Raw genomic sequence first — 144,179 nt, 5'->3', positions numbered from 1 at the left:
ATACAAATTTGAAAAGGGGAGCCTTGAAATGCATAAGAAACACCGCCTCATATCACCTGAATGCCAGAGTAAGTAGACCTTTCCAGTCATCTGATACCCAGATCCTATTCCCAGAAACATATCTATATCTGTGCTAAACATCTAACTCATCTTGCCAATCTCTACCCAGGCTTTTTCAGAGGACCAGTTTGTTGTTGGGTTTTTTTTTTTTGCTTTCTTTGGGTGCATCTTCAAACTTATTCCCTCCTCCCACAGCTTTGCACTTCTGTCCCAGCTCTCTTTGTAGGTGCAATTTCATAGGAAAATGTTATCATATCACAAGACTCTCTTTGCCCTCCAGCTCAGCTACTAACTGAAACATATTATGCTAACAAATTTCACTACAAAGTCACGGGTGCTCTGAACCCAGTGATCAGTGAGCAGAGGGAAGGAGGAATCTTCGTGAGAAGGAGAGAATCTAGCATGGGAGCAAGGGAAGAATCCTGAAAGCTGGAAGCCCTCCAAGTGTCATCTCTCTAGATGATTGCTTACTTGATAGCAAGACGTGGGCTCCTGCAAATAAGTTAAGCCGTGTCATACACAGCTGAGACTAAAGGATGGGTGATAGTCGTTCGCTCTGCCAGCCAGGCAATTTTGTGGCAGACAGGAGCACTGGTGACTGTATTGTTTGGTACTTTGTGTGACACAGGACCCCTATGTTTTATTTTGGAAGAGTTCATGCTTTTAGCTTGTTTGAAATGAAAAATTTACTGCAGTTCTATCAAAGCTGCTCTAGGAGAGCCAGTGGCTCCTCTGGGCAACCAGAAAAATGATCATTCTGCCCATCACATCTGCTGTACCTAAGAAAAGAAACAGAAGCTGGGGAGCTCTGCCAGAGACCGAGGAGCAAGCCAGTATATATCCCAGCAGCTTTTCCCATTCCTTATGAAACAGAGCTGCCCTCAACCCCAGGCTCCTGTCAGTTTTCGATTTGCAAATCATTCTCTTGGTACCCCAAGTATGGGAGGTCACCCATTTACTCTCCCTAAGATTGGAAAGATTTTTATAGGCTGTGCCTTCTCTCAGGTATTCCTGAGAGAAGATATGTTGCCTTATCACCTGATGTTTACACTTTTGTGTAAATGAGTTGGAAATATGGAAATTATCAATTAGCTAATGCCAAATACAGAATTACAAAAAGCTCAACAAATAATTCATCTGCTCCTGGCCACAGATTTGGCAAGACTGTAAATTATTGCACTCTGGGGCTATATAGGCATAAGGAAGCGTACTGTTGTGAAATCTGAGTCATTCTTCGGCACAGAGAAATGAATGTGCATCTACTTTGGGAAAACAGAGATGACTGAGAATAAATGATGGATTGATTAAAAAGCATATGTTTCTGATGAAATTTGAAATACAGTGTCACAAGTAAGTTATACTACAGTCAGTGACTAATTGAAGCCCCTTCAGCAAATAAATATCTGTGTCATGTGTGAACCAGAAGAGACCTAGATTCCTCTGGCTTCAAACCTTGAAATTGAGTTGGCATCAAACTGTATCATGGTGTGGTGATTAGCCCCACTGCGAGTAAGCTTGCAGCAATGTTTCTGTTTGAAGACAGATTTTCAAATCCCTCCAAAAGCCACACGCAGTGATGTCACCTTGAACACTGACAGGGTGGGTTTTTCTTGGGTCTTTCACATTTGAAGTCTAGGGTTAGAAGTCCCACATTCTGGATGCACCCAAGGAATAGAAGATTGTTTAAGTAAAAACAGCAGGGGAGGATGAAAGGGGCTGACTGAGGAGTCCACATGTCAGCAAAAGGGAGCTGGTACAGTCTGAACTGGAAATGTTTAAAAGCCCTCTCCAGCATGACACACCCCATTCTGCAGGTTTACAAAAGGACACCTCATAACCTATTTCTACAATTCTTCAGAAAAATCCCTTGTCAGGGTATAAAACATGAAATATGACAGTCTTTACAGCAGTGTTTTTCACTTTGAGGCCCTACTTTGTGCTGAACTTGGAAGGGAGGTGTTGCCTTCTCCATGGAGCAATCAGTATTAAAGATGTATGTAAAGGACTGAGAGGAATTTTCAGATTAGTTTTTCAATGCAGCAGTGCTTTAAACAGCTAGTAAAAAATCTGATTGAGAATTGCAACTATTGTGTTCAGGATGTTGTAATAGGATTCCTTTTTTCAAAACTTTTTGCAAGTACAGCCTGACAGCAATAGGACTGTGTGGCAGACCCTCAAAGGAGAGGTGATTGCTGTGTTTTGTGGCAGGAGAACCACAGGAATGCAAAAAATGACAATTCAGAGTCTTTCATGTTTGTGCCATTATGGATTCTGTGAAGTTAATGTTAACTGTTCAGAGTGTCTAACATTAGTCAAAGCTTCCTTTAAACAGCACTTTAATGTACTCTATTGTTTTACATGTCTGTTGAATTTTAGCAAATTGTTCAGTTGCCCCAATATTATAAGTTTAAGGAAATCTAGCTGTCAATTCCTATTAAACTGGCCTTTGTTTTATATTGTTAATTCAGTTGTCTTTCACACTCTAGCTGCTAAATCTAAAGAACTCTTTACAAAGGCAGATTTATGATGGATGCCATCTGGCCTGATAGAAGGAAACAGATATTGATTTTTAATATTTTCTCCAAACTTGTTTACTCTAGGATAATACAGCAGCTGTGTGGCGGCTTGTCTCAGAGTGGAAAGGATTATTACCAGTGCCTTTTGATGAGATAAATTACCTAGAATGACTTGAATGGCTAAAGGGTATACTTTGATGTTATGTCGCTTCATTTACCCTTATGACTAAATGATTATTGATTTTATATTTTTAAGCTCTTGAAACGTGAAAATAAGTTGGTAGAGAAGCCTAGCTGTGTTAGTTTTATTAATTTATTTCTGCAGGGCATAATTCACTTTGGACCAGGTTGTGAAGGTTTTGGGTTCATGACCGACTCCAGATACAGTTGCAAAGAAATGGCTTATTTATATAGTCATTGCAAGTAGTTCCAAAATCAATACAGTCTGGGATTGGATGATTAAACTTAGTCCCTTTGTGGGATTCATTCCTGTAGCTACCTCTGAAATGATCTTGACTGAAGCAGATTCATGTGATCCAGTCTACAAATAGCAAGTTTGTTCAAGTTGAAACACTATTTTTTGCTCATCATTTTTTTTATCTACTCTGTTCACACAGTGACATTTAAACAACCAGAAAAAAACCAGTTGATTGACTACTTCAATGAAATCACTAATCTGCATTCAAAGAGTTGCCTCCAAAGACTACTTAGATTTTCCATGGATAGATTTAACTACTGCTTTGATCAGTTAGTCCCAGTATGCAGTGGATTTAGGTCTCTGTACTTATGTAGGCAGCAGGAATCCAAGGTGTACACTAAACCTTTAAATAGTCTTCACAGTTCAAAACAGCTATTTGCCTTTTGTGTACAGCAGACACATACATATTTCTGTGAACTATTGCCTTTTCTATCATCATTTAACATGGTGGTGCTATTTAATGTTTGCCTGAAATGTGACTCTCTTGTCAGACTGTTGAATTATTTTGTAGACACTGGAACAAGTGCAAAAATGTGCTCCAAAAAAATTCTCTCTCTCTCCAGTTTCCCACAATGACTATTTATATATGCACTTTGCTTGGTGCGTCTTTATACTTCAAACAGGAGTACTTTTAAGATTAATTTCTTCTGGAAAGTTTCAGCAACAAATACACTGTCCTGTCTTATTTAGTCTCAAAAACTGGGATTCAGAATCCTGGCATTTCATTTATATAGACCACGAGTAAATTATAAATGTTGCTAACACTATTTCAGCTGTCTAGAAGGTACTGAAGGCAATAATATATATAACAAAAGCCATACCTCTAAAAAGGTTTATTACTTGGAAGAGTTAGCAGTACATGAACCTGCACAGGACTGTCTAAACTGAAGAACAATATTTCACAATTTAACAGTACATATCCATCGATCTCCTGTACAGGCTATTAACCATGTGCTTGTCTCTTGTTCAGATGTAACTAAATGTGAAGTTGTGTGGGTTTTTTTTAAATGCATGTTTCACCTAAAACTGTGTGTTTCTAAAACACAAGAATCTTTCTCAATGCTACATTTATGTAGAGAACATTACTTTATATACGTGTGTGTGTGTGTGTGTGTGTGTGTGTGTGTGTGTGTGTGTGTATTGTCATTCAAGAATATTATTCCCCCAAAGGATCTTTCATTGTAATAAGCCTTGGCAGCATATTTTGCAGAGTTAAAAAAGGTGTAAAACACTTTTCCATACTTTAGCCACATGATATGTATAATTAATGTGTAGTAAATTATACTGCCCAGTTTAAGGCTTGTTTAAATGCATAGAATTTGAAGTCTAATGCAGGAATAAAATAACTTTTGGATCAGTGTAATGTAATATGTTGATCCATTTTACAGGGTGGCGGTGATTATTTAATTAATCACCTTTTGACAATTATTCACACTGGTCCAAATCAAGGTCTCCATTAAAACCAAAGAATAGCTTCATTACAAATGACCCATAAAAGTGTCAAGTGCTGGCAGTGAAGACAAGTAATTTCCTTTCCCTTTAAAACCATTAGATCGAATGATGGGGGTGGGGAAGGTGATGAAGTGCGTAATAGTGTGATTACAAAGAAAAGCTTAAACAGTAAATTTGACAGCCATGTTAGAGTAGATAGAAGATAAGGGTTATAAACTGTTGGTTCTATACCTCCAAAATATTTTAATTTTATAAGAAGGCATGAATGAATGGGTTATTTTTTTGAGAAACTTTTAAAATCATCTTTTGGTGTTTATTTATAAATTGAGATTTGAAAATTGTTTGACTCAAAGCTTTGGAAATACAAAATAAACACTATCTTGCCCTCTGAATATTGCTTAAAATAGTAGTTAACTGAGACAAAATTTCTTTACAGCTCAGTGAGTGTTTTCAAAGCCTGCTTATCTACAAAATCTTTTCTATATCTTATTGGTGAGGATAGCAGCAGGACCTTTATGTCGGTGTAATTATATTGGGCACTCTCTTTTACATTTGGAAAGTACCAAGAATACTGATTGATTTTGTGTAGGGATAAAATTGCTCTCATCTTTGATTAAAGGCGGATTCTGCACCTTTTGCTGAAAGTCCTTGTGTTCTTACAATTCCAAAATATGCAAAACCCTTTTAATTTTCAACTTCTGACAAAAACTTGTCTATTTCTCTAATGACCACTGCAGTTTCCATACAAAAGGATTAATTTTTGAGCCTTTCAAATCCAGATATCATATTGCAGTTTAATATTAAATCCTGCCAAACAGACACACTGAAATTATACAGGAATGTAGCTTCAGAAAGTAAAACTAGAATATTAGTGTCAATTTCAGAGGGGCTGAGCTAAAGAAAGCATTATTCACAAATTATGTTCTGATTTTGAGCACACATTTAATAGTGGTTGTACACATGGTTGTAATTTTGTTTGGTTGAACTTTATCTTGTGGAATAGAGTCTTGCTAAGGAATTCCATTTACTGACCTTACCTCTTATGACCTGCCTTCAGATTGTGAGAGTTAACAGGTGGTGGTTCTTAGCTCAGTTGTCACCGCAAAAAAAAAAAAAGTGAGAATAATGCTTTCGCCTGAAAGTTCTGGGCAATCTTGCTAACATAGATTCCACTTACTACAGGAGGTGGATATATATTTACTAATTTTTCAAAAGAGCAGCAAATATTGACCAGTTCCAGGGATGTATTTATTAAGTCTACTTGTCATTCTTTCTTTGATCTTCATTTGTTTCAAAGTCTTGCACCAAAGGTTGGACTAGTTACTGTAAAAAAATCCCAAAAGTTCAAGTGCTGCTTCTAAAAACTAATGGCTATTGACGTTCATTAGGATTTCTGTGATGTTATCTAACCCTGTAAAGACATTTGTGGTATGCAGTTTACATTGTATCTGGTGATTGTATAATCATTATTGATTTTCCTTGTGTGTAGTACCTATGTCAAACAACATAATATATTTAAATGGTGATTATTTCAGCAATATATCTATTATTAGATAAGATCAAAGGCGGTTAAGTGTGTAGCAGATAGTGTGATAAGATGATATAATGTGTGTTTGTGCCAGTGCCTGTGCCCTTTTGTTCATAAAACTGCAATTCATAGTCTTTAATGATTAACTCTCTGAAGCACGTTGTGATTTCTATCCTGTAGTAGAATAAAGTATGACAGATGGATTAAAAGAAGCCCACTCTTTAAGCAAAAGTCCTAAGAGTTATGTAAATGTAATACAATTAGATGAATTGATTTTCAAAGACCATGGGAAATCAGTCTCTATATTCCGTTCACTTCTTGTTTTCCTACCAGTACTTCTGAAGAAAGCTAGAAATATATTTAGAAAGCTGCATGATTTCCCAAAGGATATAATTGCTGTTAATCCCATGTGGATGGATTAGCAGAATAACTTGGTCCATAACAGCAAGTGATTTCTCAGGCTAATCTCATGAGTAGAATGGTTATTGTATTTTATTAGTGATCAAACAGTTTTCTACTTGGACTGTAGCAGAAAAGCAGGAAATACAATGCATTAATTTAATATAAAAAAATTATATATTTTACTTGTGAAGTTTTTTCTGCTTTTATTAATATCATTTAATTAAAATATGTTTCTGGTTAGTAAATGAAAGTTTCACTATATATTTATTGCAAATTAAAAAATTTTAAAAGTACACCCCTCCAAAAAAGCAATATACATGTAGTGCTGAGATAAAAGCAGAAACCCCAGGTTTTGCTCTGTCTTTTTACTGTAAATATTTTATCACATTTTGCATGGCCCTAAAAAACAGATTATATATTTGAAAATATAATAAGAGTGCATATAAAATATAGTACCCCCGAAGGTGCAAATGTACTTTCTTAGCAAAATTTTATTAGGATTTTTAAGTAGTTCTCAGAGGTAGGCCCCTGTTGATGGCACAACAGGCTTCATTTTCTGGGGCTCCATTTTCAGTTTTGAGGTGGTTCATGTGCAAGTACTAAGCCTCAAATCTGAGTTATTTCTCACAACTCACTGTGTTGTGTGCATGTGCCAGCTATGGTAGGGTTAGACAGATCCTCTCTGCCACTCTCTATCACACAGAATGGAGATGCATGCTTTGAACACTAGTTTCTACTAATGTCCACAAAATTGCTTTTTGATTTCACTCTATGCCTTCCCTATCCATCTATAAGAATTGAAACCATTATGATCCCAAACTGTGTGTTCCACCAGGAAGCTACCAACACTGTCAGTCAAATGCTGGAGCAAATCATGTTGATCTTTCCCAATTAATTTCAAGGAAAATCAGACATATTATTTAAACAATTAATATGATTTTGTGCCAGAGCCTGTGTAAATCTGCTTGAAGTAGCTAAGGAATGTCTCAGAACCTCCTCTTCCAGCTACTCTGACTGAAAGTGATCATTCTGAAGACCAAATGTCAAAGGGGTAACTCCAGCAGAGAGAATGGATTAGCAGTCAGAGCATTTATCTGTTCACCAATATATCTGGACTGTGAACAGGATGTTCACAGTGGTCTGCTTTGTTTTAGCCTGGCCACAAGGATGAAGATGACTAAAATCTTGTGCTACCACACTGGAGTGTGCTCCAGTGCAAGGTACTCACACACAGTGTCACTTTGCTGTAGTTTTCCACTGTGGCCTGTTCTTGAATTCCCCTGATGGTCCACAATGACCCCCATCATGTGTAAAAATGACAATGATGATGGGTACTCTCCTCTCAGATTGGAGAACATTACTTTCAGTTGGAAAAGCTTCTTTGAGTGAATATCCTTTGTTAATTCCCTGTTGTGGAAAAAGAGTCATCTTTGTTGGAAAATATTCTTATGTGACTGAACAGTAGAGCTGAATGATAACTTATTTATTTTAATAATTTTCTCTAGATCCTAGTTGTGCAAGTCTCGCAATCAAAGCAATTTCAATCAAAGAATTGTGAGGAGTAATTCTGTTGAGGCTGGTAGAATAGCAAATGGAGCTATAAAGCTATTTACCATACGTGAATGCCAAGGACAAGTCTTACACTGTAAAAATGATTCCTTCATGTTTAACATTAATAAAGATATCTTATTCAGTACAAAGTGTTGGAACACTCCAATAATTATTGACCTGACATTACAAATTGACATAGCTATTCCTGTGCAAGCTATCCCAGATAGGCTCAGTTGTAGGACTTAGGCCTATGTAATCATCTCTGTTGTACATAAAAATGCACCAGCTGAACATTATGCTACCCTGTAATGTGTCAAAAAGGCAATAGAAGTAGGAATTGGTGGCTTGAAGAAGAGGAAGGTCCTAAATTAAGCCATCTTCACAGAGAACATCCCACCTTTCTCTCATGTACTTGTGATTCAAGTCCATCTTGGCACTGTTCAGAACTTTAAGTCAGACTCACAAAACAATAGGTGGAAAAGCACAAGTGACTTGTTCTTAGGCATTTAATTCTCTGCAGAAAGTACAGGAATGTTGTTTTAGTTTGGATTTAGAAGCTTAACTGTATAGGAGTTTCCTCTTTATCCTCTGATATTTTACACTTGGAGCAACAATGCCATTATTTGTGGAAGACTGTGGTTCAGCCTATTGCAGTCACTACAAAAAAATTAAGAGAAGCTCTACGATAGCCATGTCTGGAGTCTTCACTTCCTTCTACTACAGTCAGAGTGTGGGAGAAGTCAGAGTAAGCAGCCAGGAGCGATGCTATGAGCAAGTTTGCAGGGGGTATCCTAGCTGTCAAGTTATTCTTCTACATTTCTGAGTGTGATCATTTAACTAAAACACTCATTTGTTTACTTTAAAGTGGTCTTTTCCGTGTGCAGGCAACCAAGTACCCAGACAGGAACAAACTTGCTCTTTATGTAAATGCACATTTTAATAATGTTTTAAATGTATTTTTTCAGTTCTTTCTCAAACTCCAGGCATATAAACATTCTAAATGAGTCTGTATTTACTGCCTGAAGCTTTAAAAATGTCTGTTAAAGAAGCCCAAGTAAACTCCCCCCAAACCTTAAATCTCTTTATGTCAAATACTAAATCTCATGGCATAAGGATCCAGAGGCTAAAAGGGTGCCATGGGGTGAATTGCAGAGGAAGCCTCTAATTCTGTGTGTCCTTGAATTTTATTGCACAATTTTTGTCATTCCTAAAGGATGCAGAGAGGAAGCTGGGAGAAGCACACTGAGAGTTAGACTGTCTCTGCATCCCATAGAGCCACTGTACCAGAGAGCTCTGTAGTGGTTGATTACAGCAGCATAACTTCCACACATCAGAGCTTTGCGCTGCAGGGAAACAATTCCTCCCCCTCCACCCCCCCCTCAAATTGTCATTGTTCTTCTCCTTTGCTAAGTCCATCCAGTCAGACTTTGAGTGGGATGCAGGAGAGCTGGAATGGCATTCCACTCACCCATTACCACAGAACTTATGGACTTGTGCATGGAAGAAATTCACCCTCCAAGGTTTCTCTAGGACCAGGAAAACCTTAGAGTACATTTCTGTAGGGTAGGATAACCACATATGCCGTCTTTGGTCTTTTATTTTGTGCTACCTTTGAATGTGTGACCAGCAGCTTCCCCTCTCTTCTCCTCTCAGCTCCCAGCTGCGTGACAAAGCCTGGGACACGGACACCCTGATGGACACAGCCTTGTGCTAGGGTGTGTAAACCCTTGGGAAAAGCTCACTTCCAGGTACATGATCCAAGAGACAGACATGTACTTTCTTCTGTCATCTGCTGCTAATTATACTCTGGGCAAGGATTTACCCCATATCCCAATCTTTTCCTTTTTGACAGGCCATCTAGCTAATGTGCCTCCTGGCCTCTACCAGACTCACCTTCACTTCTCAGCTATTGAGCATATCTGAAAATTTTGATGGTGAAGAAAAATCTCTACCCCAAGAAAAAATAGGAAAAGAACCCACTGTTGCCTTTTTCTCCTCTTTGACTTTGGGACAAAATTAAGCCTTTCAAAAGATGCCATCCAAACCTGTGGTACTTTATTGGGAGAGAAAATGGGAAGGATTGTTGTTTTCACGTTAAAAATCAAAAGGCTGGTAGGAAAGGTATTCCCTGCAGATGTCTGCCATGAGAGACCCATATGAAGGTTTCTGCATGGTGGGAAACAGAGCAGAGACAGGGCTCTCCCCTGTTGGAATGGATCATCCTCAGATCTGCTATTCCAGAGGCATCCCATTGCCCTATTTAAGCTTCATCAAGGGATGTTAGGGGGGAGTACCCAGTCTGCTCTAGATCCAGGCTCTACTGTACTGTACTTAAATTAAATCTACTTACTGTAAGCCCTTCTGCATTTGTTTCAAAAAAAGTCTGTCTTTTCACACGCTAAACATGGAATAGAAGATATTTTACTGAAATTTCAAAAAAAAAAAAAGAAACACACTGTATTTTAGGTTATAGTCATTACTTATACAAAATAAATGATCAAAACTAAGTAACAAACTCACATCTCTCTTTTGAGATTTCTATGCATAAAGAAATTGGGTTATCTACAAACACATTATGGTTTTGAAATGTGTTACTGCATTCTAAATACTTGAATTAAAACAATTTGGTTTGAATTGTACTATTATAGCAGACTCAAAATCCTTTTATCAGAGCTTCTTTTTTCTCCTTCTTTCTTTTTTCGGTGTTATTAAAGGTTTGCAAGCTTTGTTATTGGAATTAGATAAACACTATGGTAACTAGGAAAGCCAGCATGTTTTAGAAGTCTGCAGTTCTGAGTGCTTTCCAAAAAGACAAGGTAGTATCTGTATCCTAATATTCTCTCAATGCATGAAATACAATAAAAGGGAACTATTTCAATAATATTCTTAAAAACTACAAGGCATAAAAATCCTGACAGAGTGAAGATATTGCTTGAGGCACACCTTCAGGATCGAGGCCAGTCCTTACGCAAAAGCATCACAGAGTGGAGGAATTTTGGTTTTTTGCAGTTTAGAACACAACTTTTTTCAAGTAAATCCTAAATGCTAAGGCAAAATATTTCACTCACAGGTTTGTGAAGATTCTACCTGTCCTTTTTTTGTGGACAGGTGGCTTAAACAGCCATGTGAGAAGAGTAACATATGTCTTTTGCTATTCAAATGAAACAGGAAGTCAGTACTAAAACATTCATGATTGAAGCTTACTAAGTAAAGATGGCCAAATTTCAAAAACCTTGAAGTTTCAGTTTACAGCTCTGGATATAAGCGTGAAGACTTCTGAACTGTACAAATGTTTTGGATGTGAAAAATATGGACGGACATCTTGTGAGAATTGCCTGTTTCATTTCAGAATATGTGTCCTTCAGACTTTTCTTATTTCCTTTTCTGAATCAGAGCCATGTGCATGAGGACATATGGCATTGTGCACTTGCTAACGGTCACAGATCCATCAGAAGGTGTGTCATAACCATAGCAAAAAAGTTCAAATACGAAAAAAATTAGTTTTCAAGATGCACTAACATCCTCATTGTATTATCTTACTTTAATTAGCATATATCTTAGACATATTACTTTAAAATAAATCACTTTTTTGACTGTTGTGGCATTAAACATGACTGGACTTTTAATTTCACTTTAGTTTCTTTACACCGCACATTTTTGCTAAAGAAATTACAGATTAAGAGTTTTGGTGTGTCTACAGCAAATTCTCTGCCTCAAGAAGAATTAACTACAAATTTTAGAAACTTACTCAGTGATTCTCCACCTCAAATTCCTTTCCATTAGCTAAAATACTATTTGTTATGGATAGACCCTTTCATTCATAGGCAACAAAAAGGCTTCTGCAGAAGTGGCAAATATAACTAGTCTGAGTTTGCAAGTAGGTCAATGGGTCTGCAAACATATGAAATTATTTACTCCACATTACAGATTAAATGTGAGTCAGTAGAAGAATGAGAGTCTACTGTTCTGTTCTGGTAGTCTTTGATCAGCATGTGTTTTAACATTTTAGTGACTTATTTTATAAATAGCGTTTAGGATGAAAAGTTTTCAAACATTTTACATATTTAAGATGCTTAGGACATTACTTCTGTAGGTACTTAGTAAAATGCACTGCTTTGTATCTTTACTTCTAGTTTTTGTCTGCTCTTTTGAGTTAAGAGAACTCAAGATGTTAAGTACAAATCTAAAAGACAAGAAAAACATAATTAATGTATACCACTGACACTTTAATTTAAGTCATCTTTTTCAGCCTGGCAAAAGGGCAGCAATGCAAATATGTCTAAACATGGCCCATTTTGGATGATTTCCATCATCCTACTTGGTCCTTAACTGTTCTTCCAGAAGTGTATGGGTCTTCTATAGGTCTCATATCATATCTGACATCCCTGCACAGGACTTCCATATGTATCTGGACTCTGTTTAGGCACCTAAGTCACTTCCAGAAACCCTAGGGCAAAGACACAGGGAATATTCCAGGACACCATCAAGCTGTCCTTCGTCTGTTTGCAATCACTAGCTCTGGTCAAAGCACCATTTTCAGCATTTGAGGTTATTTCCTGACAGACAAGATGTTTCTTTGTTATGCTGCTTTGTTTGAATCCAGAAGCAGGATTCCTCATCACATCCCCTCATCCCCTCTTCAGCAATTATATTTTTTTATCTCTGAATAGAATTTTTCCCTAAATATCTAAAACCATGTTTGCATGAGTCTTTCAAGACATAGAAATGTTAGCTTCTCTTTTTTGTATTTTGGCACTAGGCATAAATGTGATGGGAGTAATTTCATCTGAAGGATTCTTTAAATTAAAGCACAGTCCCCTTGGGATATTACTCAATTACCAATTAGGTGGGATACTTGGAATATTATGAAAAAGAAAATAAATCCTGAAAAATAGAAACTGTAGAATTGCCAAGAATTAATGCAAGAAGGCAAAACTCTGTTTGGAAGAAAACCAGATTATATAGGTAGACAATGTTATGATGATAAAACAATTTCTGATGGAAAATTTATTACCTGGATCTTATACAGCATCTGTTAAAGCTAGACATTTTCAAACCATTAACTCTAGAAAATATGCATTTTTTAAAAGACCCTATGAAACACTTTAGATTATTAGGGCTGTCTTTCTAGGAATTTGGAAATGTTCCCCAAAATTGACATGTTATCATGTCCATATTTTAGAAAAATAAACAGGAAGACCACAGTGATTACAGGCCCTCTAACCTGACAATGGACAAAGACAAATCAAGCATGTTATTATTTAAAAGTAATTAGAAAGAGCAATATAACTGATCCAACTGAATATGGATTTACAGAAACTTGCTTTATACATTTTTTCATAAGAAATCTTAAAAAAAAGAAAGTGAAAACAACAACAACAAAAAGCAAGCAAGCAACCAACCAATCAAAAAAAAAAACCAAAACAGAAAAACACAGATACCATAAAAAACAAAAATGTGGTGAGGGAGAATTTCAAGCAATATAGTGAAGGATTGGTTTTTTGTTGACCAAATGCTACATATCCTAATGAAGAAGTCAAATTAATAATGAAGCCTAAGTAACTTTCATTAAACAAACAGAAAATCTAACTGTCCAGCAAAAATATTGAATGGGAAATATTATTGATCAGTTTTTATTCCTTCCTACTTAGTCTTTCTATCAATAATCTGAAACTATTGATAAAATCAGTGATTGATAAAGGATAGAAAATTAATCTGAACAGAAGTTGGGCCTCAGATGATTGGGCACATGGATTAACAGGAAATATTGGAGAGAAGACTTTTTGTGATGGTTAATGATGCTTGCCAAACCTATAGAACTTTTTTGAAGGAATCAAAGCTTACACAAACAAAAATTTACTTGATTCATTTTTCTCAAATATCCAAAAGAAGATCAGAAAAACTAATTTTTTAAGAATTTTTAATGGAAGGTTCTTAAGAGTTTTCCTCAAATTCTAAATTATCTTTTGAAAAATCATGTTTGTTATTGATGCCATTAGCAAGAAATATCAACTAGAAATGAATGCATAAACAACTCCAAAGCACAGAGTGACACCCACATAAAAATGCTTTGTGACACTTATTCTGCCACATACTGTTAACTTTTCAGGATTTTCCCACCAGTTCAGGTGAAAGGGTTAAACATAAAGGTAAAACTTTTTCAATTAAATCTGCTCAGGCAACAGCTAAAATGGAATTTTGGAGACCTGTGACATCTAAATGTTAGTCCATGAAGACACAGTGCCTCAGAGGGTCAAACTACAGAATTCCTCTAGGCTGAAGTTAGATATCATTTAACAGAGGCGTAAGGAAAAAAAAAGACATTATAATGGCAACATCAGTACTACTAACATAATATAAATATAACAATATAAATGTCATATAATGAGGAAAAATATTTTTCTGTGGCTGAAACATAACTGTCAGGGAACAGATCAAAATGAGATATTGCTACAATCTAGGGCTGCAAAATATGCTCAGAAACAACAATATAATATGTTTTGAAGTTAGTGGTATCTGAATGACAGATGAAACATTCATTTTTGTTTCTGCACAACTTTCCTTTAGTCCTCTCTTTACTTTCCTCTTTCTCTTTCCATATCTGTGGAAAGAAAAGAATCTATTATTTTATGAGAGGATTAATAGTAGAGTTTATTCAACAAGGTTACAGGGTGTAGATTTCATTTAGCTTACTCATCATCCATTGACACTAGAGAAGGTTGAAACCTGCTGAATTATGTAACATTAGATTTTGTGAGCACAAGGCCTTAAGAAGCTAAACTATTACTCATTCTAAAATATTCCATACTCATAAATTACCCAGTGATCATTTATAGCCTTACTTTTGTGTAAGCACTGCAAGAATGTTTACAAAATTAATTTAATGTGAGCAGTAGAATTACTGTATTATAAACCAGTTAATAAAGAAGCATATAATTTAAAGGCTTTACTTGAGGATATCCTTTACTTTATAATAATTGAACGCATAATAATTATACAAAAATTCTTTTTAAGGGTAAGCATATTTAGTATTTTTTTTCTTCAGGAGGGTGTTTAAGATGTCACTCGTTCATGTTGAATACAGCTGCATGGGAGAACTCCTGACAAATTATAAATGCTGGGGTTTGCAGGGACAATAGTTCAGTATGCTGTTCAAACAGCCTGAAGCACTAACTGGACACCATCAGTCTTTATCAAGCTCAGCATCCTTTGTTGCAACTGCTGCCTAAAAAGATGTGCCAGTCTGTCATGGTACAGAATGGTGGGTGAGGTACAGCAAATTAGTGCAGGAAGTCAGTGCCAGACTAAAGGTGCAAGAGACTGACAGTATTAAACTTTGTAATTCTTTTTGTCTGTAATGTCCCTACAGAGGTTATTCTACTCACCTCCCCTGATATACCAACTCCACCAGCTTTTAAGACAAGACATGTAGTTTTCCAAACTTTTCCAACATTCCAAGACTTTTTCAAGTGAGCTTTCATATCCAAAAAATATTGTTTAGTCTTTTGACTTCCGTGCATATTTTCCAAAAAGCATCCCTTCCTGCTAACACTTTTGGTTGTCTGCCACAGTACAGTGCCCCAAGACATCCTCTGTAGGCGGCCCAGAACAATTGATACATTCTGAAAAAGAACAAAAAGGACCAATTAAAGACCCCCCGACTTTCTTCACCTGTTTGTTCAGGAAAAAGTCTTGGACAGGGAATATTTCATCCTTTCCCTCTAGCAGCTAGTACTTATACTTGTTTTCTGCCATTTGTTGTATGAGCTGGGTGAGTTCTGCCCACAGCCAGAGAGGAGAAGTCAGCTACATGGGTACCCTGCTCTGCACCACAGACTGAGAAATTCAACACTGCAAACACACTGGGGCAATGCTGCCCAATTTACTTAGCAGCAATACAATTCACACATAATTAATGTACTGAAATTTCTATGCAGCTACTTTTTTTCACCCCTCCTGTCTCTGGTTTAGAGAGAGGCCACATAGCAAGGTTCTACTGACTTCTGCTTTCACCATCATAAAACCTTCTAGCCTTACGGGGACTAGGGCAAACACAAATTAGAAAACCCCATTTCCTATTTAAAAGCTCTATTTCCAGCAATCTCCTAGCAATTTGTTGGTTTGACCTTTGCACATATTTTTGCAGACTGAAGATGGGAGGAGGCAAGTCTGAGACAGGTGTAGAGCGACTGAGTTATAAAGATATATGTTCAGAGAGGAAGCAGACTTCACTGCTAATTTTCAAATATCCTAATTTTTTGTAAAAGTAGAGAAATGGGCTTTCAAAAAAAAATTATTTGGGTGTTAGCTGGCTTACACTTTTAATGGGAGCTAATCACATGGTTCTTAATCCTCAGTTTTGTAAAGGGTTTTGTGTATAAATAAATGTACCTGGTATTATTACAAGCTGCCAGACCATATTTTGGAAATCACTGAACAATGAAGTCTCATACAAATAAGCATGGAGCAAACAGAGGCCTGATTATAAGGGGAGCAAGACAAAGGACAGGGTCCAGCCCAGCTCTGGCACCATTAGGGCAAGAGTACTCTCTGCAAAGAACAGAATGAATGAAAGAGGGTGGGCTCAGTACCCTCAGATATCTCTATAAATTCATCCTGGCCAGCTCCTCCTGTCCAAGAACCAAAGTCTCATAACTGAAGAATCAAGCCATGGCTTTGCTTGTACAAATTACATCCAGAGAACTGCGTACACACACACATGAGTTTCATAATATGCCTCCTAGCAGATCTAGATCTGTTCCAGGTTAAAAACACATGCTAATGTATTATTCCTCGGAAGTGATTTCCTTAGCTGCCTTACAGAAATGGGACCTGAAGGGCAGAGCAGATGGGAGTTCCCCTGCTGGAAAATATGCCCCTTTCCAGGTGTGCACATGAACTAGCAGAAGGGCAACTTCAGCTTATGAATATGCTGTGCTTCAGGCATCTGCTGGGGTTACTAGCACTAGCTCTTTCAGATCTGCTTCCAATACCCCGGGTAGTACTTAAAGAGTAAAGAGAATATTCCAATCAGCTGCCACAGACAGCCACAGACAGTATTTTTTGCAGCCAGAAGAATTTTAAGACAGTTAGTTCTGCCAGGTTAAATTAAAGAAGGCATGTCATCAGTAGAAAGCAGTGCTTTGTATAGGTATGATATGGTATAAACTCCCCACAGCGTAACAGGGCTGGCTGTAAACATGGTGAAGTAGGCAGTTCCTGGAGGCAGCAAGTAGTCCTGGGCATTCTGTCTACTTTCCCCTTTCCTGGTGAGCCTCTACGGCGGAGAGATGGTATTTCATATGCAGGCAAGGCATTCCCTGCCATAGAAGCAGTTTGCCCAAACTGCTCCCCATTTGGGCAGGAGCAAAACACAAAACAAAACACAACACAACAACAACAACAACAACAACAAAATATTTCCTCTTGGCTCTTCACTTAATTCTACTCTTTCCACCTCTCCATCTCACTTTCACTGCAAGCATTCCCACCCTTCTCCTGGCCCTTGCATCCCAAAAAAATTCATCTCTCTCTGCAGCCACTGAGAATCTCTGAGCCGGCTTCTAGCTAGAAGAGACTTTCCCATCTTGCCTTCATGGCTTCTTTTAACCAAGCTCTACTAACTGGACTCTAATGCCCTCCCTGTTTGGACTCATATTATGGCAATGTTATTTTGCTATCCTTAATCCTGGCCTGAGACCGCTTTTCTGTGTAGCCAGTAGCTGACTGCTGTCACCACAGACCTTCAGGGAATGGTGTTGTGAAAAAGGCCAGGATCCACAGACCATCACCTCCTCCTGTTAAGTTCTCCTGGAAACACAACTTCCATAAATATATGCAAGATTTGATACAAGGCTTGGACATCACAAGGCTGATGTTGTGACTGAAGCAGATTTTTTGCTACATCTCTTTGATCAGTTGTCCTTGATGCCATATGTGACTGAGTGAAGTAAAACACCTGGGACAAGGAGAAGGTTTGCATAGAAATGAAACGGACTTTTTATTTGCCACATTTTGTTTTAGGGGGAGAATAACTGCACTGATTGGGCATTCACAAATTCTTATTCAAACACATTCGGTAATCAGGTGGCTTTGGATAGCACAATCCAAGTGGTCTGCCCAGCTTGGTCATCACATTTCCCGGCAAAGACATTCTGGCTGTCACAAATAATGGTAAGTCATTGTCTATCTTTTCAGGGATGAAAATATTCACCCTAGACAAGGCGTAACATATGATATGATAAACTGTGCAGTTATGAAAGTTTATTATCCCTTGCTATTAATAAGTGGGGCAGGCAAAATCCTGTATATCAGAACATCCTCCTCTAAAATACAAAGTAACCACAACACATGATCTGTCAAAAACTATCATGATGATAAACAATAGGGTGAGCTCCAAAATAAATAAATAAACACTGCCAGAGAAGTTATTTGCATTTTTTTCTCTCTCCCCAACCAGTGCTTGAAAAATGTCCTCATTCAATGTGCTTGCTCATCCACGCAGCTGCCAGCTGTGCCTCCTTCCTTCAGCAGTAGTCACATGTTAAATGGCTTTTAATACTGAGTCCATACTGCTGCAGAAACCCAAGCTATGCAACACGGCTCTCTCCAGCCCCTGAGCATTTGTGTGGAATTGTGATTTCAGTGCTGCAACAAAAATTTGACATTCGGTTGAAGACTGTGGCATGCAGGAAACCAAAACAGACAGAGTACAACCAAAAATGTCCAGACACTAAGAGACATCTCCAGCAACCCTCATGTAATTAACATAAATCTGAGCTGCCAAAAGTACTAACAGCACTTGAAGCAGCTTTGAAATCCCAAATGTATGACTTCTAAATTTAGAGCTCTGTTCTTACTATATTCTGTTATGCACATGTTTAGATTTCTGTTGATTGTTTGCAGAAGAAAAGGAATATAAAGGTTACTTATTTAGAGTGAAACCATGGCCTACAACTGCAACTCAGTGTTGGGGGATGAAGACAAACTGCCCTATCCATGCAGGAATTTAGAGTGGCATCATGATTCACAGCGAGTCAGAAGTGAGGCAGCTGCTGTGTCCTTAGATGTGTTTGCCAGCGCAGGCAGGCCACCCCATGCCCTGTGCTCTGCCTCTTGCAGATGCTAAAAGTAATGGTAGATCTGCACAGCTGCTGCACTCCCCAAGTGTGACATCCTGACTATAACTGCTCCCTGTGTGGATGGCACAGATATGGGGGAGAAAATTAGAGTGCAGTATGGTGAAACTGAAGATGGTTGCAACAGGCACTGAGTAGAAATGCAAACTTCAAAGATGGAGGAGGAAGGTAAGGACAAACACGGATTCTTTTTCTTTTTCAGAACCATCACCATTCCAAACCTGGTACTCAATAGACAGATGGATGTTTCACACCCCCTTTAACATGTCAAAGGCAGCTATATTTGACTACAATTTCACTATTTAACACCATCTAATTATCTGTAATGTCTTAATTTTTGATATGTGTATTTGTTTCAGGGCTTCTACTTCAGCCGCCTCCCTCAGACATTTTTCCTATGGGCTTCTAAGGCATGTCTGTGCCGTTATATAGCTGAGAGAACAAACACATATCTGCTATTTTTATTTTTTCCAGTGGTATTATTTATTTATATCCTGTATGGAAAGAGATAAATATTGTTTTTAGCTACTTTCTAAATTGTAAAGCTTTTGTATTTCCTGTTTCTGGATTTAGGTACACCTTTATGGAAGTGAAACTGTTTTAATGTGTGCTTCTTAATGTTATTCTATAATGATGAGACCATTTTACTTCATTATTATAAAGCTTTTATGCCATTATGGACCTGGAGATTTTTTTTCGCTTAATTGTTCCTTTGTAGTTCTATTAACTCAATGAAATACATTTTGATGGGAAAATGTGATAGCAATTATTTGTCTATATCATTACGTTTCTCGTTTTTCTCCATTTCTTGTGGAAATTCTGTAAGAAATGCCTCCTTTTCCCAGGAACCTGAAAACGATGTTTTCTAAAGTTCGAGGTCTCTTTATAACAATATATCTTCTTTCCTTTGTAAGTAATTTTACCAGTAGTCTAAAGAGGTAGACCGTGTACTCAGTGGTGTACACAAATACTATGGACAGATTGCATGATTCTAATGGATACCATCTCAGTAGTGGATGGGATAATCTCTAGGAAAGGTATTAGGTTGCTGTTAATGTAACCATGAAGGCAGAGGATGGTAACAGGATAATCTTAGTAGATATCCTCAAGTGTCGAAACCAGTTTTATGGTATCCTCTGCACAATAATGTAAGCAAAAGGGGTCAGATAAGTAACACATTTTTAACTATTTGTGTATTGGTCAGTGGAGCCTAGATAATAAAAACAGCAGCTAGAGATACTCTTGCCTGAAAAGAAATATTCTGCATTTAGTATTGGAAATAAAGTAAGGTAGTTGTTATGACTAAAACAACTTTTCAAACTTCTCCCATAAGCATAAAATGTGGGGAGAAAGGCAGACAGTGTCTTCACATCAAAGATGTTCTTAGTTGTTTCTGAAAGGTCAGAATGGGAGGCAAATGTTATGCATAAAGCATCTACACAGAAGAAAAAAGAAATGAAGGAAAAATCTATGGGCCAGTCTGTAGAATCCGCAACACAAAACCTATTCACGGTAGATAACAGCTTTTACTGTTCTTTAACATCTGTCCTTAATGTGTAACAAAGTTAAAATTTTTAATAGGGATGACTTCATCCTGGAAGAAGCTTGCTCATCATCTCATGCATCAAAAAATTTTCCAGCATTTCTAAAAATAATAAATGTTAATATCTTTTTGCAGAAACTCCTGAGATCAAAAAAGGTAACTGTTTTGGATCTTATTTAAATTAACTAGGAGTTTAATGCTAGCATAAAACAAACTGTTTCTAGTATAGATGTCATGATCTGATTGTACTTACCTTGTGCAGACCGAGTATATTACCAAATTAATTGTTTATATACATACATATATATATATATATATATTCATACATACATACATACATATATATAGTTTTTGTTGGCTAGTTTCTGTATATTTTGCAATGAAACAATCATTGAAACCACATATTTAAAGTGATAAGTATTTTCAAAATATGAGACATGTCAAAAAATAAAATCCTTGATACACACAAGCCTGGTTCACAAGTAAAACAGATTTTACAGAGCAAGAAGATATCCTAGTTAAAAGAAGATTGAAAACAAACTAGAATATAAAATATTCCTATAAAACCTGAGTAAATAACAAAGCATTATAAACCACAAGTTAAAATATACTCAACCTGAAGAAAGGACTGCATGTCCAAAAGCTTGTCTGTTTTTTCCTGTTGCATCTATGAATTTAGTAAAAATACCCCCTTTCCTTGCAAAACTTGCGCTAAATGTACCTTCAGATAACCATGACTACAGCAATATCAATTAACAAAAATAATTTAAATGTAGAGGACCAAGAAAATCTCTAGGTTATGTATGCTTATTCTAGATTGCAAACTGTAGCTAGGTGTAAATTTTGGGGGATGTCATTTTAACAAAACACTACACCAATCACATTCAATAAAGTGCCAGGGACTGAGTTTATCACCTTCAGAGGATGGCACGAGGAAATATGTGCTAAGATGGTATCATTTTAAACTAACATAGTGTGTGAAAATATTTTACAGGCAAAAGCTGTATAGAAACTATTCATACTTTTGAGCAACCATCATTATGTTTTGTAAATACTCAAAAAATGGGTAATTTCCTAGTTATAAAAATGTTTCCAATTGTATTAATACAATTCTGATGGAAGATCACTCAACTTCATTTAACTGAAAGATTTTGAATTTAGGATTCTATTTACAGATATCTTGGGTAAAAAATTGTGACCAAACAACCATTTTTGTCAAGACTATAAGTCTAATTAATGTGTGCTAGCATAATAAATCTGGATTTCTCCAAAATGCAGGACACTTTAAAATTGACAAAGATGACACAGATCAGGTTGAAATTAGCTCACTGAAAGATCTCAGACTAGACATTCCTGTTCTTTAGGGAATTTCTTTTAGTCATATTATTTTATACATGTGGCAGTCATCTAAAAGATGGTATAAAAATCTTTGTAAATAAATTTTGCAGATAACTCAAAGATTAGTGTTATAGTTAACCAAGAAGATCATGGAGAATGATCCTAATAATCTTCTTAAAATTCCATCCTCCCACCCCCAATTTATTTGTTCATATTAATATGTTACCAAGTAATATGCTCAGGAATAAAGATTGAAAATTGTGCCTATACCCTGAGCAGTTCTGCTTGAGAAAACTATGGCAAAAGAATCAATTTAAAGATACTGTGAGTTAACCACTTCCACTACCAGTGTAAGTGTATGGAAAAAAATAAAAATAGATGTGGCCTGACCCACAGTCTTATAAAACAAGAATAATTGAGTGGAAGCAGAGAGGTGGTCTTGTCTCCCCACACTGCCTTAGCTGTCAAGAACTGGCTGTGAGACTAGTTAAACAGGACTCTAAGCCAAAAATCTCAGCTGCCAGGTTCCTCCACACAGACTGTGGGTAGACGTAGACTGTGACAGGGGCCACCCAACACAAAGCTGAGCTGCACTGCTGTGGGTCATCACACACCAGCCTCTGACTGGGCAGAGATTTAATGAGATTCTGCTTTCCTCGTAGCGACAGTGTGAGGAGCACTGGTGGAGAAATCCCCTCCAGTCAGTGGTGCCATGGTCTTCACCTCTCCTGTGAAACACATCTTAGCATCCCCAAAACCAGCAAAGTTTAAATCTAAATAGCTTGCTTGGTAGAGGAAATTTATTAGAGGCGTCTGAGCCATGTCTGGCATTGACAGTTTGGGTCCTGGAGAGAGCACAGCCGGGAGCCGCCGTGCCTGGACTCCGTTAGCTGTAGCGCTTTCAGCACTGCTCCCAGTCTAATGCAGCTTTATTGCTTCCTGTAGCTGAGCTAATTTGTTCAGAGGTAGCATGTGTATCTCTGCACGGCACTGCACCGTGTCATGTGCATATACCTTTTACGGGCTGTAACGCATGGGATGTCAGGCTAAGATGATCTAATAATCCTTTCTGGCCTTAAACCGCATGAAACCGTCATCAGTCACTTCCATTAATCTTCCATGAAGGAAAATAAGACACCTGAACATAGCAAGACAGTGAGATACAGCAGTAAAAATGTTGAAAATGTTTCTCAAATTCACCCAGCTCTCCCTCTCTAATTCTGCCATAAATTACTGGCCCGCATCCATACAGACGCTGAGATACTCTCAGGCTGCTGCAGAGGACTTCAACTTGCACTTGCTACCAAGGTCGAGGCAATTAGCACATGTTGAGGGGAGAATAAGTAAGAGATGGTGGCACACAAAAAAGTCCAGCGTGGTTATCAAAGCCCCTGCACGGTAGCACAAGGATTTTTCGGCCCAGGCACACCATGTTAGACAATGATGGCCATGCAGCCCTTACTATTTTCATTAGCCTGAAAGAGAAACAAACAGTCTCGGATTAACTCTCTCTGCTTTCATGTGTTGCGTAAAACGCAATGAGCAAATTGCAATCTGGAAATGGGTAAAAAGCTTTGGATCAAAAAATTCCGATGGATCTTGGCCAGTTTGTGCAGAAGTTACCATAACAGGGTCTCGTTGCTCCATACACAGGAAACAAACAGCTGGAGGGCCTAAGCATTCACATGATAAGGGTTTGAGAGAACCAAGCCTGGGAGATGTGCTGATTTTCTCTTCTGGCATGTGAAAAGGTTTATTTTGGACAGCATCTGTTTTACTTTTTATTCTCCATTCCTTTAAAAGGGGAGCGACTAGGTCAGATGGACCCCCTGGAAGGAGCAGAGATTCCTCCTTTCCCTGGAGTGCAGATGAGCATGCTTGAGGACTGAGTGGGAGGAGGATAGGAGGAGCTCCCAGGCTTCTTGAGGGTCTGCTGGGGAGAAGAGAAGAGAATGAGAGCTCTAGTGAGGAGATGGAATCCTGCTGTTCAGGAGAGGTTCATGAAAGGAGCGGGGAACATATGCACAGCCAGGCTCTCTTGGTGACAGAAAAAAAACTTCCTAGGGATCAGAGGGGACTGCACAGAGCTTGCTGCAATCCAAAAAGTTAATAAATTGACTGAAACCAAACCTGGAAACAAGTACCCACCTAACACCACATAGGGGGAGAAGAATGAAGCTGTTTATTAACTTTTCTTCTTTTATATATGTATATATATTTAGTCCTCACAGAGAGAGAAACTGTTTATTTTTAAAGTTAAATGTCCTCATTTCTATTCTATACAAATTGTCTTTGTGCATTTAAAAGACCCTTTGGTCTCTTCAAGTTGCTTGCAGGAAAGAAAAGAGGTCTAGATCCTCATCAAAGGTTTGTCTGTCTTCTCACAAGACGTGGAGCCCAAAGTGACCCACTCCAGTCTTGCTCCTCAGCACTAGAGATATGTGAGTGATAGGAACACTGTGAAACACTTATTGAATTTCATCTGTGACATTAAACAACCTCTAAAATGTATATGCAATATTGGGAAAAATATATTAGTCAACATCTTAATAATTCGCCATTTAGTTTCCATAGGTCGATTAGGGAAAAAAAATGGATATTGGTTCATTGGTAGTTCAGGAAAAAAAAAAAAAAAACAAGTAAAAAAGGAAAGTGTTTCTTTATGATGAAATTGAAAACTATTTTTTGTTTTATAGTTTCACGAAACATTATAAAAGTGATGCAACCCAAAATATTTTATGTGGCTTCAAAAACCTTTTAAAACTGTTTTTCTCAAAAAAATTGAAAGGAAATTTCAAAATGGAATGTTATTTCAAATTAAATAGTTGAAATGCTTGACTTAAAATAATGAAAAAGGAAATATTTGATTCTTTAAAAAAAATTATGAGGTTCTTTTCAAAGTGAAGCACTCAACAAAATTAACACAATTTTGCAAAATCTTTTGGTATATCTCTGCTTCCATTGGGGAAAAAAAAAGAAAGAAAAAAAAAAAAAACAGTTGACATTTTTCACAAACGAGTAAACATTAAGAGCCAAAAGACATGTAAGCACTAAACATTTTCTGGCCCTACAGACCAGAAGTGCTCCCAAAGAGTTTGTTTAGTCATAACCAGAAAAGCCTACCAGAAACCCAGATCTGTTAAGTATAAAATTGGAAACAGATATGTCATGAATGGTTTTTGTTGCCTTTTATTATTTCACATTTTCTTTCGCATTCCTTCTCTTCTCCTTTTGCCCAGTCCTTTTTAGATGCCTGTGTACCAGACACTCCAGGACAAAACATCCTGTGATCTCCACACAAATACCTCCCCAGAGTAATTACGGGTCAAAATCTGTGCTGGCAGAAATTGTCTCCATACTTGTAAATTCAATTGTGTTAGCTGGAGATCTCACCTGATCACTTCAGGTACAATGATTTTAAAGGTTTGTTTTACAGAGAGCCTCAACATATTTCAGCAGTTTTTATTCCATAGATTTTCATAGGCATGATGAAAGTTTCCTCTTTGGAATTTAGAGAGGAAACAAAGCCAGAGTCATCACCACTAGTGGATTTCAATTATTAAAGAAATATAATTATTCTGAGGGCAAGGTGAAGAACATGCAACAATGCAACGCTCCTTTTGCAGACTAAGGACTCTCCTGAGCAAGAGGAAGATCTGAGAGGCTAAGCAGAAGAGGAGAACTTGCCGCCTTAGGAAAAACAGAGCCTACAGGGTATTTTCCCACATTCACAGACGGCCCAGAAATGTACAAGCCCATCAAACCATTCTGTAGGAAGAGAGCCTTGAGCTAATGCTGACCCGAAATGCTGAGCCCTATGTCCTGCTGCTGTGCCATGCAGATGCCCCATCTTCCACTGTCAGCTGCATTTATTAGTTTTGCTATCACACCTCAGGAAGAAAGCTACTTTGCTTTTGAATCTACACAGGCTCCCAAAGTACCAGGTAAGCACAATTCTAGGTCACAGGAAAAATCCTGTGCGAGCCTGTCAACATAGGTTAGGTTTATGCTGTCCCTATTTAGTAATGCTGGATGAATATGGATCACAGCAGGTACCAGGATGCTGGAAGAGAAAGCAGTTTAAATCAGTTTGATGTCCCTGAGATTAAAAGTATCTGCTCTGTTTCTTATTGACCGAGTCCTCTGGTGCTAATGAATTTGTATGGGGGACTTCTGTTTTTTCTAGTGTTTTTCTGGAGGACAAATCTTCCTTTTTGTTAAATCAATGTTATCTTCCTCTTTTATTGTTTTTTAACTGAAAAACAGAATTCACTGGAAAGCTCACTCACTCTTCTTCTTTTATTCTCTCCCTTTCCCTCCTCTTCCTCTCTCTCTCCTTCTCTTTCTCATTTTGACTTTTTGAAGGCTTTTTAACATCATAGGAATACCAAGTTTGGTCTTTGTAATTTTAGTTTTTTCCTGGAGGAGCTCTGGGAAGTCTTGTGTTCTGGGTGTTCTGGCACTTCTGTAGAAAGAATGAGGATCTTGAACAAAGACTTTCTTTGCCCAAAATTGAAATTAGTTGCTGAAGTTGCTAACAAAAGCAGAGGCAGATGAACAAAATTATTCTAGACAGTGAAAAGTTTGTACGATGACAGATTGAAGAGATAGAAACTGTTTAGGGAAAAAAAAAAGGTAATTTTTTCAGAAGAGCAATCAGACTTATTAAAGCAATAAGAATTAGGTACAAATAATAGTAGCACAACTAATATGTTGCTGTGGAAATCGGTGTTGCACTTTTCTCTGTTGGATAAGGTACCATCACTAATGCGAAGTAGGTTTTGAAAATTATCCTATTTCTCAGCTCTTGCCACACTGAGAACAGCAAGAATTCATGAGTGGATAGACCTGTTGATAAGAAAGTCCATGTCTATTTACTGAGCCTAGCTATTTCATGAGATTTACAGGATGAAATTTGTAATCTTTTGTGAAAGTCCAAATAAATCATGTCTTCCAATCTTCTTGAATTCACTCTCTTGTTATCACACCCAATAATTAATGTGAACAAAGAATGTGAATATCTTACAGAGGCACAGATTCCTTTTACAGAAGCTATGGTGATCTGTCTCCATCATATTATTTTCAGCTAGGTCTTTTATAATTCTGTTTTTAATTAGCATTTCGACCAATTTTCTTGGTGCTAAAGTAATAATTCTCAGCCCTGGATTTCCCAGAATAACCTTTACAGTAAAAAACCATTTGCAACATAGCTGTTTTCTGAGAGAGCAACTATTTGAAACAACTTTGAAAATGTCTTTGAGGCACAGAAGTCCTCTTGAAGCAATGCCAAAATACTCCCTAAAATCAAGGCCAAGCTGCTGGTGCAGCTTCTTCAGACAGATCTTAACCACAGGAATTTACCCCTGGTAGTATTTTGTTTCTGACCTGCCATCATGCTGGCTTCCCCAGCCAGCTGATTCAAACGGCAGTGCTGTGGTCCCTTGTGTGTGCCCATGGGCAGTAGGACCATCAGACCAGTGTCCATGGCCCCAGTTCCTACACAACGTTTGGGTCTACACAGTGGAGGAAGTGCCCCCCACAGTGCAGCCCACAGGCTTGAACCCTTGGTCATCCCAAGTGGATTGTGATCATCACAGTTACCTTCCACTCCCACGAGAAATTAATGTAGTCAAATGGAAATGAAGGGGATGTGAGCTGAGACAGATTTTGTCCCGATAAGCTCACCTGGAATCCCTCGTGCTGGTCCAGAGAGTACACATTCCTGATTCATACAGTGTGCTCTGTTTGCATATTGGTTTTGAGTTTTATCTCAAAATTTGATGTGAATTTAACATTTTATATACCGTTCCTGTATACAGGGAATGCTCTAATGCTTCAAACTATTTATTATTATATATATTTATTTGATAGAAACTTTTTATATGTTAGTCTGACAAAACCTAAAACTTCCATACCGCATGGAATAACTTGAACCAGATAAAAGGAATGTTTAATTGTGAAACAAAATAAAAGCATAATGTTTTAAAGTATAGCATTTTCAAGTGTATGAGACAAATCAACAATCTACCTTCTTGAAGTTGGGGATGCTCCATCACTGTAAGTGTTCAAGGCCAGGTTAGACGGGGCTTTGAGCAGACTGGTTTAGTGGAAGGTGTTCCTCACTATGGCAGAGGGAACCAGGTGATCTCTAAGGTCCCTTTCAATCCAACAATTCTATGATTCTCTTGGTGTGTAATCCAGCCTTTGGTCCCTCAGCTGACTTTCCTCTCCTGTTGCCCCCCAGGCTTTTTAAAGAACCAAAATTTTTAAGAACCAAAAAAGATCAAATGATCAGTTCCAAAGTACATGAAATAAATTATTTTAGTGAGTTTTGACATAAATATCAATAATTGAATATGAAAAATGTAATAAAAAATTAAAAACAAGTACTGTGTGAAGGAAGAAATTCTTATACCATTTTTTAATAAAAGTAATCAATTAAGAGAACAGGCTTACTGCTGATGATTTCATGTGCTTTACTGAATTTTCTTCTCCTACCAGGCTAAATGATGAGGAAGTCAGGTTTGAGTGTAATTGCCGTGACAATGTTTACTTGATGATATCCTAAAGTTAAATAGTTAGCACCCTGTCCTCCTTTGGTGGAAAGAGTGAAACTATACCCATGCAAATGAGAAGTCTTTTTGCCTCTTTGAGATGGACCAGCAAACTGCCAGCAAGAGTAATAACACCAAATGCAGGCACAGTGGATTTAGGAGTTTTTAATTTGCCTCGTCTCATGACTCATTCTGTGTAAAGTTTCACATTGTGGGTGCAATCAGTGGTCACCTGTGTTAGTCCTGCCGTGCACTTGGTCCTGCCTCTTGGCTGGAAAAGTCAATTGCTTCCACAGCCTTTCACCTCTTAACATTTCCTTTGATTCTTCCATGCCTGTCATTGCTTTTATGACCTAATGAAAAGTCTTCAGTTGGAAAATATAGTTGATATTTCTGAACTTACAACAGATCTGTAAAAGTCTGTTAGAAATAATACCTCCTCACTGGTATTTTTTATATATGTGTCCTATTTACTGTGAAGGGTAGGAGCTGTTCTTTTAGCTGTGCATTTGTGCTGCACCTGGAAGTGTGGAGTCTCTTGATCTCGTACATAATACAAAAGACTAATCTTGAATATTGATAAAAACATTATTTACTTCTTAAAAAAAAAAAAAAACAAACAAAAATCTTCACTGAGCTTTCCTATGAATGTTATTGTGAGTCTGAAAACTAAGCAGCAACCATGGCTTTGACCAAAACATTAAGCAGTGATTTTAAAAAGAAATAAATCTGGTAAACAGTAAATCTGGTACGCGGCCAACTAAAGTGGAAAAGGGAGGAACAAAAGACTAGTAAAAGACTAGTTCTGAGTAAAAGTCACAGATAAGTTTCAAATGTTCGAGGGCTAACAATTATTTTAAGCAACCTTTAAGCAACATCTCTTACTTTAAGAGACCCAAAAGAGACCATCTCATTAATCAGGTAAAACCGGAACAAGTAAATAATAAAAAGAGCACGGCATATTAAGTGTACTGTTTCTTCTTTCAGTCATGTATTTAAACCAAGCATATTTACAGGGCAAAAAATTCCTTTAAATCCTGTACTTTTGACAAGGATTAGAATTAATGTTTCTTCCCCTTATACATAATTTTTAACCAAGTTCATGGAAATATTTTTAGTGGATAGGGTTCATAAATCTGATAAGGCTCATAAATTCAGCTGGAGCACAAGAGGTGTTAGAAACAAAACAGAACAAAATTTAAAAGAAATTAACTGATTTGCAAATGCACATATTGTGTTAACTGTGTTTGGGTAAATCCAAAGACCTATTACACATTTTTAAAAGAACAGTGCTGAACAATTTATTAAAACTGCATATTTGCAAAATTAAGAGTCGTTAGCTTATAAGGAAGTCTCGCCAACCTATAGTGGAGGATATTTGACATATCTGACTATTGACTGGAGTTCAAACAACAAGAAACAGCTCATAAAGCTCTTCCGGTGAGATTATTCCCTTTGAAGGTCACAAAGGCAAGTCCACCATTGCCAAGTCATGACGCATCTGGCACAACATTACTTTCTAGAAAATTTCAGCTAAGTGATGGTAAAGGAGTCAATGCAGGGGAAGGAAAGCACAAGAAAAAGGGAGAAACTTTTGGGTTACTTTTGTTTTGAGCTCCAACCACTTTAAAGAACTCAAAGACCAGAACACTATAACCATGAAGATCCCAGGGCAGAAGTATTTGAGAAAATGTGTCATAATGGAATCTGCTGGTTAATTATTTGGGATTTTTTCTTCCCATCCTTATCACTTCCTATCTTTTGTGTTCATGGGCTACACCAAATGGACCCCAGATGAAAAAATCAGCTGGTATATTTTAATGCAAAATAGAATTTAAACTTTGTGTACCTCTTGTGTTTAAAGTAATGATATCCCATAATTCACGACAAAATTCAAAAGTCCATGTTCAAAAGTTCAGACGAGGCACAACCTTCAAAGACTTCACTAATTCACAACTGGGGAACATCCAAGCAAAGAAAAAAGGATCATTTCACTTTTAGTGAAACATTAAAAGGTCGTGTGTTATAAGGCTGTACTGCATGAAGCAGAATTCATTGCTTCTTGATAAGCATGAAGAGATTTGTTCTTTCACATTTCTGGAACATGCATTTTAAAAATAAATTATCTTTTTGAAAGTTGAAGAAAATATCTTGATTAATTTGTACTGGCATTAGTTTAACATAGATATTTTAGAAGACCTTAGTCAAGATTTCCTTTTCCACAACTGTCTTGCTACAAGCAAAACAATACAATCTCCCCAAACCTTCCCTAGAGTGAAGATTCAGCCTATACACAGCATTTTAGCTACAAGATCCCACTCTTGTGCTGAGCATAGTCAAACACACAACAAAGTCAACAGCTCATGTCATTCTTAAAGACATTTTGATATCAGAAGGAATGAAAAGCAAAACTTTTTTTTTTGTGAATTTAAATTCTCTGCCCCTTATGATGGAAATGGGTAGGATATATGAAAGGAAATGTGTACTTGATTAGACTTCTCACTGATAAAATCATGACCAGCCTTTCTGAGACAAAAGTAACTTAAAATCTGCACAGTTCTAGGTTGAAAAGCTAGGGGCCAGATGGTCTGTCTGCCTTTCCTTTACGTGATGTAAGGGAAGGCTGTAAACTTGGTTCAACTGGCAGTCTACTCCACTATTGCTACAAAGCCAAGAAAAGCAGTGAGACCACATGAAGAAGTGTAAATAGCATTTTTTAATGAATTAGAAAAAGCAATTTGGGGGTTTTTGCTTGTTTCAATATTCAAAACAATATTTGGGGGAGGTTCTTCTTTAATGTTCATATATGGGGACTAATGTTATGAAGACTATTCTCCCCTGGATTCAAAGATTCTAACTCAGAGTAAAGTTTGAAAGTAAAGAATAAAGGAAAAAAAAAGAGAAAGAAAAAAATTTAAGTTATTCCTTAATTAAATGCAAGGAACACCGGGAGTTCAATATTGACATAAAGGAAATATCAATTTAAATTTTATGAAAATAAAAACTTCAATTGCCCTTGACTCTGCTCATTAATGGAAAAAATCAAGATTACCATAAATCTACCTGTGTGTTTGTGAATTATGCATTAGTTTAAAATAGATTTTCTTTTAATACGTCATGCTATTGCTAAGTACATGAAGATGTAATAGTTTTCCCAACTGTGATGACAGGTTTTCTGTCCTTTTTTTCTGTCTACTTTTGGAAATGCTCCATCAACCTCAAAATGCTTTAACATACAATGGGGATAATTGATTGTTCTGAGAAAGGAAACTACCTAGTTTTAAAAGGATACAAAGGGGTCTCATTGTTCAGGAAGGCTATTTAAAGAAAAGAGTAAGACTTTCTGGTTTGGGAGGTGGGTAGTTTTGGTCTAGAAATGTGTTTGTTGGTCTACAAAGGAAGGATGCAGGTAGACGTGTACACACATGGAGGTGAAGATGCTTGTGAATGAACGCGAGAAAAGCACAAAGCAGGTGAGCAGGTGCTCTCTAGTGTTAAAAGCGGTGATCAAACAGATTACGGCAACAAGACAGGAAAAGGCAGACTGACTTCAAAATTGCTGAAAACAACTTTAACTCTGGCACAAGTATGACGGAGAGCCAGTAGAAGAACTCCATTTATACACAGCTACTCTGGGTGAAGTGCTCCCAGGAGCCTGCCTGCCGGAGTGCCCAAACCTACTTGTTGACTATCGCTGTGCCAAATAATCCATTTCAACAAGAGCCTTTAAAACAAAGCGACTGTCCAGTTACACCGTCCCACTTTTCCTGTACTCTGTCCACCGCCCGCTTCGCAAGCGCGACCAGGCGCTGGCGGCGCTGAGCTGGAGCAGCCTTCCCGAGCCGCGCTGGCCCAGCGGGAAACAGCGGCAAAGACGTGGCACTGCCTGCCCACCTCCCGCGGGGCCGGCATGGACAATGGGGGATGGGGACGCTCCTTCCCCCGGCAGCAGGCGGCACAAGGGGGGCTCCGAGCCCCAGCCTGTGCGCCCGAGCCCGCTGTTCACCGCCCCGCCGGCCCTGCTGGCCGATCCGGGGGGCACTCGCCCTCATTCCCTCCCTCCCTGGGCCGGTGGAGGGAGGCTGTCCGACTCGGTCCGGCATGGACACGGACCGAGGTGCTGCAAGGAGCAGCCGCGGCTCCGCTGGGCAGCGGCGGGACCTCCGCGCCTCTGCCCTCACCGCCTGGATTGCTCGCGGCTCGTTCAGAAACTAGTGTGGCTTTTCTTTTCTTTTCTTTTCTTTTCTTTTCTTTTCTTTTCTTTTCTTTTCTTTTCTTTTCTTTTCTTTTCTTTTCTTTTCTTTTCTTTTCTTTTCTTTTCTTTTCTTTCTTTTCTTTTCTTTTCTTTTCTTTTTTTTTTCTTTTCTTTTCTCTCTTCTCTTCTCTTCTCTTCTCTTCTCTTCTCTTCTCTTCTCTTCTCTTTTCTTTTTCCTTTCCTTTCCTTTTCCCTTTTCCTTTCCTTTCCTTTTCCTTTCCTTTCCTTTCCTTTCCTTTCCTTTCCTTTCCTTTCCTTTCCTTTCCTTTCCTTTCCTTTCCTTTCCTTTCCTTTCCTTTCCTTTCCTTTCCTTTCCTTTCCTTTCCTTTCCTTTCCTTTCCTTTCCTTTCCTTTTTTTTTCTTCCTTTTTTGTCCCTTTCCCCCTTAAGAATGACGAACTATCCCACCTGTGGATCGTACACTTGTTTTCTCCCTGAGAAACGTTGTCTGCCTTTCAGGTGAAAATAGCAGGCTCCAGGAAAGCTTTTGAGGTCTTTTATCTTATATCTTTATACCTGCGGATACGTATTTGCTTATATTTCCCTAGGTGAAAAATTACTAAAAATCTTAATAACAGTGTGACATAAGGCAAGCAACTTTCCTAAGCCTCAGATCTGTTTTTTTATAAATCCTCTTTAGCTTGGTTTTTAGGTTTATTTATTTATTTACATCTTTGTAAGCATTCCCTCAATTCTCAAAATGAGGAAGGTAAATCCTGGAAAAGACATGGCCCGTTATTAGTGCAAATTGTAGAAGCCACAGACGCCCTGGGGATTTTTTTTTTTTTTTTAATAAGAAGCTGCAAACAAGGGATGTGTTTCATATCGGACTATTCTTATGCTTTTCGTGTTACAGAGAGTAGTCTAAATTCTCGGCGCTATCCTGGGCAGATGCTTCTTGCATTGCGTTTTGAAAATGAAGTGCACTATTGCACTTTTTCTGAACTGAAAATTAAAAATTAAGAAAAAAAAAAAAAGGAAGAAAAAAATTGGGCCCAGGGGAAAACAAGTGCCCATAACTCAGGCGAACAGTCCACCTTTTAGTGCAGGTATTACGGGAGGAAGTTAGATAACAGTGTTAATAAAAGTAATGACCGAAATATTAAAAGAAATGTCAGGGAAGGAGCTTCCATGAACAATTCCGCTGCAAGTGCTCGGGAGCGCTGGAGAATCCATTGCCACAGCGCCCCCTCCCACACGCGGCTTGAACTAACGATTTTATCCCGAAGACGTCCAAAGAAAAGTTCTTTCTTTTCCTTTTTCCCTCGCCGTTTTCACCGCTCTTCGCTTTAACCCCGCGAACAGCTCCACGGAGGGCTCGCCCAGCTCGCCCCGTCTCCCTGCTTTCGCACAGGTTGCTCCTGCAAGGCACCTCGCTCGGAAAGAGCCCTGTAAACTGGGCTCCTTTACTAGAAAACCGGACAACTCCGCTTGCACAGTATGCGTGTGTCATTTGTTATTTTTAAATACAATAGTCTATTATTTAACGTCGTTGTCTCCGGGAGATGGTGGCGGTCCCCCATTTCATGAGAGAAAGGAGAAAGCATTCCCAGACCATTGTGTGGTTATGTCACAGGAAACTGTTTCAGCTGCGCATTGTGTTACATCTTCAAACCCCACCAAGTTCCACTTCTCTTTGCTTGAAAAGTTGCTGTGACTGGTGTCACGACAATTGGGCAATTGGCATTGTGCGGGTGACAGGCGTGTGCGCCTCTCCGGGCCGCAGGGAGCCCTCCCGGGGAGGGAAACCTCTCCTTCACCCCAACGAGGCTTGTGTTTTTATGTTTTTTCTTCTTCTTTCACTTGTGTAAAGGCGGGGGGAGCGGGGTCCGGAGTGAATGGCCCCCGGGCAGACGCCCGAATGCCGGGCAGAGGCAGCAGGAGCCCCATCCCCATAGACGGGGCTTTCAACTTCACCCGCCCGAAAACTTCAGCCCCTGCCACTGGTGCAAGGAGATGTAGCTAATAAATGACAAAACGCAAAACCTGTCTCCCAGGACAGCAATGAGCGATAGCAGGGGGTGGTGGGGGAGCTCTCGTCCACCTTGTCAGCTCTGCTGGAAGAAACTGAATTAAAGAAGACAAGGCGAGGTCGCAGTTTAAAATCTGGAAAGGTAAACGCTGACCTAATGAATAGATTATTAAAATAAAAAAACACAGTGTGCGAAGTCTTAATGTCTCTGTGTAGGCATGTTAATTTGCCACAGTTATTACCAATAAAAAGTGCATGTAATACTATTCTGGTGTTTAACAGCGCAAGTTAGACGGCTTTGTATTAGTAACGGGTAGTACTGTGGGAAAATTAGATTTCGGCGGTGGAGCCAAGCAAATGAAAAACCTCTTCCCTGCGAAAGGCATTCAAATCAAACAGAGATAACTCCGAGAAAAGTTAAATACAGACACTGATCGCTGTTTAGAAACGTTATTGGAAGAGTTTTCTGGTTTGTGTACTGCAAAGCCTTCGCCAGCTATATTTAAATGACCCCACCAGCTATTAGTCCTCCACATTGTGCAGAGTCAAATTAGTGGTGTACTTGTAATAAAATGCATACCGGCTCCTTGCAGTGGCTAAATCCATTCCTTTCTGAAGCCATACAAAAATTATGCAAATCAAATCAACGCAAGAACTTGTCTTTGAAATGATAATATTTTACTCCATTAATCTCTGATTGCGAAATTAACCCTGTTTCTGTATATGAAACAATATTTTTGGACTGCACAAATTAAAACATCAGAAATATAATCTGTTGCTCTATGTGTCTGGAGGAAGGGGAATAATGTTCCTCCTGATTTAAACATTCCTCACACCAAAATCACAAAAATTTATTCTCGTAGAGGAAAGGCATGCAGATGGAGGCAAAACCAGCACCTACATTTTACACGGATGGCCACGTAGACCTAACGTGTGTAGCATATGTCTGCGCGTGTAGATACGTATGGAGATTTGTATCTCTCGTGTGTGCGTGTGTGTCTGCGCGTATCTACACACACTCCGCACTGAATTACATCAGTTCTCTTGGGATCACGGTATTTATTTAAGTACTCTTCCCAGGTCATAACTGTAACACTCACTTAATAGCATTAATCCCCTGTTATAATGTAAACACAACGGCCATTGTATTCCCAATCTGTATTGTTCCACTAATTATTAAAGAGGAAGAACTAAAAGCAATCAATTCGCGAAGATAAACACCACTTTCCTGGAAAAAGAACAGCTTCCCAAATAAAAATGCAGAGAGTATAACACATTTTGCAAGGCATGCAGGTTGGCTTAGAGAGATTCATGTATGACTTCATAATGTTATAATTAATTTTGCATTCTCGGCTCTCCAGCTGCTGCTCCTTTCAGAGGCAGAGCTCATATACTTAGAAATCGGTCTGCGGAACACAGCAATTGACTATTCAGATGTAGTCGCACGATATCGATTATTCCATAGAAATACTGAAATATGAATATGTTTTATATAAAGCATTGTTTTTAGAGTTTCTATTTTTATTTAATATATGCACATTAATCACCAAGCAGGGAAGCAAATGTCTTTTCTGTAATCTGTTGCACTGAGTTTACCAGTTGTTTATCACTCTCTTATCAGGAAGTCGGGAGTTAATGACAAGAAATACCTGTTGGTGTTAACCTCCTCCCCCTCACCTGCTTTTTTAAGGATTGCCTCCTCTACAGGCCAGCTGATAGATCTGGATAGGAATTAATCCGGTATGTCTGGTGGCCAGATCTCTGCTGCTGCTTGTAGCGGCAGGGGTAAACTGGTATGTGGGTTTCACAGAAAAGGAGGAGAGTAAAGGAGAGAAATAAAAACTGAGATAGAAAAAGAAATCGGAAAGCTCGAATTGTTCCAGACACTTTACACATCCCGAGGTTTGACCGTAGTTCCAGCACGGCATTTTCCCCGCTGTGTGCGCCAAGCTATTGAAACGGCTTCTCCAAGTGTATTTTTTTTTTTATCAGCTGCATGTTTAATTGATTAACAATAGGCTGCTCTGCACACCCGCAATTTTTCAGCTACTGCCATCTCCCCTCCTGCCGGTGGCCAACCGATTCCCCGGCGTCGTCTCCATCCTACCTGACTGAAACTACTTGAGGTACTTCATGAAGAACTCGGCCATAAATATCAAGCAACTTCATTTGTTTAAGTACGCACTCATAAATGTTGAAAATAAAACACAGCTTCATTAACTTTTTTTTTTCTTTTTTCCCGAGTACATAAACATTATTAATGAGGCCGTTCCGGGCTGATTACTTGCTGAAGGTTGCACGTGAAGGGCTTGTGGGAAGCGCGGTGGCTTCCAGAGCTGCGGTCCCATCCCTACCTGCCGGACCGACCCCGATCCTGCTCCGCACGGGCGGCGGCGGAGTTGAGGGGCGCAGGTGCGGACCGGGATGCGCGGAGAGGCCTAGCACGCCTCGGCCCCCTGCAGCGGATGGGTGAGACGGGCAGGGCCCAGCGCCGTGCCCCGGGGCTGTGGGACTGAAGGAGTACCGGGGGAGGGGAGCCCCGGGCCCTCGGGTAGGGGGACACCGACACTGGGGACCGTGGGCACCGCGACTCGTCCCGGGAGGGAAAGGGCAGAGCTTGGGGAAAGGGTAGAGGGTGGCAGCTCGCCGCCGGCTTCTGAAGGGACCTTCTGGACCAACCATTAAAGAAATGTACGTGCACACAGACGTGTGTATTTAGGCTTGCACTGAGGAGACAAGAGCGGTGCCTCCGCCTCGTCCTCCTGTGCCCGGGACGGAGCAGCGCTGGCACTGGCTGGAAGCTGAAAGTGTCCTGGGCCGAAGGGAGAGGGCAGAGGAAATTAATTACATAGATACTATATTCCAGGAGATTTATCTGATCTGCCAAAAGGAGGAAGGGGTGAGGGGAGAATGCAGATAGCCCCCCGGAAGGAGTCACCCAGGCCTCTTGCCCGCACATCAGCGCAGGAAGAATAGAACTGAAAGAAAGATGGGGGGATTTTTTTTCCTTCATGCGCAAACGCGCTGCATGACTAGATCGTCACTGTTTGTGGCAACTTATAAAACTGTAAAGTTCACGCTGCCAGCGATCAGCGATCCTGGATCTGCTGATTTGAGCAGTTGCTCCTCTCCCTACCATATAGGGCAGCACTTTTACCAAGTGCTCGCTCTACCCTTGCGCGCTGCCCGGCTCCGCCGCGCCCGGCCCTGCGCGCTCACACGCGTGTGCGCGCCTGCAGCGCTCCGGAGAGTGCGTGCGGGAGGGGATGCAGATATGCCTTGCACGCGTCCTTCTGTGTTGCTCTGTGGATATAGAAAGAGGGAGAGAGGGTCTGTAATGGAAAGTGTGCGGAAGAGTATTCATGGCTCCGCGAGTCCGGAGAGGAGCTGATGAACAGTATCATCGTTTGGCTTCAGCAGCGTGCTCACAGTCGGAGAGGCTGCCTTGCATTACAAAGCCTGCCTGCCTTCGCTGCCTGCCTTCCCCGCCTGTCTGCCGGCCGCGGGAGGAGACGGAGCCGGGGCCGGGGCCGGGGCCGGAGCGGGAGGGGGCGGGCCCGCCGGGCTATGCAGATGAGCGGCGGTGATGGACAGCTCTGTTTTCCAATGTCCCTCAGAAACTCGAGTGCTGCTTCCCTCAACTCTTCACTCCAGACTCTATACTTCCCCCAAAATACAGGCTCGCAGGCGCTGGGGGAGCTGGCTGGCTGACTGGGAGAACTCCATATGCAGCAGCCACTTTTCTGATTTCGGGGTCTCGCTTCTCTCTCCCCCCCTCCCCGCCTCCCCCTTCTGTTTCTTTCCCTTTCTCTTTCTTTTTTTATTAACCCTCTGTGCTTCCATCTCTCCCAGATGCCCTTCCCCTCCCGGATAGATTTCTGACCTTTCCTACTAATTTTCCATTTGGAGGGTTCTTTTTGGGATTTTTCCTCTTGTTTGTTTTTATTCTGATCGGGTGCGCATGGGGGGGAGCCTATAACAATTCTGATTCTCTACATAACTGCACAGAGCCAACCGAGGGGGGGGGGGGGGAGAGAGAGAGAAAGAGAGAAGGAGGGAGGGAGAAAGAGAGAGGGAGGGCGGGAGGGAGGGAGCGGGAGGGCGGGCGGGAGAGAGGGAGAGCACGAAAGCAGCGCCAGGAGCAGCGGCAGCAGCAGGGCCGGTCACCCTCGCCCCCTCCCTGCTCCTGTGCACGCCAGTGCAAGCCATGTCCTATCCTCAGGGTTACCTCTACCAGCCCCCCGGCTCGCTGGCTCTGTACTCCTGCCCGGCGTACGGGGCGTCGGCGCTGGCGACCCCCAGGAGCGAGGAGCTGGCCAGGTCTTCGTCGGGATCGGCGTTCAGCCCTTACCCGGGATCGGCAGCTTTCACCGCCCAGGCGGCGGCCACAGGCTTCACCAGCCCGCTCCAGTACTCCACAGACCCCGCCACGGGATTCCCCTCCTATATGGTAACTACCGAAGAGAAACCCTCTCCTTCTTCATTAGCATCCGCATTCTCATCCTCATCATCTTCAGCCTCTCTCCTCACACACTCACCATCAGCCCGACACCACGCCGCACAAGCGGGCGCCCCGCGCCGCCGCCGCTGCCGGCTCCGCGCCGCACATCGCTCCGCGCCGCCCCGCAGCCCGGCCGGGGACGAGCGGAACGGAGGCGAGCGGAGCGGCGGGCCGGGGCCGGGGCTCTGCTTAGCGTCCCGGCCAAGCGCGGTGCCGGCCTGGGTCCCGGGCTCTCCGCGCGGTTTGAGGAGCCGAGAGGGCGCTTTGGTTGAGGGAATACGGATGGTCTCAGCCAGTTGGGTTGGGTTGGATGCTTTCATTTTCCCCCCGTTCCCGTGTCTGTGGGTCCCAGGCTTTCCTTCTTTTTTTTTTTTTCTTTTTAATGTGTATTTTTTTTCTTTTCGCAGTGATAGCACAAAGGGAGGGTTTATTTTTCTTCTTCTTTTTTTTTTTTCCTAATTTTTCTTCTCTCTCTCTTTTAAGTCGGTGTTTAGAGGCGCTGGGGGCTTTATCCCCGTGTGGTTTTATTTACTTTCAGTGTGTTTTGTGCTAATGGTTTAACTGGATTTTGGGAATGAAAAGGAGCATCTGTTTGCGATCTGTGAGCTTCGCTTAAGCCCAAAATGGTCGTAGTGGCCGCAGTTTCGGATTTCACTTTCTTCTTATTAGTTTAAGGAGCAGTTGCAATTGCGTGTTGTGTGTGTTCTGTGCATAAAGTATATAAATAAAACCATAAACTATATAAACAAACTGCAAGTCTAGATGGTTATATAGTTTTATAAACAAGCGTGCACACAGAGCGTCAGACACATATCTAGTCCGTACACACAAAGACCTGTGCTCGGAATTTGAGGCTAGAGCCGCTGTCGATATCCTAGGAGAGGATGGCAGCGGGGTAGTTCTCTCTCCCTGCAAAGTGACAGAGAAGCTACTTGCTTTCCGTCTGTTCATAATACAGCGCATAAATTCTCGTGCAGTCTTTATTCGGGGTGGTAAAAAAGATCTGAGGGTCTCTCTTGTTTTTCCTGTTGAGAAGCAGTAGGCGAGTGGCTGGAAGTTGCAGCGAGGTTGTGAACTGTGCGGGATATTGGGCGATGTTGAGCCTGTGACTCTCCGATCTGCGGGGTACAGAGACGTGCTGAAAGTTAGCGAGTTTCTTAGGAATATCTTTAACTTTTCTTGCATTATGCAGACTTAAATAAGAGCAATTTAAACGTTAAAGAGCGAATTAAAATGCTAATTACATCGCATTTGAACAATTCGAAACGGTGCATATCTTCTGATTTGCAAATTGGATTTGCAATGCATTAGTGCAGTGAATTGCTAAGTGGCGGCTTTGTTGTATTTTCTATAGCAAAAAAGGAAACATCTTTTGAACCTGTGAGAGAAATGTTGATATCAAGACGCTACCTGTAGGGCCTCTAAAATGTCTGCGCGGTTCAAAAATTATATTGGGAAATATTCAATTACAAGGAGCTGAAATTAGCCAGAAAGATTAAAACATCGCCGATTTTAAGCGCGTGTGCTTGTGTCTGTGTGCTGGGCGGAGGAAGGGGGGAATTGTAACTTAATGGCCTTTGGGTGCTGCTACTCCCCCTCATAGAATATGGATACAAGACACCATCCCGGGGAAATACAAATATAACCGCCGATCTCGCCTTGACAACTCACTAATGGCTATCAGCAATAACAAATTGCCAACCCCACCGTTTTGTTCTGTCCAGGGCTCCCCTTACGACGCCCATACGACGGGGATGACCGGAGCCATCAGCTACCACCCGTACGGCAGCCCTGCCTACCCCTACCAGCTCAACGACCCCGCGTACAGGAAAAACGCCACCCGCGACGCCACGGCCACGCTGAAGGCCTGGCTGCAGGAGCACCGCAAGAACCCCTACCCCACCAAGGGCGAGAAGATCATGCTGGCCATCATCACCAAGATGACCCTGACCCAAGTCTCCACCTGGTTCGCCAACGCCCGCCGGCGGCTCAAGAAGGAGAATAAGATGACCTGGGCCCCGCGGAACAAGAGCGAGGACGAAGACGACGACGAAGGCGATGGAGCGAGGAGTAAGGAGGAGAGTCCCGAGAAGATGCCCGAGAGCAACGAAACCTCGGCAGAGGACGAAGGTAGGCGTGGGGTGCTTGCAGCCCCGGCGGGGTGGCTCCATCCCGCCCCGTCGAGTCCCCCGGGAGCGGGGCAGCGGGGTAGGAACGGGGGCGCGGCGTTTAACAAAAGCGACCCCCAAACCCGTCCCGTCTCGTCGCCTCCGGCTGCTCCGGTCACTTGTCGCCGATCAGTGCCTGTGGCCGAGGCGGGCGGGGGCGGCTGGCGGGGAGGTGCGAGGGGCGCCGCGGAGGAGCCGGCCCGTGGGGATGGGTCCTCCTGGGAGTGGGAAAAGGCCGGGATGGCTTGAGCCTGCCCGGCCTCAGCGGTGGCGCGGCGGTGGCTGGGCTCGCTTCTCTCCCGCTCTGTTTTGCCGCCCCTCCTCACTGCCTCTCTGTGCCCGGCGGGCCTCCGCAGGGATCAGCTTGCAAGTCGACTCGCTGACGGACCACTCCTGCTCCGCCGAATCGGACGGCGAGAAGCTGCCCTGCCGAGCGGGAGACCCCCTCTGCGAGTCGGGCTCGGAGTGCAAAGACAAGTACGAGGACATCGAGGAGGAGGAAGAGGACGATGACGAGGACGACGAAGAGGACATCGAGGAGGATGACGGCGGCGGCGGGGAGCGCGACCCGCCGGCCAAGCCCGCCACCTCCTCGCCGCTGGCGGCCGTGGAGGCCCCGTTCCTCGGCCACCCGCACGCCGACGCCGCCCGCAGCGCTACCAAGGCGGCGCTGGGGCCCCGCGCCTCCCCCGGCCCCCCGACGCCGGCCAGCAAGCCCAAGCTCTGGTCTCTGGCCGAAATCGCCACCTCGGACCTCAAGAGTCAGACCCTGGGCCAAGGCTGCCAGCCTGCGCCGCTCTCCTCGGCCACCCCCGCCTCCGCCCCGCACAGCGCTGCCTACTCGCCCTCCTCCCTCCTGGGGAGGCATATTTATTACACCTCACCTTTTTATAGCAATTATACAAACTATGGGAACTTTAACGCTCTGCAGAGCCAGGGAATCCTGAGATACAACTCCGCAGCAGTGGCTTCAAACGAGGGACTAAGTCAGACTGTCCTAAATGCCAGCTCTGTCCACAAACAGAGCAGTGACTCTTTGAAAACGATCACTAACCAACTAGAACAACATTACAGGCCCTCTAGCTATGACTCTAAGAAAGGTAGGTGACTTGTTTCTGCCGCTTTCTTCCCTCTTCTCCCTCGTCCTCCTCCCCCGACCCGTAGACGACCCCTGAGCGCTGTAAATACTGAAACCTTCTCTGGAAAAAACAGCGAGCTCGGTGCCACCGCTGCCAGAGTGAAGATGGGCACTCATATAACCTGGGGATTAAAACGGTGGTGTCGCCGTCGTATCGGTACCGGCCCCTAAGAACCGCGAGAGGAAATGTGAAAGACGACTTTTAGATCAGTCTCACAGGCTGCAGATGCAGCTTTGCAAGTAGTTTTTGGTTTTTGTTTTTTTTTTTTTTTTTAAAAAGGAAAAACTACACACAAAGCTATCCAGACAGCACTGGTGTCATTGCCTGTAATTTTTTTTTCCTGACAAACTGGTTTGACTCTCTTTGTTTCCAATATTCTCACGGGGATTTTTTCAGCTTTGGGTTCAGATAATTGCTGACCTTGGACGTGAAATTACGCGGAGCGTGACATTTTTTGTAACTGGTTGCTTCTTGGTTTGTTTGGGTTTTGGGTTTTTTTTTTCTCCCCGAAAAAGTTTTCCATTAATATGATTGTCATCTTATCCTACAAAATTACTTGAGATACAGGCAAATATAAAATATTGGCTACTCTTTTAAACGACCCAGCTGCGAATCGTGCACCAGTGAGGGTTGGGACCTACACAGACTGTATAATCTAGTTAGCTGGCTGTGTCCTGTGACTAACTGACGGTTATATTTTGACAGATCCCACTGAAGTCTGCACAGTAGGAGTACAACCATACCTATAGAAGTGCAATCACACAGCAATGCAAGTAAGTGAGAACATTTTCTATTACACTGATCATTTGGCATCAGGTCTGAGACGTGCTGCACAGTTCTAGACTGTTAACGTTAATTTCTTGCTTCGTTACTTGAGAGTTTGGTCACGAAGTAAAACATTGTTTTTTCTTCTGTTTTCGGAAGCCTCATATGACTACATTTATTTCTTGGGTTTGTCTTCATTTTCAAGCCAGGTTAGACAGTTTCCTCACTTTGCATACTCTTCGCTTGTGTAAGGCAAAGCCATAGGGACTACTTAAAAGTTACGGAAAGAAATCTTCAGGAAAAAATAAAAAACCTTTGAAGGCATTGTTATTTAAAAACAGAGTGCTTGTGCTCACGTGGCAGTGCTAAAATTGAGTGGGGCTTCATGCAGCGACTGCGTATTTAAAATAAAAAGGGACAACTGCAAGAAACAGACATGAATCTTACGCAAGGTAATCTGTGACTTGGCTCTTGCCTAGCTAGCAAAGGCACTCTGAATACTTCCACTATTTAGAGCTAAATAAACAACAACAACAAAATCACCTTGCCGATATTTTTCAACTAACTTCTATTTTTGTTAGAAGAAATTAAACGAGTGAGAATTTTGCTTTACTTCCTTTCCCGCCCACCCCTTTTAATGGTGTTAGAGTTTAATTGAAGGATTTTTGGATGATCTGGTTTTTTCCTTGGTCCACAGGTAGGTGTCACAATTGCTTTGAAAAAAGTCAGCAAGCCATCATCTCTCCCCGAGCTAATATATATAACAAATCTCTAAATCCGGATCACATCTGGTGCCACTGTATAAAAGAAGACCACAGAGCACTATTAAATCTTCAGAATCTAATTATTAAACCAGAATTTTGTTGGACATATGTGAGTTTGCTGGTATAGTATAGTTTCCCCAATGTATGTGTGACTTTTGAAAACAGATCTGTTTTTCTCAGGATATCTTGAATTGATCACTTCATTGCCACGGTATCTATTCAATAGGTGTGATAGGATTTATTGTAAAATTTATTTGTAAAAGATGTATACAGTAGAGATAATAAAGACGTGATTGGAGAACTTGAGTCCTTACAAAGTGGAAACAAATTTGATATTTATTTTTGTAACGATATAAAGCTTCTAGTAATTTATGCAAGTTGTATTGCAATGAAATCTGAACATTTTGTAAATAAATTTTGCCTGGTTTTTATTTGAAACGTTGATGGTTATACAATCTTTGGTTGTTTAACAAGAATTCTTTACTAATTTATATCTCTAATTGTAAATAAAAACAGACTAGTCTGCAACAACATTGTGTTTTTCATTCATTTCCCTCAAAATACTAATTTATTATTTAGAAAAGGAGGAAATTTGTAATTTCAATAGTAGAGCTGAGATCATAAAATGAGTAAGCAATTTAAACATGTTGCAAATATATACTTTGCATAAATTAATTCCTTCTGGCTTGTTCCGTTATACTTAAGCTTTAAATACACTCATATGAACAAATACGTATTTGTATGTATACATGAATATGCGTAGAAAGGGTGATTGGAATTTATGCATGTTTCTTATAAACTATTTATACTGGGTGTGAAGTAGATCTTTATTTATCATTCTTTAAATTCACTATTATAGGGTGAAAAATATTATCAACCACGGCTTACTTCTAATTACTTATTTTTGGCTTCTGGCTAAAATATGCAAGGGAAAAAAAAGATTAAAAGTCCAATACCTGTTTGGGGTTTTTTTTAATGGTTTTCCCTCTTTATATTAGTAAAACATACCTTTACAGTTACACTGGAAGTCTGCTTTGATTTGAATCATAAAATTAGCCAACTCATCATTTTAATTTTTAGTAAAATAATGGGAATCCTCATATAATATAATTCCAGAAAAGAAACGAACAATCATTTATTTTCCCCAAAAGATAAATTGAGTGAATATAACTTACGGTTATAAAACAAGAATAATAGCTTCTTAGATTGCCCTTTAATCAATCATACACTTATTTTTCAAGAGGCTCATCTATTTTATTCCGTGATTAATAATGTTCCAGCGTGAGAGCATTATTAGATCCCAGCAGGGGAGATCCTGAATGCTTTTAGCTGCTTTGGAATGGTCAGTTGGGGTTCATTATGGTCTGATATTGAACAATTTATAAAATCTTGTCTAAACATCTGCCAGCTCAGATAGGCTGATGTGTCTGAAGATGGGAAATTGCTGGACCAGTTGATATTGACAAACGGATCTCTCTCCAGTGGCTTTTTGTTCAGTGAAAATTAGTGGCCTCTTGCTCAGGTCTTGTTAGAAAGGGCATTTGAAAGTGATCTTAGATACTTCAGGCATCAGCCTTGGGAAGGTTAACTGGATAAAGAGCCCTGCTAGTCTGGAGTCCGGAAATATGTTGTTGTTATATTAAATAGGGGGAAAGGAAGCTGTTTTTCTTGAATGCATATAGAAAATTCCCATGATCCATCTTCCCTTGCACACCCCCCTCACCCCTCTTTTTAATTTGCCCCTATAAAGACGTCTAACTGACTGAGAAAATGCGTGTGTTTTTCAGCTGAAAGGGCAGAAATAAATAACGTTATCCTGGCATACTCTGGGATCTGTCTATCTAAATCTAAAGAAGTGAAGATCTTTGCAGCTGGAGGCCTACTCATACTTTTATGGTGTTTGTGGAATGATGCTTCTTTGCTCCTGTAGCATCCTCTTTTTCATTGAGGTAGAATGCAATTTTATCTGCATGTAGTGTGTAGCACAATTAGGCAAACAGCTAAGAAGTAATTAACTTTTTCCCCTCCAGTTTAGCATATGATGTAGATTGCAAATATTTACTATAATCATTCTCGACCATGTTTACTGTGCAGTCCAGGAAGGTTTTATGGAGGGATTTTTATGTCAGGGGGAAATACCTGAACTTTCTTTCCCCCGCTCTTGCTCCTACTCCATGAGCCCCCACCACCCATGTTATACGTCCCAGGTCTCTGTTGGACACAAAGTGTACATTTCAATTGGTAAAAGCCAAAAGCTGTGGCAGAGATTAAAAAAAGGCTGACGACATTCCTTTGATGTTTGTACGCCCAAAGACTTATAAAAGATTTCCATAATTTACCCACCCTTGCTAGTATTTAGACCTGGATTTCTTTCTGGAAAGAAAAGTAGAAAGACTCGGAAAACTCGCTTTCAAGTATTCACTATGTATGTAAAACCCAATGGACTTCTCTCATCCTCTGAGAAATTCACAAACGGTTCATGGATGCAGATGGGTGCCACTGAAATGATTTGGCATATGAATTTATTTTTTTTTAAACAAGAAACTAATGGGCGAGAACTGCATATTCAACATCATTCGAGATTTAGTAATCAAAATTGAAAGCAGGAGGAAAGTGTAGCCTTACTAGATTGTTGGCAAAAACAATGTGATTATTTCAGGGTAGCAAGAAAGAGGGACGAACGATAAAATACATCACTCTGTGTATGGTTTATTTCATAACGATGCTAATGAGCCCGCTGGGATTAAAATCTCACACCCCTTTCTATATTTACTCCCTCTTCTCCCCATCCCCCGCCCCTCGTCTCTGCGCTCATTTCGGAGCAGGAAAGGCAAACCCTTCCCTCTTCGGGGCCAGAGGTTTCATTAGAGCTGATTTATTGAAATTCGGGCTTTAATCTCAGGTGGGATCCCAGAGGAATTGGCGCTGTCGTCAACTAGGAAGAGGGTCTCTTTCCACTTTACACTTCCTGGGCTGCTTTTTTCCTCGCTCCCTGCAAATGTCAACATTTGTTCTCAATAAGAGAGTTATTGTTTCAGGAAAGCTGCTCACCAACTGCCTTTAGGAGCAGAAAAAAAAAAGCGTCGCCCACCTTTGTTTGGCTGGAGGCTGGGGGAAGGGATGGGGACGCAGGTAACACGCAGCTCAGGCCAGCAGCGGACAGACAGACAGACATGGGAATTGCTGCTGCTGCCGTGCACCAGCTCGTGGCCGGAGGGAAACGGGCCCGGATAAGGGGAAAGTTAATGGAAAGAGCCATGGGCGTCTGCGTTTCTCTCCCCGCTCCATTGACGTATTTGCCCCCGACTTGCTCAGACCCATAATAGGGAGGCAGGCTGCGGGGAAGGAAAAAAACAAAACAAAACAAAACAAACCCCAAAAACAAAAACAAAAGTATCAAAACCCACCAACACAAGAACTACTTGAAAAAGGACTACTCTCACGGATTTCTACCCGCGGAGATGGTCTTCAGGTTTTGGGGAGGGATGGAAGGGTGATCTTCCAGGTGAAGAAAGATGTAAGGCTGGCTATCTGATTCAGCCCTACCTGAGGCAGCCACCTCCCCAAGGGCCATCCATCAGCTCCCGACTCGGCCGGGCCCCCGGGACCGGCCAGCCCGGAGCGGAGCAAAGCAGCCCGGCCCGACCGGCTCCCCTCCGCTCCGTGGTGGCCTCTCCGTGTCCATCCTCACGGAAAAAAAACCAAAAACCAAAGAAAAACCAAACCAAAAAACACAATCCTGTCACCACTGAAAGTTTCTGGCTCTGTCACATGTTACATCTCACTTGAAGGCAGTTCAGACTCAGTGCTCGTCTGAGAGACTGTAGCAGGAATGTAATCAATATCGGGAGGGTTTTATTGCTTATTGACTTTTGAAACAAACAAACTATCCCCCAAACCCACCCCACCTACTCAAAACAAACAAACAAAACCCCCCAGAAACAAAGACTACTCCAGACAGAATTTATATATTTATTTATAATTTATTTTGCCTTCTGCATTCAGATATATCTCGGGTACTTAGGCAAGTTTCCCACGATCCAGGTAGTCGAAAAGAGCATTTCCATTGTAGGAACTGAATAACGATGGTAAAAAAATACTGTTATTAGAGTGATACTCCACATTAAATAATGAGATGTTCATCCCTTTGTTTTTAATCCAGTAACTAATAACTTAGGTATGTTTCCAGTTTCTAAAAGAATAAAAGCAAGGAGGAGAAAAAAAAGTTAAAAACAAAGGGATCCATAGTGCATACAAAGCACCCATGCATCTAATCCCTGATTATTCCTCGGCGTGTCTGAAGCAAAGTATTTATTGAAGTACAGAGGGAAAGCGCGGTCGGCGGGACACGCTGGCGCACAGGTAGCTCGGAGCTGCAGGCAGCGACCTGGGGCAGGCGGGCTCTGGGGGAGTGTTTCACCTGAGAGCGCCTTGCCCGAGGTGACAGCCCCGCTGCCGCAGCCTGGACCCGTGCCCCCCTCCCGAGCCGTGACTCATGCAATAATGTCGCCATTGCACATCCAATCCCGACCGAGCCGGCTGCATTTTTCCCTGAGCAAAAAGGAAGGAACAGAGGGACGTGGCCACTCGGCCTCGGGGGTGGCCTCCGTTAACCTGGATCCTTTTGGGATTTAAGGACTGAAAAGAAAGGGCGGGGGGTGTCACCCGGCCCAGCCGCTCTCGGAAGGGCAGGAACGCACACAGGCAGAAAAAGTCACTTCTTCGCTCCGTCTTGTGTCATCCGTGACGAGGGATTTCAAAATACTCCCGAATATTTGTGCAGGGGACAAAAAAAAACCACCTCGTGTTGCTCCTCACATGGCGGCTGTGTGGGTAGTGTTGCTGCTCTGGCTCTTAAAGAATGCCTAGGAAGTAAAATAAAAATAAGTATGTGCATTTTTATAGGGAGATAAATTGACAATTTATTGTGTATAACTTCTGATCAATTATTAATCGTTAGTGTCAACAACAGGGTTATAATTACCTTCAGTTATTTAAAGGGATATTTATTTTTTCTTCTCTCTGATCTGGTAATTAGTTAATGCTCTGGAGTAATGAATTCAAAGCTGATTTGATAATGATTGAGACAGGGTTTTTTCCCTCTCTTTTGGCAGCCCCCCCCTCGCACGGAGGGGGAGGGGAGGAGGAGGAGGTGTCTCCCCCCGTTTGCAAAGAGTCCATGTAAAGGCAAATCACCGCGCGTTTCTCTTTTCAGACCATAAATAACGATTCTGGGAATAAAAAGGCGAAATGACAAACAAATAGAGCGCAGCTGGGATGAATAAGGCCGATCAAAGTTAGCGGGGGCCGACGCTTCTCTCAGCCGCCGCAGGTCTGAGTCCCATAAAGGTGCCAGCAACTCTTACCTCTCTCCCCGAGATCAAGGGAGAGGGCGAGCAGGACATTTTAACCCTCTGACATCTTCCCGCGAGCGGAGGAGGGGAGAGAGGGAAAGGGAAGAAGAGAACTGCATATTTCTTGTTTGGGGGAATTAATGCCTTCACCATTGCTCTAGGGAAGGGGTTTCACCTGGAGCCCGAGAAGCTCCCGCCCAGCCCGCGGAGGATGCTCGGGGGACCGAGGGGGAGAGGTGCAGCGCGGTGCGGGGCTGGCTCAGCTCCTCGCAGCGGCAGAGGTGCCTGTAAATGATCCCCAGCCCGGCTCAGCCCTCAGGATGGGGAAACAAGAAATAATTTTTTTTTCCTCTCCTTGAGGGAGCTCGGCGTGAAGAAAAGCAGCAAAAGAGCAGCCCGCAGGAACTGTGGCTGCCGCCTTGCCCCCGTGTCTTGGGGCGTGGGTAACCCCCTCCTCCCCGGGCCTGGGACTCGGCAGCCCGGGGGAGGTAACTACAGAAAACTCGCCTTCCTCCACCTCCCCAGAGGCGTGTGGCGCTGAGCCGAGGTAGAAGCTCCATTGTTGCCTCCCTCCCCTCTTTCCTAGACCTCTACTTAATTTAGCGTCAGGCGAGGTCTCAGAGCCAAAAGGGGTGGTTTTTTTTTTTTTTTTTTGGTTATTTCTTTAACTTTTTTTTTTTTTTTTTTTGAGGGGGCTCGTTTTACGGCAGCTCTGAGCGAGATGGAATAAGTGTATATGATATTATATGTAACAGTTATACGTTTATATAAAAAAAAATGTTTTCCCAGTGCAGCAAAACTGCACTGGGAATTGCAGTGCAAAATGCAAGTTTTAAAATTAATTCATCCTGACAGGTTTGACATCGCCCGGCTCCCTTTTTCCTGCAACTAGGTCCGCAAATGAATGCCGCTTCCAGAGTGTATGTTTTAATTTGTCACATCAAGGCAATAAAAGGGAGCGATATATACTTAAGCCAGTTAACATTGTAATAACAGGTTTAAAGGAGCAATTAAATGGTAGTGAGTCGCATGTCTGACTTTCTATAGGCATTACCACATCAATGGTACCTTTTAGGCTGACTATAACTTAGCATGATTGTCTCAATTAGTTTAGCTACATGATAGTTATTGTGAACTCTTTGTGAGTAATCAATGTTACGCAAGCTTATGGGAAGGAGGCTTTAATAGGGGTGAGCCGCAGCTAAATAATACGGACCTCCTATTTTAAAGAAACACCTTTCTTTCTCTGTGTCTCTGCTTCTCGCTCTCTCCATCTCTTTATTTCTTTCCTCCAAGCCCCAAGAAAGAAACGGTAATTTATAGACTTATAAATCTGTTTCCGAGATCGCTGTAGCTGAACGCAAATTTACAGGCAAAAAGCAGCTTCTGCCGCGGTTGATCAACGAAAAAGCCCAGCGCGGATGGCCAGGCACCCCCGCTTCGCCTCTCCTTGGCTTCAGTGGTGCATGTCGTGGCTCTTCACTGCCACGATAAAGACAAATAACCTTGAGGGATGCTCACCTCACATGATGCGTGTGTGCAGAACTCTTGCGGGCGCCTGAGCTTGCCCTTGCTGCCGGCGGAGCCAGCCCGAGGAGGGAGCGCTGCGGGGACGGACACGCGTGTGCGCGCAAAACAGAAACGGGTGTGAAGGCGAGGGGAGGAGGGAGGAACGACTGCAAAGCGGGGTTAAAACCACGATTTAATGCCGAGAGAAGGGTCCTGCAGGAGCAACGGGCCGCTTGGTGACTTGCTAATTCTCCCCTTACAGACTCTTGCTAAATACTGCGCCACGGGTGTTTAATGCAAAATACGGGGGGCTGGAAATTGAGTGGGAGCTGCTTGAACGGCTTCAAAACACTAACAAGTATGTACTGTTTTCTGTCACGGGGGAAAAAAAGAAAAAGAGCAAGAGAGCGTGTACCATTGAAATTTAAGATAAAAAAATGCAAGGATATTTCTGTTGGTGAAGCTATTCTCATTAGTCCTAACAACGTCTCACCATTAGGTAAGGCTGGAGTTAGCCTCAGTCGCAAGATTTCAGGTCTGCAAGGGTTTTTTTTTCCTTTTCTTTTTTTCTTTTTTTTTTTTTTTTGCACATTACATTTCTGTCATGCTTTGCAGAAGAACACGATATCCCCAAAGAACCCAAAGAAGAAAAAAAATACTCTGACAGCAACCATTAGTTAAGAGTGCAATGAATAAACCCCTTGCACAAGAGTATCAGGACTAATTAAGATTCTGTTTAGCAGCCCTGGATGGAATGTTAATGTAGCTTTGACTAACTGGGAATAAGTAGGGGGAAAAAACTGCATTTTAAGAGGAATGCTGGGGTGATAACATCTCTCACTTCTTCTGTCCAAGGTCTGCCCAAGCCTGTTACAAAGTCATTATCTCAAATTACTCCTGTACTTCATTTTTAGAGGGTTTGGGCAAGATCCCCTGGCGTTGAAGCGCTGCCTAGAGCCTCACAAAGCCAATACTCTCTAAGGGGATAAAGGCTGAATCAACCCACTATCTCTACCTTCGAGAGTTTGCTGGTACCAGTTTCTTGGACAAATACAGCCAGGATTCTGGAGGCAGATTAGGATCTATTGCTGGCGTCTCCTCACAAATCCCTAAAGGGTTTTTGACCCTTTGAAGTTTCCTCTATTTTGCTTACACAGAAGTTTACATGATTAAGTCAGGATTTTACAAGGCTCAACAAGGCAAATTTAGTCACCTCGGAACACTCAACACCAAAAAAAGAGTAAAATATCCTGTTGTACTGCTGCTCGTTTAGTGCCAGAAATACTAGCATACTGTTGCATTTGGAGTGATTAATTTAATACAATAGAAAAATATCTGCAAGACTGCTTCAGCAGGGAAGGGTAAAAAAATTCTCCCCCATATTATTATAAATTATTTTATTTTAATAATTTTTTTCAGACTTTTACAAGGCATTCCCCCCACTTCATTCCCAATGATCGTTAATGCAGCTATGTTTATCAGAGAGCGGATAAAACTTCCTGAAGTCCTTTCCAGCCTTTTTAACATTTCCAGCCTGCCTTTGCTTCCCCTTATCCAGACAGTTGCATTTTTTTTGTCGTCAAGCAGCAAGCCCCCCCTAATCCTTCCCTCTGAAGTAAACTTTTGCCAATGCTTTACTTGCGAAAAGCAACCTTGCACAATGCAAATCTTTTCCTGGAATGAGAGGGCTGGGAACTGACAGCGTAAACAGGAGAGGAGGAGCAGAGCTCCTTCTCATGGAATAGTTACCTATTTAAAGAATTCTCCTGCAGTCAGAGCAGGAGTGCTGCAGCCAGGGACTGCGGTTGCATCTGGCCCACCCTACTTCCATGGCCTTTTGTGGAACACAGACTCGTTCTCTCTTTCAGTTTTCCTCTCTCTCCCTTTCCTACCAGAGGGAAGATCCCCCTGCTAAGGAATTAATCCTGCAGTTATTATCAGTGAAGGAAGGAATTATCTGTTAAATTCATCCTGCCTCTGAAATAACAGTAATAGTAATAGCAGTAATAATAATAATAATAATAATAATAATAAATAATACCTGGCGTGCTGGATCAGTGAGTAGCAGGGACAACAAGGGCAATCAGGCGAGCTGCTGATTTCTCTTTCTCAATTGATTTATAATTGATGAATGGATTTTCTTGTGCAGCTGCAGTGTGGTTAAAATCTATTGAAGAGGTAGGTGTTCTGGAAGGTGTTATTTTGTACGGGAGACAGTTAGGAGTAACTGGGTGCATTTATCAGCAGGAGATCTGAGCCAGCAACACGATTACATTGCTGTTAGTGGCAAGGATTCAACTTTCCGTAGGCCTCCAGCACCTGCAGGCTTGTAGGTGACTCACACGGAGGTGGTTCCTGCCGGCTGCCGGCCACATGCTGCATCAGGGCATTGATCTGGCACAGACCTACCCTCTGCTTTTGGCTGGGAAGGCTTTGCCCTCCTCCCAACAAGCCGTTCACTGGTGCTGTGCTGGCGGAAATCGGTCAGGCACGGTTTTGCAAGAGAAGTGGGAGCAATGTCTCGCAGCATTTCTCTCACACATTTTAAGGAAGTGGAAGGGATTTTCATACCTCTTAATAGGAGCCGTTTTCCTACTTCAGGTGTGACGTTTCCCCCTGCCTGTAGGGATGTACCTGGTATTTAGTGCATTTGCAGTGTCTCTTAAAGAAACAGAGCTTTAATGTGCATATCAAGAGACGTGCAAAGCTGTTATCAAGCCTCTGGATCGTGGTGGTTACCATGGATCTCGATGAACTTTAGGACCCGTTTTTTTCCCCATATGTTCTGGATTCATATTGTAAACCACGTGAGCTTCAGTGTAGTACCTTATTTTTCTGTCGCTCTTTGCAAAACAAACCCCTAAAAACTATCATCATAAAGGACAGGCCTCCAGGCATCAGGACCTTCCTTTGTTGCTTGTAAAGGGGCTTAAGACTATGTTCAAGAAGGAGGCAAGGTGTAAATGGGATAGAAAAGTCTTGGCTTCTTATCTTTGAGAACACTTGGCTTCAGGACTGTATTTTTTTGACCTTAAACTCACTGAAGAAATCAGGCGCTATCTTCCCTTATGTTTGGAAAGACTTTAGCCATACCAGAGGTGATTATGCCTAACCAACTTTGGGATGCTGACCCCAGCAAGGTGACCCCTTGTCCTTGAAGGGCTCAGCTGGTATACCCTCTCCAAGCAGGCCTCAAACCCTAGCCCCTTGCTGAAGGTGGTCACCCTTGCCTTTTCCAGCATGGAATGGGCTTGCTCCTGCTGGTGAGAGCACAGCACAAACCCAACACAAAACTTCTGAATTAGGGATAGAAAATGTGAGTTAAGCTGGCGGCCATGCAGCCACATCTCTGCGCTGCCTCTCCCTCTGAGGAGCTTGCCTTGCTCTGCACAGCCCCATCAGGAGAGGGGGAGAGAGCCAGCCCCCTCCCACCCCTTCCCCCTTCTTTACCTCTCTGAGAGAGGGGGCACAGAGATGTCCCTGGAGAGGCGGGCTCCAGCATATGGACATTATCTTCCCTGAGCTTGGAGCTGTGTGTGCCTGTGATGGGAACAGATTTAAGCCACATTTTACCACTTTTTGTCTTTTGTATGGGATAGCTGCACACAGACGAGGTGGCTTCGTGTTCAGGGAGAGGGCTGCTCCTGGGCAGCTGCTGAAATGCAGGTGAGGCCCAGTCCCACTGATGGGATTCTGAGAGGGAGTGTGAGGGGAAAGCTGTGGGATTTAATGCCTTTCTCTTCCTTCTTGCTCTTCTGCTGCATGAGAATAATCTTGTTCTCAGCACATGTTTCTCCTGGGAAAAAACAACCCACTCCAAACCCAAAACCTCCAGTGCTGTGCTTAGATCTTTCTACAGATGATGAGACTTTTTTTTTTGGGGGGGGGGGGGAAGGGTGTTTCATTTGTCTTCTGATTTTTAAACTTCTTTCACACTAAATTTTACACTCTAAGTTTTGAAGAGAGGTATTAATTTATGAAATGTTACACTCTAAGTTTGGAAGAGAAGTATTCATTTATAAAATCATGAAATGTGGAATACTTGCCTCATTACTCAGTTCCACAATCTGGGGCTTTGAAGTGGAAAAACTCCCCAACAAAATGAATATGAGATTTCCCTTAAAACACTAAAATCTCGCTTGACATTAAAATATTATTATTGTCAGCGACACAACTGCATAATTACATTTCTGTTTCTCTGTTTAGTTGATATTAATGTCTGTAAGCTAGATCTTCCCTCTTCATCAGCCCACACATTTTTTAAAAAATTCTTGTTAGAACTGCAAAATGTGCTTGTAGAGGAATAAAAATCTAACTTATTTGAATTGTTTTCATAGTAAATAATTTGAATTGCAGAATATTATTGGTGAACATGTGAGAACACATAATTTATCTTGCCTATCTGAACATGGAAAGTTTGCCATATCAAACAAATTTTTTAAATTGTTTTTTACAACAGTTACAAAGAACATATAGTAGAATTGTCCTAACCACCATTGTGGAAAGCCCCTTCTGAATTACAAAAGCAGAAAATTCTACTTCAGCTGGCTTCAGTGAGAGTTAAATACTCAAGAAGTGCATTAAAAGGAAATTTTTGTTATCTGTAATAGAAAGAATGAAATTATAGTCCTGCAATTGACATAATAGGAAAAAAAAGTTTACAGGAAATAATAAACAGAAGAAACTATTCAGTTAAAAGCACATTTTTGGGGATGCTTTAGAGGGCTAGAAACAATAAAAATGTCCATGGAAATGTGGTCCATAATATCCTTGAAAAATCCATGCAGCTGAGTCCAATTTCTATTATTGTATCCAGTCCTAAAAAACCTGGTAAAGTTGAACAATTCATCCTTAAGTTATTTTAATGTACCACGCATATAATATTATTTTTATTAGTGGATTAGGATTAGGTTTGCAATTCTGAAGATAATAAGTCGCAGCGTAAATCCATAGTAAACTTGTTTTCAAGCTAATGTAAGGATTGGACAACAGAGAAATCTACACTTTGTCACTCATTTTTTTTTCTTTCTTTTATTCTAATCCCTTCCATAATGCCTAGGAGTATTAAATATGAATGCATTAGGTGCTTGTGTGACTCAGTGGATAACACAACTTCAGTCTTCTTTTTCCACTATCTCAGTGTTATTAGAATGTTATAATAAAAGTATATATTGGATAGACTGTAAAATAAATCATATGTGGAAAGCAGCCTATTTTAAAATATGTGAAATCATGTATCAATCAATATGGAAAAACAGTTTCTAATATTGTTTAATTATGAATTGGCTATTTTTACATTTAAGGATAATAGAAGATTATGGCAGTTCTAAAATTCACAATCTAAAATGCATGATTGAATACAAGCCTAAAAATTAAACAGAAAATGCCACCTTTCTGGTGGAAAGTTGCTACCTTGGATATACACATTTGTACAGAATGAAGTCCAGTGAAATAAACCCTGTGTGGTCATAGAAATAATTACTTTATTGTAAAACATATGGATAAGAGAATAAAAGTAAGCCACTATTTATGTGGAATTCACACTACCAACTGCTTGCACCAAAAGAATAAAAAAGTGAAGTGAGGTTTTTTTAGTTGTCTATTTTTTAGTACTGTAATACATAGGATTCCCTGAATTGGGTCATGTAGTGGCCCAACTCCAGCTACCTCTGGAACCCAAGACTGTGATGATCATGCCTCCAAGGCACAATGGGCATGTGACAAGGGAGGCTATTATCTGGATCTGGGAGTGTTCTGGGTTTTTCTGGAAGAAATCTACCGTGGTGCACTCTTCCGTCTCCATCTCTTATTGTTAATAGCTTCTTTCTCAGTCTGTATTGCAGACACAGCTGGTTAGTACATCACAGATCAGGTCAGACAATTGCATTTGATGTGTGGGGGTCATATGTAGGACCCATATGTATGAGTGAGGAGGGGAGAGAAAGAGAGAGAGAGAGAAAGAAATCACTCCTTGCAAATGTGTGAGGCACAAGCACTGTTAAAGGGCAATATGTTGGGAATCAAATGGCGTGAAATATGTCAGATCTGATATTTCCTTACGTATGCTATCTCCACGTTTTTAAAAAGAGATAAAAATAAGTCAGGCTGTAGCTAACTCTTCCCACCTATCTTCCTCAGTGTTAAAACATAAGAATCTGGTGTTTTGTGTACACACGCCATCAACTGAACTGAATGGCTGATACATTAGGTAGTGTCAGGTGTGAGGATCTGGGACTGTGCCGACTGTTGGGAACTTATCCTGACTGCTTTCTTTCTACCTCATCTGTCAAAGCCATCAGATATTTCTGAAACAGCATCTACCAGTGGCAGAGATAGACTTCTTGTTCCTTGTTGGATAGTCTTATTCATCACAGCAATTATTTGATGTGGGGAGTAAAGAAGGGCAATTTTTGTAGCCTTCCTTTACTTTCCCTCTGAGTGTTCTCTACACCCTCAAGAGAAATGTGGTTTGTTTATATGCAGGAGAGTGCAGGGGGAAACCACAGTTTTACCAAAACTGGAGTTTTATAATGTTCAGCCAGGATTTGTCTATTTGCTGAGACAGAGCTATCAACTTGTAACATAACATTGGCAATGTCCAAGTTACAGGGAAACGATATATTTGTAAATTATTTTTCACACTGAAAATGTGACATCACATTACTGTAGCTCTATATGCTTACATGTTAAACATATTAATCTCTTCAAATATGCTAATAATCCATGAATCAATACAGAAGGATCTACAAGTTGACTTTAAGGCAATACAGTTGCCTTTATCTAAGAATGTAAACACATTTAGAGGTATAATAGATAAACCATAATGAGATTAGTCATTCCATCAATTCATTTAAGATTTATGCTTACAACTTTTGTTATACTCCCTAAGGTTCTCCTACACAAATCTTGTGTAAGGAAAGAAAAAAAAGAAGATAAAAAAATTAAGATATTCTTTATCCAACTCTTCCCGCTTTATTGCAATGTATAAAGAGAATGGGATAGATTTTATAGTAATTTGAGAAAAAGTTCTTCTAAATAAGGCAGGTTTTTTTCTTTGTTCTTAAACTGTCATTAAATCATGCTTTGCATTGGTAAGTAACTACGTGCAGCAGGATTCAAGAAGTTCATTCAATACACGACTTTGAAGAGGAACTTGGAGCACAGTAAGATGTTCAAGTAATTTCCATCTCAGAACTCTTAAATGCATTTACATTTTTACGTGAGTATAAGGCATACTTTGGTGGAAAATAATCACTCATGTTACTCAAAAGAGACTGGTGAATTTGTTCAGATATTTTAGCCTGATGAGTTTTATGTGAATTTAACAAGAGAAACAGATCATGGATTTGACGTGATTATGTGCAGATGCAGGTAAACAGAAAAAACTTTGAAATGCATGCAAAATTACAATGCTAGCACATTGTTAAAAATAGATGAACGCTTATATGTATATGTATGCTGCAGATGGAGCTAAAAGTAAGATCCCTATTTGAAGATGGATAACATTTTCTTACATAAGATTCCGATGTGGTTCTTATTGTTGTAATCCTTCAGACAAGAATTTTTTATGACTGATGTCAGCTTTGCAATGCATGTCTTGCTTTTATATAAAAAGAAAGCTTCAACAAAACAGTTTAACTGTTTCCAGGAATGATAGGGAGAAATTGTTTGGCTTGCTAATGTCAAAAATCTGCGTGACCTTACTGAATAAACTGCTTTACAGTAAATGATCTAAGTTTCAGAAGGAGATATCTTGAGGCCAAAAGGAGGTGCATTTTTTTCTTTCCCCGTAAAAATACACACCTATTTGGCAGACTTCTCAATGGGCATACTTGATATAATAGCTTAGAATTTAATTATTTGTCGATTTTATCTGTAGCGTGTATGTTCAAGGCTGGCAATCTCGGAGCAGAGCTAAGCATGTCATTCCTTATAATTGTTTCTCTTCTGTGCCTCGGTAGCTCTAGAAGTGAGGGCAAGAAAACTGTCTCTTTTTCTGCTCTCATTCTTCCTTCATTGCCATCTATATCAGTTCAGGGCAGTCTGAAGAAGGACAGATTAATCAGCCTTGAATCAAAGTCTGAGTGGGGAGCAGAGCTGGGACAGGGCCAGATGTCTGCAGGACATGGAATCTGAAGGAGGAGGCAACTGGCTCTAGAAGAGGTCATAGACAAGGTCAAGCAGTAAAAACAATAAAAAAATACGAAGGGAGATAAGAACAGCTTGTCCAGAGGAAAAGACAAAAGTGGAAAATGACAGGTTAGAAAAGACTGTGAAATGTCTATGGCCACCAAAACACATCATCTTTCAGGACCTGGGCTAGGACCCAGGATTTCTTTTTTCTTTTTGTTTTTCAGAGTTCCTCTTCTACTTACTAAATAATTATGGTGTCACTGGTGGTGCACATATCTTATTCCCTATATCAGTGGGACCAAAATCACTGCTGATTATTCCCTTGTTTCAGGTGAAAAACTTCTGCGGGAATTCAGATTCCAGTGCTGTAGTCCATAATGTGAGAATTGGAAACAAGTCATGCAATTAACATTTTTGTCAGACTGAGAAACAAAGAAGTGATTATCTTTTTTCTTCCCTAGGCCTTGCATCATCCCACTTGATTGTCTGCTGAACAGACAGATCTCCCAGAATGAGGTACTGTTTCAAAAACTAGCCTTCACTAGTGGGTTTCCTAACTTTTGAATATTTGGCCTTGTAACCCCAATGTTTTGTTTAAACTTGATTTTTGAATCAAGCAGCAAGCACTAGAACAAAATGACACAAGTGGCTTTCTGTCACTCATCCATATCATGATTGTTTAAATGCATGTATGTCTGTGTGTGTGTGAATGTACACATATATGTGCTTTTTTGTGTGTGTACATATATCTATATCTATATCTATATACATATATATATACACACAGAGGTATGTGTTCTCCCTCTTCATATGTCTTTGTTGCGGGTTGAAGATGAAAAAAAGTGTAGCAGGGAATTACATAATCCTATAAGCAGTTGTGTTGGTGAAATAATTTACCTGATTTGAGTGAGGACTGCCAAATCCAGCATGAGAATTTGTGACGTTGATGTTATTCAGATGTGAGAGTTTCTAGGACTGCAACTGCAGGCTGTAGTTATTTGGAGACTTGCTGTTCCTTCCAACTGTTAGTGCTGCAATATGCTGTAACTAACTGATTGCAGCAAGGCTCCACGCTAAATTTACACATACAGAGTTCCATATCTGTCCAGGAATGTATGCACATAGCTAGTGCCATTGCAGGCACTGAGTCATTTGTAAGTTTAAAGTTACTGATTTACATTAATATTTGTAGGATTTGCGCCTTGGTTAATTTGTCGTCTTCCCAAATGGGAAAGGGATGTGGACAAGTCAGGGCTAAACTGACAAATGTGTTAGTCCTGCCAAAGCATTCAGAGTGTATCTAATGCTTTTCTTGAGTCAGTTGGTCAATCAGTCAGTGATTCTTTCCACCAAAAAATTACTCCTAGAAAGGAAAACAAGCTTAAGAACTTAGCAGCAGAAAGGGTATGTGTTAGAGGAGATTTTTTTTTCTCTTTCTTCTTTTCAGCTGCTCCAGAGAAATAAGACTTGACATAATGTATATGAACTAACAAACATCTAACACTTGATAAGATCCAAGAAGGGAATGTGGAAATAGGGAATCATATGAAGTAAAATTTTATGAAACTTGCAGTTCAGAACTATGCTGATCAGTAGTCACACTGGCAATTCAGATCTCTGTTTTCATGTACGTATACATATATCCCTGTTTCTCTTGGTGTTTTACACAAATGCTGACACACATGTGCACAGACACTTTTCTCTAGCATAAAGGGAGTTGATTCTTATGCAAATTACCAGCACATTTTTACCTCGGATACTGTGTTTCAGTATGTTCGCTAATTTTTGATTAGTATTTCTAGTACCAAAAGAATTATATCAAAGCATTTTTTTCAATAGTCAACCAACAGGACTAAAAAAGTCTATTATACCATATAAATGCCATCAATCTCAATAATTTATGTATCAGATCAGGAGAGCAACAGGCAGTATTGGTAGCAATAACAACAGTTTGGTAGCATTAATAACAAATGCAAAAGGGCACAGAGATCTAAAATGTGCAGGAATTCACAGCAGAAATTTGGAGGATTTCTTCAAGATGCTCAAGGATGATCATTTGGTCTGACTAAGGTTCAGGGGGAAATACAGTTTTGCCTTCCCAAGTCTAAGGAGCTTGTGCCTGACAAGGGGAACTGGGGCCCAGTTCTGGGAAGGCAAGCATCCAAAACCTACTATATCCAGAGGGATGGGGCAGTTAGGACTGCATCATTTGCAGCAGTGTTGTTCTCGGTTTCACTTTCACAATCTCAAGTGCATTCCTTTAACAATCCCCTGTCTCAGGCAGCTGTTTATTTTGCCTTTGTCAACCTTATTAAAAAAAAGAAAAAAGAGGGAAAATTATTAAATAATGGCTAATGTCTCATAAGCATCCACTATAACATTTTGCTTAAATACCTCTAGATTTTAGAGGTTGCTCTTTATAGACATTATTAGTGTTTTAAACATCATGTTTTCAAAGATCCTAGCATGTATTGTGGATGTTTAGGTAATGCCATAGTGATATCCACTTATAGGCAAAAAATGAAAAATAACAGGAGCTTGAGCAATGCATACAAAAATTCAAATACTGTTAGAAAGTTTCTTATAAATCAGTAGAATATTGGAAGCCTTGAGAAATGCAAAAGAGGAAAAAAAGATCAATCAGATAGAGTATTTTGTGCTTTTCCCCTGGAATTTTTTGACACTATTATTTTTTAATTACTTTATTGCAATCTGCTTTGTTACTGATACAATTGAGTTCTTCACTATTTCAGGTTAAGCAGCAAATCCCTACCAAACCCGAGGCAGAGCATGCAGTAGCTAAATGTGACCCTTTAGACTTCTATCAACTGATTAAAGTCAAGTGGGTTGGGCCAGTTCACAAACCTTACTAAAAGATCACTGGAATTGTCAGAAAATCTCTCTTTTATTTAATTGTGATGTGGATGAAATTGTAAGTGGAGGTATTTTTTCATATTTAAAATGGCCTGATTAAAAGAATTTGAATTGTGACTTTTCAGACCCTTTCTTGGCTCTAGAATGGGAAGTGGTTAATGCTGTGAGCATTTCAACTGTTCAGGAGGATAATACAGGCAATCAAATTAACCTTTTTACTTGTCAATGACAGATAAAGGTGTTTATGCATGCTATTATTTGTTGAGATTGCTTGTTAAATAGCTTTATTAGTGCCTTTAAACAATAATCTGAACAAATCTGAATATTCAATATATTGTTTTATAAAATGAAATTCCTGTCAGAACCATGTGACGATATCAAGGTGACTTGACAGCATTTTGGTGTTTTAGTTTACCCCGGGATTTTTCTGGTCATTGCTTGGTTTTTTTGCTTGTTTACTTTATTTTTCTTCTCTCCTTTTTTTCCTTTCCTACAAAAGAATGGCAAGTCTGGTTTGATCATTTGACAAAAAATACTTAGTTCATGGCTTACACTATGAAATGATTATAACTGTAACTAAGAGGGGGGTGAATTCACACAAAGTGAATATTTCTTGTTAGGCAAATCTGGAATATAGATCAACTGTAAGTACCAAACGATGAAAGTAAATCTGGAATATCTTACGTCTCTTCTAGTAAAACATAAACAGATGCAAAATGTCCAACATAATATTTTTGGTTACTTTTTGATGCCCATTGTTATACCTAAACTACCAACATTTGGATGAGTTTCCAATATATTGAAAATTCTATATTGTGCCGCTTCACAATTTTGTTCTGAAGAACTTTATTTAATGTACCACTACTCTGGAATAACCCTCTGGACTTTATATTTCAATAGAACATTAAGAGGGTCCTGACAGCAGAAAAATTCACTTAGCTTATTTACTTATTTTAGGCATTCATATGTACTTGGCTGAAGTGAGACATCAAAATAAATCAGTTAATTTGTGTCTTGGTTGAGTGTTTTTAAGGAGTCCTGTAATACTGTTAAATAGCACTAAGAAATAGAACTGCCTAAGAATTTTTTCCATAACTTAAACTTTTGTATAAGTTTGCTCCCTAGCTAAATCTCACGTAGAGAGCTGCCTTCTTTTCAGGACAATCATATTTCAGTAAATCCACACAGGGATATTAGTCGTAGTTCATTTAATCACCAAATCCTAACAACTAAGTATTCACTTCATTAAAGACACTAAAAAATTCTGGCCAGCTGTTTCCTGCCACTTGGCCGAGGAAAAGGTGGAGAAAGACAAGCAATTCAATCCTCGGTAACTCTCAGTTGTGTTCAGCATAATTCTGCCACATAATTATACTTTCATAATTTTATTCTTTAACTAGAATCTAAATCCAAAGGGGGTTCTATGACTTATGGGCTTAAATTCTGACATGTTTAAATTCGTGTTGTACACACAAAAATTTCCACAGATTTTAGTAATCAACGTAGACAAATGCTTTGTTTTGTCAACTGTGCTTTCTCTTTTTTTTTTTATAATTTTAAATTAAAGTAGTCAAATAGATTGAAAAGGGAGGTATAATTAACAGGCTATTTGTATATAAAATGATAGATTAGTTATTTGCTCTGTTCCTGGAAAACTGTTTTCTGTTATGGTTCATACACAAAATCCTGGAGCATTAAGAACTCTTTGTCAAAGATCAAGATGACTGCCTTATGGTGGTTTTAAAGCTGCTAGCAATTTTTATGCACTGAATGTAAAAAGAAATACTGATTACAACCAAAGAGTGACTTTAAATATATCCATTTGATAGCATGAACAATCAGGCCTGTTGCTCATGAAACTAAGTGCTAAGATACCAAATAATAAATCAATATTCTAGTGCCAAAATCTAAGCTGACATGGATCAGTGAAGTTGTACAGACTTCTGCTAAGCTGTGCTTATTTATACAGCTGGGTCTGGGTATAGGGTGCTGCAAAATTGACAAAGTTATCCAATTTGATCATAATTCAAGAGAACTCTCCCTGGAAACAGAATTTAGCATATTGTACAGCCCACAGAGAATATTAGGTATGCCAGGACAGGATCAAAACCTATCCACCAGCCCAGGAAACATTGAGCAGGGCTGTGTGAAATCCTGCCCATCCCTGGGGTGCAAGCAGCCCAGCCCAGGCATTTGTGGCCACTTGGGCCCTGCATATTTGTGTCCTCTCTCCAGTAGGAGGCTGCTGCTGATTTTCTTTGGAAGAATAAGGACACAGTCTTTTCAATAAAAGAAATCATCTGCTTACAGCCTAACAGCTGCAGAGCCAGCAAATTGTTGCAAATTTCCTTCTCTCGGCTGTGTAGCTCCTGTCCCAGTTCAGTGTCCTCAAGCCCTTGAACCAGGGGAGTGGGATGTACTGAGCTGCAGACTGTATTCCTACTGCATAGGCTAATTAATGGGGAAAAGTGCATTCATTTTGCCTTGCCCTGGAGTTTTAGAATCAAAGCACAGCTTCTCATGACGCTGCCGGCAGCTTGATTTTATTAGTGCTTCCTGGACATACTCTGTGGGTTGTGATCTGAGTCAGGCAGCTCAGCCAGTAGGGACTCATTCACAGGGCAAGAAATGCTATGCTTACTACAGAATTCCTCAGGAGAGTCAGGACTAATTTGGGATTCCTCCCAGGTTAGTAAGCAAGGTGCCCAGGTCCTCATCCTAGCTTGAGCTAGAGCAAATCTGAACACTGTAAAGTTCACATTGCCTTCAGAGCTAGGCACCAGCCAAGGAAAATTTTGGGTACTAATTTTGGACTTAAATTTAGCCTAAAATCCACTCAGGTGTAGTGTTAATGGGCTTGCTTCTTTAAACACTTCACCCCAAGAGGTCTTCAGCACGTACTTATGAATTAGGCATAAAGCCTAAATGTTACCTTTGAAAAAGGATATTTTACTCAACTTCATGAGTGTAACCAGCTAGAGCTTTAGGTCAGCATCTTCAAAGGTAATGTTTTGATTTCCTCCTGATATACTTTATAAGTTTTGTTGTCTCATCTGCTCTTTAGCTTTTTATATATAATCCTTGGGGTTGCTTTGCTCTTGACTGTAGGGGTTTAAGAAAGGTTTCCTATTTTTCAAACAGTATTGAAATCTATTTTGTTTTTCACTGTTACATGGTGGAGACAGATATTGTAACCCAATGCTTTTGTAGAAATTTGTTAATAAGTCTAGCAAAGAGGGAAAGTAGGTAGGTGGCACTAACAGTAGTCTGAAACTGCTGCATAGACTTTTGTTTCTCTGTTGCAGTTACTGAGCTTCTACTTACCTATTTGCAGCAAAGATGAGCATCACAGGGAAGTGCAATAGTATTTACTCAAGGTTTCTCTTTTTTCTTCAAATCTCATTGTTATGCTGTAGTTTTTCCTGTTGCTGCTGTTCATTTAATCAGTAGTTTCATCTCAATGGGCTTTCATGCCTTGAAGAGATATGAGGGCTTACATGGATCAGATAGTATAAGGATATAAAGCTAGAAGACTTGCTGGCTGCATGGATGAGCCAGAAAACTGCAAAATTGTCACCTGCAGTTTGCTAAAGCCTAGATGTTCTCAGAACAGAACACTGCCTTACTTTCCCAACAGGACAGATAAAAATGCAGAAATTTTTAGAAATTTTGAATATGCCTTTCCTTTTTGTATCTTTCTGCTTCTCTGAAGAGAGGTTCTCAAGCAACATGAATGGTAATGATTGAAAGGAAAAAAAAAACAAAACAAAAAAAAAAAACCCAAAAAACAAAAAACCAAAACAAAAAACCCTAGTTTTGCTGCTGGATCCCTGAAAGAATTGAAGGAGATTTAACAGCCTTTAGTCAGGTGCTGAATTTTTTGTAAGATGTGAGTGGGATAGTTAGTGTCCTTAGCCTGACTCTAACCACAGCCACTGAGCAGACCAAAAAATCTGTTCTGGAACATGTAAAAGAGAAAAGAGTCTTTTATCTTGTGCAGGTATGTGCTCTGCTGAGCACTCTGTCAGGTCTGTGACAGTCAACAGCAAATAAGGAACTGCAAACCAGAGCACAAGTTGTCATTATCAACTGAGCCATTCCTTCCAAAAACAGATGGAGAGAGATGCCACTCCTTATTTTACAAAATGCATATTGAGAAGGTAAGTGGTTCCTGTGAAACTTCCAGAAACTCTTTGCTAGATTTATGACCTCTGACTAAGTATTGTGTCTTGCCAAGAAGGAGACAGCTTTCGGTGTGCACAGCAGGACTGTGGAAGTCTAGGAAGCTCTTTTTCAGAAAGTTCAGATCCCCACAGATTTTTGTTCTACATTTGATGTCTGACTGGCAGACATTAAAATCTGAGACAATCACCCTGAGCTCCTTCTAGTCAGTAGTGGGAAAAACTGTGTCTCTAGAGCCTGAGCTAAAAGCTGGAGGACTTAAGAGCAGTTTCCTAGATGTGCAGGGAAGCACTGAAGGCACATATGTTGTTTTACAGAGCTGGGTTCTAGTCACACTCTCAAGATGCAAGCACAGACCAAGTGATGTAACCTCTACTTCTGTCCTGAGCTGCAGGGGTCTCAACTTCTCTTCTTATTTGTTCCACAGTTTCTGGGAGGATTTCCACCAGGAGTAAAGTTTCCAGGAACAAAGATACAAATGTTGTTAAAATCAGCAACAGGTTGATATACCCAGGCTGCATAAGACCTGACAGATGTCAGATTTAACAATTAGAAGACTATCAGAATAACAGAGAGATATCAGACGCCTTGAAAAGGTTAGCAAAATTAAAGAAAAAGAATAGGAGTTATAAAGATAAAATGTTTTCATTTTCATGATTAATTTATTAGACTAAAGAAAGTTTTGCTTTTCTTAGTTCACTTTGTTTTAATATTCCTTTGAATATGGCTTCACTATCAAAGTGGAAGGAAAAAAAACACTCCAAAATATCTCACCCTAGATTTGTTTTATGTGTGTGAAACTTGAATCACTCACAGTTTATCCCTCCAAGTGAAGGAAGGTAGTCCTGTTCAGTTGATAGGTGAGTCAAACTCAGTGGGTGCAGCTAAAGCTTGTAGAGGCCTGTGAGGGATAACTACTTTTTACCATGCTTGTCACCATGCCACTCATTATCTGCATGGAATGATCTATTGCTGCTGCTGTTGCTGACAAAATCTGCTTTTTTTTTCTCCCCACATGCTTATCCTGCCCAACAGCATCTGCTTTTGTTCAAAGAGGCCTATGCCTTCCCTCACCTTGATGATCCGTTGCTGTATCTTTCTGGCAAAGAACTCAAAAGATTTTGCCAGAAGGTTGCACTCAATCAATCCTGCCTTTAGGGTGTCCTAGAAGCGCTTTCTTGGATCACCATTGCTTCCTTTCTCCACACTCCAGTTCCCTTCATAGGAGGTGCTTGAACATATGTACATCATTGATTCAAGCCATATGTCCAGCCCATTACACCTGGGCTTTCCATGTGGATATGCTACAGGAATTTATCACTGGTCAGTTTAGTGTAGCATCTGACTCAGAGTAAGACACATAGGTGCCTCTGGTGGAACTTCTCCAGCTGGCAGATGTGCTTTCTATACTACATCAAAATCCTGCCTCTGTTTAGCACAACAGCTTTTTACAACTCTAGTCCGTATTTCTAGTCTGATCGGATGCTAATTCCATATTCACTTATTAAACCCACCAGAAAATTCCCCTATTTCTATGAATGCAGGAAACCACCTCTCCACGAGCATTGATATAATCATTCAACACAATTTGAATGTAGGTGAACCCACATGCGGCAAACAGCTCTGTCTCCCTGTGTTTAGTGGATGGGACAGTGTATTCTCCTCCATGTTGATTGACAAATTATCTAAGTTTTTCTCAAATTTATGATTACTCTGATTTTCTCTTGTTTGTCTTGGAAGTAGTAAATTTGTTCATTAAGATCTGAACTCTTTGGCTGATGTGAGCTATCACTGTGCAATGATGTGCATACCAGCATTCTTGTGCGCTCTACTTGGTGGCTTCTGTTTGGTGTTCAGTACTCCTGCTGCTCCAATAGCGAGTCCTGATATTTAGGCTGAGGTTGCATTTGTTTTACCTGACTCCTCAGAATAAAATAACATTTTCTCAATTACATGCATCAAGGAAAACTGAGAACAACAGTCCATTTCATAGCCAGATTTACAAAAACAAAGTAAGAGACTTTCAGGGAGGGTCTGAATGGCATATGGTCTAAATAGAAAAATGAAGGCAGAAGGAAGAGGAAGGAAAGAAGGGGAGAATTAGTTCAAAGAGATGGATGTGGGTGGTATAAATGGACAATGAACACAAGGGGGAGGAAGTTGAGGTTAAAAAATAAAGAAAAAAGCCTCTCAACATGGCCCTTAGGAAAGAGGTGAATGAAATTACACCACAACAGTCAAAGCACTGCTTAAGCAAGAAGTTGCACTTAAAACACACTTGAATAAAATTAAGGGGAGATTCAGTTCTGGAGGGACTGTTGGTAACAGCCTTTCAGAAATATTCTCCCAAAGAAAATGTTTAAGTACTGAGCATAAAAGACTTACAAAAAGGTAGACTAAATCATGATGTGATATAACAGCAGAGTGACATATAATTTGGCATTTTTCCTAAAATTAGGATCTCAAATACATATGTATACCTTAAGACTAAAGATTCTACAGTGCTAAGCCTCTGTTGTAATAATCTCTGTGTTGCCAATTTTTCATAATATATTTATTAGCAGAATGCCAGATTCATCACTGAATTAATTCAGCTTCACATCTGTGTATCTAATAGAATTTGATCAATGAATCTGGAGGAAGAAATGGATCAGTTGGTTGTGGTTTGTATTCTTAACTATTTGAGGTTTTTTATTTCCACATTGGCACAACTTTTAAGAACTACTTGAAGTTCTGTGAAGTTTGGACTATGGCTATGCTAAAGAACACCTGATATAATAACTCTTAACATGCATTGCCTTACCAACAAAATATTCAAGAATGCCTTAATGACAAATAAACTCAAAGCATTTAGCTTGGTCTCTTTTGTTTTAAGTAATAAACAAGACAGCGTCATGGTTTGAAGAATCTAATTGAAGATTTGGGATAAGTAATTATAATAACCCAACAGGAGTTCCAGGGTCTTTTTGAAGCAACATTGTTCTTGGATTACAAAACACTGATAGAGGTCTCAGTGCTGTAAACCACATGAAGAAAGGAAACCCGAAATTAAGAATGATGATTACAAATCAGAGACATTTCTTCTGCATCTTTCTTTCATCAAAAAATGCCAACTTGGCCATTAAAAAGACATGAAACAATGCTATCAGAATTTTTTCCCATGGGAAATGTTTGCACAGGAGATGTAGAAACTAAGAACACACAAGTACAATATTTGAACATGCAACACCATATCACAACCACTTTAAGGAAGCTTTATACAGCATTCTGATTTTAGAATGGTTCAATTCCACAACAAGCTTGTCTTTTATAACCAAAGAAAGGAAAAAAAATCAAATCCATTTTCTCTTGAAATTTGTAAGTATTTCTTGCAGATGTTCAAGCGTTCAAAGAATAATTTGAATCTGGAATCTGAATCTACCGGAGGAAGTTTAAAGCATGTTGACCAAACTGTTCCATATTGCAGAAATCATGTTCTTATGATTAAGAAGGATCAAACAAAATAATAATCCAAAGTGACCGAACCATGTCTCCTAAAAAAAAATAATTCTAAGTCCATATAAAAGCACATGCATAAAATAAAAATATTTGTAAGAAGGTGAGATTGCATTGATTGCAGTTTAAGTTCAGATGCAGCCACAAAGAAGTAGGTTCCTTACTATGGATTTAGGAGCCTAACTTTAAGCATCTATGTTTACAAGTAGTACCTTGTGATAAGAGGCTGTTGTACAAGCTTATAGAGATATCTGTGAGGAGATATGTCTGAAGGGAAGGCATTCTTGTTTTGATTAGTGGAAAACATAACAACCATGTCAAAATATTCTCAGACTGAATGCCATAAAGTCTACATTAGGCATGGAGATATAAGACCAGTTGCTACATTCATTTTAATTTTGGGAAAAGAGTAGAGTAGTTGATAAACTGGTTTGAGTAAATTTTCAACATATGAGAGTTTGATTATGTTGGAATTAGAATCTTGGGGTTTCAGCTGTAGCTTTTTTTTTTAGAGGAGCTAATGAATTACTTCCTATTAATTTTTAACTTCTGATTTTCTATGTATTAAACAACAAAAAGCTCATTCATAATTATGCAATTGAGTAGTACAGCAGCAAGGTATGAATAGCAGAGAAATAACTTGAGATATATACAAACCAATTTCTGAGAATTCCTTAGTATCTCTGAATATATAAAGTGAACAGTACCTAAAGTAAAACCTTTCCATGAAAATTGCGCAGGATGCAAAATTTCTATGCAATATGAAAACCAGTCCATGTTGCCTTATCTCACAGTAGGGATATAAAACTTACTGTACTATTTAAACAAATCTATTAATTACATACTTCTTCATTCCTCTTGGTTCAATGGCATTTAATGGAATTTAATACAAATTTAAGGACACCTGTGCTTAATGCAAGGAATAGTTCTAGAATCTTAGAATTATAGCATCACTCAATTGAGTTGGAAGGGACCTTAAAGATTGTCTAGTTTCAGCCACCTTGCCATGAGCAGGGACAACTCCCACTAGACCAGGTTGCTTAAAGCCCCATCCAATCTGGCCTCAGCTTGGCCTCAAATACTTCCAGGGGAGTAGCAACCTGTTCCAGTGCTTCACTACTCTCTGAGTAAATAATTTTCTCCTATAATCTAATCTAAATCTACCATTCCTCCTTCAGTCTAAAGTCGTTTGCCCTTGTCCTGTCATTACATGCCTTTGTAAAAAGCTCCTCTCCTGCTTTCTTGTAGGTCCTCCTTGGGTACTGGAAAGCTGCTATAAGTTCTCCCTGAAGCCTTCTCTTCTCCAGGATAAATGGTCCCAAATCTTTCTGCTCCATCCCTCTCATCATCCTCATGGTCCTTCTCTGGACTCACACTAACAGGTCCATTTCTTTCTTGTGCTGACAACCCCAGGCATGGATGCAGCACTCCAGGTAGGTTCTTGTGAGGGTAGAGGGGAAGAATCACCTCCCTTGACCTACTGGTCACTCCTCTTTTGGTGATGCCCAGGTCTGGGCTTCATGCCCAGCTTCTCATCCACTACAACCCCCAGTTCTCCTCTGCAGGACTGTGTTCCATGAGTTCTCTCAGTCTGTGCTCATGTCTGGTGTTGTCCCAACCCAGGTGCAGCAAGGTCCTTCTGGATGGCATCCCTTGCTTTTGTTGTCTTCTCCTCCACTCAGCCTTGTGTCATAGCTACACTTGCTGAGGGTGCTCTTGGTCTCACTCTCTGTGTCTTTGATAAAGGTATTAAAATGTACCAGTCCCAAGAACTTCCATCTCACTCTGATGAGAACTCATATTTCCACCTGGAAATAGAGCCATTGACCACAACTCTCTGAGTGTGTCCATCCAGCCAATTTCTTATACACTGAATAGTCTATGCTTCAAATCCATGTCTTTCCAATTTGGAGAGAAGGATGTCATGTGGGACCATGTTGAAGGTCTAACAGAACTGTAGGTGGTCTTCACTTATTGACTGTTGCAGTCACTCATCATAAAAGGCCACCAGAATAATTTAGGTTACTGCCACCTCTAGTTATTTCAGTTTGACTGTTTTTATTGTAAGCTAATACCAATTCTGAGGCTTTTAAAAATGTACTTTGTTTTAAAAATATTTGTTCTTAATTCTAAGACTGCATTGAAATTCTAGGTTAATATTTCATCTTTAATGGCTTATACATGAAAGTCTGATGTTGTTATTCTGTCTGATTAAGAGGAACCATGTGTTTTAAAATTAAAAAGCAGAAAAGCATTGGTGTTTATACCTTTCTTTTCAGAACAAGCATGATATCTCACTAACACTTCTTTTTTGGAAATGTATGTATGTATATATTTATCACAGTTACTTAGTGCTTTGTTTTAGCTGAGAACTGGTTTTCTTTACTTCAGATGGGCAGCTTTGTTTTTTTGGCAAAGCAACAGGATGATATCAAGTTCAGACAAAACACTGGAAGCTAAATTTGGTAACATGGGGGTTTTTTTACCATTTGGGAGATTTTATGTAATGGGCAATTTTACTGCAAGTGGATTCTACCAGAAAAGTGTGGCAATTGGTTGCTTTTCTGGTTGGTTTTGTTTTGCTTTGTTGGGTTTTTGTGGGTTTTTTGTGGGTTTTTTGTAGGTTTTTTGTTTGGTTTTTGTTTGTTTTTGTTGGTTGGTTGGTTGGTTGGTTGTTTTTTTTATGGCTCAATATGGCTAATAGTACTTTCTTTACTTGTGGATTTACTGTGGCACCTTTTCTTCAAGAAGAGCTAACTGGGGCTGGGAGCTGCCCTTTTCCTGGAGTAGGACAACCTTGCCAGCTGGGCAAGGAGGACAGCAAGGAGTTTGCCCACAACTGGGAAGAGCAGGAAGAACACAGAGAGCAAGGCCTTGCAGGAGGCACAAGAAAAGCCTGCTAAAGGAGTCAGATCACTACTTCTGCAGTTTTCCAGAAGTAACATACTAGAGCTGAGCCTAGTGGACATCACTGATGTGCATATATGTAGGGGGTTTGTATGCATGTTCAATTCTATCTTGTCTTCAGTAGTCTGAATTTTACCTGTTCTAAAATGGTGGTTGTCATCTCTCCTGATGTAACCTTTCCCTCTGTTTAAAGACAACAAATAAAAATTATCTGAAAATACAGGTCTGAATTTTATAAGGCCTTTTGGTCTTAAACAGGTGCTTGCAATTTTACCACAAAGCTTCTAAAACTTCTAGTTGTGAAAATAATGTTTAAGTCCTGCTAGAAGCTTGCAACTGATGGAAGATAAAGGTTATGGTACTAAATTATAATGAAAATCCAAATGTATACTTTCAAAGAGAAATATTCTTAGCATTTGCTGCCATTACTTTCAGCATTAAGTTTTGGTATGAACAGCCTCGGGTGCTTGCCAAGATTTTATAGACAACCTGTTGTTTGCAAACCAAAGAAATATCCCATTTCCTGACCTTTACCTTTTTTTTTGTTCTCACACACAAAATATTTGATTCATAAGAGAAATTTTTTAATATTCACTATTAGGCTTAGATTCTTTTGCAGTTAATGTATGACTTTCAACTTAATCCTCTTGCTTTTTTTTAATATTTGTTCTTGGTTTTCTTGAAAATGTGTTAAAATGTACTGACTTCCTTCACAGGTACTAAATAAAATAAGATTTTCCTCTTGTGCTCTTTTCTGGTATTTTGTTTTTATAAGTAAATGAATTTTGTGTTGCCATCAAATATTATGGTCAAACTAAACCACAATATTTTAAAGAAGAATTCACTCAGTACACACATACATAACATGTGATTCTAGTACACTACTCAGTGTTTTTAAAAGAAATGACTGATAAAATAGTAGTTTGTTCTGTTCCAATTGTTTCTGCTGGTGATTTTGTTGCACATCACACTTGTTTATAATCAGGCTGATGAAATAAAGGTTACTGTACCCTTTGCACAGTATTTACTCTTTGGGACAACTGTAATACTTTAATTATGTTCTACTACTTGTGGGTTTGTGATCTACACAAAAATAATAACCTGATTTAATAGCAGAGAGCTGTGATAGGTAACTTGTAATAACAACCTCATTACTTTCATAGTACATGCTGCAGAAAAATTGCATATAACATAATTAAATAAACAAATTTCGTGCTAAATTTCAGTGTGTTTTGTCATGTAAAAGAGGCCCATTCCTTCACAGGTCAAATAAGTGGACTGATTTGATTTCCAAATGTTTCTTTTGGGTCTTTGCGCTTTCTCAGAGGGTTGTGACTCTCTCTCTCAGATACAGACTCTGATACAGTAATCCATCCCTTTGTCACCAAGATGCAATCTCTACGGGATTTTGTGTGGTAGTTGTGAATGTTGTATTAAATGTGGCTTGAGAGACCAGTGTTTCACCATCAGCTCATCTGTGCCCCTGATGCAAAGTGCAGTGTAAGGCTCTGGGTTTGACCTAAAAGAAGCAGGGTACAGCACCAGTACCTCTCTGTCCATGGCTTTAGACATTGGACTTGCTTTTTAACTTGTCCTACCTGCAGGTATTAGTGTTTGGGTCATACTGAAAAGCTTACCTTTTCCCATGGGGTTTTCTGCAGGATGGTGTGAAATTTGACTACAGTTCAGTGTTGGTCATTACTACATTTCTGTGCAAAGAAAGCATTTCTATTATGCATATTCCTCGGAGCAGTTAATTAGTATTTAAGTACACTTTAGAATAGAAGTGTTTTGTTTAAGTAGACTTAAGTACACTGTGGAAGTACAAATAGGTCTAATTTATATTACTGACTCCTAGCATAGGAATTTTCTGTCATTTTTTCCATATTTCACCATGTTGTTATCTCAAATAACTCATGGTGATGTCAAATGAAGAAAATATGATGTATTTTTGCAAACTCTGACATGGGGGAAAATTCCACAAATAATATTTGATTTCAAAGAAGTCCAGTCAGCTGTATCAGAACATCCTAACACCTCTCAATGATTATCTTTAGAGAAAAAAACAACTGACCTCAAGCTTTCGGGTTTTGTAAAGGATCTTGTCCTGGAAATACTTGTACTTTTATCTGTAGAACAGATTTTTAAGCCTTTGGCCAAGATCCAGTAAACACTCTGATATCCATTGGGTTTTACAATGCAGTTTCCAAACACACACTGGATTGCTGTGGATTCAGACTTTGACCACAGTTAGTCTGAATTATAAATAATTTCCCCTCAGTTCATACATTTTCTTTAAGAACAGAGTCCCACTTAGTCTGATTGATCTGTTGCCTAGGAGTCCTGGAGCTTAAGCACAGTCATTGCAAAATCAGGCTTGTGAAAGTATGGTTAGGTATTTCCCATGTGCTAACTCCCAAATGCCTCCTCCATCCTCATTGTTCAAACAGACTATTCTGTTCTTTATTGATGGAAATCATCCCTGCTGGTATAAACTGACATTGTAAGAAAAATATTTAAATTTATTAAAAAAAAATCAAAGGGCAATTTGAATTTGATGCACTTGTATCTCATATATTTGTTCTGTGTGATTACCACTTTGAGCTAAGACTTATTCCTTTAAGTGTTCACTATAATTAGAGAAGAAATTAATTAAGGAAAGAAAGCTTAGTTTCATTTTAATGGAGATAGAAAGAATCTAGATGATCCAATCAGAGTATAGAAACAAGATCTTGGGGTGTGGGTGACTTCTCACTAACACTTACAGAAAATTGTTGTGGTGAGTATTCCATCTAATATTCAGTTTCAACATCACTCATAGATCACATATATCAATACAAATGTCCACCTAGATGTGCCAGATAGAAAACAAGTCAGTCATGATTACCTCCTTGCAGATGGTTCACTCTTTGAGAGTGCTCTAAAAGTGGCAAGGTGCCCTTCACCATGGAGAACAGTTCTGAGTAGTTTGTCAGATTAAACTGATGATTATGTGAGACAGTCAGGTCTGAAGTGCTCACACAAGGTCTTAGAATACTTAATTAAACATATCATCCCCCTCTTGAATAAAACACTCTTTACTAGTGTCTACTCACACTATTACTCTCTTAGGAGAAATAAATACCTGGATGAAAGCCAGGCAGTTTTAGTTTAGCCTGAGATCAGCAGAGCTGATGATCAAAGGAACAAGTGCAACTACATAATGCAAAAGATAGGAACGAGTTAAGGTTTTGCCTTTGTAGTCTGCCTGCTTACATTTTGAGCATAGTTCCTGGAAAGTAATGCAGGTATCAAACTATTTCCCTCACTGTCACTGTCCCCTCCTCAGGTATTTGTGCCTGATATCAGTTTTAAATGACTGCAAGATTGTCTTTTGGCCTCATTAATTTTCTTTTTTTTTTTTTTTTTTTTTTTTGTTTTTACAGATTATGCAGCAAAAATAGAACTTTCTTAAATTTCATTGTAAATTTTTATGATACTTTCAAAATATGTTTATTCACAAAATGTGTGTATAAAGGTTATGAAAACTTTAAAAATTATAATTGATCCAATTAGCTCAGTGTTTAAAAATCAGGCAAAATAGGTAAAAATGTATAAAATTTTATATGTATATATACAGTAAACGATAGAAAAATGGAAAAATGCTCAGTTTTTTGAGATTTCGATTCAACTATTAACACATCAAACACAAACATATCCTACTAATAAGCCAATCTCAATTTAGAAAAAACTTCTATGAGAAAATATTTCTTTTATTGCACTTAAACATTTTTATGGGAAGTTTAGAAATTAACATGTTCTTACTTTATTTAGAATTTCCAACATTATCATGCTTCTTTGGAAAACTGTACTGCCAGAAATCCACATTTTTATTTCTGCTTCATTATTATCCTATTTTGCAAACAAATATGAAAAGTGAAAAGCATGGAATTATTTATTTTCAGATGTGTATATTTTTTTTCCTATTTTCTACTGTGGAACTTTTTCAAGATCAGAACAGTTGCTGACAGACAAAGGAATATTAAAAATATACAATATTATATGTATCTTTATGAAATTTGAAGGAAAAAGAGAAAAAATAGAATTATAGAAGTGAAACAGAAAAAATACCCTCAAAAGAGTTTTTAAACAAACTTTATTATTTTGTGGTTTTGTAACAGGAAGAAATCTTTTTCAAAGAAAAGGAAAGGATGTTTAATCTTCATCCAGTCATCTGGAAGTTCCTCACTCAGTTGTGATTCCTGAATATTTAGTAGCTTCCTTGTATTTATATCATTTTGCTACAAGGCATCCCACTTTTAACTACATTGTTTTTGGAAAGGTTGTCTTCTCTTTGAATCTTCCTCTTTTTAGCTCCTGGTTATTATTCTGCAAGTGACAGCAAATTGGCCACTTCTGCCAACTCTTCCCATCCCAAACATGATATTATCATACCTGCTGTAGTTGTTTTTTTAATTTGCTAAATCAAGGAAACTGAATTACTTCCTCAGTGATCCATATTCTTGGCTGTTCTCACCCTGGCCTGAACCCTTCCCAGTTCAATGATCTCCATGAGAAAGAGGGACAAGAAGGAGGGACCTTTTACTATTCAAGATGTGAATCAGATATGTGTTCACTGACATAGTAATATATATCTTTTCCTTCTAATTGCTAATGGTTGATTTACCTTTTTGATTACCAGAGTGTGTCAAATTAATGTTTTCATAGATTTTTCCATCATAACCCCAAGACCTCATACTTTAGTGACAGTGGTCAGCTCAGGGACCATATCTTTAAATGGAGAGGTAGGATTTATTTTACCATCAGCATCAGTCCAGATTTATCAAAAGTAAATTTTTCTTGTTGTTCTGATTATTATTATCAGTATTAGTATTAGTATTGCCAAAGTCCTGAATCGGGGTGAGATTTTTTGGATATTCTTAAGAATTGGCCATGATTTCACTGTCCCTAGTTGCATCATCAGAAAATGTATCACTTGATTATCCTACTTCCAGGGACAGGAAAAGAATGAACCCTAGGCTGACTACTCACGATTCTACCAAAAAACCTCCTTCCACCATAAGAATTGACTGTCTCTTCCTGCCCTCTGTGTCCAGCCCAGCAATACAGTATTTATCCACACATCACCCCTTTTATTCCATGACTACATAATTGTCTTGAAATTTTTTTGGATGTTCATAGAACATCTTTTTCTTCCTATATCTAAATTCTGTTGTTGAATTCTGCAAAGAAGTATCACATGACTAATTTTACAGTTCTAATAACTAAATAAGTCTAATAATAACTGTAAAGGTAAAGGAATTGTCACCATGTTTATGTAGGAGAAAATATGATACTTCTCCAACAAAGTTCAACGTGTTTACTGAAGAAAAAAAACTTGTTGTATTTTGTTTTAAAAGCTTCTCATCACACTTATCTAGGCACTGCTTTAAATTTAGACTTTTGGATAGTGAGTTATACTATCAGGTTGTTTCCTATCCTTTATGAAAATTCTGTTTGTTCTACTTAAATATTAAATACTTTATTTCTGGCCAATTATTATACCATGAGAAACCCTGTATTGAATAATTTGAGATGATTTTTTTCTATATAACAATTAAGGAAAGGAAATATGAATCTATACTGGACAGGGTTCCCTAGCAGGAACAAATAGAAGAAACTTCATCATAAAAATGGAAGTGTCATAAAAAAACCAGAAAAGTGCAAGCTGGAATCTCTAAGTGTTAGAGACAGCTGCATATAAGTAGTGGGGAGAAGACTAATGTTAAATAGAAGTCAAGTAAATACAGCCAAGTGTATTTGAAATTATAACTGGAGATAGTTAAAGGATTTTCTCTAGGTCATCACTCATTGACAATTTCTAGAAGACAATTGTACTTTATTATAGTAACAGTAACATGAGAATTCACTTATTCCAACTTGACCATATCCAATTATGTTGTGCTTTCAGCATTCAGCTGTTTTCCTTTTTGCTTCACTTAAGACACAACATCTGGAGGGCCTCATTAAAGGAAGGTTAGATAATCTACTAATGAACTATTTAATTAGGAATTCACCAGCGGGAAAAGTACTAAAGCTGTTATTTGTCTTTACTCACACTTATTAGGAAGAGAAAAGAAACCACAGAAGTACCTAGAATATTTTTTCATATTTAAAAAACATGCTTTAAAACAAATATATCATAGTGTTTCTAACAGAAGTAGGAGTTAGAAAGTATTCTTTTGAGGTATAATTTAAAGTACTGTGATAATGAAGTAAGACAGTTTATTTAGCTTTTTTCTGATTTTAGATGATTTTGTCATTGTCTTATTCATCCTAAAACTTAAGAAGGAATAAAAGGCATTGCCTTTACAACTTGTCTTTCTGCACTCTTCATTCAAGCATCAGTAAGTGAAATGTTTTCCTAGCTTTTTATATATGACTGGCAGACATTAAATATTCTTTGACAGTGACCTTGTGGTGCACTCATCCTGGACTGCTTTAGCATGTACTTCAATCATACGATCACCAGCCTAGTATGAAAAAGTCCTCTGTGAAAGGAAGGTATCTGTTTTGGTGAGAATACTGGAAGGGGACCAATGTTGGATGTCTTCTGAGATGACTACTTCTGCTCAGTATCATCTGGGTTGAGACTCTCTTACCATGTTTCATTAGTGTTCTTTTAAATCTGTCAGGATGGAATGATTTTCAGTCACTTTGCAGTGCAGTGGATTTAAAATCATGTCCCCAGAATATCATATTAATAGATTAAAAAGGCAATGTATTAATCTAATGCTGTCTCTTGTCTCTGTACCCATAACTTATAGTATGACTATCACAAAGTTATGGCAATTCTCCAAAACAAAGTACTTATATTTTGTTCTCCATGAAGCATTTCATTGACTGCTGCACTTACTGTTTCAGAGGAGCAGAATGGTCAACCAAAATGACTTTTAAACAACTAAACACCATATGAGCATTAATTTTGATTATTGTATACTTTTGAGATGACCTAAATTATGTGAAGTAATCTAAACATTAGTTGGAAGAAATAATTTTCCTGGGAAGTTAAAATGCGCTCCTTGTACAGTGCTGAATCTCAAGAAGCTCACGAATGTTTTCATGTGAAACACCCTCAATTCACTTCAGGTTTTCTTCAATAGCTTATCTGGACAGATGGCAGCAGCAAACCACTCTGTATGGAACAGGAAAATGATTTCTCCCTTTGCCATTTGTGATAGAAGAGATTCTGTTTTCATTTGTTTGTTGGTGCGTCTATCTAGCAACTACAAAAATATTTCTTTTTGTCTTAAGTATCTCAAGTAATCTCAGTTTATGTGTTTTATTTTCAGGTGTTTTGATTTGTTTTGGTTTTTGGTTTTGTTTTTTTTTTTTTTGTTTGGTTGCTTGGTTTTGGGTTTTTTTAAGCAAAGTAAAAATATTTTATGAGTTTGTTCTGTAAAATTACTTTTCTAGGCTAGGCTAAGACCCAGGGTACCTTAGCTAAGGAGTTCCCAATCTTCTCCAGAATGACCAACTTCTACACTGAGTTTTAAGATTTTCTTAGAATGGTCTTTAAAAATAAGACACACATGCATCCACGGAGTTTCATGGTTCCTTCCCAGGAACAATCCCAGGAATCTGGTATTTTAGAAGAAAATATTTAACTTTTTATGCTCTGGAACAGTTCTTTGGAGTATTATGGGCAAACTGTGGAGCCTCTACTTGTTTTGAGCACTCATATAATCTGAAAAGCAAAAACCTACGAAGAGAATGTGCAGCCTATTTTCTGTAAGTGGCTGAAATCTGTTGGTATAGTGGTTGTATACATGTCAGCACAGTTTAACTTAAATGTTTGGTGAAACAGAGACTTTGTATGTAGAAACAAATGTCAGTTGGCCTAAATTTTGAAGTTTTAATAATACCCTTCCCTGATCAAGCCATATTATTTCTTATATACTGGAGCATATTTATATATGCTTCCACTTTCCAGACTTATGAAGTACTGATTTCATGCCAAACTTGTTCACTGGTATCTTTCACGTTTAAGCCACCACTCTCAAAAGACATCAAGAAATCCACAGTTCTCATCTTTCAGTTTGCATTCCTAATGAGTAACCAAGAATTTACATCTCCCTGTGTTTGCACAGGCTGCTATGCCTCCTCAGTAGAGCAGAGCCGAAGCTTAATTCTTAAACACAGGGAGAAATCAAAAGAGAACTTTATGATAATTATTGATTTGAACATGTAATAAAAGTCAATAAAGAGTCTAAGAAACAATTTACAAAAGTTATTAAAGTTGCTAATAATTTTTCTGGAGTGGGAAGCTTGCCAGGAGATCTGAAAGGGCTTCAGAAAAGATAATTTTACAGTGACAAAATAATTTTTTATAAGACTTTTGAAAATTTGAAACAGAATAATTCATATTTATGGGTGAAACTCGTGATATCTATCTCAAAATTCAGATATAAATATGCAGAGATAAGGAAAAATGAGTGATTTGAACTTCAAAATTTAAAGATTTTTTATGTTTTCTTGGATGAAATATTAACTGTAGCATATAATTTCCCTTGTAACACAGACTGAAAAAGCAGGTTTTTTAGATAATTCAGGAACTATTCTAAATCTCTAAGGTATATGTGTACCCAGAAAATTTGTAAAAATTACAGTAAAGGAGTAGATAAAACATGAATAAATATATTAAGGATAAATAAAATAAGGACTATATCATATGAGGAGGGAATCACCAAAATATATCAGGAAGGAATCATTGAGTTGTTATAATAAGAATTCCAGTCAATTAATGATCAATTACGTCTTTAAAGAAGTCATTAAGTATGTAAATAAGAATAGCCAATTGATATAGCCATTTGGTTTTCCAAAAGCATTTCTGTTTGAAGTTTCTTCTTCAAAAATGTTTGAATTGACTTGTGAGATAAGAGAAAATCTCACATGGAGCAAAACTTGGTATGAGAAAAATAATGTAGAGATAAATTTTCACAGTGGAAACAGATCACTAATGAAGACTAAAATGTGTCTAGGGGAAGGTGTCCCTGCACTTGGCAGCGGGTTTGGAACTAGCTGATCTTTAATCTCCCTTTCAACCCAGGCTATTCTATGATTCTATGATATATCTGCTGTTTATCATCCCAATGAACGATTCAAGAAGTGAGTAATAAGGCAAAAAAAAAAAAATCATAGGCTTTGATAAGTTAATCAAATTCTTAAAAATGAAAGAGATCTGCAAAGTACTGCAGAGTGACATCATGGTGAGGCAAGAGCCACACATCAAATAGGGAAGAAAATTTGACTTAGATGTGTTTGAGGTGATGTGCATTAGGGAGCACTCCTCATTTTGTAGTTCAATGAAAACTATGGTCAATTCTAGCTAAAAAACCAAAATAAAATATTATGAAATATGATGGTGAGTACTGCTCAAAACAGAACATGTTAATGTTCTGCTTAAATCCTCCATCTGCATCATGAATATTGATTGTAGAATTGGTGTCTCAACTTTGAAAGGAGCACAGGATCTGACAAAGTCAAAACAGGGACAATCAGGGGTATGGAATGGTTTCCATGAAAGTAAGTATCTCATATAGATGGGACTTTTTGTAAAGGAATGTCATAGGAGAGATGTGACCCAGGTCTGTATATTCACGATGGGAAGGTGAGAAGAGTACTTACCACCATCTTTTCTGCTACAATAATATTAAAGTCATCACATGAAGAGAGTCATTGGTAAGTTCCAAACAGGGAAGGCAGTTCTTCATATAATATGTGGTTTGTAGTGGAGTTCCCTGCCAAAAGGAAGTTTTTAACATTAAAAACTTATCTGAGATAAAAAGTGATTGGAAAAAATAACAAAAGAAAATTTATAAATATGAAGATGCTCTTTCTGGCTCAGAAGTTTGAATTTTCACTAAGACATGCAGCTCTTCCAGGAGACACATCTGCATGAGATTTTCCTGTTTCCTACCTGTTTCAGGGGTGTATTCTAACAGGTGTTGTCAGAGAAATGATTACAGGGATCTTTGGTCTGACAAGGTGTTTCTGTCCCAGTTTTTCCACCTGTTCCTTTCCTTCTAGACTCAGGCTTCTCAGAAGGCCGTGGCTCAAAGGACACTATCCATCACAGACACCAGAAAAATTGGTGTAATAGCTCAGATGTGAGATTCGTGTTTATTCTGTGTTCAAGGGAAATGGTTGAGCCATGTGAAGTCTTGCTTGCCATAAGATTCCATGCGTCAGCTGCTTATTGAGTGAACCTGATATTTCTGCTGATTTTACTTTCCATTCATGCTGTTAACATGAAGAGGAGGAGGCACAGGAATACTGAGGACTCAGCACAAAGCCTGCTTTATGGGGAGCTGATGATAGGGAGACCCACACTGATGAGTGTGAGAAGAGAAATGCTACATCCAGAGCTGACTCCCCGTCGCATTGCATTGCTGAGACACAAACCAGGAGCAAACGCACAGCTCCAGCACGTAGGCAGTCATGAACAGTGAGTTACAGTGCACCTTTTCAGGCTGTCAGCATAATTCTTTGTGTACTTCCTCGTGCAGCTTGCCTCATCCCTTATTTCACTCATAACGTTGTAAAAGCAGTAAAGGAAGAGGGACAAGAATTGTGCGTGCTACTGAAAGATACCTGCTGTATTTTTCTTTCTTCTCTGCTGTAAAAAACCTGAACATATATACACAACAGCTTAAAACAGTAACAAGTTGGAAATGAAGACAAATTCCTATTGCAACATCTGAAGAGAGAAATGTGAGCAAGAGACCACAGCTACAGCAATTTCCTGTACTGACTAATGCGAAATAAAATATAACGGGCATGTTTGGAGATGCATCAGTTCACGGAAAATGTAAACAGAGGCAAAAAAAAAACAAAGGGAGAGAAAGACAGGCAGTATAGCTGCCAGTTTAATGTGCAGTTTACTGGGGAAATAACCTGGCTGAAGGTAAGGAAGGAAGAATTCTTCAAACAAAAGATTTTACAATATCTTCATGAGCTTTCTCAGTTGCCTGGAGCAAGAGCCCTCCAGGGCACTGTCAATTTCTAAAGGGAGCTTTTGGAAATCTCACTTCAAAAGCTAAAAAAAAGCCTCTTGGTAACTCCAAATCAGCTAAAACGTGTTACAGAAGGAAGAGGATGTGCCAGGCCATAAGAAAGGCAAGAAATGAATGGGAAGTGTATTGAAATGTCTTTTTTTTTTTGTGTCAAGGAAGACACCAATAGGAAAAGATAAGAGTTATTATTCACGTTTTTAGACAACAAATAGGGGTCCAAAAGATGGCAGAAAGCCAAGTTGTAGATCATTGTCCAGCTATGATCTCTGTCATGCAAAGTAAATTTATTTGATACAGCAGTAATCACTCGGTATACTAACTATGACAGAACCTGATTTTTGAGCAGCTAAAGATTAAAACATTCCAAGTCCAAACTGGGTATAATCAAGACATAAGTAGCTCTCCCTTTATTAGGCCAGACATAAGTTACATAGCCAGAGGGGATATCCCATTGGAAAAAGAAGCATGATTGGTTTCTCTGGTGGCTATTCAGATCTTATCTGGAAATAAGAGGTGAGAGGCGAGACTGGAGAAGGTAGGCAAAACTGTCAAAGCTGGTCGGCTGCCTTGTGGGTTGTGGGCTTTTTTAGATGCAGATCTGTTTGGCACTCTAAATAGACCATTTTAGGCAGGAGTCTAGGAGGCATCTTTGTAAGTGTTTGTAATATGTGAAAAATAAAATATGTCTATTTTTTTTCAAGTTTCTTCCCCCAATTTAAAAATGGATTAGAAATAATGGCCAGGATCTGAAAGAATCAGAAAATGTGGGTGATGGCAGGCAACTTGAAGAACATTTAAATGATGGTGTGTTCTGGAAGAAGAAGGGTGGTTTGTGCTTATTATTAAAATCCAATCATTTTGCTGCAAGAAAAAATGTCTACTATGTTTCTTAACCTGAAATACAATGGTATTGCATAACTGATGAGTCTTCAGAATTTATATAAGTCCATCTCTTTATGCATTACCCTCATATTTAACTTTCTTTCAGAACTTTGATGATAACATCAGTTTGTTGATAGAAAAACCAAAATAGATCCTTTCAGCAAACTGTTAAAAACCAGGTTAGTTGGTGTTCACTCACGATAGAAGTCCACCCATGTGCGTCCAAATAGTAAGATCACACATTGGCAGCCAGATCTGATTTTTTTTTCTGAAGAATACACATTAGATTTATTTGAAAATACAATTTTCATAAAATGAATTCTCTCCAACATCCTGGTAACTTCATAATATATCAGTTTGTAAGCATCTCTCCAACTCATCTTTTACAGTTGTTTTTGACTGACAGTTTCCTCTTGCATGTGAAAGTTGATGAGCCAGTGGTATTCCTTGTACCTTTTGTTTGTCAGATGAGAGCCCTGAGCACAGGATCACAAAGGAAGGGAGGGAGCTGGGAAGCCAGTTGCAGACAGTCGCTTGCTATCACTCCAGATCACCTATGTGTGGACTAGCTCCAGCAGGAGGATATGCAATCACATTAGCACGGCTCTGTGCCTGAAGGAATGATCCCTACTGGGTTGAAGTACCTGCTCTGTCTGAAGATGTCTGTCTGCTTTTGTCTTGCAGCTCCCCCAACCTCTCTGGGGTAGAAGGCCTACAGAGGAGGAAAATGAAGTGGTCATACTGGCTGAAGAGATGTTTTCCCCTTATCAGTTAGAAGACTAGTGTTGTACCCCAAGAACTTTGGATGCCACCATCGCTGACTAAAATGAATGGGCAGCTTTGATCCTGGAAGCAAAATCTTCCTCACTTTTTCTACCCCATAAATCTCAGGCAAAATCACCTAATCTCTATGCTTTGATTTCTGAAATCTCTAATAAATCTTGCTGTTAGTGCTTTTAGTGCTGAACCTAAAATGATAATATTCCCTTATAACATTGATCTTAAAGATTAATATAAACTTCTTAATGACTGCTTACTATGTTGATTTTGTTAAGCTCGGGAAGATAAAAACAGTATGATCACAAATATGTTAATTTGAGTGTAACTGAGCACTATCTCAGAATTTATTTTCTGTCTCTGACAGGAAAAAAAGTGTAATCTTGCTGCTTTCTACCATCCAGCAAAATTCCAAAAGAATGAAAATTTTATTTTTTGAGAAAAAAGAAAGTACAGGAATACTGAGAAAGCACAGTCTGCAAAGTGAAACCTGTGAGTGAAATTTGCAGACAGAATTTTTGGTATGTTCCTTTTAATTAATGAAATCTGCACTGATGCATTCATATGCTGGTGAGCCAAAGACATTTTATGGTATCCAAACAGAAAAGGACTCTTAAAGTGGTCATATTGCATTGCCTATAACAACCACCTCCCATCCCTGTCCAGAGACAACTAAGGCCTATTGTTTAATGTTGATAACCACAAAAACAGCCCATTTCAAAGGACTGGTTTGTTAATTTCCTTAATGGTTTTTTTTTTTGCATCTCAGAAATTTTTTTCTAAGAATAGTTATTTAAAGACATTTAACAGCAACTGAAAGTTTTCATTCACTGACAATGGAACTGTGTATCCATAAAATAATTTACATAGTTATTTATGATAATACCAGTAAAAGATGGTATTTAAATTTTGATCAATTAATTAATTTTCCAGTCTCTTTGCTTTGCAGTGGAAGTGATTTCCACAGAATTCCCAACAGTCTGGCAGTGAGTGTCCTGCAATTTTACCTCTGTGTGTGAATATTACACTGGGTTAAATTAATCTACTAACATTTTAAACATAGTTGTTGACTTCCTATTACTCTTAATAACAGATGTATTAAATACTTCAGGTGATGCAGTGATTATTGCTTACAATATTTTACCACGATTTAAGAGTTTTTCATAACTCCAAATAAATATTTATCATCACCAGTCATAAAAGATAAAAAGAATTTTATCTAAGCTATTAAAATTTTTGAAAGAGCTGTTTCTCTGTAGGTATTAAGTGTCAAGTACTGTCCCTTTGGTGAAATAGGACTCCACACTACCTTCTGCCTTTATCTAGTGGCAAGTTGTTTTTCCTTGTACATTTGTTCTTACAAAAGAAAGTACTTTGGGATTTAGCATCATGAAGGACAAGCAGCTGTTTTATAACAAGTTCAAACTGTTCTAATAACTGATGAGAACAGTGTCACTGTGATTCCTGGACAGTGCTTCTTAGCATCAAGTGTGACATGGCTAGATCCATGTATTCCCATTTCAGAATATGTGCACCTGTTTAGACCTGCCCTTTCCCAAAGAAACTGTCTTAAAATGCTAGGGGCTCTGCAAGGTGAAGGTAACTGTTTATAGGAGGAATTTTATGGCTTTTCATCCACACCCACACCGACCTCCTTTCAGCTACTGCTCTGCCAGATGCATTTAATTATTGCCATAAACTGTAAACACTACTGCATGACCATTTCCCCTTTAGCAAGATTGTGTGTGTGAAAAAAGTAAACAGATTGTATAACAAAGTGTTCTCTAGCTGTCAGCAAGGGCTTTGAAAATAAAACACTTCCCTCCCGACTCACAATTGGCTGACAGTCGGCACATAATGAATAATAGCTCCTGGGGACCAGCAGAAAGATGTGTGGGAAAACTTTAATTAAAAGCTTGTCAGTACAATTTTACCTGGGTGACATCACCTGACTGAAATCCTGCTGCCGGGCTTTGTTGTCTATAGGATCGCAGGTAGCGCGCTTGTTTTGCTGACAGCAAACAATTCAAAAAGTACTTCAAAACACTGGGGGGAAGACGCTATGCTGCCAGTAAAATATAATCTATTTGTGGTGTTCTAATTTTCTAATTAGCAGCTGTAGAAGGCTCTTCGCCATTGTGGGAGGAGGGTGACAAACAGGTTTTTGTAGCTCGTTATCTATGATGCCCTCTTGATTATGCATTTTCTTGACATTCCATTCCAGAAAATTGTGTTCCAAAATTAAATACATTTCCAAATGTAGACAGCTGGGCTTGAGCCAGAAGTACAGACCTAGCATCAAATTCCCAGCTGGAAATTCTCTTAGATATATGAAATCAGAGCACCAAATCCAAACAGACTAGAAGTTCACAGCAGAGGACTTTCAGGCTGTGCAAAATTCCTAAGGAATAGGAACTTCAGGCTGGCCCAACACAATAAATCATATAGTCTAAGGGAAGAGTCACGGTAATGGGTTTGATTCTGCCCATCTCAAGCTGCTGGTAGCAACGAGGTGGCATATATGCTTTTGTATACTTGTTAATGTAAAATGGGAATGGGAATTAGAAAGCCCAAACTTGGCCCTAAATTTGCAGTTAGTAATATTCATGGAAAGAAACTTTCATCTAACACTGCTGAAATCATTAATGCTAGTAAAGCTTGGCTATTTTACAAGTAATTTGTAGTAATGGAGAGTAGTTTCTCATAACTTAATGCTAATTAATTCAGTTACATCATGATCTAACTCAAGTCCTGAGCTGACTTTAATGCGAATAGGCTGGATCTGATCCAAAAGCCACTGAGGCCAAAGGGAGGCCTTTCCACTGTTTTTGCGAGAAGTTGGTTTGGGTGTGTAGATGCATGGAATTTACTCACTCGACAGAGGAGAGACTCTCACTGAATTGTGTGTTTGCCTCCTTATGAACATTCTCTCAATTTCCTGAATTTTATGCAATTATGATTGGCCAAATGTCGAAGAAAGTATTATATCTAATTAGTGGTGAACAAAAGTAAACAGGAGATTTATTTTCTCATTACATGCTAAAATTAAATGCTATTCCTGGGCATGTATATGTGAGTAATAACACAAAGCAACTCCCATATAAAACTAAAGAGAAGACTTCTAAAATCAAACATTTCTAGTACAACCTTTCTGTGCCAAACACAGTCTGAAGATTGATCAATTTTTTTTTTTTGGTAGAAGAGACTCGAATTAGGCAAGTGGGAAGGAAAACTGGAGCAATTAGCTAAGAATTTTCCTTTTTTCTTTGCTGCTCTGATATGCTGTTCAATAACTCCAAATTCTCTAGTAAGAGATATGCCCATCTGGATGTTGAAAAAAGAGCAGCTGCTTTCATACTGCAAAGGACAAAGAAGTGTTATGCTAAAATGTAAAATAGTTGTCATTTGCTTGTCAAAATGTCCGTCACTTACTTGGTGACAAAAATATATTTCTAAATTTCAGTCACTAATGCCAGAGCTAGATTCATCAAGGCACCTTAAGAAGGAGTTTGCAGCAATTGAACATTAGGACTTTCAAGGGAGGCCTGGACTTGAAGTGTTGTGCATGAGTCAGGAGTTTCTGATTAGGCTAAAAGATAGTTGGTGTTTTGAGAAATTTCCCCAAAGTCCCCTCCTAGGTGGGACTAAAATCTATGTGACCAGGCAGTACCCTAAAATTCAGGTCACTGAAAATTCATTGGCACCGCAGCATTTTCCCTGTAATTTTTCTGTCTTGTGTAAATGCATTAGTGAATGTGTAAGGTACGGTGTTTGGGGAATGAGGGGAAGGAAATACACATGGCATTCCTGCAAGGAGAGAGATACTACAGCTTTATGTATTTGTTGGAGAAGCAGATGTAACTAACTCACTGTTCAAATCCTGAACAGGGGAGCCTTTTCCTGCTTTAGTTGCTATTTAATTGTGACATAAAAAGCAAATACAAAGTGAAAAAAATCAAACAGTAGTGTAAAAAGAGTGCATTGCACCCAGCCACTTCCATGAAACAACTTCTCAGAAAATTCTGCATGCAAATGCATAACTCAGACTTAATTTCTCATGAACTGAGAAGATAGAGACAAGTGCACTTGTTGTGCTTTTAGAGTAGTACAGGCAAAATCCCATTCATGTAGTTTAGGTTGGCCTCAAATATGACTGTGCCACGTGTTGAAAAGGATGGAAGTTTAGGCATGATTCACAACCGTTTATTGCATAATCCTCCTTGCCTTCTTTAGTACTTTTTGGTTGAATCATCTGAGTAAGCCACGGGTTTTTGGAATTAGCTGAAATGAAAACCAGAATTTTCTCACAGTGCCATATTAAATATTTCAGGTGGAGGCTCTTTCATTCATCTGTGTTTATTTTGGCTACCAGAATGTTGTCACTGTCTCATTCTTGCCAGCCATTTATTCTTACATCATTATTCAAGAAATCAAACTTCAGAAAAAAATTACCTTTGCTGGCTAACAGTAGTAAATTTGAGGATCAGGATAGAGCAATCTGGCAGGTGTGGAGAGAAGGAAGAGTGTATTAGCTGTGTCATGAAACTAGTTTTATGATTTCTTTCCAGTTCTTGTAGTCAAGAATCCTCTTCACGCACTCCACAATAACTGTGATTCTCAGCAGGGTTCGTGGGGCATGTAGTGGATATTCTTTTGCCTTTGAGCAGTCTTCCTTCACAGACACATATATTAGTGGCACAGTACAGGGATGGTTGCAGTCTTTCTTGTGCATGCAAATCTAATGTGATATACCACAGTTTTGCATAAATGTAGTGATGTAAGTGAACTGTCTGCTGTTGCTTTTAGTAAGTAAATTCAGGGTCAGGTAAACCTCTAGACTATGAGGAGAGAGGGTTTCAGTTACTGGCACAGACTTCTTGTGTGATCTTGGACAAGTAATTTATGGTCTGATTCATTAAACTGTAAAGTGATAAGTATTGCATTACTACATTTTAAGCTATTAGCAACATTTTGGTGCATAAATGAAAATAGTTTTTTAGCTTTTGTGTGTTTTCTCTGCTTTTTATGTTTTCACTCTTTTTTTGGTGGGTTGTTTTCTTGGGTTTGGGGGGGGATTTATTTGTTTTTGGGTTTTTTGGGTGGTTGTTTTGGGGGGAGGGGGATTTTTTTGGCATGTAGGATGGTTCGGGAACAGAAACAAGCACATGTCAAAGGGACCATTTGGATTTTTAGGTTTGGCAACAAGAAAAGGTTGCACTGCATGTACAGGAAGCCTGTTTGAAATTCCCACAACATCATGGAGGAAAGAACTTTTGTTCTTTAGATTTTTGAGCTCAGAAGTCTCTTCCAAAAGAAAGTGGGTTTAGTAGGTTAAAATATACAGTCATCAGTAAAATATTAAACCTGTCTCTTGCCTATTTTCTTAGTTGCTGGTTTGCATAATCCCTATGCTTTCTCTGTGTAGGGGATGTTTTTTTTTCCTCCTCAATCCTATATCTTCCATGAGGCCAAGGAAAAGGAATATGTCCTATTTTTCCCTTCCAGCCTGACTGCCTGTAAGCTTAAGTAGATAAGAAGCAGAATGCTTCTTTGGCATCTGAAAGACACAGGCTTAGAGTCCTCTGAAGAGGAGCGGCAAAGCCTCCTTTGCATGTTGTGGATAACCATTTCCATGGAAAACAAAGTAGCAGTACCATGTTTTTCATAATAAACGGTTCATGTCTTTCTGTTTGCAGAGGCAGTAGCAATGGTTGCTGTGTGCTGCTGGGAGTATGTATGATGGTTCAAGAACAGATGCTCCAAATAACCAACAGGATCAGGCACATCAAGGGCAGCTGAGACTACTCAAGGAACCTCAACAGTGACCAACCTCATATTAGAGGGATCATGCTTCTATGATGGATTGAATAACTAGGTAACTATGTAACTATGTAACTTACAGACTTTGAGGTCATCCACTACAATCAAAGTGGTCTTAATGACATCTGAGAAGTCTTCAGGTGGCAGCAAATTCATCCACAGATGAAGACATAACAGCCTCTTCCCTAAGTCCTGCTTTATGTACCTCAATCTTTCAAACTTTTTTTTCTTTCTCTTTTTGATCTATTCATAGGAAGGCTGTGAATTTCTTGTCAATGAGAACAAATATACTCCAAGTATTTCTCCAATCAAAATTTATGAGCTTACTTGTGTAGGTGGGAAATATGTCTTTCTGTTGACATTTAGTTATGCCTTGAAGGAGGATTTCAGAGTTCTTAAAACCATGCCAGTTCTACAAGTTAGCAGATGATAGTTGTTTTCATCACCACAGGGTTGTTACAAAAGCTAGTAAGAAAAGTATAAGCAGACAGTTTTATTTATTATTTACATATTATCAAAGTGAAGGAAGCCTCCTTTAATTTAAGAGAGCTATGAAAAAACCTATAGAAAACCAGCTTTGCTCTTGCTATTTGATGAACTGTAATCTTTGATTGTACTTGATGATAAATTAGGTGGCTGATCTCAGTGTTCAGTCTGATTTACAAGAGATTCTTTTGAAGTGATAAATGCCTATCAGCCTGCAGTCTTACACTGTAGAACAGAAGAATCTGAACATACTTGACCAAACAGCACCGTGTTTTGTTTCTAATAGATAATTCAAATGATGCAATATAGAGACATTTTAAATCAGTTGCAAGCAGTGAAACCACTGTGTTGGTACTTTATTTTCAGACTGTCAAGTCTGAAAACAGAAGTTAACAGAAAGTCACAAGTCATTCTTGTGACAAGTGCGTGAAATCTAAAGAACAGATTCCATATGGTGTCATATTTCAAGTTGTATGTCAATGACTTCATCAGAATGTTATACCCTTCCAGTAGGAGAAATGATACCTTTGAAAACATGTGTGGCTGCATGTAAAAAGTAAGCTCTCCCTGTCTTCGCAGAGAGCCAAGACACTTTCTGCTGAACAGGCAGACAGAAGAGAAAGAACAGATGTAATTATCAATCATACACTGTCATTAGCCCAGCTCTCAGGATCTGCTCAAGAGCAGAGTACATACTGGTCAGTTACTGGTGCAGATTGTAGCTGTCTTCATTATAGATTTCTTGTCTGCTGGTTATACTCCAACATAGTGAAGGCAGGATTAATCTAAATGTCTGACAGTTTGAGCCTGAGGATGGCTGCCAAGTCCGTATGCACTTGTTGCCACTTGGACATCCTCTGCCAACGGCACAAGTGGGATGGTCTGATCCACAGAAATTACATGCACCAGTGTAAACCCTAATCAACATCCTGTCCAAATATATCTGGCTTCTCTTTGTACATAGTGGACAGTTCAGATCTTCTTCAGAGCTCAGATCCACTCTATCTACCATCCCAGAATGGTCACCTACCTTGTGGAAATGAGGCTTCAGACCACTCTTCAAAGGAATCCAAATCTCCAAGTTCCCAAAGGAATTTCTTAACATTGAGTTACACACAACAAATATTTAGTTCATTGTTTCTCCCCCAAACTAGTTCTACCATAGAAAAATATTTCCATCTATGCTAAAACACTGCAACATTGTGGATAATTATATATTGCTGAAGATAAAGATGTACCTGAAAAGCTGAAGCTCAAAGCTCTTTTCTGCAGTAGAAAGTAGGAAAACCAGTGTCGGTATTTTAAGAGGTGTTTAAGTTAAGCATTTTTATTTATTTCCATTCTGGATGGCAATGAGAGAAGCTGCTAATTAGGACTATTGAGACTAATTAGATTATTGAGCTCTTTAAATGTGTATTAACAAAAATAGAGATATTAATCCTTAAGCATACATTAATGAAGCTGAATTTTATCATCTGTATTTGAAAATACAGTCTAGAATCCTTTGCTTGCAGTCACCTTTTCTCTCTGTTTCTGTGTCTTTTGAATTCAGATGATTTCTTGTAGACATTGTAGTTCCTGAATACATTATTTCTTTTCATTTAGTTTTGTTTCAGTTGTGAGCAGCATTTTGCAGAATCACAGAATATGCTGAATTGGAAAGTATCCACAAGGAGACTCAAGTCCAGCTCCTGGCCCTGCACAGGACTCCCCAAGGGTCACACTGTGTGCGTGGGAGTGTAATCCAAAGTGTAAGGCAACCTCCTGGCTGTTTGTACATCACAAAAAGAAGCAGATCTGCCTGTCTAACTTCAGTTGCTTCAAGAAAATTTCAAAGAAACATGCAATCTGATCCAAAAAGCTGCACCTGTATCCCAAGACTTGTGGAGCAGTAGAAATAACAAACTATTACTGAATAGTTCTCTAAGATTAAAAAATAATAGGGGAAGCATTTTTTTGAATTTCCTCATCCTGAATGACTTTGTGATGTCCTTGGAGAAAACCCTAAGTAACAGCTGAGAACATTATTAAGTTTTAGTGGTCTACGGATGAAACATTTGTTTGTGCAACTTTGCATTGACACTTCAGAAAAAAAAAACCACTTCATCTTGGGCTTTGTTCTTGCCAAGAAGTAAATGTGAGGGCCAAATATTCTAACAAATACACAGATACTCTTTCTCTTTGGAACTGCAAATGGACCTGTTACTAGACTGCCTGTTTCAAATTTATACTATCTGCTTAAGTCTGTGATGGGTAACCAGTATACAACCATATTCAAGTAACCAGTGAAAAATATCCATTGCATATCAAAATGCCACTCTCTTCAGAGTGGGTTGGGCCAGTAGGGCCATCCAGTAGTGCCTGGATGATTATAAAAAGCTCTTAATTCTCCTTTAAAAAAAAAAGGAGAATCTATTTGACAGTCCTTGAATTCAAAGCTTTAGGAACCAAAAAGAAGAATAAGATTTCAAACATGTTTCTATGAGATCATGTATGAGCTACTGTCAGAATTGCACAGATGGTTAAAATATTTGCACAACAAAAAAGAAGCTGTAATAATTCTGCTTAACTAAAGAACCTCTTCTACAGAAATAAGCAGTAAGGTGAGCTACTTATATAATTTACTAACCAGAACAAACTTCAGTGCCAAAGGCCTAAATCTTATCTTGAGGGTTCTGCTTGAAGTATGTGAGGTTCTGACTTTCTTCTTTAACCACAAGGATAGTTTCAAAGTTTAAATCCTGATCAAAATGAATAGTGAACACTGGTTCTTGTTAGAATTCAATTCTTCCAGGGGACTCTTTATAACATAAACATATAATAGTTCCAGGGCACTCTTTATAACTGAAACCAACAAAGATATCTAATGCAAATGAAATAGACAAGGCTCTTCATTTTATTTTAAATTGGCCTGACTTGCTTTATGGCATTCATTTCAGTGGTTTCCAAACCACAGCCTGAGAAGCCTCTTAAACATATCATACAGGATTCTGTTCCAGTAAGGTTTTCAATCCTCATGTATCAGACAGACAAATTCTCAATATCACAAGGCCCCATGCACTGAACATAGGGTAAATATTGGCACTAGTGAATCTATCTTTTATTGCTGAATATTAATTTCAATATATAAAGCTATATATAAATATATATGCATAATTTTATATATGCATAAATAACCACATATAATGTAGATATAATTATATATAGTAAACACTGAGTTAATGTTGGTATGAATCATCATTTGCTTTTAAGACAAGCTGCCCATGAATATCTAGGAATATATAAATATCAAGGCATGATCTTCAGTAAAAAAAACAAGGGAAATCTGTAATCATAACTGTTTTCTTTACACCATTGTGAGTTTTGTACTTTCCAGGTGTGACATGGCTGCTGTTGAAAAATCCTACAGTGCTTTGTTCAGAAGGCATCCAGTGTCCCAAATGAGGTTTTACAAGTACAGAACAGGATTACCTAGAAGTTAACTTGCAGGAGTAAATGAAGTCTGTCAGGTGGAAAAGTAGTTCCTTCCCACCATGTCCCAGAGCTGCAGGTCCCACCCAGCAACAACCTCTGACTTCTTTGATTGGAAAGACTCCACATATTCCCTTGGGTGTGCTGAAACATTTTCTTTCAGTCACTCCCGATACTTATCTCTTTCTGCTCTTCACATCATGTCTCTGACTTTGCACCCTCGCTGCAAATTTGCTGTGTTTTTCCCCCTATTACCAGTTTCACCAGTTGCACCAAAAGCAGCATCCAGCTGTGTGTGTTTGATGAGACTATGGAGAGCAAAAGCTCCCTTGAGATTTGGGATGTGGGATCCAGGACAAATCACAGGGGGATCTATTCCCTGGAAGCTTGGCTTCAGCTTTTCTGAAGATTCAGCGTATATGGCAAAATAGCAAGAATCAGACTTATGGTTCTTCTCAGCCCCCAGCCCCACATGCTAATGTACTTGGGGATGAACCACATTGTACAAAGGAAATATCTTTTCTTTTCTTCTTATATGGTTAAGATGTATTTTTTTCACCATTTTAAAAAATACATTCTCTCTCATTTGTGCTTTTATTATTATTTGGTCAGAAGTGGCAGGTTTTAAATGAAACCTATTTTAATTTAAGAAAATTATTTAAAATCTTATCTTTTTTTCCCTGAGAGGAGAGGAAGTGATTTGTTCAAATGACATAATAAAAAAATTATCTTAGTCTTCATCTTTCCCAGCAGAAAAAAGAAAACAAAAGCAGGGGAAAAATATTGTGCAGTTTTTCTTCCCCTTTTTTTTCCCAAGTTTCTTTTGGAAATTTTAATATTTCATTGCCACAATTCCTCCTTTGTTTTAGCTGGAATGTTTGCAGTGCAGAGGTCCAGCAGTTTGAATATCTGATTATAACAGAAACCAACAACCACATTAAAATTTGTGTAAAAAGTTCAAAAATTCTCCTACAATTTAAAAATATTTTCATAAACATGTTTATCTCATGCTTTAAAATATTTGATTTTTTAAAATTTCTGACTCATTAGGGGATGGTTAAATCCAAGCTTATTAATAGGAAAACTTCTAGAACATCCTTCAGTCCTATTTGTCAGAAGTGATGTTTCCCAAGATCTATCTTAGCTATGATTCCACATGAAGAAACACCATTCACTCTTACTTATTCCTCCTTCTCCAAGATGGAGGTTTTTCATATCTGTACAAGATAGTTAGCACACATCAGGAAAATACAATGTTTACGGCAGGTTTTATTAAGTAGTAGGGTTAGCTCAAAAAGTCAAATATTAGAATTTGTTTAAGTTTATCTTCTTTTTGTGCACCTAATCAAGTGGATCTGATCAATGGGGTGTACAAATGAATTAGCAGTGGAGTTCAGTTGCTCTGTACAAGAGGATGACTTCCAGGATTTTTTCTGGGATAGAAGGGTTCCCCTATGCAATGGTTGGATTTTCAGCAGAATCAAGTCAAGGAAAGCTGTCTCAGCCAGGAATCTCTTGAATCCTGTACTGAAGGAGTTTTGAGCACTAGAATCCCTTTGTGTGTTTTTCTCATCTGACACAGTGGCCCGAGTGTATTTTAATGTGTCTCTTGTTATTCAGGCAAACTATATCATGTAACAAATTTTGCAGAAAAAAAAAGGAAACAACAAAGTTGTTCTCAGAATTAACTGGCTATATCAGAGCATTTTTCATTCTTGTGGTCAGAATATGATCAATTTATTTAGAAAAAGCAGCAATTACTATGATAAATTCAAATTATCAGACTATCTAATTTTAAACATACTGTATGTAAACGGCTGCTGTTCTGCTCATCAACCATACATGATGAGTATTTGTTAAAAAAATGCTTTGTAAATTGCTAAATATGTGCTAAATCTGTGGGACTGAGAAAATTCAATATCAGTATCAAATGAAAAGGCATTTCAGTAATTTATTGAGACCAAGGAAATTATCCCCAGCAAGAAAGAGCGATTGCCATTTAAAATGGGAATAAACCCAAGAATTCAGAAACAGGTTTCAATTGAATAATTTATTTTGTCTGTGGAAAGATCTACTATTTGAAAAGAAGTTATTACTTCATTTGCTTGATTGCTTTTGTGAAGTCTCATTGAGCAGTTCCCAGTGATGCATATGGTAATACTGAGCAATGTCTCCTTAGAACTTTGTCGCAGTGTAATCCAGCCCTTCTGGCATATATTTTACATGTGTAATTTCTTCTAGGAAAACATCTTATGGTGGATTGAAGAATGGGTGAAAACACATATACCGAGCACATGAACCCAGTAATATACAAATGTCAAAGACTAAGTTGGTTTTACACTCTTGTATGTATTATGGGATGTCATTCCCAACTGAGTTCTAAGACATTTCCTTTCAAAGGAAGAAAAAAAGAACAAAATTAAAAATAGTTGGAAACCAGATCATTGTCTGGTCTCCATTTAAGCAGCATGTGAAATATTCTGTAATACTTTAACACCTAAGTTTAGATTTTCTCCCTTTTTAATATGTTTTTCCACATATTGCCTATTCCTATCTACTTTTGTAGTGATGTGTCTCCTATTTTAGGGAAGCCAGAAATTTGTGTAGTGCAGTTTAGTTATACTGACATTTAAGAAATTGCCTCTCAGAAATTTGTACCATGTCACAGATCCTTTAAATGGGATTCTAGGATTCTGATTGTGAAATAGTGTTACTCTTTAAAATGCAAACAAAAACTCAAACAAAAATTAAATTTTGCAATAAATCTCTGTCACTTCAAAGGAGCTATATGGGGTCTTTTCTTACCCTAAAATATAAGCCAATAAGACAATAAAGAATTACTACATCTGTCAAATATTACAAAAGTGTGAGGCTTTTACATTGCAAATGCTATGGCCTAGATGTACTTGTCAGTGTGAACTATTACTTATCTGCGACTATTCTTCTTGACTAAGTGCAAAACAGGGAACCCATTAAAGATTTTTATTTTCAAGAAGAAAGCATAAATGTGAATAAGCAGTAGCTGAATAAAGGAAGAAGGATGATTACAAAATCAACAGCTGTATTGACTTTTTCCTGAAGACATACCCTAGATATGCTTGCTGTTTAGATTTCCAAGATTCTGTCTCTTTCTGTAAGACACCCACATTCTTCATGCACAAAATGCCATTCAATACAGTGAATTGGTGTACTGTCTCTTTCTCCATTTTGAAGTGTGATCAAAACAAAAAAAATTTTGGGGAATTTGGGAGCCTTTGGAGTTTCTTAGATAGCCAACATTTAGATCTCGATTTTATCTCTGTACAAGAAGCAAAAGTCACAGGTGATTTGATTATTTTAATTATTTTTTAATAATAGCTGTTCTTGTGAAAATCTATTTGTGGGTCATATAGGTTTAACAGTGAAATAATTAAATCTTGACAGTAGAGGCTACATAAGTGACCTAAATGCATTTCCAAATATTTTTTAGTTAATGTGTAATATTTTGTTCTATTAATTGTGTCTCCTGTGATGATTTATAGTATACTTGATTGGGCATAGTGTTATTAAAGCAATCTTATCCTTAAATAATATGAGTATGTATATTCTCAGTAAAATTGAGACCTCTGCATATTACTTTAGAAGTGTAGAGTAGCCTTATAATGAGTTAAGCTTAAAAGAAAGGATTTGCAATTTGAAACAATACATTAGACATTTATTTATTAAAAAGGAAAACAAAACCAACAAAACAACACTCTTTTTGATCTTAAAGAGAGAACAGAACAACTGTAAAGAGTATATTAAAAAAGTCTCACAGACAAAGCTGTGGCTCCTGGTGGAGGCTGGAAAATGGTAGCTCAGCCAGACTTCTTGTGTACATCAGCAAAACAGAAAGCACAACAGTAAAAGTCAAAAGAGAAAAATTGGACCATGGACGCATTGAAGTGCAGAAGTTAGGTTTCTGCCAGGGTTGAGTAACTGCTTTTTTTTTTTTTTGTGATTATGAACATGCAAAAAAAGTTCTATGATGTGAATGAAAGAAAGAGTTGTATTTCACTATATGGTTCACTACTGGGTAAAGCAGCTAATGAACAGATTTTTCAAGAGGTGGACCCCCAGAAAAATATCGTTGACAGATAACTGTTCCTAAGAAAGCTGGCTATAAATCATTTATTCAAAACAGTAACTGGAAGTCTTGCTTGTCAGATTTTTAAAAGGAGAGAAGTGTTTTCTTGAACTTTTGCCTGACTTTGGCTGCCAATATATTACTAGCACCTGGGAGAAGCCTCAGGCTCAAACAGTCAAAAACACATGAAGTTCCATTTTCATTTCATAAGGGTCTCCTTCCTGTAGCTGACTTTGTTGTATTACTTAATTTATTCTTCTATTAAAACTAAAAAAAAAAAAAAAAAAACCAAAAAATCTATCTTAATGTCTGAAGACACTTGAATGTAAGTTTAAAGTAAAAATTGCTCTCATTATAAAAAGTAGATCAGAATTTACTAGCTTTTCTAATTCTTGTTGATTCATCCTCAGCAAATACTGTGAGCACTTCATGCATGTGTTAGGAAGAACCACATGTGTGAACGTCACTAGTGGAGACAGTTTGTATATCTTTCAGATTTGTAACGGACGCCACTATTATTCATGGCTACACATGAGATCCTGGAGAAGAAATGTCTCTGTTCAGTGCAGAGAGGACATACTGATGTACTCTCTCCACTGTGCTATATTCCTGACTTGAAGGAACAAAGAATTAAGGTAGTTCAGTCTTGACACCAACCCAGACCGTGGCCTTTAGGTATTCCGGTGTGATGGTGTCATAATATTCTATGTACTGGTGGTTTACAAAAGTGTTTTCAGACTAACAGAAAAGAAGAATAATACAGCATATCTGTGGCATGAATGCATGGAAAAGCTCAGCCAGCTGAATGTCCCTGTATCTAAAACCACATAAGTTTGCTAGAACATGTTTTTTATTACTTCCTTTGAGAACTTCAGGAAAGAGTTGAAGCAGGAGGAAATAAAAGGATAAATATGATCTCATTACTGCGATGCTTCTGACATAAGGTTTGATTTAATTTCCCATTTAATTATCTTTCTGGCTTCTGTTTTATGTGAATAATTTAATGCATATTCTCAAATCCTAAGAGTTCAAATTTGAAGGCAAAATTCCTGAAGATCTCATTTTAAAATCTCTTGAACTTTTTGAACTGTTATACTCATAAATGGCTCCTTTAAAACATTTTGACTACTCCAAAAATCAGATAGTTACTGTCTCACTAAATTTCAAATACACATTACAGTAAAAGAAATTGTGGCCATAAAATGTCTTTTGCTTATTTTTCCAATAATATGTCAATAACTGTTTACTGATTTGGCCATTCTTTTCAATAATTCACAAGGGTATTTCAGCCAATCAGCAGAAAGGAAACATTTATCTTCAGAGGGTTACAGCATCAGTGGTGGCTTGACTGGCCATTGACTTCCATTTTCTAATGACATTCAAGTTACAAGTTACTGCAGGGAAATATTATTCTTAAAATCTGCAATTGTGTATTTGAAATTTCAATTGTGCCAAAATATATCACAATCACAGTGTACTCTAAGTTCTCAGAATATATAACAAAACTGCACTTTATTTTGTGGTGGCCCATAGCTGAGAGATTGTAAAGGGCCTTTCCATTATAAAGTTTTTAAGAGACTTTTGGGTCATGTGAATATCACAAGCCTTTAAAGGAAGGAAAAAACATCATTTAATGCTATTGTAGGTAGCCATAAGTATCACAGAGAGGTTGCTATTAGAATGTAAATTTTCTGTACTCTACTTCAGAATGCTATCAATTGAGTTACTGTTGGCCTTCATGCAGACCCAGCTGCATAAAAGGATGTTAAACATTTTCCTATCCATACAGATCAACAATAAAATATCATCTGGGATGTATATATTCTCTTGCAGCAGGGAGGCAATATGTAATACAGCAGCTAATATGGATGTTTAGAAGGCAAGTATCTAATTTTATTCCTATTTAGTACTTTGTATTCTACTGTTTGGAGCAAAAGGAGGTTGATTTCCAAGCATCAACCTAGTACTGTAGATGGTGGTGGGAAGAAGTGGTCCGGGAGATAAGGTATTTTGCAGGCTGCACAGTCAAGTTTGAAGATTTTCTTGTGCTGTATGCAGAATCAACCACTAGCCTAGTACAAACCCAACATACCAGTGCAGTGTTGGCTATGTCTTTGTTGCAATATTAAACTCATTTAATATTCAATGAGGAGAGGGGGGAGGGAGGGGAGAGGGAGGGGAGGGGAGGGGAGGGAGGGGAGGGAGGGAGGGAGGGGGAGGGGAGGGGAGGGGAGGGGAGGGAGAGGAGAGGGAGAGGAGAGGAGAGGAGAGGAGAGGAGAGGAGAGGAGAGGAGAGGAGGAGGAGAGGAGAGGAGAGGAGAGGAGAGGAGAGGAGAGGAGAGGAGAGGAGAGGAGAGGAGAGGAGAGGAGAGGAGAGGAGAGGAGAGGAGAGGAGAGGAGAGGAGAGGAGAGGAGAGGAGAGGAGAGGAGAGGAGAGGAGAGGAGAGGAGAGGAGAGGAGAGGAGAGGAGAGGAGAGGAGAGGAGAGGAGGATGCCCACATGATGACACTTATGCTAGGAGGAAGACATTTATTCTGAAATGAGTAGTTCTATTGGTAGTATCTTCACTGCCAGCAAGAACAGCTTCACTGTTTCCTTGGGCTGGCAGCCACGTGAATATATCCAGCTACACACTTCTGCTGAGCTGGTCAGCTCTTCACAACCCTTTGTCCATGAGAAAAAAACAGCAATAAGGTTTGCCAGTGAGTAGGGGTTTGCATGTTGAAAGAAGCTGCACTGAAATACATTCACTTGAGATAAACCACTAATCTGTTTTGCCTTGGTTTTATTCATTAAAATACCAATATAATGACTTTGTGGAGTACTAGACTGGAAGACTTTTAAATCTTTAAAGTGTTTTATGTTTTCTCTTGAACTTCCCAACCTGACATCTTGAAAGAATTTTGCAGTAACCTGCCATGGTTTATGTTGGATAAAGCAATTGCTTCTATACACTGAGTTAGTTCTATGTCTGAATGTCAGTAAAGGACAGTCGTTCACATAGCTATGATAGCAAGTGGAAAACTTGTGCCATTTTAAACAGCAGTTCACTGGTGTAGGGGCATGATAAAGTGAATGCTCCAGTCACAAAAACATCCCAATTTTTTCTGCATCCCAATGCAGTGGTAATCAAACTCAAGAGCAGCAAAATTAAAAGTTCCAGGGATTTGATTTATTCATATGACCACCCAAGTAGGCCTGTTCTGCAGCATGCTTGCATGTAACAGTCTTAGCAATGACTGGTGTACCTGCCTGTTACACCCTTTTTTTACAGTTTCCAGCCTAGGGCCTCAGGTGTGGGTGTATTGGATAGTAACGATTAAACCTTTCATTATGTTGTTTCATTGTCAGACTTCTTTGCTTTCAGGAAGATCAGAAAAGACATGTAACTTTCTCAAACTGAAGTGGTGTCTCAGTTGGATTTCTCACTAGTCATTGTAGCAATTTCTTGTTCAAAATAATACATAATTTTTACTAATAGTTCTAGCAATAGAGATGAGCGATATAACTGGTAAATATTTTGAAATATTATTCAATCAAAAAAAAAGGCTGGAATGTTAAGAGCTAAATTAGGTTCTGTGAAGAAGTTTCAAGCTGTTCTCTTAATTATAGCATCACTCTTCAGTTGAATTGTGTGTCCATGAGGCCTTTACCTTCATGCTCTGTAGGCTACTGTAAATCATAGTTTTATCCAATTCAAGACTGACAGAGAGATAAAATAATATTTTATCATTAGAATGACATAAGTTAAGAAAATCAGAAAACCAAAGCGGGCTATCAATCCCACAGCAGTAACAATTGTCCACAATTGTCCACTTCCAGAGGACCTTGCTGCATTGGTCAAAATGGGAGATCGCTGCAAGGGTGGTAGAAAGTCCAACATGGCTCTTCTGGCAGACAGTCTTTTCAAGTATGGAGAGTCTCAGACTTGAGTGTTATGTAGCAGAACCAAATTCTTTTGTTATAGGAGGGTTAAATATTGTGCCTCTTGGGTGCTGATGGGAGCATCTCTGGAGCTAAACCCCTTCTGATTCCAGTGCGGAACCATTCTCTGGGTGAAAAACAGTTTCCTGATATCTAACCTAAACTTTCCCTGACTCAGCTTCATGCTGCCTCCTCAAGTCCTGTCACTGGTCACAAGAGTGAAGATTTTTGTGAGTCAGTTTTCCCTTCACAGCTTGGCCACGGGTCATATATCCATGTAGAAAACATGGTAGTCCTAGTGATTTGTTGGGGGTTATTCACAAGGAAACAGATAGGACATTATAACTGTGGAGAATCCTTAACAGTAAAAGACATTGATAATCACTAAAGAAAGACAAAACAAGGTGAATATATCTCCTGAAAAGTCAATCTGGAAGACACATTCTGAAGAAAAGGAAAGAGAAAAGCTGTGTCACATCATCCTGCAGAGGAGCCCTTGGAGACCCTGCAGAGGGAAAGGAAACTCTGCAAGTAGGGCCAGAAGAACGATCCAGGAGCTAGAGGCCTGTCAGTCTAACATCAGTGCTGGGCAAGGTCATGGAGCAGATCACCTTGAGTAGCAGCACCTGGCACATACAAGACAACCAGGATATCAGGCTCAGACAGCATGGACTTAGGAGAAGTAGATTGCGCTTGAGTAACCTGATCTCCTTCTATCACAGGGTGACCCACTTTGGGGGTGAAGGAGAGTCTGTGAATATTCTTTATCTAGACTTTAGTAAAGCCTTTGACAGCACTTACCATGACTGGTGGGTTTCCCAGTTGGCCATGGGTCACAAGTGTTTTTCCTCAAGGCTCAGTAATGGGGCCAGGCCTGATAATTATCTTCAGGGATCTGGATGAGGGGATTGAGCGCGGCCTCAGTAAGTTTGCAGATGGCACCAGCTTGGATGAGAGTGTTGATCTGTTGGAGGGCAACAAGTCATTGCAGAGGGATCTGGACAGGCTGGATCTGTGAGAAAAGGCCAACAGTTTGAGGTTCAACAAGACAAAGTGCCAGGTCCTGCCCTTGGGTCACATCAATCCTGTACAGCGCTACAATCTGAGGACAGAGTGGTTGGAAGGAAGCCCAGCAGAAAAGGACCTGGGAATTCTGGTTGACAGCCAGATGAAAGTAATGTGCCCAGGTGGCTGAGAAGGCCAATGGCATCTTGGCCTGTCTCAGAAATAGTGTGGACAGCAGGACAGGGAAAGTGGTCATCGCCCTGTTCTTGCCTCTGGTGAGACACGTATATGTGGGACTTAGAGACACGGTTTAGTGGTGGACTTGACAACTGAACTTGATGACCTTGGAAGTCTTTTCCAACCAAAATGATTTCATGATGCTATCAATGCTGTGTTAGCTGTAGGACTTGTCTGGTAACTCTCTTCTCTTACCTTTTTGTATTCTGGGCATGGGAGTGCAGCTCATGTATTAGGAAAACAGCTATTGTGTCCACACAATTTTAGCGACAATATATGTGAGATTTTTCCAAACGGTTGAAGCACAGCTAAGCAGCTGCAGATTACAGTGTCTGAGGTTAGAGAAGTTCTCCACCTAAATTTATAGCAAGGAAGGGATTACACCTGCTATTTCTCAAGAAGGAGTACTCTTCAGTCTGTGTGCATGGGTGACCTTTGTCACCCTTCTATCCTGACTTTATTGAAAAGTAGTGACAAGACACAGTGGAAAAGATCAGCATCTGAGGGGCTGGCTTCAGATCTCATAGAAGTCCTCCTGCTGGGAATATAAACATCTTCTCTGCTCTCTGACAAGACTAATGAAATTCAGGTCTGCTTTCTGCTTGGTACTCCTTTGCCTTCACCATCCAGGAAGGTGGGGCAACAGAGATACATCTGAAGCCATCATGGAGGATATCTCATGTGTCTACTACAAAAAAAATGGTGACATGACTACCAGCAGAGTAAATGACAGAGCCCTGTTTATACAAGGACCTATGTCTTGCACAGAATTTCAGATTTTATTTCCTTTTCTTAACATAGATGAATGAAGAAATTAATAAGAACTATTATGTACAACACAAAAAGATTTAGGCATCTGTGAAAATAAATTTTTATAATCTTAGCTTATAAGATCATAAAAATTTGAAACTCTTGGAACTGAACCCACATATCAGTATCTAATATGTCAAAGCATTCAAACATGGCATCACCTTCTGGAAAGTTTATGTGCTTCAGAGATTATGAGAGGGGAAGCAATATGAACTAAAAGAAGATATGCAACTTTTTCTTGCAGATTTACATTACGTTCTCTGCCTTCTCCTCATCACTACACATTTTGAAACTTGTTAAACTGTCCCTGCTCCACAATATGCCCCTTGGGAGAGGGACTGGAGGCAGTAGAGGGGCATCTTTGCCTAGGGGCAGCACCAGAGACTGCTAGTTTCTCCAGAACATAGCTGGTGTCCCAGCTTTCCAGATCCCCGCCAGCACTTCCATCTTTCCACAACTCTGGCACTATGCAGCAGGTACACACACATAATTGGGATGAGCTGAACCTGAGGTAGACCACAAAGCTATGATGGTAGCTGGCTTCAGGCAGCAAGGTAGGGGAGCTGGAGGGAATGTGACCTGAATGGCTGGCTATGCCTAGACTAATTCAGAGCTGTCTGATGTGGGTGTGTTTGTAGAACCATAGAATGGTTTGGGTTGGAAGGGACCTTTAATGATCATCTACTTCCAGCCCCCCAGCCATGGGCAGGGACACCTTCCTAAACTGTGTTGCTCAGGGCCCTGTCCAACCTAGCCTTGAACACTTCCAAGAGCAGGGTGTTAACATCCTCTCTGGGCAACCTGTTCCAATGACTCACCGCCCTCAAAGTGAAAAATTTCATCCTTATAACTAATCTAAATCTACTCTCCTTCAGTTTAAAGCTACTTGTCCTATGACTACATGCCCTTGTAAAAAGTTCCTCTTTAACTCTCTTGTAAGCACCCTTTTAGGTACTGAAAGACTGCTTCAAGAACTCTTTGGAGCCTTCTCTTCTACAAACTGAACAGCCACAACAATCTCAGCCTTTTGCCATAGAAGAAGTGCTCCAGGCCTCTACTCATTCTTGTGATCCTACTCTGGACCTGATACAACAGGCCCATGGCTTTTCTGTGCTGAGGACCTCAGAGCTGGAATCAGTACTTAAAGAGGGTTCTCACAAGAGCAAAGAAGAGGAGAAAAATCAACTCTCTTAATCTGCTGGCCACACTTCTTTTGGTGCAGCCCAGGATGCTGTTGTCTTTCTGGACTGCTAGTACATGTTGACAGGTCATGTTGAGTTTCTCATCCATTGCCACCCCCAAGTATTTCTCCTCAGGGCTGCCCTCAGGCTGTTCCCAGGAAATAGCTGTGTAAGAGCAGATAGGGCTGAGTTTTCCCACTGCTTCTGTGCCATCCTTCCTGCCCCTCCCTGCACTCTTAAAATTAAACTGTGTTAGGCAACAGACAGAAGTGTATCAGCCCCAAAAAAATTGTGTTCATTCTGGTTGGGTGCCACAGTTCAATGTAGCTATGGGGGAGCTCTTTACATGGTTAGGGAAGGCTCTCACTCTCTCCTCCCTATTAGAAAACCTCCATCACCCACCTCTGTAATGAAAACTCAAGCATCAGGGGCGTGTTGTTGAGTCTACCACATTCTGTAAGCCACTTGGCACCCATGACATGGATGCTGGCAGTTGAGCTGCCAGCAGCTTCTAACCTGACATAGTGAACTCCACTTTGCCACTAATGGTGACTACGAGACAAGAAAATTTGGATGGGTGCTCTCTGGTGTAGAATCAACGCTCCCCTTATGAGTTTTAGCACATAGCAGGAAACAAGGCTTTGGGTGGTTTTGAAATTTTTCACTTTGGTGCTTAGATAGAGTATTCATGCACTTCAGCTGGCACTTCCCAGAACTACTTTTCATTATACCTTGCACCAAACTCTTTCTTGATAGAAAAGCCCTTTCTTTTCAATTAAAATAAAAAGATTTCAGATGAATATATTTTTTGTGTTGCCAATGATGGAAGTTCTAGGAGGTCTTCATGCTAGACTTCTATAAATTTCTGGGTATTTTCTGAGATTCCTTGGCCACTTTTGCTATTTCATTAATCTTGCTTTTTTTTATTAATTCCCCTGCAAATGGCAAATTTCCTCCCAGAGGAAAAGTTATCGTAGACTTTGTATGATATTTAGATTAGACACATCTAATGACCAGTAAATTTTGCATATAAAAAATGTGTTTCTTCTAGAAATTGTTACGTTATAGGTATGCTCAAATGGGAAAGTCCAAAGCAAAACTTTGAAAAAAAATCCCCCAGTCATAATTAGCAAGATACTAAAATAATTTTATATCCACAAATTTGCTTAGGCAGCCCAAAATCTAGAAAAATGCCAAGTGTGAAAATGCAATTAAGTGAAACCTTTTACTTCTTCAGCATTAGTTCTGTGTGTGATTGTTCTATGCACAGTGCTATTAAAAGATCTTAATACCACTCATAAACTAACATAAGTTTTAGGACAGACAAACATTACTCACTTGAAATTTCTTTCCACTTAAGAATGAAATAAAACAATCATATGAAATAGACATTGTAAGGCTGTCACAGTGAGCTCTCATGCATCAACAGCTTTTACATAACTATATACTCAAGTATGCGCTGAAACTGAGTCACTGTTGCCACAGCGGCTGCCACACCAAATGTATCTTCTCACTGAAAACACTTAAAAATCAAGCATCTGTGCTATCATTATACTACTTATACTGAGACTGCAGCAATAGGTTGATCTGACATACTGTTTAATCACAATTACCTATTGTGAAGATAAGCATTTTCTTTGGAGCATCATTTTAATTTTAATTTTAATTCCTTTGGTATATTGCAGCACCAAAATTGAGTTTTCGGAGTGCCAAGTTGTATCAGAGTTCACTCACATTGAACTGCAGCTGTTTAGGTTTATGTGGTGGAATTACAGACACAGTAAACATGAGATAACACCTTGATTTGAAAATCTTACAGCAAAAATCTATATTATTGCCATGTGATATTTTGGAAATAAAATTATATTTCCAGTCGCATAGTAGAATAACATTGTCATCTAGTTCATTCTGAGGAATAAAGGAAAATAAAGAAAATAGAAGAAGTATAATAACCACTTATTCACACTTCAGCTCAGGTAGGAAAACTTGCCAACATTCCCTACATGTTTAGGTATCATTTTTCTAGTTTTGAAATTGCTAAAGGCATTGCTTTATTAAATTTCCTTTTTAAAAATAAGCTATTAATTTTCAACCTGTACTATCTTTACATATTTTATGTTCAGTTTGTTTTTATTTAATTCTCCTGGTTTTTGTTGGAACAAATAAACCCTACAAAGCTTTCTTCTTTTCTCTAATAACTTTTCATGTGACCATAACAAGGCACTTACTGTAAACTGGAAAAAAAAAAACAAATAAACATCAAACCAAATAGAAATAAACATTAAAGACCATTAAAGAGGTTTGTTTTTTTCCTGAGAAATCTTGCTTTCAACTGCTCTCATGTTTCCCTCCTCTCTTAATTATAAATAAAAGTTCCAAGATAGTTAATTGTCTGCACTTCTGCTAATGAATAATAGAGTATGGAATAGTGTAGTTTAGTAACGTATTGCCCCATTAAAAACAAAGCAAATAAATGTTGCAAAGGGATGCTTGAAATAAACCATGGAAACATATTAGTTCAGCATGCCACTGAGAAAAATGGCATAGTTCTATTTTAACCATTTCCTAAAAAACTTCTTTGTGTCTAGCTAGTCTTTAAAAGTAATATTGATCTATACTCAGTCCTAAGTTTTGTTAGACATTTTCTAAACAATAAGAAAGCAGGCTTATATAAACATTTCATTTTAAAGTATTATATGGAAGTAAGAAAACATTATTAAATGCCCATTATTTTTGCCCCCATTGAATCAGTGCCACATTATTTGTGTTGCTGAAGTTCCAGCTGAAGGAGGAGGGGACTGGACTTCCATTCAGGCTGTAGGTGGCTCTCCTACTTTCCTTGTGTTTCACCAGGGGACAGGTAAAAAACCCAAAAGACCTGGCTAACATATGTGGCTCTGCTACTGGTTTGTTGGGTTGCCCAGTTTCTCTTGGCCCTTTCCTTTGCGAAGTGGGATAATAGCATTCAAATTTGTACTGTGTCCTGACATCTGCAGATAAAAGTATAGAGATGATTGTGTCACATTTTGGTTGAGTTGTAGACTGTTTCATAGTGGCCCAAAGCTGTTTCCATAATGCATGATGCTAAAGCAAGAAAGCTCTTGAAATATGTTAACTATATGGGAAAGTGGGAAGGAACAAGGTGAGTGGAGGTGTTCATGGCAGCAGATGGCTGTGTTTCATACCAGTCACAGCACTGTACAAAAAAGATGTGTGCTGAAAAGTAAGGATGAGTAATATTTTTTTCTAGTTGAGATGCTGCCTTATAACACTGTGTGTTTTATTCTCTCCATCTCCATCCTCTCAAACTTTTAGATTTTTTTTCATATGAACCATGAGGGAAAAGAAGAAATAGAAGTATGAGAGGAGGAGAGAAAGGTGAAGTAATGAAATAAGGAAGGCTATCTTGTGAGTTAAAGAGTGTGTGCAGAAAAGAATGATTGGTGGACTGAGTGGAGGTGAATGAAAAATAGCATTTGATGGGACAGGTGAGGAAATGAAGAAAGGCAGCCAAGTAGGGGGTACTTGTCAGTGCAGCACCATCTATATAATGCTGATTCCCTACACAAGCCAAGGAAAGGATAGCACTGAATTAATAATGTCTGACAACCAATTGTCAGGCAAAAGAGAAAACCCTTGAAGTCTCCTGGCAATAAAGAAAGATGTGAAGATTTCTATGAGATTAAATTTCTAGAAGTGGGATGGTTTTTGTGAACTTTCTTAAAGTGTTTTTAAACTAGTGAACAGACAGACTTCGTGCTCAGAAGGTAATATGTTTATCACCATTCTCTGCTTTATTGGTGTAGCTTTTACATTTGTTAAAAGTCATTGACTGAATTTAATACACTGTGTCAATGTTTCCAAATTTATAAGTTTTCCTTCTTTGGTAATGAAAGCATGCAGAGTCAGTTCACACATGCAGTTTATGATAATTCGGTGATTAAGACGAATGTCAGAAAAGATAAATGCATCTGACTAACAGGTCTCTGGTCAGAACCCAATTCTGCACAGTTTGCAAAGCATCTAGCTAAGTAATTTCACATACCAGACATGAGCCAGTAATACACTAGGACATTCTTCTTGTTGTGATAGTCTTTGCATGGCAGTTTTGAGAAATTATTAATTTTTAAGGAGAAAGAGGAGATAGAAAAAACTGCATGTGTGCCCAATGACACACGCCTGTTTGTGCCTAATTCATCGGAAAAATTGCTCAAGAACTGTTCAGCCATGTTCGAATATGCTGCCAAGGTCAATGGGCTCTTTCCAAAAGTGCTGGTTGTGTGAGGTAAAAGTGCTTGGAGGCAGCTTCAACTTCAGCATTTTTGGATATTTACTTATTTTGTTTGGAAAGCAGATAATCTGACTGTTTTGGCAGTTCCATCTTTGAGTGTTACTGATGGTATACCTTGGAAGGCTCAGACGGGGAGTTTGCTTTGACCAAGTGTCTAAGACCCAGCACTGTATTACAAGGCTGCATAGCACAGATCACCTGAGGGTGCCAAAAGTGTATTCAGACTCCACAATTTTTCAAGTTAAATTCCATTTTTATGATAGTGGTAATTCAGAGATAGAAACGAAGCATGTAAGTGCATTAATTTCTCATCCTATCATCATTATCTTGTATAATCCCAGAAGGCATCTAGAAAACGTGGAGGAGTTGATCCCAAATCTGAAGTGGTCAATATGCATTTTCAATAAGGTGCTTTGAAAGCAAAGAGAGAGAACAGTATCATGTACCAGCTGTTGCTGTTCTGTGAGCCTCTGGGAACAGTAGTGAGGTAAGAAAAGTGACCTGGTTAAATACAGATTTTGTGTGTACACACGTGAGGCTAGCTGAGTTGGATTAGAAGGCTGTAGTGAGTGGGAAAGTTGCTGAATGAAACCTGGCCACATCTAGCTTAATTGTCTGCTCTTCCAACAATTGCTTCTGCAATGTGGTTTGGGTACAGCTTCTACCTGTTGCAGACAAAGAGAGGCTCCTTCAGCAGAGCCAGAAGAAGGTTAGAATTGAGAGAAATCCAGCATTCGGTTGAACTTTGAAGTTTAACATAGTTCAAGAAGAGAGAACAGAATGATCCTGCTCCTATGAGAGTGCAAAGTAGATATAAAAATACTTTGTTTCCCATACTCCTCTTAATCATTAAGTTTGGAATGGGTAAATCATACATAAGCAAGGCTGCTTTAGGTGTGGTTTAGTTTCCAACCTGGTGGTCAAAAATCACCTCCAGCAAGATTTACTGCCCTGGCCTTTGGGACTTGCAATATCAATGCTTGGCTTAGCAGGAGTTTCTTTTGCCCACCACTTCTGGTTCCTTGAGACTTGGAAAGGCTGATGTGCAGCCCCACCTCCGTCCTTGGATGTTCTTGGAACTGGTTGATATTCCTTTGGCAGGAATATCCCTGAGGCTAAGCAGGGTGATGATACAAGTTCACCTAGTTTACTGGAATGTCACTTGTACCATCCAGTGCTTTTTGCATTGTAATTATTTCCTGGGGGTAATTGCATGCTTTTTTAGACTTTCTTTTGCGCTCCCATGCTCAGCTGAAAAACTGCCAGAGGGCATTGCTGAACTGTTCCCAAGGAGAACAGTAATGTCTACTAGTCACTCTGACATTATTGTTATTTATGAATTCCAAACAAAAGAAAATAAAGGGCTAGATGTTGCTAACCCAAATCCATGTGTTTGGGGTATGAAGCTGATCTTATGGTTGACAATTCTTCTCCTGTTCATGTTATATCTAGACTGGTCATGTGCTCTAGCGTGAAAATGTGGGCTACTCGCTGGTGTTATTCCACCAATGGATGTGTTAGGTGTGTATCAAAGTGTTAAAAAAAGTTGAGCATTGCTAGAAATCCTTCTTTACCTGCGTCAGCTGGAAAAGTTAACCAAAAGGAAAATTACATACTCTACGCCCCCAAATTCTATTTGGGGTACACCTATTTAATCCAGAACAGGACTGGGGTTCAAGGAAGGAATTTTGAATCACAATTCTTAGATAGTGCTGCTCTCTGGTGCTGAAGCTCAGTACCACCATTTCCTCCCAGCTGTTTCTAGCTGTAAAAGAAACATTTTGGGAAACTCTTAGTTATCAACTCTTTTTGTTATCTATCAGGATTAATGCATTGTGAAAAAAGCAAAATTGAGTGTACCCAAATATTTCTCATCTTAAAAAACCAAATTGTTTAAAGGCATGACTAAAAGGAAAAAAAAATGTAGTACAAATACAGAACACTGAAATCTAACCTACCTTGAAGGGGTAAAAGACATTTTACAACAATGTAAAGCATCTTACACACTCTTATGGTACATAACAGACCACAGCTAGATATGACATCTAAGTGTCAACTAAAAATATTGATTCATAGTAACTTTTCTAAGTGTTGTTTTCACATAATATATTAAAGACTTGTTTAAGACATTATTAGTTCATTTATCTCCCTTCAATTAACATAAAATAATTTAGTAGCTTTACTCTTTAATAAGAAGTACCACAACTTACTTGGAGAGCAATTCTTTTACTGTTCCTAAAAAAAATTAAAAGTATTTCGAGTAATCTGCTTACCTTGCTAAAAGACTCCACACTTAAGGGTGATTGCTACAAGAGAGTTAAACAAGCAGAATCCTCCACAACACTGCAAAGCTTCACTGTTTTATGTGTTATGAAACTCGTAGTTGTAAGCAATGGAGACTTCAGCTTAGTTGTGCGTTAGTAGTACAACTTTACTGCCACATTTAGAAGCCTCAGTGCAGCTACATTGTATAGCTATAGTGGTTCTGTTCCTCTTTTGCTTCTTGAGGGAAGTTATTTTAAACATCCCCCAGAGTTTCAAATTGCAACAGAATATTTTGTGCGGAAGAGTGTCTTTTCCTTTGAAAGAATGGTCTTTAAATATGTATGAGGAAACTCAGTTTTCAGTTCTGTTCAATTTGCAGTTTCATCCCGTTCGAGTTTTATACAGGAAATTGTCCTAAGCTGATATGTTAATTGTACCTTAAGAGATTGTAAAATCACCTGTAATCTCTATAAACTGAGTTTACAGTGAGATTTGTTTATGACTTTCCTGAAAATTAGTTAAACAGGAAAGTTCCAGGGCAGTTAACATCTGTTTCAGTATTTGTATGGGAACAGAGAGGGGCTGGGCTAAAAAGAAAGAATTGTTAATAAAAAATAATTTAGAAAGGCAGGGTAAAAAGAGAGAGAATTTGGAGTGTCATAGAGGGAAATAATAGGAGAGAATTTTTTTCACTTTAGGGTGAGGCAGCCTCTCATCATTTATGGAACCCCTGAAATATATATATATAGACATGTGGAAGCCTATCCATAAGCTTTTAGTACCTGCTTGCAGCATAATGCTACCCCAAAAGCTGCCACACTTGATTTAAAGACTGCAGACTCTGACAGAGATGGAGCAACCTATTCTGCAGGTAAGGAAAAATACTGAATTGAATGGCACTCAAGAACACACCCATGCACTTTGTTTAACTGGGGCCTGGGTTTTCCTCCTAACTTCAAAATGGCTGAGAACGATAGCCTTTTCTTTGATTTATGATAGGCCAAAGCGCACATTTCAGAGCTCTTGAGCAAAACTGAGAGTATTTTTTAGCTATATACTTTAATAAATAATGGAGAAGATAGCAGAATTAGAACTGTGTAAGACTGACTGAAAACAGTGGAAGAGGAACTACAGGTAAACCCAGCCACCTCTCTGATGCACTCTGTTTCAGAACAGTTTGTTCACTGTATCCAAAATAGTACTATAATTGAAAGGCTGCCACATATGGAAGATGTTAGCAGTTTCCATTGCCTCGTTCCACTTGATAGACATACCCACTGAACCTACACAGAGTCTGTTCCAAGGTAGGTGATTTGTGAAAAGTTTTCATGCTTCTGGTTCTTATAAAAACTGCTATATAATCATTGTATGACTTTCATTTTGTTTTTGCTTTTATAGCACAAGCATTTTATTTTGGAGAAAATCTGATTATAGCATTACTCTTCAGTCTTAATGTTAGTAGGTGGAGATCTCCTGATTAAAGTCTATTTAGTCATTAGTACTATCTGCATGACAAAATGAAAGCTTATTTCTAATACAGAGTATTTACATGATCTTTATCACTTGTAACTATTACTGAAAAATGATAAATTAGGCATACACTTTCAAAATAACACCTGGAACAGACTACCTCTATAAACTTGTTTAACCTTTTATTTTTTAGTGACAGATTGGAATTTATTATTTTGAAAGTCTTGGAGCACCTGGTCTGTGATTTTATCTGAGTTATAAGAAATGCCTTGGAGGCGAGGGTGGGGGAATGGTTTGAACAGGAACTGGGATTCTTTAAAAAGTGCCTTTTATCTCAAGAGCAAGTTTAGTTGAAAACTCAAAGCACTCTGGACTGCAATTCATTCTGACAAATCAGTTCTTAAGGTGTTACTTATATTGCAGTTAAATAATCCTAACATCCCTGCTGACTGCCTGAGTTTAACCTCTCACCCTGGGAAATCTGATTAAGAGAGAAATGGAGATGGAGAAATACACCGAGTATTTGTTGCATTTCTATCCCCTGTGAAACAGTTATTGGCATAATACTTCCTACATCCAAAACACAATGATGTGAAGTTAACAGTAAATTTAAAATTACACAGAAAATTTAAAACAGTCTAATAGTGACTTATCCAGAACTTGCCTTTTATGCAAATATATTATATGAGATTTGCAACCTTTTAGTTATCTCAGAATCAAACAGCAACTCTTGCAGATGCAGCGGAAGCATAATTTAACTCCTTCCTTCCTTTGTCACGAGCACATAATGGTGCAAGTATCAAAGAGACTTCTTTTTGCTGTCAAGGTTTAAAAATCAGCCTAAGAGCTGATTTTTCTCAGATGTGTTGCCTAAACCATGGTTGGCCCCGATTCTGAATGGCACTGGTTACAGTACTCTTGTCAGTGGGATTGTTGGTATCATCCCAGGACTGGTTCCTGGGAAGCCTGCCTGCCTGTTAAATGTCTCTGTTGCTTTTTGACTGCCTCATTAGTTGGACTTTCACAAAGCTAAGTTTGAGTGATCATTTCCATTTGAAACTTTTTTTCCTGTTAAGAACTGCCTGCCTTCAACTTTGGATTAAGGCTGTTATTAATGCAACTGTAGACACAGTATTTTTGTGCTAGCTTAGATAGATATTAGGCTTGCTGCTTAGCATGTCAAAAATTAGGCTGGCATGAAAGTTCAAGAATGCAAATCAGCACTAAACCCAAGGTCAGTTTAAAAGGTTCAGATAACTCCATTAATGAAAAATAGGAAGAATTGTATAATTTAAGAACACATTTCCGTGCCTGCAAGAAAAAAAAAAAAGGAAATGCACAATCTGGGTAGCAAAGATGGATTTTTGCTCTAGCTCAGATCAACTAATTTTGTTTTCTTTCCCATCTGTCCTCCATGTGAGTCTGTCCACATGAAAAATCCCGCTTGGTGAAGCCCCACAGGGATGGCATCCATATCACAGCAAACGCTGGGACTATTCATCACTTTGGTGCCTGGGATAATTTTACAATAACCTTGGCAGGCACACTTCTACGAAAGATGATTTTCAGCTGTAGGCCTGAAACCAGATTAGATCTTGTTCTTTAATCACCAGCATAGTCATATTCTCGATGCTCTTAAGTGAAGTTTCTTTGTGCTATGCACTTCTTCATTTCAGCGTTATACTTTGGATGAATAAAGGGACTGTCTATAAGCTCATCTGACACATTCCAGTATTAATCTTGGACAAAAACAAAAGGGATAAAATTCATGTGATATAATTAGTCAAAATGTAATTGAGTTGTGAGTAGAGTTTGTAAAATATTTAAAGTTTCTGCCCTTCATAAAAGGGATAAAGGACGGAAAGTATGGGGTTGGGGTAATCCCAGACAGAATAGATGAGTAACAATGAAGCTTTCAAAAGAAAGCTCACATATGTCTGTATGACAGTGAGATTTATGATTATTCTGAGTTGTTCACTTCAAAGTATCTTTAAGAATGATTATTGTAAAATAGAACAAGGCAGAGCAAATTTCATATTGTGAACAAAGAAAAATTATCACTGAAAATTATCCACAAAAGCAGAGTGGAAAAATGAGCTGAAGTCATTCAGATTTGCTCCTGGTTTAAGACTAGTGGCATACAGAGATTTCTAGAAGAGGAAAGTAAAGGTAAAAGTTCTTCTTTTATGTAATTTTTCTTTACTTGGATTTCTAATAACATATTAGAAGTAATGACCCAAAGTCCAGTGTTCCCTGAGGTTGCATGAAAGCCTCTGACCAGACTCTAATGTCTGTCCATGTGAGTGCACTAGAAGCCCATTTCAGATTGGGTTTGTTTTTAAGTCACAGGCTTGAAAAAAAATCTCTGCAGTTTTCAAGAGACATTGAAACATAAGTGTGAAAGATATGCAAACTAGAAACATAGATATTTTCCAAATAATTTTTTTGAGTACCACTCTGCAAAGTTTCCACTATGAAATCTATAACCATTAAAAACATGCTAAACGTCCGCTCACGTTTTGAAGTATTGATGAAATCATGGCCTATTCTTGCTGAATGTAGCTTGATTTATATGAGTGGAGACAAATGGCTCTCAGTAAGCAATCATCAAACTCAAAGTGAAACTCTAGAGTTTTGAACCCACATGACCTGAAGCAGAATCCAGTGTTCACACCAACCCTTGTAAGGCAAAATTGCTAAGTTTAGAAGAAACATCAGCCATTCATCTGAATAGTCAGGGAAGAAAAATAGTTTCATGAATATCAGCAAAACAAACTCATTATTTTTAATTTGTGAAATTAATTCCTGCATCATTTGGCATCTTCTCATTCTTTAAAATAATTATGTATAATAAAATGTTTTGTGAGAAATAAATATATACCCATGCCCATTTACCTAGGCAACAGGAGCAAAATTTTGAAGAGTGCAGGTGTGCTTACATTTCTTACAGGATATGATGGAATTCAAATATTCCTTCCTATGGACATATGTGATAGCACAGTTCTTAATTCCCATGCATGAATTCTGTGAGAAACTTCAAAATTAACCATGAAACCACACCTCCAGGTACTGGAAACTTGGTGATGATCAGTGATCAGTCTTATCTATTGGAAATAAACTGGTCAAATAAAATTGATAGTACCTTTCAGAGGAACTAGAATTTTGCAGAGAGAGGTGTCTGTAGGTGTATCTGTACATATGTGTGTAGGGCTCATCATCCTGATAAAAGGTGGGATCAATTCTTACTTCTCTAGGCCAGCTGTGTTATACTGACTGGTCCTCTGTTAGAAGTCACTGTGCACCTCTTTTCCCTCTCACCGTTTCTCAGATGCTCTCATTTATCCTGTTGTTACTTCCACTATTTCAGAAAGCCCTTACCATCCGAAGCTGCATAAGTGGTAGCTTTATATTTTCATTTTTTCCACCAGTGCCTAATTTCTATTGATGTTTCTTTTCCTTTTGTCAGAGAAAAGGCATGATTCATGATATCTATATAACAACCTATACCAATGAGCTCATTTTGCCGCATAGTTTTTGTTTGTTTTGGGTTTTTTTTTCCATTTTTTCCTGTATTTTTTTTTTTTATGTTACAGGAAGGCTCTAACACATGTCACTTCACATAGCCAAAAGTTAGTCCTGTGTGAAATCACTGCAGAAAAGTAAATGGATTAAAACCAGACTGACTGAGTTTAAAATAGAACAGCTAAAAGGAGTTGTCACTGTGTGCAGTCATTTGCAAGGGAATGCGAAGATTTTTTTACACTCTAGCCTTTGCAAGGGCTTGGAAGGATTATAGAATAACTTTTCTATGAATGTTTGTACATTGTTCAGAAACAGGTGGAGCTATACCAATGAAGAGCTCATACAGGGAGCAGCCTAAATGTTTTGGTTAAATACGTGCCAGATGAAACAAGTCACTTTATGTTGGGAGGACAGGACTGGCAGGATCCTCTGAGTGAGTAAACTGGGTATTACCTGCACTTCTTCAGACAACGATCTTCCTCTAGGAGAAAGTTTTAAGTCTGGCTGTGATTTATAAATTAGTTTCCAATGTTTAAGCCGTTATTTCCAGTTGAGCTGCTACCATTCCTACCTATTGGAGTGACAGGTGTAGGGTACTGTGTTTCTAGCCTTTGTGAACACTTGAGTCACCACTTATAAACATTGCTGCTGTTTCTACACCTATTTTTTGAGAAACCAAAGCACTTTCTACTGTGAGCCATGCTGTGCCTTGACATTAGTGAGACAAGGCCTCTGTAGACGCTTTTCCTAACAAGTCATCCATTCACCACTTCTGCCTTTCTAGCACCATTGTACCAAGGTGTTACCAACTTGCCAACCAACTCTGGTCAGCCTGTGTGGTCCAAAACCTGGGAGTGGAATAAAATTCATAAAACTGTAGAAAGGTAACACATATCCCACTAAAATTTGAGTGTGTAGGGCCAGGAACAAGGAGGGAGAAGGCGCTTCTGTCCAACTCTGGCAATACATCAGTAGTATGCACAATACTATGGGATGCCGACTGAATGAAAATGTTATTCAATCTCCCAAGAATACTGCTAATTTTTCCAAGAGAGGAGAGTGCAAAAAAATTGGGAGAACTGGTTCTTTTGAAAACTGTGTTAAAAGAAACTTAGGGACTCTTCCTCTGGAACAAGACTTAGGAAAAATATAAATACATATTTTGAATTTGATGTTATAAAATCTGAAATAAGGCACACATTTTTACCAGTGACGATAGTTATAGGAGTTGCTTATCAAAGGATGTGCTGGATTTCCCACCACCTGAAATCTTTCAGCAAATACTGGATATGCTAGTGATTATCTCTTGTTCAGACAGAGGTTATAGGCAATGTTATGCAGAAAATCAGATTAGAAACTCATAATGGGCCCTTATGACCATAAAGGTACATGAAAGTCAGTGGCACAAATTTGCAACAGTCAGTGATTTGGTTCAAGGCTGAAACTTCTAAATGCAGATTTCTGTTTTCCATTCTGAATGATGAAATGCTTAATGAGACAGGAGCTGAATTCTGGCTGCAGTTAGATTGACGCAATTCCGGTGACTTCAGTGGAACGGCAGGATTTGATACAAGGACTTTTCAAACCTGTCTGTTTTGACAGAAGCATTATTGCCACTTAATCAAAAACTTTTACCTTGAGAAGCTAGTTATCGCCAGCATTTATTGTGGAGAGAGGCTATTTTCTTTTTATCCAGGGAGGAAATAAACGGAAATAAACCTTTTAAAATTATAAACACATCTGACTGGTTTTACTGTGCCAAACACATGACTCTCTTGTAAAAAGAAATAAATATATGTTTAAGTAATCAAATACAAGTATCTGATTCCTAAAAATCAAGCCCAAATTCACTGGCTAAAGATCCTGGTAAGCTATGAGAAGTGCTTTGTTTGAGAAGGAGTTAGGATAACTCACTCTCATTCTTTCAAGTCGCTATCCAACATACCAAGCATAATCCCACTACTTTACAGGTGGAGCCACATTGCAGCTAGTGACACAGACAGATGACATATTTATTAGCTTGTCAAAGCTTCCTCTGTTTATGGAAGACTCACCCAGCTAAACAAAACAGTCTGCTTCCCATTGGCTAATTGAGCTGGCCCCTGTTGAGAGCCTCAGCAAAGTGCTTGATGAGGCATAAAATGATGATTAATTAATTTACTGCTCAGTTGATCATCAAACTGAGAGGTTTATGATTCTCACAGCGGTCAACACTCTCTCTTCAATGTGCAACAGCATGAGCAGCCTTCACTCTGGCCTGCTGCTGCCTTTGCTATGACCTGAGATATGGTGGCTTAATTCAGGGGAAACGGAGAAAAATTAAGAGAAAAGTTTCAAAAGGGATGTACACAGCAGCCTCTTTTAGAGAGGCTTGTGAGTGCCAGAATGTTTCTCACAAAGGGGCTTTTCATATCTCAGCATTAATAAAAGCTACTTTGCTGGAGTTGGTTGTGTGCTTGGTTGGTTGTTTTGGTTCAATGAATTAGATAAGAAACTCCCTAAAAATAAGTTCCTTCTCTGATTACATGACTAAAATTCAGAATTAGAATGAAATGGTCTCTCTATATGAGACCATAGGGCTATAAAGGGCATAGCAATTGCAATTATAGGTGTGCTGGAAGAGATCAAAATGCCAGTAGAAAAACTGAGTGGGGCTCTCTCTTTTTCATTCTTAGAGAAGAATTTTAGTAATTTAAAACTCCTTAAAAAAGATTCTTAAGATTTGTAGGTTTAACAAGAGGCATTCTGTGTATTGTGGACAGCATATTTAAAAACATTCAGAAAGCACATTTTTCCATTTGTATGCAGTTGCAGCTTGTGTGCACTCACCAAGTGTTTTGCATATGTTTTTATGTGTAAACTTTTAAATATTTACACTTAGGCTAATATCCTGACTAACTTTTCCCAGAATGTTGATGCAGTTTCCAGTTTATTCCTAATGTGAAGACAACTAAATTCTGTTAGTTACAGTCATTTAATTCTAGAATAATGGAAGGTGAATCAATATGTATATAAGAAATTAACTTAATCCTGTGGAGAGGCATGTTTTGTACTGACCATTTGGTTTGATTTTACATATGATCTAGGTGGTGGGATATGTATATTGGCATATACATGCCAATGCAAACATATTTAGAAGTTTACCTCTGTTCTGTAGCACTGTCCTAGGGTTGCCAGATGTACTGGAAAACTCCTGGAAGTGTCTCCAAAATGTCCAAAGGCCTAAGTGTTTCCCTGATTGGGGAATAAATTGTTTGTTAGTATAATGGGAACAGAGGGTCAATTTGTATGTTAAACTTTCCACCAAGTATGTATAACTCATCCTTAGATAGTGTTCTGCCTGGGAAGAACCAAGATAGAAAATGAAGCTCTTTAATATAACTTCAGTCCCTTTATTTGTCTCAAAAGAACAATGAGAACAATAAGCAAGCACAAAGAGGAATTGAGTTACTACAGTCACTACATCTTTTGTTTATGAACTATGTTTCATTAACTCAGCCTTTAGGAAAGTTCCTGTAGTTTAGATAAACCACTGGAAGCAGCCTCTTTTTCTCAGAATAGTAGTGTACAGAAACATTAGTTTGCACCTTTACACACAATATACTCTAGTGTAGGGCAAAAACTCAGATGAAATAGAGTTAAAAAGCCAGTAAATTCTGATAGATCAATTTGATGACAACAAGAAAAGGAAAGGAAAACAGTGAAAGATAAGATGAAACATTGTGTTCCAAGAACCTGCACCTTTGTCAAGGAATGGTAGAAGTCTCACTAAGCAATGTAAATTACAAGATTACAGGGACTTATTTAAATAAAACAATTTTTAAAACACAAATCATTATTTAGAGAAAGACACGTTTAAAAAATGCATAGATAAGAAATTACTTTCAAAATATTTAGGAGCAGAAATGGAAAAGTTTTTAGTGTGAACATTTGTGATGATTTGACAGAGCAGGCTTTTGTTGACACTTGGGTAAGTAAATAGTGTATATATTGTCAGTCTATAGAATCTGAAGGCCTTTGCCTCTGAGAGTGGAACTACTGATATTGCACAGCTTGTATAAGAAGGAGGTCTGACAGCAAATTTCAAAATCATTATCCAGTCAAAGAGATAGTTCTACTCTTACCTGCTGCTTTATGCTCATACTTCCAGATTTGCAAAGCATTGCTGAAGAGATCTCATAAGAATGAGATGGAACTTAGTAACTTGCCCAGACAAGAATGCAGGCAACAGAAAAGGTAGTCTTAACTCTGCCATGATCAGATAATTGTTGTTGGCTGGTTATGGTTCTTCTAGGCATCTTTTTTTCTACTTTATGTTGCTACTCTGAGTTAGAGTAACCACAGAATGGAAGCTCTACAGCTCTATATGCAATGGAGCTTTTTTGCATAAAAACTTGTCCTCCTCTGATCTTTCTGATTTTTCCCCACTGTTCTACGTCCTATCATGATCTAAAATTCATCATTCTGTACCAATGTCTGCTTTCTCTCATACTTCTTTTTACGATCCCCTTTTGAGGCTCTGTATAAAGATGCATAGTGCTTCATTTTTTATGGCTTCATAAAATGTAATGGCAAAAAACCCATTAGCTAATCTGGTTGACTACCTTTGAAACATGGACTGTAGAATTTCACCTGGTTATCCTTGCACTGAGCTGAATAATGTGTACTTGACTGAAGCATATCTTCCAGATGGATATCTAGTTTTGATTTGAAGACATCAAAGACCACTTCCCTGACAGTTTTGAAAACATCAAAGAGTACTGAGCTTATGGAAGATAAAAGAAAAATGAGCTAATTGCCTGGATGCTAAAGGGAAATTTACAGCAAATATTTTGGTCCTATTCTGGCTTTTAAAAATCTGACTTTCTGGAAAGGCTACAAGCCATTATTACATACATATTTTAAAATGGCTTTTTTTTTTTTTTTTTGATTAAAGCCTCACATGGTAGAAAAGCTGCTCTTGAGGAAAAAAAGGAAAAAAATCAAGATCTACCATAGTTCAACACTGGCAGCCTTTGTAAAGAATAGGCTAAAACAGAAAAAAATTATATGCATGAATTTGAGAAAACAATATATCATACTCTCTCAGTTAAACCATTAGATAAGGGCAAGGGAAGAGGTGAAATCATAATCCAGCCATCTCAAAGGGATGTATAATGTGCCTTTAAATACTGTTTTCCCTTCTCATTCTGTCATAGCAAAAGAAATGTTCATATAATTTCCTTCTAATGAGGGTTTTCTTTTCCTGTTCTTTACATTTATTTAATTTTTTTAATGTAAATTTTACATTTTTTTAAATATATCACATATTCTACTTTCCTACTAGAAGAAATGAATAATGCTAAGAATACCTTCCTGACAAATTTGATTAGATAGTAGTATTGTAGGTCAGGCACTTTTCCATGTAGAAAAATTTAAATTATGTTTAAATTAGAATTTGCATCTTATTTTTGGCCTTTTTTGAAAGCATTCAGTTTTGTGCTTGGGTAATCAATTAACAATTTTTTTATATTTTATGACTGAAGTGTCCATCAGAACTAACCATCTTCAATAGTAGTTGAACCATCACCTGTTAGCTGGCATGGGCACAAGGACCTAGCTTGTGCTAGGTATATCAAATATCAAATATTTCCTAGCTTGGAAATATTTGATAAAAATAATTTTGATAACAGATTGAATTGCACCATTGAAAGAATTAAAGAATTATCAATACTGTTGAAACCAGAATTAAGAATATTATAAAAATTATGTTTCACAGAGTGAAAATACATGGCACTTAAAACAGCATGAAACTCTCCTAACAACATGACTGAGAAGAGTGTAAGACCTTTCTTACACATTTATTTCATAGACTGGCCTCAATGAACTATTTCTCACGGTAGCAGTTACAAAATAAATTAAATAAAGATTTTTAATTGGTTTTGCACTGGAACATTTTATCTTCCCAGGATATGATCACTCTTCAGCACGGAAATACTCATGATATTCTAGTAGTTCATAGTTTACGATAATGATCTAGGGAGAGCTCACATTGATTACAAATAACCGTTGTTAAACCACATTTTTCTGGCAGTAGGTTCAGCCACGGACTATGGACAGCTCCTGGAAGAAAAAACTCCTTCACAACCTTTCCCAGGCTATGTTCCTATAACAAAAACATGTGGGCATGGTAAAACCTCAAAATTTTATCAGATAGCTCTATCAATTGATGGATTTGCCATTAAATATCTGCTCTGGTGCATCCTCCTGCCCTCCAAGCTTGCAATATTCAAAAGGCCATTGTTGATGCTAAGACCTAATCTGAAGACCTATTTCCTGTCCACACACACTTATCAAGGTGCAACCTATGCCTGTTGAGAAACACAAAGGACTTTGACATATTTTGCTGAACCTGAGAATTTTTGATAGGTACACATGTGGATACAGGTGTATGCACTTCTCTTCCTATGCATGTGTAAATAGATTATAAGATAAATGTTGTTGCCTTGGATCTGTAATTAAGTAATTGTTGTAATTGTAGTTAATGCTATTGAATCACTTTATAAACGTTAAGTGCTACCATACCCTTTTGCATCCTTATCTTTTTGCATCCCTGGTGTCCATGTGAATCATTTCAAATTGATTCTAGTCCAGTTTTCCTTTGCATGTTTCATCCATGTAGTAAGTAAAAGAGTGAACCTTGACATTGAACTTGGTAAAACTGTTCCTTCACAAATTCATATTAAAACATGCTTTTTGCCAATATATTTTATAGTGGTTATTTAAGCAGCCAAAACCCTCATTCACGGCAACATCCTCTTCAAATATAACAGTGGGTTGAAAAAGGTCTTCCTCAGTCACTGAACTAAACCACTTATCCTTTAAGAAATTTAACCCATTATTAATTGTTTTGTTGGAGCTGATACTGGAAGAAGTGACAATGAAGAAAGGGTAGAAAAGACACAGCTCAGTCTGACACTGTGATTAAATCCACAAGGACAGATCATGTGTTCTGTTGGGAAGGAATGAGTAGGATAAGCAAAATGAGATGAGAAATAAAACATATTATTACTATTATAAAGGACTATTCTTACACTGTTCTGGAAAAAAAACCAAAAAACAAAAAACATTTGGTATAGAAGTGATCCTGCATAGAGTTTACAAAAAAAGACTATTTCACATGTATTCATGAGCTGTGCTATTAAACCTTCCACACTCCTTTCTATTCCTGCATTAATATGGAATCTGTAAGACATAATTACATGAAACTACAATCAAGACATACAAAAAGTGATGTAAAAATCTATTAATTGAAGTAAATTTTAGATAATCAGCTGACATACCTAGTTGCTCAAAGCATATCTACTGCATGGAGTTTCCCAATTTTACTCCCTTTCAGTAAGATTATTGGGATAAGGATGACACCTGATGACTACTACAAGACCACTTTCTAAATTCCTTCCCTATTTTTCTTAAACAATACCAGTCCACGAACCAGGACTACACTTCAAAAGGTACAATGCAGTAAAAAATTTTGTTTTGGAAGCTGTAAAACTCAGATACATTATAGACACAATATAACAGTTCTTTCCAGCCACGAATGCAGATGGCTTAATAAAAAAATATTTTCTTAAACTGATGAACACCTTGCTGGGATAGATGAAGACAGCCACCCTAACGTCCTTGAAAGATTTTCATTATATGGTCTTGATGATCCATTTGTAATTTCAAGCAGATTTGACTGGGGTTTTTTCACCTGTCATTACATTAACTACCTGGTACCTATTTTTCCACTCCAGACCCCCTTTTTTTTCTTTTTCTTTTTCTTTTTCTTTTTCTTTTTCTTTTTCTTTTTCTTTTTCTTTTTCTTTTTCTTTTTCTTTTTCTTTTCTTTTTTCTTTTTTCTTTTTCTTTTTTTTTTCTTTTTCTTTTCTTCTTTTTTTTTCTTTTTTCTTTTTCTTTTTTCTTTTTCTTTTTCTTTTTCTTTTCTTTTTCTTTTCTTTTTTCTTTTTTTTTTTTCTTTTTCTTTTTCTTTTTTTTTTTTTTTTTTTTTTTTTTTTTTTCTTTTTCTTTTTTCTTTTTCTTTTTTTTTTCTTTTCTTTTTCTTTCTTTTTTCTTTTTCTTTTTCTTTTTCTTTTTCTTTTTTTTTTTTCTTTTTTTCTTTTTTTTTCTCTTTTTTTTTCTTTTTTTTTTTTCTTTTTCTTTTCTTTTTTCTTTTTCTTTTTCTTTTTCTTTTTCTTTTTTTTTTTTTTTTCTTTTTGTAGGTTGACAGTCTCATTTCCCCAACAGAAAATCACAAATCTTTGGTTTTTATACAAATATCTTGCTCTTGCTGTTGTCAGTGTTTGAAGACACCAAGATGCATTTATTGTCAGCAGAAGAAGAAAATATATATAATTATAAAATTAAGTTTCAGAAAATAATCAAGTTTCCTCACACAACCAGAATATGAATTAGATATGTTTAGCTCTAAACCTCTCCTCCCCCATTATCTAGCATCAGATGGAAAACTTTTATTTTGAAGACAAATTTGTTCCTTGTAACTTAACAGCCCCTCAAGTGTAAATTTTGGTGTGGATTTTTGTTTTTCTTCGTTTCACGCTTACTCAATTTATTTTAACAACAACTAAAATTATAACGAATGCAATTTTGTTAAAGTCACAATCTTTGGGAAGCATCTAGGGAGGTGTTTACTAATACTAGACCTCCATATTTTTCACAAAATAAATGAATGTAAAATATAAATCAACTGCCATGAGTTCAGTTAGATCCCAAATTGGATTGCCATAGTTTTTAAAAAAAGTTAAAAGATCAAAATATTACATTTAAGCTTAAGACTTTTTTAATACATTTTTTCCTACCATACTTACATGTTTTCATTCCGCTTTTCCATGATCCTTGTAAAAAGGTAAAAAAAATCCAAAATAATCCTGGTTAAAATATATCAGGTACCAAAATTCTTCTCAGCTTCAAAATAATTTTTATCTACATATATTTTGATCATTGATCACCATAAGTTTCAAGAGAGTGGGTAGCAGTTGAGAGTTACAGCTTCAGGTAGCAGAGTTTGGCTATGCTCTACTCTCAGAGGCATAGATACTTTCACAAAAGTTAGTCTTAAAAGACCTATCAAAGCCAATGAAATCATAAAACAAATAATACTGTAAATTAAAAAGAATAAGTGTAGTGTTTAATGAGCACTTATAGACCAATAACCTGCAACTAATGTAACTATAGATTTTTGCTTTGGCTATTCATAGCTCTAAAAGGCAGTCATTTGAAGCTGTACAGAAAATAGGGTGAAGTGATGGCTAACAGAAATGCATTTTATTAAAAACTAAATTATATAAGACTAAATTGGAAGTAGATGAAAAAATCTGCTTAGTTTAATGCACACTCGGCTGTTTGTATCGCTCAGTCTTGATGGTCTTTTAGCATGTAACATTCTGAGGTCAAAATATCAGAGCTTTTTTTTGCCATTGCCAGCATTTCTACCAGAAACCACAATTTAGTTTGATTCTTTTTACAAATAACCTGTAAGCTAGAAATGTCCTTTAATGCGTAAGCACCTGACCTTCTAAAGCCATCCAATAACAAGAACTGTACATTGCAAATTGTACACTCCCTATGTGGGACAGAACTGCAAAAAAATTTTTATTTGTAATGGGTATTAGCTCACCAAGGATAGGACAATTCCTGTTTTAAATAAGAGGTCTCTTTTTAAATAAATGGTCTCATGCCTTTTATACCAGAATATAAATAAATTTTTATCAGCTTGTTTTGTACCAGAATTAAGGGGAGCTTAGAATCTCAAGATGTATCCATAAGAAAGATCTATTAGACCACATAGGCCAAACAGGTTTTCTAAGATGATGTAAACTGCTGATCATAAATACAAGAAATGTTGCACATTTACAAGATCAAATTGAATTCTTTATATCTGTTAATGTAATAAACTCGATTCAAATGTTCTAGGGCTGACTAAGTCTCTGTTATAAATTTGTGCAAACCATGAAGTAAAACCAGGCATCGTATGTGTTACCAAGTATCTCAGTATCAGATGTGATATAAGCAAATAAATACCTCAATGTCACATGTGATAGAGGCAAATAAACACCTGGGCTAACAATGCAAGAGTACTCTGGTGATGGAGCCACATGTTGGAAAAACATATGTTATTTTTAATGCATTTTAAATTTATTTCAGTGAACTTTTAAGTAAAATTTTAAGCAATAAAAGCCAAAACCTCAAGAAAGAGATTTCATTCAATCAGCTATTTAAATTATTAAACCCAGATATTTTTGGGAATGAGAACTCTTCTTATTAACTTTCTGTGCACATTTATTGCTCTGGAGAATGTCTGTCTAGGCCTGCCAGGTGTATATGGATGCCACACCAATAATCCCTTTACCTACAGAGCTCTGGTATATGTAGAAGAGCATGGTCTGGAGGCTGTTTTCCCGACTGAACTTGCAAAACTGCAACATGGAAAGCTGCTTGAGTTTCTTAGATCATAAAAAGTTTGTCTTTGCTATGGGAAGGAGAAGTTAGGCCTCTCTGATGAGTTCAACAAAGCCGGAATGCAAGCATGTGTTGAATATGCAGAGTGCCTCAGCCTGCTGATGGGAAAATTGAGTTATGACTCAGCAGCAACAGAACAATTGGTTTGACCACCTTGCTTTGGACTCCTGGGACTTTGGAATTTGCTCTCTTGATGAATAAAAAAAAAATCCTTTTCCCTCCCTACTAACACTCTGAAACAACCAAACAAAAAAGGGGTATAGGACAGGCAAACCCCTGCTGGGAATTCTCTTCTTATTTGTCCTACCCTAAGGATTCAGAGTTAAATCTGTGCTCATATAGCACATCAAGATACAGCAAAGAGCACATTTTCACACCAATTCTCTCCTCCCCTTGAGAATATGCAAAATTAGAAGATGGAGGATTTGGGTGCACCATTGCTCTGACAGTGAGGTTTGCTGTCAGGCAGTTGTGACATCACTTTGGAGTAGCGATGGACAATGAATACCTGATCAAGGTTCCTCAGGGATAGTGCTCAGAAAATCACAATCAAAGCCAGAATTCCGGGGGCAGGTTGCCACTGCAGCTGTGTTAGAAGAAGAGATGATGATCACCACTTTACCTCTCTCTGTTGTAAATACCATAGTTTGTTTGCATTTTCTGACGGTGAAGAATGAGGTAGGATTTCAGAGGTACTTAAAGAAGCTGACCACCCACGCCACAAAGAAGGAAAGGAAGACAACTGCTTCTGAGATTCCCATAAGGCTCTTCTTTTTTTCTTGGAATTTTATCCATGGAAAGCAGAAATATGTAAAGAAACCATTTGCAAACTGCAGTAAATAATTCCATTTTTAAAAATACATCAACATTTTAATAAAAGTATTATTTGTCTTTTTTTTCCCCCCAGCACATACAATAGACCACAGCTTAGCTATGAAAACAACTCAGTAATTCTGAATTTGCACATTTTAATTCAATCATGGCTTTCATCTCAGAGTTGCTTAGTATACATACTGGGGAAGAAGGAGAAGAAGAAACAAAAACCCTAAAAAGGGGCCATGCCTAGCACACTAATGCAAAAATTATGAATCAGAGTAAAGTTTAAGCTATATAGCCATATGAACAAAAATAAATTGGAATTTTTTAAAACTTTGAAAATGAAAAAAAAAAATTGAGAAAAAGGCAAAAAAAATTAATTGAAATTAAAACAACCCTAAAGAAATGGTGGGTACACTGCTCTTTGTCCAGAGGGCATTGCAGGAGATCTACAGGACTTTGGAGTTTGAGTTCAATTGAGCTGCCCCTGGAGCTGGGTAACTTCAAGCTCTGGGATACAGTGTAATTCAAGAATCATTGGATCAGGAATAAAACTCAGATGTCTTCTTTCTCTATAAGTGTGTTGTCCAGTAGGTTAGAGTAATTCATTTTTTCCCCTCCAGTTCCACTAATGTTGATTTGTCAATGCAAACATAGCATCCAATACAACAACAGAACACTTACCCTAGCAAATCCTATAAGTGAGTAATTACAGCTTTCTCTTGAGAAATCTGTATTATAGGATGAAAAGTGCCTGGGCAGAGATTGGCAGTCAAAATAGCAATGAGCTGACTTTTGTGTCCTATCGCATAGGAGCAGGTAACTGGTACTTCTATACCTGTAAAATAAAACCTTGCGTGAATTAATTCTCTAATTAGCTTAAGGATATAAGAAGATTCAGGGCAGTGATTTTAGATGTATCAAATCCTGGAGAAGGATCCCACAGTTATTCATAGTTTGATATCCTGCATTACAGGTTCCTTGTTCAGTACCTAGTACAACCAACTTGTGATGCAGGGGAAGGCGGACAGAAATGTTCATAAGTAACTCCCCTCCTCAGAAACCAAATTCCATCAAGGAGAGAAATAGTTTCCTGAACCCACAAGTAAAGTGGAGAAAAGCTTATAAAAAGTTATATAAATTTACTTAGGCCTTGAGACTGATCTTGTCCCCAGAGCATTTCCTGAATTAATCTTTCCAAATCTGTTCAGCTATAATTTGGCCAGGTGCTACAAACTCCTCTCTTGCTTTGGTATCTCTAAGTAGTTTTATCAGCTTTATTAGTGCCTGGGATCTTGTTCTTAGGCACCTATTTCTTCATTTTTAACCATATCAGGAATTCAGGAAGCTGAATTTAAAAAATCTTTGGCATTCCTGTTGTCATAAGACATAGAATACTTATCATTGTAGCCAAATGTGTCAGAGCAATTCATAACGTGACGGAGCTTGGAATAGCTCCCAGCAGAGCCACATCCAGTAGACATAACTAACTTCAAAAGCAGGAAGCTGGGAGAAATGTAATAAACTTTTAATGAAATTGTTTTTTTTTTAATGTACAGATTATTTTCTTGGTTTATTTTCCTGCAGTGGAATCTAATTCAACAGTAACACACTGACAGAAGGAGATTTCAAGAAAAAAGAAAGAACAAACAACTTTTAAAATTTTATACATGAAGATATAAGTGAAACAGGCTCCCTGGAGAAATGGTTGCAGCACCAAACCTGACAGAGTTCAAGAAGAGTTTGGAAAATACTTTCATGCATGTGGTGTGACTCTTGGGGATGTCCTGTGCAAGGCCAGGAGCTGAACTCAGTGATACTTCTGGGTCCCTTCCAATTCAGCTTATTCTGTGATTCTGTGGCACAGGGAAATTAAAGTGAGCTTCAAAGTGGTGGGGGATGGGAATTGAGGGAAGGGGAGAGTGAGCTATGACAGTGATTAGAGAAGGAAAACTGAAAAGAATCACAGGACTTCCACACAAACTTCTCCATAAGGCTCCACAAAACAGATGTTGTCCTGCCTCATCCTCAGTTGCCCTCCTTCGCAATATCAAGTCATCAGAACTAAATCTACCATCATAATGCCATTTCTATAGATGCAGAGGTTGTAAGGACATTAAATGTAGGGTTTACCAGTATTTTAAACCTGACTTGAGGAAAACATTAAGCCATGGTTTGTAAAGGCTTAGCTTTGTTTTAATGTAAATAGTGGAGTTTTGCATACCTGGGAATATACATCTGTTCTGGTTTTTTCCATGCGCTCACAAAGGAGTCGATCCAGCACCATCCTCACTGGATAAATTTTTCATAATAAGTTTATTCACAATTCATAAATAATTTTACACTACTATTACTCAAAGTGTGTACTTAATATTCAGAATAATAGAAGGAGCAATAAAATCTATTTAAGATAAAGTTTAATCTAATTCTTAGAATTCCAAAATACTGCTTGGTTTCTGAAATCTGTCTTATTGCTTAATAATCAAAGTCAAAAATGGCTTTCCATCACAGACTGGTGCTGTCAAAGCATCATTGTACTATAAACCCTAAAACCTTTTTATGGTAAAGAACAGGGAAAGGTATATGAAAAAAAACCCAACAAAACCAAACAAACAAGATCCCAAACAAACAAACCTGCAACCCAGTAAGACTGGGGGGGAGAACATCCCAGTGGTGCTTCTTTGTCTTCTTTTCCAAAGAGAAATCAACTTCAAGTGCCTTCAAAGAATGGACTTAATGTAATGCAAGATATTTAGAAGAGAGGCACTTAGATAGCCCATATCAAACCACTTAGGACTTTATAGGTCAGTTCTGTCTTAAGCTCCACCAGGGAAGCAAAAGGTACAGATTTTGGCACTATATTCATAATTTGTATCTTCTATTCAGAAAGAGAGACCAGCTACTTGATCATTTTAAATATTACTGAGGGGAAACTTCTTAAAGAAATGTAATCAAAATAGGGATATAGTTTACAAGTTTCTTCAAAACAAACTTTACTTATAGCCCCAACTGGAGAAGAGAAATTTTTGTACCAGTGGCTCTTCTCCTTCTCTGATGCCACAATCTGGCAATCAATATTTTACTCTTCAAGATGGCCAGAAACATTTAATTTTTAAAGGATCTATGAAGCATCTTTATGCTGTAGAGGTATCTGTAGTGATATTTTGGAATATTTTGACTTTTTGAAATTGTTTTCAAAAAGAAGTCTTGTCTGTATACATGTATGTGTGTGTGTATGAATGTATTTTAAATTTTAAATAACAGAAGCATAGTAAGATGTATTGGATTCTATTAATACAATCCACACTCTGGCACAAGCTAAGCCAACAAAATGCATTTCTATTGTGTATACTATACAGTTATCCATTTATTTTTTATTATTTTTGTAATCTGTGTTTTTTCCTTACTCTTTCTTTAAAAAATTAAAATGTTGGTTTTTTTAACTGAGGATGATACAGAAAAATATTTGTCATGCTTATGATTCCAGGTTTATCCATAGGATATCCATAAATATACTAATATTTAAATTTTCTTGTGTACAAATATTTAAATATTTCTTTCTTATTTAAATATTGCTTGCTTGAATTAAGGATTTGAACCTTCCTAACAAGGGAGTTTCAGATTATTTTTTCTGTAGATTCCCAGCAGACAAAGACAAAGAGATTTACTGTAAGAATTGACTGACACAGCTCATAGCAAGAATGAAGAGCGGGTAAAGAATTTCTCAAGCATTTAAATAATCAGAGAAGCATTAATGTGCAAAGCACCCTGCATCTATTGAAATTACTGTTTCACTATACACTTTTAAAACATCACAAAATCTTTGATGCGTCCTTTATGCACAAATGTTTACACTTATGCCTGCGTGCATCTCTATGAGTGAACACAAATGGAAGTATAGTAACTGACATATATGTTTGCTTTCTGCAAACACTTCAGAAAGTAAACCAACTAGCAGGAGTGTTTACTAATTCAAAAACTCCACATGAGAACTGCTGAATATGGAGACTGGCTTCTTAATTGCAGTTATGCAGCATGACAGTCTGATTCTAACTTTTACATATGCACAATTAACTAACAGCAGGATCATCCCATCCTTCAGCCAGTCTGGTCAGCTGCCCAGAGATGCTAAATCAGAGGGTTGGTGTGCCTGGAGCACTTTCCAACACAGTCTCTGTTACATTGGTTGTTAGCTACTCACATACAAGGGAGAGGATTAACAGCATTGTTTTTTCCACAGTAACAATCAAAACAACTTGGGACAGGGCTGGGTAACTATCTTGGCACATTGGGGTGGTTTGTGTCAGATATTCAATGTTGACAAAAAACAAACTTCATATCAATGAACAACAGGCTTAATAATCAGAAAACACAAGGAAATTGTTGGAAGGGTAGAAAGGGATGATTATGGGCCTGGATATGGGACTGGAGATAATGCAGAAAGCAGCCTTAGGACCCATCACAAAAGCTTCTATAGACATTCTTGGAGGTTTTTTGTGGCAGGCCAAAACCCATGGCACAGTATTTGCAGCAAGACTGAGCAGAATTTCTAATAACTAATCTTAGAAATTATTCACAAGATTATCATTGTGATTTTGTTTCAGAAGTGTAGTAAAATATGTTCAGCTAATTGCTCAAGTAGACATTGGTTCTTATTAAGTGACAGAGTCAAAGAAAAGTAGACTAACCCATTTGTGAATTATGATGAGGCTTGCATCCAAAAGGCTTTGGAAGGGAATAATTATGAAATGTCTGTCATTTCGTCATAGCAGTCTGTCTTCAATCAAAGCATGTTGTAAATAGAAGTGTTCAGAAATTATCAAAGGAAACAAAGTTTTGTCAAAAAATGCTACTTCATACAGTCTGAAGTCTTTCATTTAAAACATCTTGGGTTCAATGAGGTTTTAGCAAACTCAAGACAGAGTTCAAAGAGAACCCTGCCTGGATCCCTGCAGAGTCTGCCTGGGCTACGGACATTGGAAACAGCCACCACAGGTCAGATCAAAACTAAATTAAAAAAAAAACTTCCAGTGAATTTGGAATCCTAGTTTTGGGCCAACTTTGCTTATGAGGTATTTTTACTGCTACTTAAAAAAGATAACTAGCAGCTACAGCTCAGGAGAGAGTTTTTATAGAATAGATTTTTATCTTCAAGAAGAGACACATAAATGATTTAAAATTAGAAGAACATGACTAAAATGCACGTTTTTCTTCTGCTATAATCTCTAAAGAGTCTCTGAAAATAAAACAAATTAGCCTACAACTGACTTTTAAAGAATGTGTGCATTAAATACATATATGAAAAATAAATTTCCTAGTGTTACAGATTCCTGCCTCACAGCATTTCATTTGCTATATTTGGTGAGTTTTAAAAAAAAATTACATACTTAGTGTTCATGACCAAAATGTAAAGGGAAAATTCCTGCATGCATAAGGTATGAGTGCAGTATTTTAAATATGTTCAGAGTCACTTCCTATTCAGGAGATAAATGCATAAAATCTTGGAAGATAATTTTTCCATACTTTGGTTTAGAATGGTTTCAGGAGTCTCTTGATACCACTAATAAAGTGCTTTCAGGTTGTAATATATATGGACTATGTATGCAACATACATAAGTGTGCAAATTAAAGTATCCAAATTAGTAAGTATATTTTCAGAAATACAGAGCACTTGGTAGTGGTAAAAGCATTAAAATAGGCTTAGAATACCATTATATTTGTTTCTTTCTTCACCAAAGTGACTAGGACGCATATCAAGTATAAAGGATTTGTATATCTCGTTGGAATGTTTCCTGCCTCAGATCATGCTGGCATAGCACATCATGCTAACATAGGAAGAGTCATAGACTGAAGGGTACTCGCCCAGGCAAATGTTTTAGCATTATCTTCTTGTGCAACATACCTAACACAACACTGTCTTTAAAGCCCATAAAAGTTTTCAGATAGTTTTTGAAATCTAGATTTTTTTCTGAGCCCTTCTGTCTTCACTAAAAATAAGAACAGTGGTGTGTTTCTTATCAACTTATTTGAAAGAAGAATCCTATTGAAAACTAAACTCATTTCAGTTACATGCTGAAATGACTGTGCTAAAGGGCCTTACTGTATAAATGGAGCACACAAGCCAAAAACAATACAAACGTTTAGCTGCTGGCTTTAGCCAGTCTCTTTCAGTGCAAATCATAATTGCTTTAGGACTTTCTGAATCCACTTTTGAATTCAAAGCTTCAGACAAATAATTGGATTTCCTGAAAACATGCTGAGCTATGTTGCTCTCCCTGTCTTGCTTCATGTCCTCAGGGCTCCAGTCTCTGCTTTATATCAAGCTGCACCTAGTAGGCTAATTGGAGGGATGGGTAGATCACTCTGCATTAACATGTCCATCTGTATTAAATAAAATCTCTTCAACAGTCTTTGTCATCTTCACCAGAATTATCACTTCAGAGCTGAAAAAACAGGAAATCAAGTAAAAGTGTCTGTGTAATTTACCAATGGCTCTGGTGTCTTAGCCCTGTAGACCTATGATCCAAGCCAATTATACACTAGCTGACTTATTTTTACAGTACTTTGACATTGTATACTCACTTCATGTGTCTCACTGACTGCAGGGCAGCTCTAAATATGCTCTGGGCTATCTGCCTAGACATTTCTTGCTCTAGGTAAAGTACAGTTGAAACACCATTTGAGTTTGATCGGTGAGGCTTGTATATATGTAATATCAAAGATTAAGCCCTTCAGTTTTGCAGTATTGTGACAGGTGTACAAAAGGTATCATATTAACAAATGAGGTGTGGCTTTTTTCATTGTTGTTGTTTTACATTAATAGCATATAATAAGCTGGTGACACTTTTTTCCCCACATTTGTAAAAAAAATGAATAATCTACAGTGGATGCTGAGACAAAAAAAAACCAAAAAGTAACAACAACAACAACAAAACCAGCCAAAAAAATCCCAACAAAACCATACCCCAAGAAACCACCCTGCATTAATTGCTGATGATATGTCTGGGGTCAGGTTTGAGCTTAGAGTTCTCCTGGCATAGCTGTGTTCAGATTTTGAAAATATTTGCACCTTCTTGCTGACCTCACTGTGCTGGAAAACACTAAACACCAGTACTTGAGAACGCAATATTCCTCTAAGGGTGGTTTGGATGGTTTCACTTAAGAAATTCAAAGAAATGGCACAAGAATGCTGACAAACATTCTTTTCTTGTGTCTCACAGTTTGATGCACTGCTCGCTCCTTAATGTGCTACTTGCAGCCCCATTCGCCACTGTTAGAGTCTTTTTTTCTCTCCTTTCTGTTCCAAGTATCTCAGACAATGGTGACACCTCTGTCTAGCCTTCACAGAAAGCAGCTGTCTTCTGCAACCTCTATTAGCTTGATGGTGTTTGACTTACAGTTCTGCTTCTTTTCTTTTCTTTTCTTTTCTTTTCTTTTCTTTTCTTTTCTTTTCTTTTCTTTTCTTTTCTTTTCTTTTCTTTTCTTTTCTTTTCTTTTTCTTTTCTTTTTCTTTTCTTTTCTTTTCTTTTCTTTTCTTTTCTTTTCTTTTCTTTTCTTTTCTTTTCTCTTCTCTTTTTTCTTTCCTTTTCTTTTTTCTTTCCTTTCCTTTTCTTTGCTTTTTCTTTTCTTTTCTTTTTTTATGAGTTGTTTATAAAGGTTTCCGTGTTCTTGGATTCTAACATATTGTGCTTCCAAAATGGCAGGAGCAACTCTGCATAGCTGCAGCAGAAGAGTTTTCAATACTGCAAAAACAGTATACATTAAAATATCAATGTGCAGAAGCATATGTATCTGAGCATCTTTTCCATTTTATTTCTCTTCTGGTCTTGGTCTGCAATAGTTTATGGTTGTTTTTGTCTCCTACAATTTATATCCCATGATATATCCTTAGAGTCTTACTGGATAAGACCACAGGACTAGCACCAGAATTCTGCCTTCTGTCAGTGGCTAGGAGGGGGAGCAGGGATACTGCCCCCCTTGAGGCAGTATGTATCAGCAAACCACAAGTCACTTCAGGGCTTACCCTTTCCTCTACACCAAATCTGAACACAACATAGTCCCCTTACCAACCCTTTTGAACTCCACAAATTAATTTTCTCCACACTGAAAGGTGACTATACTTTCTTAGTTTCTCTATCATGTTTCTTAACCAGTTTTTATTTATGGAAAAACTTTATTTTGCTAAGGCTACTCAGTTTCCTTCACATCCTGTCTAATGCAGGTCTTCCTCCTCTGAGAGGAGATCCTCAGCATGCTTTTCTTTTGGCACTGTGGATGTTTCTTACTCTTGCTTTGGCACAGCTGGGGCATTGTTACAGTCTCTGCCAATTATGGATGGATCTTATTACTGAGGTTAAGTTTTAACCCACCCATTCTCACCATCATTTGAAAATGTGTAATAATTTTGACAAACCTTAATGGCCATTCCAGATGCCCATTTATTGTGGAGTGACCCACAAACTATCACATCACAAATGGTCACAAAAACATACTCACCATCTGTGATGATGTTTGAGTTTTGCATACAACTCATGATACATAAACCAGGAATTTAGTCATACTTTGTAGTAGAAAAGTTGGCCAAACCTGGAATTAAATCTAAATATTGAACAGAATATAGCATTTCACATCTTTAAGAACTGATATCTTTTTTCAGGAACCAAATTTAGTCTGAGGAAGAAACCCTCTGTGAAAAAAGTAGCTATAACCATTTGATCAGACTACAGTTTCCCATGTAATTATTCCATTTTTGTACAGAAAAGAGGTATTATGATGAAACTGAGAAAAAATAAATCTGAATCAACACAGGATGGTAGGTTCACAGGATAAGGCCAGTAGAAGGGCATCTCAGGAAGGCTCTAGTCCCACCTCCTGCTCAAAGTAAGGTCATCTGTGAGGTCAGGCTTGTTGGCTCGGTGCTTTAGCTGGTCTTACGAATCTTGAAATGCAAAGGGATTTGGCTTGCACAATCTTTGCTTGACTGAACCTCTCATGTTTCAACCCATGCCTTTGACTCTCATCCATCCATGGTGCATCACTGAGGAAAGTCTGGCTTGATCATCTCGAAAAGCTGCCCCTAAGTGGTGGAGCTAGAATTAGTATTGAGTCCCCTTAGAGCTGTCTCCTCCCTGCCTGAATAAATCCTATTGCCCCACCCTCTCATTAAAGGGTGAGTGCTCCAACTTCTGAACATCTTGGTGATTCCCATGCTGCACCTGAAGAGAAATGAAGAGAAAAAGTAACTTACCTGAGCCTACTGGCTGTAGTCCTGTTGCTGTAGCCCAGGATGCAGATGGATAGGTGTACAGATTACAGCTCAGAATAATGGAAGTGTTTGAGCTATGAATTCAAAGACTTGTTCCTTCATGGCATGAGCCCTCTAGGGCAGGGCAAATACTGCTTAGCTGTTTCAGAAACAGCAGTATGACCAGTGACTGTACCACTTGCAGTGGCTTTAAGTTCCAATCGGTAAAATTGTTTCAGTCTGCAAAGATCTCCAAGTCATTCTCTTTGATGACTACCTTGTGCTAAAATACATTCCCTGCACAAACAAATGTTTGTGACTAACATCTTAAGACTGAAGCAGTAGAACATGACTTGAAAAGGTGTGTGCTGAACTTTGACTAATGACAGCCTGGTTAATATGGAATTCTCTTCAATAAAAGTGAATCAGTTATAAAGGCTCTCTGCACCCATTTTGTCCTGGATCAGATTTTTCTCCTCATGGGATTTGTATTGAAAGAAAACAGGTAAAGACACTCTGCCAAATTTTATCTACAAGTTGATGTTCACCTTGTTGTCAAACTGAAGTGACTTGACATACAGAAAAGGTTTCCTGTGGCTGTTTATAATATCCCTCAAATGATGAGGGGACCATGCCAGTAGCAAATACTTAATTTGCATAATTTTTTATACAAGTATTCGGTTTTACCCTGGAGTTTGGCTGGGTTAAGGCAAAAACCTACACTCAGGAAACTATCTCTCAGACCTTGGATTATATTTAAGTTTTCATTTTAAAAATTGCTTTTAGACCTCATACTTTGATGTTAAAGACGGAAATGCAAACATTTTCTTGACACTGTAAGCATGTCAGCAAGGCTGCAGTCAGGAAAAAACTCTCAAACCTCGTGCTTGTGTTGGAACAAATCAAGCTCAGTGACACTTAAGGAGGAGGCTGCTTGCTTTAGGGAAAAGACTGGATAGTCTTTATTGGAGTGACTTGGAAGCCCACAGGGCTCTGCTCTTCTGCTTTCTCATGACCTTGTGTAAATTAGCATTTTATGACTATTCAAGGCAGAAGGCATTTAACTGTTTCGTTAAGAGAAGGATGACTTTCTCCTAGATTTAAAAAAAACATTGTTGGCTTTGCATCAGAATAAACATGTTGCAGATTCCAGATGCCTGCAGCCAGTTAGTATTTAAGCAATAAAATCCTTATAGACTTTTGGCATCAAGCCTTATAGTTTTTGTGGGAAAGGAAGAAATTGTATTGCTTTCCTTCTTGCTATTTCATTTATATCACAGAAATGGAATGTCTTTCACAGTTGTATGTATGTACTTCTGTAATTTTTAGATGTAAAGCCAAAAGGCCCCTGTGATTCCTAAATGTTCTGTAGTCAAGCTTCTCTCTAGACTCTTCCAAAACCTACTAGTACACTGTTCTGGCCAGAAACCAATGGATAACTCTGCTTAAATCCCTCTGCTCATTACCTTAGAGAAAATATGACTGTACTGTTGAAGTAAGGAGGCCTTTGTTGTCCTAACAGGAATTTATTTTGTAAATCTTTCTTTAAAGTCTTTATAAGAAGACTTTTTTTTTCAATCTTATGTCTTTTGGATGCTGAAACTAGCCATAGTTGGCAACCATGAACTATTTACTTTTGACAAGAGGATAGAGAGATGAATGTTAGAAAATACAGTTTGTTTGCAAGACACAGCCCATATACCTGAAGGAAAAACATTCAAGACTTGCTTTAGCAGCCAGTGCTTTAAATGGAGCAATAAAATATCAACCTATTGTGTTCTTTCAAAGATGTAGGTGGGAGGTAACCTTGGCACATGCATGAAGCAATGGTTTTCAGTTCTTTAACCTCTCTGAAAAATGTGTAACAAGTCACAGTCATTAGAAGATGAAACTAAAGAAATTTAAGTTGGAAGTCTATTTTTTTTTAATAGGAAATATAATTGTTTGAGAAGCCCTCCTCAATACATAGTTGTTCAGTTGCTCAGTTACACAAAGTTTCTAAAGGATGCTCCTGGAACCCTGGCCACAGTTCAGTAATTACAGTGGTAGGTCCAACTTCATAGAGTCTCATAATCTAATTATAGGTGGGAAAAGTAAATAGGCTTCTCCCACCATCATTCAGGTTAGAGATCCAAACTCTAGATTTTGGAAGCAGGAATGCAGTAAGCTATGCAATATTAGGAATGATAAGGGGGAGATGAAGGACTAAGGGATAATCTGTAAACCTGAAGATACTGCACAGATAGGCAAGAGCAGTCAGATCAACCCCTGCAGGGCACTGGCAGAGGTGGCATCACCCCATCCACAGAATACTGTTGGGTTGGAGTGAAGGGGAGCCCAGAACCTGGGACAGGGCATTCTGAGCAAGAGCAGAGGCTTCCTGCTAAGGAATTTGCAAGACTTAGATGCACAAAGCTATTGCTGATCTGCTCCATTGTTGGTTGTTAGCCACGTTTCAAGAAGGAAACAGTTTTGGGGAGTCAGAGAGACTTTTCCCCACTGAGGTTTCTGTAGCTCTGTTATTCTGTGATCCAAACTGCATCAGCAGAAATAGAGGGATAATTGGGATTCTGAAAACATTGTGACATTTTAAAATCTTCAGAACTGTGTTCGTCGTGTACGAGGTTGTTAGGTTCTTTTAGCAATGTTTTCCTTGTCACATTGCTAACTGTTCCCCTGTTAGTACAGGGTGCAAGGAAGCTTGTGGAAGTCTAATTTGAGACGTTGTACTCCTTGCAGAGAGGAAACACATATACACACATATTAGCTTAGATGAGAATTTGTGACATCATATATTAAGTCTTCAGCAGAGATCACAGATGAAATGTAAGAATTACTTTGCTTAATGCATGTGTTTTAAAGCTACAGCTTAACTGGTCATCACTGTCAGATTTAAATATTCAATAAACAACTCTTAACAGTATATTTTTTCCTTAGTGTAGATTCTTAGCAGCACTGAGCAGGAAAAATGTGAGGATTCAGCTGGTTGAATCTTCCTAACATCTGTTTATTTTTCAGCAGTAAATATGTATATATATTTAAGTTTAGCATACTTAATGTAATAAAATAAATTGTAGATCAATTGTAGAATAAGTATTTAAATAATTTTGTTAATGTGTATCCATTTTTCAGAACTTATATATTTTATTATTGATTCCCTGAAGAAAAATTCTTATCTTATTTGCATTGCAATGAGAAAAGTACATGCATCTTTTAATGAATATGTTTTACACTCATCTTTGGTTTTCCTTAGGCTTTTTGTAACTTATGTCAAACTATGGTTTTACTGTAGGTCTGAAACGAATCTGCAACATGCTATTCACTTTGGCACATATGTCAAAACACGTGGGCTAGATGTTGGCTAAATCAGAAGGTCCACTCTAGGAGTGTTACTCACAACCTGCAGGCACTACTACTCAATAGTCATAGAGTTTATCTGAAGAAATGATCCCAAAATATCTGCAAGATACAGCACATAGGTCATTCTTTAGCACAGATTCTTTAGTTCAACAGGTTTACACCTGTAGTTCTGGACCCTTTCCTACTGTAGGTGAGCCTCATAATATGCAATTAAAATACAATATGTGAAAAAGGGTGCAGATATTTTCTTCTGTATTAAAGTGGAAACCACACTTGAAGAGACAGGTGAATTATCCCAGTTCAGGTGGTTCACTGACTTGGTTTAAGGTAGTGTAACAAAGGTGCTAGTAGGAGCACAGAAAAATGTCTAGTCAGATATTGGCAAGAAAAAAGTTTTAGTAGCTCTTCTCTCTCACCCCAGAGAAACAACAGGTAACAGCTATGACATACATGATTGCACCTTCAATGTAAATCTGATATTATGTGATAGTTCATTATAGACTGGAAGTATTTATACATGTCTCTAAATTAATCACTTTCAGATTTCATTATCCTAACAAATCTCTTGAAAAATATTCCTGGTATTACTCTTTTGACAAGCTAGGTAATATTATTTAACTAAGATTAACTTAGTTCAAAAAAGGTATATTTAGAGAGAAAGGAATTATTGGTCTGGAAGTGGCCTGCAACAAAATTTTTCATCATGATGGAATAGTTTCATTATATATAAGAGAATTTCAATTTATTTTACCTAAAGAAAGTTATATGCATCAAAGTTCAGTTGCTATAAAATGCAGTTTGCCTAATGGAAGTTATATGAGGTACAGAAATTAACAATTCTATGTTTTGTACTCGTGTTGTCATAATCTTACCCCAGTGCACTGTGCTATATACAGCTGTCATCCATTGACAGAATAGGATGGGAAAAGCATGCGTTCACAGTTGAGTGGAATTTGATCAGCTGGTGCCAAATTTAAACTACATGCACAATTTTTTAATCTTGCTTTTTCACTCACAGTGAAATGCTGATGCAAAACACAACTAAATGACTTAGGTAAGTCTGGGGTTTTTTCCCTCCATTTAAAAAAACAAAACATCAACCACAAAAACACAAACAAGCAATCAAACAAACAAACAAAAAACCCAAAACCAAACAACACAACAAACAAAAATCCCACCAAAATAAGGAAGAGGAAAAAATAATAGCTTTTTTCTGCTCAAGACATGATGTACCTTTCTCTCCTATATGAAAGGCAGTTCTGAATCATAACATTATTCTGGGAGATAAAGACAAAGATGTTCTATAGGACATGCGCACGAGGGCTGGAGTCCGAAATGAGAGGATGAAAGCGGTGGTACCATCCCAAGTTTTGTCTGCAAATTAAATTCTGGCTGTTTGAGATGTCAGCAGTTACTGTTAGAAATATGATACTATGCTCTTTTCTAGGTCCATGAGACTTGCTCCTGCTCAGCAGGTATCATTCAGGATATGGGACACATACACAGATGAGCTCAGAGCCTCCTGAATTTTTCAAAGGAGACCATTTCCAATCTCACAGTAAAGAAAAGTGTTAAACAATGATGCCACAATGACTATTCTATGGGTCTGAATGTCACTTATAAAATGCTGATCTGGGGGACATTTGTGTTGACTTATATACACTAGTGAGCTCTGCAAAGTAATCCCTGTGGTTTTTCCTTCCTATAGGTTTTTTTGAGGGATTAGGAGATGAAGGAGGTGCTGACGTTCTTCAGGACATCATGCACAAGTGGCCCAGGCTGACCACTACACATCATATGAGTCCTTCATGACACAATCTGTTCTCTTCCTTCTATGTACAATCAGTAGATATAATTTTATTATTGGAACAATGTTTTCTTTTTTTTAAAGGCACTTGTTTAGTATCTACTAAACACAAAGGAGACAGCAACACAAAGTCTTGAAGGTCTTCTTTCAAGATTTCAGGCTCAGATGCCTCTGCATTCAGTTAATTTCTTTTCTTCACAACTATCAGGGCCAGAGACAGACTATTTTAACAGATGTAAATAGAAAATTTGGATAGAAACATGGCACCCTTAAATATATTATCAAGCCACAGACCTAATATGGGTGGGACAATTTTGAGCTTTGACGTTAAAGAATTCCTAAAGGACTGGTAAGACAAAACCAATTATTTAAAGAAAAAAACATGGTAAAATGAAAGGAAAGGCATGAGAGCTTTATAATGACACTGAGAAGAAGTCTTTGAGAAGACTTGAGATTTATTGATTCACCGCAGTAGATACATAGAATAAAAATGAAGAACCTTTGAAGCTGAAGGGAGTTCCTTTAACCACAGATCTTGTTGAATGTTTTTATTATGAAGCAAGGAGAAAATATGC

General features: G+C 38.4%; 1 protein-coding gene across 3 annotated transcripts; it reads left to right on the top strand.

The window, feature by feature from the left end:
* Nucleotides 1-38,903: 38,903 nt before the first annotated feature.
* Nucleotides 38,904-91,061, top strand: IRX2 (iroquois homeobox 2). Of its 3 annotated transcripts, XR_004060530.1 has the most exons (7): nt 38,904-39,236; nt 41,012-41,417; nt 41,812-42,555; nt 43,300-43,367; nt 59,581-59,635; nt 70,919-71,103; nt 72,422-72,497. XR_004060530.1 is itself a non-coding variant. In XM_030943859.1 (5 exons), the coding sequence occupies exons 1-4, from the start codon at nt 38,994-38,996 to the stop codon at nt 43,341-43,343; spliced, it is 1,437 nt and encodes a 478-aa protein (XP_030799719.1). In that variant the 5' UTR covers nt 38,904-38,993; the 3' UTR covers nt 43,344-43,367; nt 44,057-44,646. The 3 variants fall into 3 exon arrangements, 1 of the variants encoding a protein (XP_030799719.1); XR_004060531.1 differs by lacking the exons at nt 70,919-71,103; nt 72,422-72,497 and adding an exon at nt 90,987-91,061; XM_030943859.1 differs by lacking the exons at nt 59,581-59,635; nt 70,919-71,103; nt 72,422-72,497 and adding an exon at nt 44,057-44,646.
* The last annotated feature ends 53,118 nt before the right edge of the window (nt 91,062-144,179 follow it).

This window comes from Camarhynchus parvulus, chromosome 2, assembly GCF_901933205.1.
Source record: "Camarhynchus parvulus chromosome 2, STF_HiC, whole genome shotgun sequence".
In the NCBI taxonomy this organism is placed as follows: domain Eukaryota; kingdom Metazoa; phylum Chordata; class Aves; order Passeriformes; family Thraupidae; genus Camarhynchus; species Camarhynchus parvulus.
The sequence above is the reverse complement of the archived record's forward strand: the minus strand, read 5'-3'. Positions and strand labels throughout refer to the sequence as shown.

Coding starts and splice junctions, on each gene's coding strand:
- IRX2 (XM_030943859.1), top strand. CDS start 38,994: ATGTCCTATCCTCAGGGTTACCTCTACCAGCCCCCCGGCTCGCTGGCT. Junction 41,418..41,811: donor AACCTCGGCAGAGGACGAAG/GTAGGCGTGGGG, acceptor GGGCCTCCGCAG/GGATCAGCTTGCAAGTCGAC. Junction 42,556..43,299: donor TAGCTATGACTCTAAGAAAG/GTAGGTGACTTG, acceptor ATATTTTGACAG/ATCCCACTGAAGTCTGCACA.